General features: G+C 25.9%; 4 protein-coding genes and 1 long non-coding RNA gene across 6 annotated transcripts; 3 read left to right on the top strand and 2 right to left on the bottom strand.

Moving 5' to 3' along the window:
• Positions 1-24,524: 24,524 nt before the first annotated feature.
• On the top strand, positions 24,525-25,768 carry LOC135924896 (uncharacterized). The gene is made up of 6 exons (XM_065460030.1): positions 24,525-24,563; positions 24,602-24,737; positions 24,780-25,025; positions 25,068-25,148; positions 25,191-25,256; positions 25,746-25,768. The coding sequence occupies exons 1-6, from the start codon at positions 24,525-24,527 to the stop codon at positions 25,766-25,768; spliced, it is 591 nt and encodes a 196-aa protein (XP_065316102.1).
• Positions 25,769-25,920: 152 nt separating this feature from the next.
• Positions 25,921-27,394, bottom strand: LOC135924889 (uncharacterized). Its single transcript, XM_065460018.1, has 6 exons — positions 27,283-27,394; positions 27,132-27,241; positions 26,922-27,087; positions 26,749-26,881; positions 26,391-26,618; positions 25,921-26,249 (listed from the first exon to the last, which is right to left on the bottom strand). The coding sequence occupies exons 1-6, from the start codon at positions 27,295-27,297 to the stop codon at positions 25,921-25,923; spliced, it is 981 nt and encodes a 326-aa protein (XP_065316090.1). The 5' UTR covers positions 27,298-27,394.
• Positions 27,395-33,279: 5,885 nt separating this feature from the next.
• LOC135924878 (uncharacterized) lies at positions 33,280-41,519 on the bottom strand. The gene is made up of 3 exons (XM_065460010.1): positions 41,441-41,519; positions 40,785-41,354; positions 33,280-33,515 (listed from the first exon to the last, which is right to left on the bottom strand). The coding sequence occupies exons 1-3, from the start codon at positions 41,517-41,519 to the stop codon at positions 33,280-33,282; spliced, it is 885 nt and encodes a 294-aa protein (XP_065316082.1).
• A 3,135-nt stretch (positions 41,520-44,654) lies between these two features.
• Positions 44,655-45,848, top strand: LOC135922105 (uncharacterized). Its single transcript, XR_010570741.1, has 6 exons — positions 44,655-44,711; positions 44,757-45,191; positions 45,248-45,475; positions 45,520-45,571; positions 45,614-45,682; positions 45,723-45,848. It is a non-coding gene; the product is annotated as an uncharacterized LOC135922105 (long non-coding RNA).
• A 5,444-nt stretch (positions 45,849-51,292) lies between these two features.
• LOC135922744 (sarcosine dehydrogenase, mitochondrial-like) lies at positions 51,293-128,571 on the top strand. Of its 2 annotated transcripts, XM_065457192.1 has the most exons (16): positions 51,293-51,341; positions 51,389-51,625; positions 51,667-51,842; positions 60,629-60,808; positions 61,142-61,600; positions 63,997-64,135; positions 64,284-64,461; positions 64,757-64,898; positions 70,156-70,339; positions 72,220-72,546; positions 77,591-77,741; positions 79,692-79,851; positions 93,137-93,236; positions 113,502-113,676; positions 127,867-128,012; positions 128,276-128,571. In XM_065457192.1, the coding sequence occupies exons 1-16, from the start codon at positions 51,326-51,328 to the stop codon at positions 128,446-128,448; spliced, it is 2,943 nt and encodes a 980-aa protein (XP_065313264.1). In that variant the 5' UTR covers positions 51,293-51,325; the 3' UTR covers positions 128,449-128,571. The 2 variants fall into 2 exon arrangements, with proteins under 2 accessions (XP_065313264.1, XP_065313265.1); XM_065457193.1 differs by lacking the exon at positions 72,220-72,546.
• The last annotated feature ends 6,116 nt before the right edge of the window (positions 128,572-134,687 follow it).

Genomic DNA, 134,687 nt, shown 5'->3' with positions numbered 1-134,687 from the left:
ATAATTACTACAGCTGCTGAGAGCATATGATTGCATATTTTAGATAAGCAATAATCAACTGTGTAGTCGTTTATATATCATTAAAAATATAAGATAATCTTTTAGAAATTTGACAAAATATAAAATTCAGAATAATGATTCAGAGTTAACAAATTATAAAAAAGTATAATATATTAATATAAAACCCAGCCGAAGGCCGGGCAAAAATTGAGCCCCCTGAGATTGTAAAGGCTAGCGAAGCCCTTGTGTTGGTCGATTTTTAAAAACAACCCGATTAAAATTTTAGCCAAAATACTATTATATAAGCCTCGAGATTTGGATTAGAGATCTAATTCTTTCTTCCATATATGAGCAAATTTTCAAGGTCTACCTAATATTATCTTGGCGAAAATCATTTTTGAAAATTGATCCAAATCGGGCCATTTATAACACTAATGAAAAGGGTAATTTCAGGGGTAAGGTAAGAGTTGGGTAGTACCGCGAATACTTATATTTAGGATGCAAGATTCTTTATCTTGTTCTTGTACTCAGTATCTTTTTGACATTTTTAATTAGATACTATTCTCTGTTTTTTTGTATCTTTTTAATTTTCTTGATAAAAGATATAGATACAGATTCTTATTAATATTCCTATTTAAAAATTTTTATAATAGAAAATAAACTAATTTTCTTTATTTAATTTTGTATTATTTATTTAATTTTTTTCCGTTCTATTTTAAATAGATTGACAAATAAAATTAGGTAGTGAAGAAGAAGGTAGTAAAAGTGATATTATGGAAATAAGTTCCATGAATAAAATCCTAATTTTAAAATTTTAGGAAAATTTTTTCTGATGTTTCAACTAAAAATACATTGTATACTGAATTTCAAACCTGTACAAACAAAAAAATGATAAAGGATTCAACAAACTCCTCTTACAAATTAATCCATAAACATATTAAAGTATATTATTAATATGATAATTTTATGTTATAATATAATTATATTTTTTTTAATTGGAGATACCATTTATGCATTTATACCCAATTTAAATTGTATTTAAAAGAGCAGAGAAATAACCAGCAAACGCCACCACCATATAAAAATGATTCAACTTAGTATATCAGCTTCATTTAATGCCATTAATAAAAACCAATAATTACATTATAGACAAATAATAATGTGATATTTTAGATATTCTAAGTAATGTTGGATCACTTAGATTTTTCTCAAGTAGAAATAATGTATATATTCATTTATTAAATGTAGTTAAAAGTGCCCATACATATGAATCAGCTTTAGCACCATTTTATGACACGTCGTTAAAATTACATTAATATGCATATTTATAATGATAGATAATTGCTCGAAGTATAAACCATAAAATGCCGCTATAGCTGACTCCTATGTAAGGACACTTTTAATAAATGAATAGCTGCTTACCACACATAAGCGTAGCCAGGGGGGGCAAGGGGAAATCCCCCCCTTCAGAAATTTATCACCTTTTGTAAATATCATTTTTAGCTAATAAAAAATATCCCCCTTAGTCCTCCCCCCACTCCTCAAATATGTATGCATATATTTTAAATAATAATTTAAAAGAAAGAATGTAAAAGTTGATTTTTTTTTAAAACTATTCATCATAATTTATAGATTTTTGGGAAAATAAATTTATAAATATATAAAATGAACCAAAAATGTTTTTCAATAAATGGAATATAAGCCAAAGATAAGTCTTAAGACAGAAGTGAAATGTATTATAATTATTAATAATAGATCCATAAAATTACTAAATAATATAATATATCAAATTTTATAAAGTGAGTAATTTTAATTTATTTATCTTAATAAAAGTAAAATATAATTATAAAACTATTGATAAAATTAAATCATAAATTAAAAAAATATTAAAACACAATACAAACAGTGGAATATTATATGTCGTAGATTTACAATATATATCTATTTATCAAATGACAATCAAGTAATTTTTATCAATATAGCGAATTATATATTTTACAGAAAACGATAAAATATTGATAAGAACATCAGAAAATATGTTTTAAAGACATTGTGGGATGAATAATATGAAGATTAAATTTAAATATCATTTTTACTTAAAATAAATAGATGGCGTTAAATAATTGAATGCAAATTGTTGCTATATATAATAACAAGAGCATTGATTAGTAAAATTTGTTAAATTATTAACTGTAATATATTCTCTAACTGTCAAATATGTCTGTAAAAGTGGAATTTTTAGTATTTTGTTACCAATTCAATATAATAGAGGAACATCAACTATATGTCTACTTACTTTTTATATTTCTTATATGTGTTTGAAATAAATTATTACCATGCTTTTATATTAATGTATATACAAGTAATTTATTATATTTTATATAAACTAATAAAAATGTATTTCATATTTGTTCCAGGCTTATTTTTTTATCAAAATTTGTAAAAATATTTTATGACTATATATAGACTAAAGTGCCGGCCCAAATGGGGGTCTGGAGGCGAAGCCCCCAGTAATTTTTTAATCCCCCCTTATGAAAATCCTGGCTACGCCTATGCTACCACATCACACGTTATCTTTAATTACCCTCAAATGTCTCTCTGAATATCAAACTCAAGGGTCATAGTTTAATCAGTAGTTTAGACATTTAATTTTAACATAAATATGTCAATTTGTAGTTTAGTCATTTTAATTTTAACATAAATATGGTAATTCGGTGTTTAGCCATTTTAATTTAACATTATATATGGCAATTCGTAGTTTAGTCATTTTAATTTAACATTAAATACAGCAATTCGTAGTTAGTTGCCATGTCTCCCCCCATCAACGGGAGACTCCCGCAATTTTTTAGTTTACACGCAGAGATCTCTCTCCCGCACAATTGAAAATCTCCTTGAAAAAATCTACCGCAATTTTTAAATTTCTCCATCAATTTTTTTTTAGTATTTTAACATTTTTAATATATAAATAATAATTTTGAGAGACATTAATTGATGATTTTTATTTTTTAAAATAATTTTAAATATTTATTCGAAAAACATGTCTAGTTTGTAAATTTCTTTATATCCTGTTTTATTTTTATCGAATAATAAATCAACATCATTTCATTCATATAAGTCAATACAGGGGAGTATATCAATATCGATTGCAATACAAAAATATTCTCAAATAATAAGTAATATAGATGCAACTATATTTGCCTAAATTGTATACATCTATCATGTAGTTCAAAATTCACAGAGCTATATCATCACAATGTTGGTCGAATCTTTTTCTTATAATATTTAACGACTCCAAAGTAAGTGCAAACCTTACTTGTGGCAGAACAAAAATGAGCAAGGCTATGACAAGTGTTTTAGTACCTGAATCCTATAGGTCAATTCTAGATGATTTAAAAGATGGGCATCCACCAGAGTTGTACAAAAGATCTTCTTTGAATACTTTTAAAAAATTTTGAGCAACGATCTTTAAAGATCGAGATCTTTGAATATCGTAAAATTTGAAGATCTTTTACTTTTAAAAAATTTTGAGCAATGATCTTCGATCGAGATCTTTGAAGATCATAAAATTTGAAGATCTTTTATTTTTAAAAAATTTTGAGCAGCGATCTTCAAAGATCTTCATATTTTATAATGTTATAGTAAATTATTATTTTTTTGATATTATTTTTTGAAGTAAATGGAATAAGCATGTTAAATTAAAATAAAAATTCAATAAAGATGTACCGACAATTTTCATAATCGTTATTTTTTAAACTTTTTTTGACATATATGGGTAAAAAAAAATATATTAAAATTTCAATGAAGATGTAATGTAGGTAACACAAAAAATGACAATTGTAATAATCGTTATTTTTAACTTATTTGATTTATTGTGTTGTAAATAGGCTATAATTTTTATGATTAAAATGTAAAAATAAAATTTCAATGAAGATGTACCATAGAAAAGTGACAATTGTCATAATCGTTATTTTGAAAAAATTTTTAAAGCATAGATATTGTTAACATGTTAAATTAAAATTTCAGTGAAGATGTATCACAGGAAAGTGACAATTGTCATAATTGTTATTTTTGAACTTTTTGAATTTTTTTAAGGCAAATGGGTAAAAATAGATATTGTATACCTGTTAGATTTAAATTTCAGAGAAGATGTACTATTGGAAAGTGACAATTGTCATAATCGTTATTATTGAACTTTTTTGAATTTTTTTAAGGCAAATGGGTAAAAATAGATATTGTTTACCTGTTAGATTAAAATTTCAGTGAAGATGTACCACAGGAAAGTGACAGTTTTTTTTCAATAATTTTTAAATAATAAATAATTTTCAAAATATCTTTATTTTATCCTTGTTTAATAAAATAAGTTTCAAAATATTACATATGACAATTGTAAGTTTTCGATGTTATATATAAAAAAAATCAAAAAAGTTCAAAAATAACGATTATGGCAATTGTCACTTTCCTGTGGTACATCTTCACTGAAATTTTAATTTAACATATTAAGAATATCTATTTTTACCCATTTGCTTTAAAAAAATTTAAAAATTCAATAATAACGATTACAATTGTCACTTTCCTGTGGCACATCTTCACTGAAATAATTTAACATATTAACAATATCTATTTTTACCCATTTGATTTAAAAATATTTAAAAAAGTTCAATAATAACGATTATGACAATTGTCACTTTCCTGTGGTACATCTTCACTGAAATTTTAATCTAACAGGTTAACAATATCTATTTTTACTCATTTGCCTTAAAAAAGTTCAAAAATAACGATTATGACAATTGTCACTTTCCTGTGATACATCTTCACTGAAATTTAATTTAACATGTTAACAATATCTATGCTTAAAAAAAAATTCAAAAAAAAATCTATGGTACATCTTCATTGAAATTTTATTTTTACATCTTAATAATAAAAATTATAACCTATTTACGACACAATAAATCAAATAAGTTAAAAATAACGATTATTACAATTGTCACTTTTTTGTGTTACTTTTATACATCTTCATTGAAATTATAATATAAATTTTTTTTAATATAAATTTTTCTTTTACCCATATATTTCAAAAAAAGTTAAAAAAATAAATAACGATTATGAAAATTGTCGATACATCTTATTGAATTTTTATTTAATTTAACATACTTACTCCGTTTACTTCAAAAAATAATAATTTACTATAACATTATAAAATATGAAGATCTTTGAAGATCATTGCTCAAAATTTTTTAAAATTAAAAGATCTTCCTTTGAAGATCTTTATATTTTGAGCAAATGTACAACTCTGGCATCCATATTCAATTCTAACAGATGCATCTAATAAGGGAAATATTAAAACATTTCCCTTAATCCTTCACTATTTCAACAAGAATAAGAACATTTTCAGAAAACTGTTAAAACTTTTTCCTCGGATATTGAAAATTCCAACGACGTAGAGCCGATTTTTAAAAACGGCTAACTCAACATTTCATCTAGAATAATATTACGCAAGCCCTGAAGATTTTGTTTGAAGAAGGAACAAAGGTTAGGACATCTATTATCGAAATCTCGGGGCTTAGGCAATATTTTTCTGACTAAAATATTGAGTTAGCCGTTTGTAAATATCGGCTCAAAATGAGCCGTTTAACAACACTACTAGCCACACAATGGTAAATATATCTGATTCAGGGTTATCAATGATTTGCATGTCAGCTATCTCTGATAATGCCTTTGTAAATTTTGGCTAAAACCTACCGAATTGAGGCAGCACAATAATGAATTAATACCAATTGGCTGTATATGCCATATATTACATAATTATTGCAAGAAGGCAATAAATGTACTATCTGTGGATGTCGAAATAACTGTGATGAAATATTTTAACGAATTTAGTCATCAACTAAAAGAGTTAATGAATTAAAAGAGTTGGTGAAGTGGTCTGACTTGGAATGGTGTGAGTTGTTGCGAAATATACCGATCGGTGGTTGTCAATTAATACCTGCCATCGATAGAATTTTAAAATTTTACAAACCCTTAAAAAAATACTTTTCTTAAATAAAGATTTTAAAAGCTGTCCTAAAATTTCGAAAAATATTTTCGAATATGAAATAGCAGAAGCATATTTAGGATTCATTTCACATGTAGGAAATCTACTTCATGCAGTTAATATTCAGTTGCAATCAGAATATTCTTTATAAATAAGATTCACAAAATCATGCTACAGCTCTGTTCATCTCTACAGTTATAAATTTATAATAAATTTTATGGCACTATTGCTAAAAATATTATATTAAAATGTTCAATAATATTCTAATTAATAAATTTTTAAGAAGTAGATATTTGTATTAAGTCAATTTTAGAATATTTACAATCAAAATTTGATTTTAATAACTCTATTTACAAATGTATAAATATTATGACCTTGGAACAGAAATCGTCAATTGATGGTTTTTATAATTAACAAATATATTAAAAATACCGAAAGACATTTATTTCTTGTTTGAGGAGATTGTAATTCTCTCTATTTTCTATGATCCGCCAAAATACTTAAAGTTAGATGGTCTAAAAGCAGAGGAGAAATGGGTAGAATTTTTTTGTAATAACGATAAATCCCCATGCTCGGAAAAATATGCGAGTATGTCTTCTCCTTAACTCATTCGAGCGCATTTTTAGCCTGCTGAGGACTGCCTGAAAAAAAGAGAGAAATCGGATTGCTTTAACAACATTTGAGGCCGAGCTAGTGGTTAAACAAATATATAATATGTCATGCCAGGAATTTTATATATCTCAATAACGACTGTAAACATTTAGTTCTATTATTTAAATCACAAATAAAATATAATTAAGTTTTAGCAATGGCGCCATAAAATTTATTGTCCATTTTTAACTGTAAAGATGAACACATCTGCAGCATAATTTTGTGAATCTTTGTTAAGATTCTTCTGATTGCAACTACACATTAACAGCATGTAGTAGATTTCCTACATGTGCATTCCTAAATATACCTCTGCCATTTATTATTGAAAATTTTTTTTAAATATTAGGACAGCTTTTATAATCTTTATTTATGAAATATTTTTTTAAAGGTTTATAAAATTTTAAAATTCCGATGGCGGGTTTTAGAAACATATCGCAACCATCATTGTGCTGACTCAATTCTGTAAATTCTGTTTTTAGCAAATTCACTGAGGCATTATCAGATCAGAAAGCTACATGCAATTTATTTACAATCTCGAATTTGCTATATTTACCATTATATGGTTAGCTATGTCTTTGGATTTTTCACTATTTGAGGGGAAAAAATTTAATAGTTTTATTGAAACGACCTTAATTTTGATGAAATAGCGGAGGATCAAGGGAAATATTAGGAGATGCATTTTTAGAATTACATATGTTTGCCAATTTGTCAAATCGTCAAGAATTGACCTCCTGGATTTAGGTCCTAAAACATTGATGATAGCTTTGCTCATTTTTGTTCTACAGGTATAGTTTTATTTAAATTAGAGTCGTTAAATATTATGGGAAAAAGATTCTACCAACATTGTGATGATAAGTATCTCTGTGAATGTTGTACTACAAGATAAGTGATTACAATTGCCGGAACTGTAGTTTCATCTGTATTATTTCTTATTTTTGGAGTACCTTATTATGTATTTAAACGTGATACGTGATAATTAAGCGCCTATTCCTATCATGTTATGTAGATTTCCAATTGCGGTCGTTTTGCGGGACATTCGCATAAAATATATTTTTAATTGTAAACTTAAAATCTTTTTTTTTATAAAATTTTATCTTGTTTACATTCTTTTATATTTAAAAAAGATCGTTGGTTATTTATTTTGAAAAATAGTTACCGACTTTGTATTTATATAAACTAAATAAAAAATAATAGGCGGATAATTAAGTCAATTCAAAATCCTGGCCGAAGGCCGTTTTCAGCAATTTTTATATTTCTCCCGTATAATACCAAATTTCTCCCGCAATTCGATAAAGTTGATTTTAAATTTTATTAAACATCTTTCGGCGAAATAATTTTTACTGAATATTAACGTTTTATTTTATCGTATTAACATTTTTTTAAAATCAATTTATTTTGATAATTGTTATATTTTTTGATATCAAGTAAAATTCAATTTTAAACGAACATTTTCATTTTATATAATTGGTTATTTCATGATTTATTATTTTTTTAAAAAAAGATATAAAAGGAACATATTTTTGGTTAAAGGAGGATAAATAAAATGTAATTTTTAATAATAAAAAAAAGAAAAAATGTAATTTATTTTAATATGGTTAATAAATATGTGATTTATTTTAATATGAATATTGTAATAATATAAAGAATAAAAATGTTATTTATGTTAAACTAAACTATGAATCGCGGTATTTTATGTTAAATTAAAATGACTAAACTGTGAATTGCGGTCTTTAATATTGAAATAAAATGTCTAAACTACGAATTAACATATTTAAATAAAATGTCTAAACTACGAATTAACATATTTAATGTTAAAATAAAATGACTAAACTACGAATTGATGTATTTAATGTTAAAATAAAATGATTAAACTACGAATTGTATTATGTTAAAATAAAATGATTAAACTACAAATTCCCATATATAATGTTAAATTAAAATGACTAAACTACGAATCGCGGTAATTAATGTTAAATTAAAATAACTAAACAACGAATTGCTGAATTTAATGTTAAAATAAAATGACTAAACTACGAATTGCCATATATAATGTTAAATTAAAATGACTAAACTACGAATTCCATTTTAAATTAAAATGACTAAGTCAAGGGTATAATTACGAAATAAAAACTATGTTGTATAGCTAGTTTGACCACTTCCCACTCCCCTCGCAATTTATTTGATTTGTATATTAATTATTGTTATTTAACTATTTCTTTTATCTTCTTCTAAATTTTTAATAACATTTATTTCATACATACCCCTACCTTTTGTAATCATTGATTGTATATAAAAATTAAAATACAACAACAAGATAATGTTTCCATTATATATTATATTATATCCTTTTAGTATTATTAAATTAAAATACCTTGTAAATATTGATTGCATTTAAAAATTATAATGTAATTGTATTATCCTTACTTAAGATATCTTCCACAATTTTTATGATTGTATTTCAAAATTAATTACCATTACCATTTTTCTCCTGATACTAATTTTTTTTTGGGAAGTGATGCGTGTTACACATTTGTAAATATTCACTTTTATTTTTAATATTACTTGTAATTAAAGAACAGGGGCGTCGCTAGCCTTTACAATCTCAGGACGCGCAACTAAAAAATTATTTATGGGGGGCTTCGTCCTCCATGCCCCCTTAAGCGGGCCTTCGGCACGCTTTGCCTAGCCTTCGGCTGGGTTTAATATAAATATATTATAATTTTTTTACTAACTCTGAACAATTATTCTGAAATTCATATTTTGCCATTTATTATATAATGCATACAAAAAAAACTCGCATATAAATATTTAAACAATATTAGACATTTCTAAAAATAATATTTTTTAATACAAAATCTATTTATTACAGTATAAAATATTTTTGATTGCTGATATAAAAAAAATTTGCTTCTAAAGAATTACAAGTGATAAAAAAGAATTAATTAATTCATACATATGCCTCAATTGATAATGGTTTTTAAAAACCACATAATATAATATAATTATTAGCAACTTACATTGACAAAAGGTCAACACGTAAAAAAAGAGAAGAAAATATATCAAATTTATTACATCTATTGCATGATGAATAATAAAATGTTTAATTTTTAAAATTACTATAACTAAATAGATGGCGTTAAATAATTGAATGCAAATTGTTACTAGTAAAATATATTATAATATTATCTGTATATTATATAACTGCCAAATACGTCTATAAAATTGACATTTTATCTAATATTTTATAAACAACTGTATATAGTAGAGGATTAAAAACTATATGTCTACTAACTTTTTATAAATAAATCTCTAATTTGGATCTTGAAAATATTTTTAGGAGGGTATGACTAAATACTATCTTGCTAAACTGTCTTGCTAAAAAGCAATTAATTATAATTAATCATAATTTGATGATATAATATCTTTTAAAAAATATTTTTCAAAAACATTTTTTTTATTTTATATAAATCAATTTTGTTTTAATTAAAAAATTGATATTAAATATCAAATAATTTAAAATTCTATTTTTACTTAATATTATTGGAAAAAAAATATATTTACTAGCTTATTACAACTTATATTTTATTTTTCAATTACAAAATTTAACAAATTTATATCTATAAGAGGGCGTTAAATACATAAATATGAAAATATATTTTTAGGGAACCAGAATAAATATTGGATAGCGCTTTTTTGTATTTGGGTGTAAATACATGTGAAAAACCTAAAAAATTAAAAAATAAGAGGTTTCTTTGAGATTTAATTAATGAGTAGGTTTAGAAAAGAAAAATAGTAGAAAGTTTGTAAGGAACATATTGATGGCGTTATTGATCAAAATCTCTTCATTTTTGGTTTATACGTGTACATTTAGGTGTTAAACATTATCCTAAAAAATTTGAAAATATTATGATTTGACCGAATGGCGAGCTCAAAACCGACCACTTACTAAATATTCGATCTACCAAATTTGGTAGTAATATTATTTGGAAACTGTTCATTTTTGGTTAATTTATCTATAAATACGTGCAAATCATTATCCCAAAAAATATTTTAAAAATATCGTGATTTGACCGATAACCGATTTGAAACCGAAATACTGTCTTGCTGGCGTTATACATAGAAAATTCTTCATTTTTGGTTTATACGTGAACAATAACGTGTTAAGCATTATCCTAATTAATTTTTTGAAAATTATGATTTGACCGAATGCCGAGCCTAAAACCGACCACTTACTAAATATTCGATCTACCAAATTTGCTAGTAATGTTATTTGAATGTTCATTTTTGGTTTAAATATCTATATATATAGGCAAATCATTATCCCAAAAAATATTTTAAAAATATCGCGATTTGACCGATAACCGATTTGAAACCGAAATACTGTCTTGCTGGTTATACATAGAAAATCTCTTCATTTTTGGTTTATACGTGTATATTTAGGTGTTAAACATTATCATAATTAGTTTTTTGAAAATATTATGATTTGACCGAATGGCGAGCTCAAAATCGACCAATTACTAAATATTTGATCTACCAAATTTGGTAGTAATATTATTTGGAAAATGTTCATTTTTGGTTAATTTATCTATAAATACGTGCAAATCATTATCCCAAAAAATATTTTAAAAATATCGCGATTTGACCGATAACCGATTTGAAACCGGCCCAATGACTAAATACTGTCTTGCTGGCGTTATACATGGAAAATTCTTTATTTTTGGTTTATACGTGAACAATAACGTGTTAAGCATTATCCTAATTAATTTTTTGAAAATATTATGATTTGACCTAATGCCAAGCCTAAAACCGACCACTTACTAAATATTCGATCTACCAAATTTGCTAGTAATATTATTTGTAAAATGTTCATTTTTGGTTAATTTATCTATAAATACGTGCAAATCATTATCCCAAATAATATTTTAAAAATATCGTAATTTGTCAGAAAACCGATTTGAAACCGGCCCAATGACTAAATACTGTCTTGCTGGCGTTATACATGGAAAATTCTTTATTTTTGGTTTATACGTGAACAATAACGTGTTAAGCATTATCCTAATTAATTTTTTGAAAATATTATGATTTGACCGAATGGCGAGCTCAAAACCGACCACTTACTAAATATTCGATCTACCAAATTTGTTAGTAATATTATTTGGAAAATGTTCATTTTTGGTTAATTTGAAACCGAAATACTGCGTTGCTGGCGCTCTCCATGTAGAATTCTTCATTTTTGGTTTATAAGTGTTAAGCATTATCCTAAATTATTTTTTGAAAATATTAAGATATGACCGAATACCCAGCTCAGATAATCTTATATAATAAATTTTTAATCTCCAAAAAAAATAATTTCTATAAAAAATCATCCCTCCCCTCACCTCCATCGAAAATTCTCGGGTTCCTGTTATTTTTTTATTTCATAAAAATTAAAAATTTATACAAAATTATAATTTTTTAAAAAAATAATTTTTTAAAAAATAATTTGGCATATTCCTAAAATAAATAAAAATTAATGTGCATAAAAAAATAATAAACAAATAAATAAATAATTTTAAATATTTTCCGTTAAAATTTATTATTATTATATAATTATAAATATTCTTTTTGTGATAAAATGCCTTATTTCCTGCCCTATATGAATCGGTAAGTTCTATAAAATTATAAATATTAAATTTTTTTTATATTAGATTAATAGAGATGCCATCTCCTGAGGTGGCTCTCGAAATTCTTAAAGAGATAAAAAGTGAAGATATTGTGCCTATGATCATTCTTCAAATCGATTAGTCGGGTATGTTGATGTAATTACTAAGCATATATTAGAGAGAATTCAACCAACAATATTGTTGAAGTAAATATAAATATATATATATATATTATAAAAACAATCAGAGACTTTTAACCTTGGTCCCGGTATATGTAGCAGGCCATGTTTTAATTTTTTAAAATATAAAAAAGACAATGGCCGTACCAAAAAATTTTGTAAAATAAAAATTCTACCCGGGTTGGTATTTTTTTTAAAAAATTCGGCCAGGCCGTTTAAAAGGAAAATCTGCTTTTATATGAATATTAATTAGATAATATGAACTATATTAAACTTTTATTTGAATCATTTTTAATTGTTTAAAAAATAATGAATATTTTTTTAAAAACAAACTATATTATTAAGATTTTCACCAAGGAAAACGATTGGTGATGGAAATTGCCTATATCGTGCTGTGTCATTAGCAATTTTCTGTGAAGAAACGTACCACATTTATTTACTTATTATAGCCGCAATCGAGGTCATACTCAATAGAGACTTTCATGATTTACAAAATGTTAATTATATTGTACCAGTTTCCATGAGAGAACGTATTTTATTTTATTCTTATAATCATACTTTAAATAACATACTTAAAATAGGGGATTGGTCGGGCATGATTATTATTTTTGTTTTAAGTGGTGCTTTAAATACGCCTATTAAATCTTTTTGTCCCCCTTTATCATTTAATTTATTAAGCCCAAGTCCTTATACCCTTGATATATATGGTCGGGATGTTAGCAGATGTTCTGATATAAAAATTAACATAATGTGGACATCTTGTAGTATACCCGATGATATTTTAAATATTTCTATAAATCATTTTATTTATTTACAAAAGCTTAATTTCAACCCACATGATAAAATAGTTAATATTGACAGTTCATTTGATATTAAATCTATTAATGAATCCCATGATTTTATAACTATTACGGATAATGTTAAAAAATCGAATTTAAATTATATAAACTCTTCCCCATTTAATGATATCAGCGGTAATTATGATAAAAAATCTATTAATGAATCGCCTAAATTTATAACTATAAAATCAAATTTAAATAATATAAAATTTTTCCCAATTAATGATAATTATGATAAAAAATCTATTAACGAATCGCCTAAATTTATACCTATAAAATCAAATTTACATTATATAAACTCTTCATCAATTAATGATATCAGCGGTAATTATGATAATAAATCTATTAATGAATCGCATGAATTTACTCCTATAAAATCAAATTTAAATAATATAAAATTTTCCCCATTTAATGATAATTATGATATAAAATCTATTAACGAATCGCCTAAATTTATACCTATAAAATCAAATTTACATTATATAAACTCTTCCCCAATTAATGATATCAGCGGTAATTATGATAATAAATCTATTAACGAATCGCATGAATTTACTCCTATAAAATCAAATTTAAATAATATAAAATTTTCCCCAATTAATGATAATTATGATACAAAATCTATAAACGAATCGCCTAAATTCATACCTATAAAATTAAATTTAAATAATATAAAATTTTCTCCAATTAATGATAATTATGATAATAAATCTATTAAAGAATCGCATGAATTTACACCTATAAAATCAAATTTAAATAATATAAAATTTTCCCCAATTAATGATAATTATGTAAAAAAATCTATTAACGAATCGCCTAAATTTATACCTATAAAATCAAATTTAAATTATATATTCTCTTCCCCAATAAATGATATAAGCAGTAATTATGATAATAAATCTTTTAAGGAATCGCATGAATTTACACCTATAAAATCAAATTTGAATAATATAAAATTTTCCCCAATTAATGATAATAAATATACTAATAATTAAAAATTCACTAATTTTTCAATAAAAAACATTTTATCATCAAACTCTTCACAAAATAAAAATTTTTTACCAAGCGATAGTAGTGATATCATCTTAAAAAATTTATTTATCGAGACTACACAGGTAATACAGCTTTTACTAGATCCTAAAAATATTTTAAATTCTATACCAATAGGTAGTGTTGTTAAATGGCTCGTTTTGAGCCGATTTTTAAAAACGGCTAACTCAATACTTCATCCAGAAAAATATTACGCAAGCCTGAAGATTTTGCTCATTGAAGGAACAAAGGTCTATACATGTATTATCGAAATCTAAGGGTTTAGGCATTATTTTTCTGGCTAAAATTTTGAGTAAGTCGTTTTTAAAAATCGGCTCAAAACGAGCCGTTTAACAACACTACCAATAAGTATCAAAAATAATAAATATTATATGATTAATAATACTAATAATATAAAAAATATTGGATATCGCAATGCATATGTTGATGATTGTGGTGCTTGGAGTAGTGTCAAATCCAGTTTAAAAAAATATATTTATTTCTTAGATAAAAATAATATATTAGGCCCATATGTTTTTAATAATAATTGCCTTTGCAAGTATACTAGGAGGAATAATAAACCTATATATGACATAATAATTAAATCACCAGATAAAAGTTACATGTTTATATATAATATATATTATACTTATTTAAAAAGGGATGAAAACTATAAAAGAAAAATTAGTATTCTAAATAAATTTGATAATACTTCTAAACTTAATTTAAAAAAGGTGTATTTAGTTGAATATCTAGGTTTTTATCCAGTAAATGTTATAAATGAAGATAAATATGAAAAAGAGTATATACGTATCCATCCAACTATTTTAAGGGAAATTGAGAAAAGTATTAACACTGAAAAAATTCCTAAATTATATAAAAATTTAATTATAAATAATGATTTTAAAACGAGTCCTCATAATATTAAGCAGCTCCGAAATGTAAAATATAATATCAATCGAAAAAATAAAATAGTTTGTTCAAATAATTTTTCTGATAATATATTAAATATAATTTCTAATATTGAAAAGCACCCTTTTGTACAAAGTGTAATACATAAAAAAATAAAATTACTTCTATTATTCTTTATACACCCTTAATGATAAAAAATATAAAATATATGTGTGCAGAAAATAATCCATCAATCCTTGGTTTCGATCGTACATTTAATCTCAGTGATTTATATGTTACGGCTTCAGTTTTTAAGCATAAGTCTATCAAACTTGGGTCTACTAATGACTATCCAATTTTTCTCGGCCCAGTTTATTTGCATGGGAATGCAACTTATAATAATTTCTTTTCAGATTTAGAGGGAATTTTTAAAAAAAATCTAATTAATAAAAACAATATAATTTTTGGGACAGATGATGAAAAAACTCTACATACCTCCATAAAACAAAATTTTCCAAATTCTGTGAAATTATTATGCACAAGACATATAAAAGAAAATATTAAAAATTATTTGAGAGATAAAGAGGGGGTTCCCGAAGTAATAAGAAATAAAATAATATTTTTAATTTTTGGTAACAATGGTTTGATATTTTCCAATTCTGATGAGATTTTTTTTTGATAAACTTAATAATTTACGAAAATTTTGCGAAAATAATCACTACTATTTTTTTATATAATATATTAACATTTATTTAGAAAAGAATTTACAATCATGTGTTTATCCCAATAAAAAATAAAATTATAAGTGATCTATGGACTAAAAACAATTGTGAGTCCATGAATCATGTATTTAAAAGTTATACAAATTGGCAATCAAGTAATATAATTAATTTAATTGATATAATATATAATAAAGTACAAATACAAGAAAAAGATCTCGAAAGAGCTCTGATAGGAAAAGGAGAATATTATTTGGCTGAGGGGTATAAGTCATTTCAGATAGATTTATCAATTTGGGAGAAATTTAGTGAGGAAGATAAAAAAAAGAGGTAGAAAATTTAATAAAAGGAATTAAAAAACGGGAAAGAGAAAATATCATGTCATCATGCGTGGAATTAATACTTTTAAAGCCTAAAAATTCTAAAAAACCATGTCAAAAAATTAGAATAAAAAAAAATAGAACAGTATCAATAAAAAAAATAAAAATTGAAAAATAATAAGGCCCTAAACGTCGTACTCTTTTTCATATATATCAAATCAATTTTTTAATTTTACAATAGATTTTTGCAGAGTTGTTAAAGTATCTAGATATAAAAATGTAGTATCTGTATCTAGATAGATTTTTTAGAAAGGTATCTGTATCTGTATCTAGATTTTTTTAGAGGTATCTTTATCTGTTTTTAGATACTTTTTAAGATACATTTTATATACCCCTTTTTTTATTATAAATAAAAATATTTGAATGTAAAATTTATTATTATATATTAATATATAATAAAGAATTATATATACATAAAATATTAAAACTTATATATAAAAAAAAGATATAAATATTCATTTATTTAAATGTTATGTCTGAGTTTATCAATAAACCATACAAATTTTAATATTACAATATTGAAATGGTAAATTTTATTTTATAACTAAATTTTTAAGTTTATATATTTATTTAGATCTATATCGATGAAGAAGAGGAAGCAACAACAAGTTCTATTGCTTTACCATGGCCAATTTATAGAGCATATTTTAAAATAATATCTCAAAACAAAGAAAACAATTCTCTGATGGTAAAATGTTTGCCGTGTCTACCTAAAATACAAAAATATCCCTCAGTATGACTTCAACGTGCAATATCGTGAAGCACATAAGGGTATAGATATTATATATTTAAAATTCTAATTTAAATTTTAAGAGAAAACATCCAACATTGTTAACAAAAATAAAACTACCAAAGAAAATATTGGACACTCCAATAATATTTTTGCTAAAAGACCTTTGACTTTAACTCAAGGCACTTTAGATGATTTAATTATTGCATTATAGATGGCATGCAGCCATTTTCAATTGTTGAAAATCCTTCTTTTAAAAAAATGATCAACACTTTGGCTCCCTACAAAAATATAATTTGCCGACAGACAGTTGTTGGTAGAGTTTCCCAAAGATGGGAAAATGAAAAGAAAGAAATAATTAAAAGTCTTATAGAACCATCATTAATATGCACAGCAGCAGATTGTTGGAGTGCCTATCGCCGGTATAGCTAACATTTAAATTTGTATAATAATTAATTAAGAATAAATTATTTCAGCAATTTTAAGAAATTTTAATTTTTAGTTCATACATAGGAGTAACCGCTCACTATATAAATCCAATAAGTTTGGAAAGAAAAAATATAGCGTTGGCTTGTAAAAGAATGACTGGTAGTCATACATATGATAAAATAGCAAAAAATTTACAAGATATAGCTAAGGATTATTGCATTCAAAATAAAATTTCAAAGACCATTACAGATAATGCCAAAAATTTAATAAAATGTTTTAGGTTTATTTTATTATAAATAAATATAAACATAATATATGATTGATTACTTAATTTATTAAAGAGTTTTCAAGCCAATTGAAAATAATACAAGTGAATCAATTGATGATCTGGAAGATGAAGCAGTTGTGCCAATTTATATATCAAATCTTTATAATACTGCACAGGATTCTGAATTATCAGAATCATTTAGTTTACCTCATCACCAAAGTTGTGTCAGTCACACATTGAATCTTATAGCCACTGTGGATGCCAATAGAGCCATGCAGTGTAAACAATATCAGAGGGTAAAGCTAATTTTAATTAAATAAGTAATATTTTCTTCATTAGATATATAGCACAACACTATATAAATGCCAAAATATATAGAATAGGCAAAATAAGTCTCCTATTTCATCTGAGATTATTAAGGAATATATTGGTCGTTATTTTATATGTCCTAATATAACTAGATGGAACTCCACCTATAATGCCTTACAATTAATGTCAGAAATTATAAAAGCTAAATCTGACAAAGTGGATAAGATATGTGATGGAATAAAACTACTTAGGTTTTTACCTAATGAATGTGATTTTATTCATGAATATTGTTTAGTAAGTTATAAAAAATATTTATATATATAGCATTATTTTAAATTAGCTAATGAAGCCAATAGCTAATTCCCTTGATATTTTGCAGGGAGATAAGTATATGTACACAGCTTATTACTGTGTAACTATTTCACAACTTATTATCAAATTAAAGAATTTTAAAGAAATGAACCTGAGATTCTGTTTACCACTCTTAGATGCCTTACTTAAAGGGATTGAGGATAGGTAAATTAATATAACAAATTAAAAATATTTAATAATTCTAGGTTTATTGTGACCAATTTCTAATAATGATTTAAATTTTGATAATCAACAAATTTTAAATAATTTTTTCAAAAATGAATGTAGAGATTTTAGCATTTTTAAAATACCCTGATATAAAATTGTTATTTATTAAATATAACACTAGAATTCCTTCAAGCGCCCCTGTGGAAAGACTATTTAGTGTTGCTAAAAATGTCTTTACAGATAAACGAGGTTGCCTAAATGATCAAAATTTTGAAAATATTTTATTACTGAAATCTAATAATTATTTATAATTATTTAATCATATATTTTAATATATTATATTAAAATCATATTTTAGTTATATTCTGATAAATGTTATATCGCGTCAATAAATTTTTTAGCTCATTTCATGAATTTTCACAATATAATATTAATTTAGGTTTATGCAAACCTATAAGAGCATAATAAAAAATGTATCTGTATCTTGATAACTTTTTAGACGCTGTATCTGTATCTAGATAACTTTTGAGACTATGTAACTGTATCTGTATCTAGATCCATTTAAAAAGTATCTTTTAACAACTCTGGATTTTTGTATCGAAACAATGCTTCATCCTAATCATAGTTTTTTAAAAAAAATTATTCAAATCGCATGCAAATATTAATTTTTTTTTTAATTTTTATTTATATCGTCACAAATACCAAATTTTTTAAATATTAATTTTTTGTAACTTTTATTCATTCATATCGTCACAAATACCAAATTTTTTAAAAATTTTTTTATTTACATCGCATAATTTAATTGATTATTCATAATTTCTATTTTGTTATATATTTTTTAAAATATATGAGGAAATGATGATATATATAGATGAAAATACTAGGGATATCTTATCCTCGTTTAATTATATTTATTTTTCGCTTTTGTTTGGTATAATTATTGTATTAAATGTCTTTTATCGACATTAATTTAATAAAATTATATTTTATTTTTTGGTTTAATATGATATTATATAATAGATAAAAAATAAATATTTATTAAGATAAAGAATTTTCTATGGATAACGCCAGCAAAGCAGTATTTCGGTTTCAAATCGGTTATCGATCAAATCACGATATTTTTTAAATATTTTTTGGGATAATGATTTTCACGTATTTATAGATAAATAAACCAAAAATGATTATTTTCCAAATAATATTAACACCAAATTTGGTCGATCGAATATTTAGTAAGTGGTCGGTTTTGAGCTCGCCATTCGGTCAAATCATAATATTTTCAAAAAACTAATTAGGATAATGCTTAACACGTTATTGTTCACGTATAAACCAAAAATGAAGAATTTTCTATGCATAACGCCAGCAAGACAGTATTTCGGTTTCAAATCGGTTATCGGTCAAATCACGATATTTTTAAAATATTTTTTGGGATAATGATTAGCACGTATTTATAGATAAATAAACCAAAAATGATTATTTTTCAAATAATATTAACACCAAATTTGGTCGATCGAATATTTAGTAATTGGTCGGTTTTAAGCTCGGCATTCGGTCAAATCATAATATTTTCAAAAAATTAATTAGGATAATGCTTAACACGTTATTGTTCACGTATAAACCAAAAATGAAGAATTTTCTAAGTATAACGCCAGCAAGACAGTATTTCGGTTTCAAATCGGTTATCGGTCAAATCACGATATTTAAAAGATTTTTTGGAATAATGATTTTCACGTATTTATAGATAAATAAACCAAAAATGATTATTTTCCAAATAATATTAACACCAAATTTGGTCGATCGAATATTTAGTAATTGGTCGGCTTTAACCTCGGCATTCGGTCAAATCATAATATTTTCAAAAAATTAATTAGGATAATGCCTAACACGTTATTGTTCATAAATTAACCAAAAATGAACATTTTCTAAATAATATTACTACCAAATTTGGTAGATCAAATATTTAGTAAGTGGTCGATTTTAAGCTCGGCATTCGGTCAAATCATAATATTTTCAAAAAATTTATTAAGATAATGCTTAACACGTTATTGTTCACGTATAACCCAAAGATAAAGAATTTTCCATGTATAACGCCAGCAAGGCAGTATTTAGTCATTGGGCGGGTTTCAAATCGGTTTTCTGTCAAATCACAATATTTTTAAAATATTTTTTGGGATAATGATTTGCACGTATTAGATAAATAAACCAAAAATGATTATTTTCCAAATAATATTAACACCAAATTTGGTCCATCGAATATTTAGTAATTGGTCGGTTTTAAGCCCGGCATTCAGTCAAATCATAATATTTTCAAAATATTTTTTAGGATAATGTTTAACACCTAAATATACACGTATAAACCAAAAATGAAGAGATTTTGATCTATAACGCCAGCAATATGTTCCTTACAAACTTTCTACTATTTTTCTTTTCTAAACCTACTCATTAATTAAATCTCAAAGAAACCTCTATTTTTTAAATTTTTTTTAGGTTTTTCACATGTATTTATGCCCAAATACAAAAAAGCGCTATCCAATATTTATTCTGGTTTCCTAAGAATATATTTTAATATTTATGTATTTAACGCCCTCTTATGGATATAAATTTTTTAAATTTTGTAATTGAAAAATAAAATATAAGTTGTAATAAGCTAGTAAATATATTTATTTTTCAATAATATTAAGTAAAAATACAATTTTAAATCATTGTAAAATAAAAAAAATGTTTTTGAAAAATTTTTTTTTAAAAGATATTATATCATCAAATTATGATTGATTATGATTAATTGCTTTTTAGCAAGACAGTTTAGCAAGGTAGTATTTAGTCATACCGTTTAAAAATATTTTTAGGAATAGGTATGATAATAAAATTTAAAAATAAATATACAGTTGATTAGTCATTTTGAACTCGGCTAATTACAATATTAAATTTGTTAATTTTCAAACAATATATGATTATATTTATTTAATTATGGTTATATAATAATTTAAATAATAAAAGTCAATTAAACTTCAATTGTTAAAGCTAAATTAATATTTAGTGAGTTTGTGATATTATATTTTTAATACAGAATTTGATTGCAAGCTGACATAATGGAAATATAATTTATATGTATTAATCTAATCTAATAATTAAAATAATATTCAATAATAAAAATCACGTACGGTACTGTTAGAGTAGAAAAGTAAAAAGTCTTAATTTCTAAATAATATAATTAATTCTATATATTACTTAAAGGAATTATAAATCATTCAGGGGGCAATCAAAAAAATTTATTTTTAGTTCAAGGGGATATTAAGGAGTCATTAAAAAAATATTTTTGCTTCAGGGGGCTATTCAAATTTTTCAGGGGGCTCGAGCCCCTGTGCCCTCCCCCTAGTCACGCCACTGTTAAAGAATCAATTTATATTACATTTAAATTGTTAATATGGGTTTGCAACTCTTAAAGAATCAATTTAAATTACATTTAAATTGTTAATATGAGTTTGCAGCAATGACATTATTACTATAGACTGCCAATCGTAATGCTAAAATCAAATTTGAAGTGGCAAAAATTGAATTGAGTAGCGGCCATTTTGTGTTTGGATCTTTTAAGAAAGAAACGTATGATAATTTCATTTCAGGTTTTTTATTATATATTATATTTAGAATCTTATTTTTTTACTAGATGAATAAAAAAACATTTTTAGAGCAAGTAATTTATAGTTATACTGTTTTGATTATTGCCTAATGAAAATTTTTAAGATTTATTTAGAGTAATCAAGTTAACTCTTTATAGTATTAAGATTATAATTAAATATTTACTGGTCTTTACAGAGAAAGTAAAGGTAATGTTTAATACATAATGAATATTATTAAGAATAATTTAGACTAAGCAAGTTAGAATATATATCTTTTTTAGTGATGAGAATATAATTAAATATTACTGCTCTTTATTAATATTTGCAGTTTAATACTTAATAAATATCTTTAATATTTTATATAGACCATATCATTGATATAGACTAATCAATATAAAATAAAATCTGTATAGTAATAAGAATATAGTTTAAAATGTCATTTCCAGAGAAGTAAGGATTTATTGTTTTCTTTAATACTTCATGAATATCATTAAGATTTTTCAAATATATTTAGAATTATCAAGTTAGAATGAATATTTTTTATAAGAATTAATTTAATATTTATACATTCAATAACAAAAATCAAAGTGAGGAAAGATATATTATGATTTGAAAACTATTATAAAATTTAATATATTTTTTATATTTTAAGAAAATGGTAATATATTGTAGTATGCAAAATGAGAGCTCGTTTAGGGCTTTTGAAAAGTACATGAAATAACAAAAAAACATGCTGTTAAAAAATTAGAATGTCTAATAATGTCAAAAATATTAGGCACAGTTCAATGACCTACAAGAACATATGTATGATCAAGAGGCAGGATTAAGTCATCATCAAATTATAATAAAACTTATTAAAAAAGGTATATATATATAATCATTACTTGATTTTAATAAAATATTATTTTCAGATACCTGCATATATGTATGCATCATTATGGCAATAAAATTTCAAAAATTGAAATTAAATATTAGACAAAAACTAAATATTTATAGGTGAAGGAAAAATTATTGCGAAAATGAAAAAAAAACTTTGTACTTTTACTTTATTAGTTATAATAAAATATTTTATTAGATATAAATATAACATGTATATTATTTGTTTTAATTATTGTAAAAATTTATAAGATTATTTTTTTTTGCGATACACATTCATTATAATATAACAATTATTTTATTAGATGTAAATATAACATATATATTATTTGTATTTATTATTGTAAAAATTTATAAGATTATTATATTTTTCGCGATATATATATATATATATTCATTATTAATTTTTGTACTTTAGTGAATTAAATTTAAATAAATTGGTAATACCATGATTATATTTAAAATAATTATTTTACCCTCTAGTTCTTAATATCAAGAGTCCATTATTTATTTTAATTTTATATTTAATTAGCTACTGATACAATTTTATTAATCAAACATTATGTTTTATCAAAAGTATTTTTATTTTCTTAATTAATAATATTCACATTAATTATAATAATATAGTCATACCTTATAAAATAAGTTTAAGCTCTTTGCTTGTAATATGCAGGTTAGCAATATAAGCAATTTTTATTCAAGTTTATTATCAATCTTATTTACTTTATGCAATATATATCTAAACTGAAGATTCCATATAAGAATATCCAATATTGTAATATTCATACTAAATTAAAATATTGGCTCTAAATTTTAAAATATCAAAACTAATTAAAATAATCCAGCCATGCAAAGCAAAGATATAAATTGGGCCAGGCATAAGTAAATAAAACTCTTAATTTCTTAAGTTTTTATAAATCTAAATGTAATTTATATGGAACCCACAAAATCGTGACAGTTGATATTCTTATATGGAATCTTCAGTATATATATGATTGCATAAAGTAAATAAGATACCTAATAAACTTGAATAAAAATTTTTGATATTGCTATGATGTAAATTTTATAAATTAAGAAAATAAAAATAAAAGCTTTTGATAAAATATAATGTTTGATTAATAAAATTGTATCCCTGAATTCATAGTGAAAAATTGTAGCGCGATTGCGATCGCGATTTAGACGCGATAAATACAAAATACAGTAAATATCATATCGCATTCATAGTTATCGATCGCGCGATTTGAATCGCAAAAGCAAATCGCCACGATTTTTTCAAAACACAAATCATTTTGTGTTTATCGCGAGATTTTGAAATAGTGCTTCGTTAAATACAGATTTTGGTGAATATAGCTTAAATTCTTTGATTTTGCGCTACTTTTAAATTTAGCGCTAATTTTTTATTAATTGAAATGAATTCAATGACAACCTTTTTTGATGATATAAAACCAAAGGATCAAGTTAAAATTATGATTATTTAAATTTAATTTTTTTTTAGAAAATAGATAAATCTTTATTTATTCTTTCAGTTAAAGAATATGCGTGCTTATATAATAAGCACCATCATTTATATAAAAATAATAATTACAAGAACAAAGTTTGGTTATTATTAGCTGAAGAGTATAAGACGACTGGTAATAATTATGCATACATATTATATTTATAAATTTTTTTAGGAACATCTCTCAAATCTCTTTGGAAAAATTTGAGAGATTGTTTTATTAAAGAGAGACAAAAGATAGTGAAATTGAAAAGTGGGTCTGCTGCAGACCATCATATCACCTGGCCTTTCTATCAGGATATGCTATTCCTGGTAGAAACCTTAACACCTAGGTCTCAAAAGTCCTCTTTAGATAAAGAGGACTCTAATTCTATAGAGGTTACTAATATTTTTAGTGAAATGATAGGAGAGATAGATGAATGTAAAATATAGCTTTTTAATTGAAAATATATTTATTATTTAGGTGATTACATTGATACTGACAATACATCAGATGTTATAGTTATTAATAAAGATTCTGTAACACCAAATCTTAATGATTCTGGTAATTAATATTCTCTAAAAACTTATATTATTTATATTTAAGAATCTATACCCTGTGTTGCATCTTGTTCGTATTATAAAAATCCTAAGAGAAAGAATAATCATATGGGTAATTTATATTTTTTAATTTTTTGATAAATTTTAAATAGATGAATACAGGGACATAATTAAATTAGAAAGAGAAAAATCATTAATGAAATTGGAATTGCTTAAAAATAAACCTATTGAATATGTATATGATGGAATATGTATTATGTTACAACAAAAATTAAATATTTCTACCATACAGGAAAAAAAAGAGATATCAAAGAAAATATTTGATATTATAAATGATTAAAGATTAAAATTATTTTGTAAATATTTTTGTATTATAAATATATATTTTGTTAATATTTATATTATTTGAAATAAAAAATTTTGTGAAATACATTGAATGATATAATTATTCCCAAAAGTCCTGCTATAATTAAACTTTTTACTGAGTTTGGTAATTAATAATGAAATATATAATATTTATAATGAATGATCTTTTTCATAGAGAAAGTTTAAGGACATTGGTTATTTTTGTTTACTTGCTTTATAAAAATATTTTAAATAGATGAATTTAGAACATCTATATAACTTTTTTAGTGACATATTCCTACAAATATATTTAATGAGTTTAGACTATAATAATAATAACTTTATTTTTATTATAATATATAAAAAATACAAAACAAGATATTTATATAAAATATAAAACAAGATTTTTATATAAAATACAAAATAAATATCTATATGGGATTTTTATATAAATATAAGCATAATAAATTTCTATTAAATTTTGCAATATTTGTTGCAGATTTAATTGATTGTGGTTTAAATAAATTTTTAGGGGGTGATTTTATTTTAGGATTAAAAGAAATAAATCTTTCCTTATCAATAATTATATTATGCAATAATGTGCATGTTTTTATTATATATTCAGTAATTGATAATTTTGTATCCATAGGACGATCAAAAATCATCCATTTAGCTCTCAAGATGCCAAATGCACATTCGACTTGTATCCTAGCACGAGATATCCGATAATTAAAAGCCTCTTGTTGAGGGGTAAGGATACCTTAAAATAATAAGGGAAACAAATTTTAACATATAACTAATAAAATTTTAAATTCCTAATAATTAAAATAATGCCCAAATAATTGCTTTAATATATTATATAAATATGATATAATTAAATTAATATATTCTTTTACTATACCTTTATAAGGCTTTAAAATATAGGACTTCAAAGGATAGGCATCATCCGTGACAAAGAAATGTGGGAAAAGGAGGCTGGAATTCGGCAATTTTTTAGAAGGAGGTAATTGTATCTCTCCATTTTCTATCATTTTGTATATTTTGGAGTTAGCAAAAACACCTCCATCAGATTCACTGCCAAAACTTCCTACATCGACTGTTATAAATTTGCCTTTGGCATCCACAATTCCTTGTTTTTACAATATATAAATAATATATTTTTACAAAAATTATATTTTTGTAATTATCAAGTTTTCATTACAATGTTTAATTAATATGGAAATATTTAATTAGCATAAATAAAAAACAAATTCACAAACCTTGTAAAACCACAGAGAAAAAGTGTTTATAATTGTAGAACCCACTGCCAGAATGAGGTGGCTTTCTAATTCTGCAGTGTTTTCCATCAATACATCCCACACAATTTGGTAAATTCCAATTCACCTCAAACTCCTTTTAAATAATAATATATATAATATACACTATATTATACCTTTGCTATCCTCTCAAAGTCAGTGAGAGTAGGTGGTGGCATATGTTTACCTACCAAAGTTTGCCATATAGCTTGGCAGGTTGTGCTAATTATTTTCTGGACTGTAGATATGCCTATTTTGAAAGAATAGGCCAAAGTAGGGTATCTACAGCCTGTTGCTAAATATCTAAATAAAAAATATATTCAAATAATAAATTGCTTTATTTTTACCTTAAACAAATCATAAGCATTTCTTCTACACTTATAGGATGTTTAATGAAATTTGTACGTTTAGTATATAATAATGGTTTTATATATTTTAGAATATAATAAAATGTCTCCTAAATTAAAATAAATTATAGATAAAATAGAATATAATTACCTTTGTCATTCTCATATAGTTAAAAAATTTTGGGTCATTTTTTAATAGTTTTGGGAAAAGAATGTAAAATTCACCTTCCTTTCTTTTATTAATATTAAGATTATTTAATCTTCTACTCTTCAACATCATTCTGTAAAAAAATAATAATTTGAGGATAGCTACCATTTTTAATGAATATAAAGTCGTATCCGCAGAAACAGTGCCTGTTTAACAATCGCTTTGCAAAATGAATGAAAATCGCTGCGATCGATCAGCTGATCGATCGCAGCGATATCGCGTCTAAATCGCGATCGCAATCGCTCTTCACTATGAATTCAGGGTCAGTAGTAAATTAAAATGATAATAAAAATAATGGACTCATGGGTAAAATAATTACTTATATTAAGAATTGGTTCTAAGAAAAATTATCATCGATGTACTCAACATGGTGTTAATGGCGTCTCCAGCTGATTTCAATTGATACATGCTTAAAATGTATTTTAATGAATGAATTGTCAGTCTAGGTCAGGGTTGCCATGTCTCCCCCCATCAGTGGGTGTCTCCCACAATTTTTTAGTTTACCCACATACATCTCACTCCCACAAAACTCCCACAATTAGAAATCTCCCACAAAAAGCTCCCACAATTTTTTAATTTCTCCCACAATTTTTTTTTTAGCATTTTAATGTTTTTAATATATAAATAATAATTTTGAGAGACACTATTTGATTATTTTTATATTTTTTAAATAAATTTTAAATATTTATTCGAACTTTTATTTTATTTTTCTGCTCTAAAATATATTTTTTATAAAATTCTCCACTCTACATTTTCAAAATTTTTGTATTAGAAAGAATAGAAGTTAGAACAGTATGTATAATTATTATAAATATATTTTAAATTACTTAATATATTTTATATCGTTATCTAGAATTGCAGTGCTCCACTCGATATTTTCAAAATTTTTGTGTTAGAAGAATAGAACTTTTAGAAGTGGATATTATTCTAATCTCTAATTCTTTTAAATAAAGTTAGTGGATGAATAATATTGATTAAATAATATTTTTCACTACTTACTTTTATACTATTCCATAAAGTATATGTCAAGCAAAAAATTATAAATTAATTGATATATTATTCAACAATAGCTCAGTTATAACAAACGACAATCTACCAAATATTATCATTTTAAAAATATGCGACCATCATGCAAAATGTATATGCACACCAAATAACGATTAATTATGATATACTTGAACGATTAGCAAAGCTAAAAATTTGATTGGTCAAAATTTGAAAAAAATGAAATCTCTTTCATAAACCTTACTTGCAAGATTCTTGGACTGTAAGCATCTATACAGCATTTATAAATGAATAAAAAACAGAAATAATACGTAATTCAGGATTCAATATCCCATATATCAAACAGATTTAAGTAATAAAATGTTCTATTTTGCTAATAATTTTATCTTACTGTAAAATTAAAATAATATATTAAGCACTAAACATTGATAAAATTTTCAGAATAAATGATTTCAAATGGCTGTTCTGGCCAAATTAATAGATATTTAATATAACTTTGCAAGAATATATTCCCAGGGCATACTTTTTAAATAATTTTTTACTTTATTTTAAATTTACAAAATTTCGATTTAAATCAATTTTTTATTTTCATAAAAAAGATATTATTTTGGACAACACGAAATATAATCACATATGGTTTTTATGATTATCATGTCATCTTATACAAACATACTTTTTTTATCACACATTTCATCATTTCATAATATTAAACGACTCCAAAATAAGTGCTAACTTTACTTGTGGTAGGACAAAAATGAGCAAGGCTATCACAAATGTGTTAGGACCTGAATCCAAGAGGTCAATTCTAGACTATTTGAAAGAAGGACATCCATATGCTATTTAAACAGATGCATCAAATAAGGGAAATATTAAAACATTTCCCCTGATCCTTCGCTATTTCAACAAGAATAAGGGCATTTCTATAAAACTATTGAATTTTTTTTCACCCGATAGAGAAAAATCCAACGATATAGCTAACCACATAATGGTAAATATAGCTGATTCAGGGTTATCAATGAGTTGCATGTCAGCTTTCTGCGCTGATAATGCCTCTGTTAATTTTGGCAAAAATCAAAGTGTATTTACCGAATTGAGGCAGCACAATAATGAATTAATACCAATTGGCTGTATATGCCATATACTGCATAATTCTTGCAAGAAGGCAATGAATGTACTATCTGTAGATGTCGAAGTAATTGTGATGAAATGTTTTAACGAATTTAGTTCATCAACTAAAAGAGTCACTGAATTAAAAGAATTGGTGGAGTGGTCTGATTTGGAATGGTGTGAGTTGTTGCGATATGTACCTATCAGGTGGTTATCATTAATACCTGCCATCGAGAGAATTTTAAAATTTTACGAACCCTTAAAGAAATACTTCTTAAATAAAGATTTTAACAGCTGTCCTAAAATTTTGAAAAATTTTTTCGAGGATGAAATGTCAGAAGCATATTTGGGATTAGTTTTACATGTAGGAAATCTACTTCATGTAGTTAATATTCAGTTGCAATCAGAAGATTCTTTATTGATAAAGATTCACAAAATCATGCTACAGCTCTGCTCTACAGTTAAAAATAGATAATAAATTTTATGGCGCTATTGCTAAAAATATTATATTAAAATGTTCAAATAATACTCTAATTAATACATTTTTAAATGAAGCAGATATTTTTATTAAGACAATTTTAGAATATTTACAATCAAAATTTGATTTTAATAACTCTATTTACAAATGTTTAAATATTATGACCTTGGAACAGAAACCATCATTTGATGGTTTTTGTAATTTAATAAATATATTAAAATTACCGATAGACATTGAAGTCTTGTTTGAAGAGATTGTAATTTTTTCCATTTTTTATGATTCGCCAGAATACTTAAAGTTAGATGGTCTAAAAGCAGAGGATAAATGGGTGGAATTTTTTCGTAATAACGATAAATCCCCATGGTTGGAAAAAATTTGCGAGTATGTTTTCTCCTTACCTCATTCTAATGCCTCATCGGAGCGCATTTTTAGCCTGATGAGGACTGCCTGGATAAAGGAGAGAAATCTAATTGCTTTAACAACATTAGAGGCCGAGTTAATGGTTAAACAAAATTATAAAATGTCATGCCAGGAATTTTATAAATATCTTAATAACGACGGTAAACGTTTAGTTCCATTATTTAAATCTCAAATAAAATATAATTAACTATAACTATTTGACTTTCTATATTTTATAAAATCTTATTTATACATTTGCATAAAATCAAATAAATTAATTTTTTACATTGTAAAATTAATATTTTGAATATTTTGGCAAATCATAAAAATAAAGAAGCATTACAATCTCCTCAAACATGACATCATATTAAATCTTATTAATAATTATCCGATAATAGTAATAATATTCTTACTTTGGTATTTCTGCAGCATAATTTAGTGACCCTTTATTAAATTATATTCTTCTGATTGCAACTGCATATTAACAGCATATAGTAGATTTCCTATATGTAAAATTCCTAAATATACTTCTGCCATTTATTTTTGAAAATTTTTTTCAAAATATTTGGACAGCTTTTATAATCTATTTATTTTTTAAAGGTTTGTAAAATTTTAAAATTCTACGATGGCGCGTATTAACCTGTCAACCAACATTATGCTGACTCAATTCTGTAAATACACTCTGGTTTTTGCCAAATTCACTGAGGAATTATCAGATCAGAAAGCTGCCATGCAATTCATTGGTAATGCCAATTGACCCTCTGGATTTATATCCTAAAACATTGATGATAGCCTTGCTCATTTGTGTTCTACAAAGTATACTTTTCACTTATATTAGTCGTTAAATATTATGGGGAAAGATTCAACCAACATTGTGATGTTAAGTAGCTCTCTTAATGTTGTACTGCATGATAGGTATTTACCATTTCCGCAACTGTAGTTGCATCTGTATTATTTCTTATTTTTGAAGAATATTTTTGTTTTGCTATAGATGTTGATAGATTGACCTGCACTGATTTATGCTTTGAAGATTTTTTATGCCTCAAAATATAATATTCCCTTCCCCCATTGTATTAACTAAATACTGTAGAACAACTTCCCCGCACTGATTATAATTATTTTTTACATTGTAAATTTAAAATTTTTTGTTTTTTTATAAAATCTTATTTATACATTAGCATAAAATATCAATTTTTTTATAAAATTTTATCTTGTTTACATTCTTTTGTATTTAAAAAAGAGCGTTGGTTATTATTTTTAAACAAAATTAATATATTATAATAAATCAATATGTTATTTTAATAATAAAGATAGTATTTAAGAAATTTTGTGTTGTACTATAATTACCTATTTTGAAAAATATTTGCTTATTTTATTTTGGAAAATGGTTACCTATTTTATTTTGAAAAAGAGTTGGATATTTTATTTTGAAAAATATTTGGCTATTTTATTTTGAAAAATAGTTGGCTATTTTATTTTGAAAAATAGTTGGCTATTTTATTTTGAAAAATAGTTGGCTATTTTATTTTGAAAAATAGTTGGCTATTTTATTTTGAAAAATAGTTGGCTATTTTGTTTTGAAAAATAGTTGGCTATTTTATTTTGAAAAATAGTTGGCTAATTTATTTTGAAAAATAGTTGGCTATTTTATTTTGAAAAATGGCTATTTTATTTTGAAAAATAATTACCTATTTTATTTTGGAAAATAGATTCGATTTTATATTTATAAAAAATAATAAGCGGATAACTAAGTCAATTCTAAATCCCGGCTGCTGGCCGGGCCTTTGCGGGCCGATATTTCTCCCACAATTTTTATATTACTCCCACAAAATACCGAATTTCTCCCACAATTTGAAAATTTTGACCTGACAACCCTGGTCTAGGTATTATTATATGTCATTGGGAATAACATAATTCAAAGCAAAAATAAAATATAAAAAGACTTATAAATTATAAATTATAACTTCTTTTTATTTGATAAAAAAATAAATATAAAAGAAATTATATCAAAATTTTTTTTATATTTAACAATAAAATCTTGTATATTCAATTTTGTTTTCGGAGTATTTTCTAAAAATAGAAAAATATGATAAATCTCATAAAAGATTCCAAATCACATGTTAAATAGTTTTATTTTTCATAGGAAATCTGGCAAATAATTTTTACAAGAAAAAATAGGCTATTAATATAAGCTGCATCTTCATATATTTTAGATTTAATTCTGATAAAAATTATAAATTATTATTTAATTTGAGATATCATACTTATGAAAGGAAATGTTTCTTCCTGAACAATATTTTTGGTTACAGCCATATGCACTACAATATATTACCATTTTCTTAAAATATATTAAATTTTATAATAAATTTAAAATCATAATATATCTTTCCTCACTTTGATTTTTGTTATTGAATATATAAATATAAAATATTAAATTAATTCTTATAAAAAAATATTCATTCCAACTTTATAAGATATATATTTGAAAAATCTTCAGATATTCATGAAGTATTAAAGAAAACAATAAATCCTTACTTCTCTGGAAATTACAAAATTTTAAACTATATTCTTAATACTATACAGATTTGATTTTATATTGATTAGTCTATATAAAATATTAAAGATATTCATTAAGTAATAAACTGCAAATGTTAATATAGAGTATAAATATTTAATTATATTCTCATTACTATAAAAGGTATAGTATATTCCAGTGACGAAGCGTCAAGTTTGCTACTAGGGAAGCAATCAAAAAAAAATTTTATTTTTATTTTAGCCAAATCAAACCATAAAAATATTAAGATTTATAAATAAATGGTATTCGTCTTTGTTTTTGAGTAAAATGAAAAAGTTATCGATAGATTTTAAATTTTTTGATAATTATTTTTCAATCAAGATAGATTCGATAATAGATTTTGGCTCATCCTGTTTCTGCAATAAGATTTAATTCTTTATAAAGATGAAAAACTCCGTTCTGCGCTTGCTGTTGTTGAAGCCAAAGTAAAGATGAATTTGCATAATTTAAGAAACTCATTAAAACTTTTCATCAAATTGGTGCATATTAAAAATTCAAGTATTTCATTAACATTCTTTTTCTTTCCAAATTCATCGTCCCGAAACACTACCTTTAATTCGGTTTCCAGCTTGTTTAAGTCCAAAAATTGAGAATAAGTGTCGTTTAAATTATCTAATAAATATTTTGGGAAATTTTAATTAAATATTTGTAATATACTATTATCTAACAATTCGATGAATTTGATATTTTTTAATGTATCGAACCGAAAATCAATTTCATTGATTATATTATCTGTTAATTTAATTATAAAATTTTTATAAAATTCTTTTGTAATGGGCAATCCGGATCTATTACGTTTTTTTATAAATTGTTTTCAATATTTTCTTTTACATTTAAGTTTCTCCAAAACACATCAAAGTTTTCTATGTTTGATTTAACTGAATCTGAAATCGTTAATACTTTTAAAACAATAAGATATATCGTTAATTTTAGTTTGAAGTCTATTAAATAACAAATCAGATTCTGGAAAAATTTCTTGAAAAAAATATAATAAAATTAGAAAATTTGCATCATTTAATATATATATATTTAAATAGCCACGAGATGTTATTAGAACATCATTATCCCAAAACAATATCAGATTCTTCATCAATCTTACTTTCAAAAAAAAACGACTAGATCCTTCAAATAATTCAGCCGACCATTGTACCCCCATCTCGTTGGGGCTACTCGTGGTAACCATTTTTGACATATTAAATTCCGATGTTCGCTTAGATGATGTACTAAAAAAAATGGCTAAACCAAATAAAGTTACAAAAAATACTTACATTCTTTAATTTTGCTGCAAGATTTTGATAATATAAGATTTAACTTATGGGCAAAGCAATGAATATAAAGTGCTGAAGGTCTCTGATTTTTGCTTGTAGTCCATGTGAATTGCCTAACATAACAGCTGCGCCATCGTAACCTTAACCTATTAATTTTTTTATCATTCAAGAATTTAATGACAAATTTTGATAAAGAATTAGCATCTCGATGCATAGTAACATCAAAGAATTCAATAAATCTTACATACAATGTCTCGTTATTTAAAAAATATCGAAGAACTACAGCCAGTTGAGATTTATTATTCATATCTGTTGTTTCATCTAATATTATTAATATAAATTCCGTTTCTTCTAATTCATTAAATATTTTTTGATGTAAGCTATATGAAATAGAATTTATTAAATCATTTTGAATATCGTTTGATAGTCCAATAAAAACTATATTATTTTCTAAATGATGTATCAATAGTAAATTTTTTTTCGCCAGCAAATAAATTAATTCAATATAATTTCCTCTATTTAGAATTAGAAGATTCATCATCACCACGGAATGTGAGTGCCTGAATTCCAAGAAAATATATAGAGTGATCAATATTTTCAATTTCTCTATTTGATTTGACTTTCGAATTATGCTGTTCAATTGATATTTTGCGCATCATCTATCATATTTTCAATACGATTTTGGACAAATGTTTTTAATTGAATTATCGACTGCAAATGAACGGTTGATTCTTCATGCCGTTTCACTGCATTTGTAAAATTATTCATATCCGAAAATCCTTTATCATTCCAAACATATTTTTCCTTTGGGAATAATAGGTATGACCAACAATATAGAGAATTAGGAAATTCACATCCAGTGAACCATTCATATTTTTCATATTTATCGATAGAAAAATTACGTATGCAAGTTTTGATTTCTTTAAATTGGTTTTAGTCTTCCTTTTTCAATAATCAATTTTTTCGCATCAAACTAAATGATAATGTTAATAAATTTTCAATAATACAATTACAATAATTAATATTAATTGAGGATTTTAAAAACGAAAAAAAATTTTATTTAAAAAATGTCAGGAAAAAAATATTATATAAAAAAATTCCTTTCGCTTTTATTTATTAAAAAAAATAAGCATTTTTTTATTATGCTTCCCCAATACTTATTTTTTAATGGTAAAATGACACAATACCATGGCATGATTTTTTCTTTTAAAAAAATAAGCAATATTAAATTTGCTTCCCTCATATATATTCTTTTTAACTTAGTAAAAATAATAGTAAATTTTTTAAAGTATTAAAAATAATAGTAAATTTTTTAACGTAGTAAAAATAATAGTATTTCTTAATATAGTAAAAATAATATTAATTGTCAGTTTAGTATATTTAGCATAGTATAAAGATTATATTCAGTTTATTTAAGAATTTTGTATGAAAAATTTCATGGGAAGCAATGCTTCCCTTGCTTCTATCTTCGTCACTAGTATATTCTAAGTTGCTTAGTATACAGGGGCGTCGCTAGCCTTTACAATCTACCCCCCAATTTGCGGGACTTCGGCCGGGTTTTATATTAATATATTATTTACTAACTCTAAATAATTCTGAATGTCATTTATTATATTTTGCATCAAAATAAACTAGCATATAAATCATTAAAATAATACAAGACATTTCTAAAAATAATATTTTTTAATACAAAATCTATTTATTACAATATAAAATTTTTTCAATTGTTGATATAAAAAAATTTTGCGCCTAAAGAATTATAAATGATAAAAAAGGTTAATTAATTCATATATATATGCCTCAATTGATAATGGTTTTTGAAAACTCATAATATAATATAATATTATCAACTTACATTGACAAAAGGTCATGAAACTAATATAACTCTCTATTACCATTTTAGACAATGTTTTATAGAATAGACTAATAAGAAAAAATTTATAGACCTTACCAAATCAACAATTATTGAAGAAGAGAATATAAATGACCAATCCAAATCATAAAACTATATGGTGGTTAGAGCTTCCTCTTAGATGACATGATGGAAGCTAGATAGGTAATCGAGAAAATTATTGTAAGATATTAAATTTATATAAGATTATCTTCCATTTTTAATGATATATAAACGACTACACAATTGACCATTATTGCTTATCTAAAATATGCGATCATATGCTCTCAGCAGCTGTAGTAATAATATTAAATTACATAGCCACACAAATAATATATGCTGGTTAATTTGCAGTCCTAGGCATGACACTCACGATGGTAACCCATATCAGAATTTATTCTGTTAGATAAATTGATAAAACAAAAACGTTAAAAACCTTTAGAAGAAATTATGCAAATATATTGAAGCCTTGAGTTATTTACACGGCAAAAATGCCATATTAGAAATGAAACATTTTGTAACTACAAAATAAGAACCAGAGTGATATCATGAAAGCTATTAAGATTTTATATATTATTGTCGCATCATCTCTAGTTGGTATATTATATCTTAAAATAATAGTTGTTTGTAATAATATTAAAAATATATTAGTATTAAAAATTTAACTCAAATCTATATCCCGAAGAAGAAAAAAATAGCTTCCTAAAAACAAGTAAAAAAGAGAAGAAAAGATATCTTGTGGGATGAATAATAATACGCTTAATTTTAATTATATTGTAAATAAATAGATAGCTTTAAATATTTGTAAGCATTTAAATATTTGTAAGCAAATTGTTACTTAAATTTATTATCAAAAGCATTTATTAGTAAAATTTTAAAAATATTAACTGTAATATATTATATAACTGTCAGATACGTCTGTAAAAGTGGCATTTTACCTAATATTTTATAAAAAATTATATATAATAGAGGATTATAAACTATATGTCAACATACTTTTTATAAATAAATCTCTTAGGCTGCATTCATAGTGGAGACGGATCCGTTTTTACATCCGTTCCGTCAAAAGTCAAACTCATTAAAAATGATATAAATGTTCATAGTGCGTCCGTTCCAATACGTTCCGTCTTCAAAACGTATCCGGCAAATTAATGAAGTCAAAAGATTTTGACTTTTTATCCGGCTTTAATATTTAAAGAACGTTCAAAAGGTCATATAATATTTAAAAATGAAAATTAATACAATAAATTTCATAGAAAGTGTAAGAGATTGTAAATATATTTATGATAAAATGGAGAATGATTATAAGGATTCAAAAAAGAAAGCCCAGAGTGATCTTGGCTTGCAGCTTGGTGAAAAATTTAATTTTTAAATAAGTGTAATTCTCATTGGGGTACGCAGAGGGATCCCCCTCTCTTAAAACCAAAAAATGCAGATGCCGGATATATTTTTCAAAAATATTATTGTTTATATTAATTTATATTTGTTAATATTTATTCGTATCTCATATTAAATATATATTTAATTACATTTATTATCACATTCATAAGTTATTTTATCAATTAATTTCGATTTCAAGTTTTCCAGCGTAATATTTACTTAATATTTTCAAATTTTTAGTGGCGTAATATTATTTATCTACCATTTTCAAATTTCTAGTCAAATAATAATTATTTCTGAAACTTCTGGTCCAACAGGGAAAAAGAAATTGCAACCTTGTCCAACGAGATAGAGTATCGGCCATCCAGCAGTAACAGCTTTTAAGGAGTTAGAAGAGCCAATTATTTGCTATTACTGAAATATCACAATGGCCTGAAAGAAATATTCCTCAGAAGCAATAAAATTATTGGATTCAATGCTTATTCCAAATTTTATTTCTCATTAGAATGTATTATTTAATTATACAATTATTTTAAGTATTACTTTTCAAAAACATGACATTGACTTGATTAAGAAGATGAGAATAGCGGAGAGCATTTGATCAGAACTCAAGGAAATTATGGCTAATGTTGATGAAGAATTTCATATTTTATATTTTATTGTTGAGTCAAAAGCAGATATACGTGTTTAATATTTGTCTCCCTCGACTTGTAGCAAGGCAAGCTCATCGTTAAAACATTAATATTGGATCAGTAGAAGAGTATATCTTAGATAGAGATACATTTATAATATAACACAAATAAATGAATTTTTAATTCATCATGCAGCACTTACTAATCTGCAAATATTACTTCCACAAAAGCCTTCCCAACATTTTTCAGATGGTGATAGAAAAAAAAATATTTGTTAGATTTTTATTATGAAGATGTTAAAGTATCTTATGATGCCTTACTAGCTGGATACTATGTTTATAAGATTAACTATGGTTGATATAGTCCCAAAAAATGCTATGGATGCTCTGCATTATTTCAAACACATTTTAGATTAAATTCCCAAGGGTTTATAAACTCTTCCCATTAGTAAACTAATGAGATAACATTCTCTTTTTTAAGAAGAATAACAGAGGCCTGCAGAAGTACCATTTGCAGGGCACAGCCCGGATTTTTTTAAAGATTTTTTACGGCCCGGCCTGGGCTTTTTTAAAAAAATTTTTAGGACCGGCTCGGCTTTTTTTGAAATATTTACAGGCCCCGGCCCGGCTTTTTTTTAAATAAAATTTTCAGGCCCGCCCGGGTTTTTTAAAAATAAATTATATTTATTTTTGATTTTTATAGCTAATAATAATGATTTCAAATATAGGCTGTTTTAAAAAATACAGCCCGGCCTGGGTGTTTTTTTAAAAATAATTCAGGCCCTGATTGGGTGTTTTTTTAAAAAAATTCAGGCCCGGCCGGGGTGTTTTTTTTTTAAAAATTCAGGCCTGGCAGTGGTGTTTTTTAAAAAAAAATTGGGCCCGGCCCGGGTATAATTAAAAAAATTAAAATACAGTCCGGCCCAGTGGCCGGGCCTGCAGATCTCTGAAAAACATACCAAGAAGTACAACATCTGAAAGTAGATTGAAAGGTTTGGATCTTTTGAATATACATAGGCATTTGACGACCAGCAAGGATGAGATAATTGAAAAATTAGCTCAATCCCAACGAAGATTGGATTTTACATTGTAAATATATAACACACAAAATACAATTATTCCTAAGAAACTTTTTGTGTAAAGGCTCAAAAAATTCAAATTTCTATTTTGGGTCATTTAAGTGATTCTTTACATATAATTTTTTTATAATTCACATTAATTTAAAATTGTGTATTAGTCCTAATAAATTTATGCTTGATATTTTTAAAAAATAATAATATTTCTTAAAAAATTTTATTATTCCCCCCCCCCCCCAGACCAAATTCCTGCGTACGCGCCTGGTAATTCTAATTTTTAATTTAAATAAGTGAGAATATTCATATAGAATTTTTCGAGTTAATTATAAAAGCATTTTATTTACAATTCCATTTGTCTCTTCATCTTCTATTTTCTAGACCTTGGTAAAAATAATTTAATTTATATTATCTCATATAGATGCTTAATATTTTTTCTAAAATTTGGTTTTTACAATGATAATCAACTTAATTTTTTAATTAAATTTAGCATTTTCATTAATTGTGCTAAAAATTTTACCTCTATTATATATTTTTAGGTGATGATCTCAAAACTAAATGGAATAATCTACGAGATTATTATAATAAAGAATACAAAAAATCATTGGAGAGTCCTAGTGGTTCTGCAGGACCACCATACAAATCCTTATGGCCTTTTTATGAAGCATTATCATTTTTAAACCGAAGTTTAACACCAAGAAATCAAATATCCAATTTATCTACAAATTCAATTCCTATATGTGACATTACATTAGATGACAATCAAGAGATAGATGAAAATATAGATATAACTTTAAATAAAAAAAGGAAAAAAAATTTTAAAGAAATCCTTTTTGAAAAAATAATTAATATTGAAGAAAATAAGAAGGAGGTATCAGCCTTCGCAAAATTAATAGATGAAGAATTATCATCGATACCAAATGATCAGATGGATAAAGTGAAAATGAATATTTTGCAAATGATATATTTATTTAAAAGCCAATTAAAAAAATAATATATTTATTTTTTATTATTACAAATTATATATTTCTAAATTGAATAAATTTTTTACTATATTATTTATGTCTTGAGTTAGATAAAAATAAATAAATAATTAATTTTCAAAAATTAGTTTTCTAAGATTTTTATGTATATTAGTTAAATAATTTAATTATGGGTGTCAAATTATATATTTGTACAGGCAGAGTAGATAAGATATTTACACTTAGGATCCTTTTCTTTCTTATACAAGCTACTTTTTAAAAAATGTCACATTACAAAAAATATATTAATACAGACCTAAGTATCAATCTCTAATAAATCTTATTACCCATTCACCAAGTATTTAATTTGAATACAATAGCAGACAATATTTATTTATACGTATAAATTATTTTTTAAGAATTTTTCAATCAAAAACATGGTTAATTGGTACCAAATATTGATTTTTTGAACAAGTTCTTGGATGACTAATAATATTTTTTTATTAAATGAAAATATATACCAATAAAGTATAGAGGAATTTAATACATATAATTTTATAACAAATTTTTGAATAAATAAATATTAATTTAAAATATTAGATTGCCAAGGCAAAATATCAATATTATTAAAATAAATTTCTTATATTTTTATTTTGATCAATAGTATTTTTAATACTCTGTTGGTTCCATATAGGATGATTTGAACCAACAGGATCATAATTTGTTACATTTATATTTTCTTTAATTAAAATGATGTTGTGCAAAATACAACATGCTTTAATGATGTTTTCAAATACAGGTAAACTAACTTCTACCTTATTCAATAAAATCCTCCATTTAGAGGTTAAAACCCCAAAACTACATTCAACTACTCGCCTTGCCCGGGATAGGCGGTAGTTAAATATTTTATTATTATCATCATTATTTCTAATATAAGGTTTCATCAAATATCTTTTAAGAGGATATCCCCCTTCCCCTAAAATAACATGTGGAACCAATATATTAGAATTTGGCAACAGCTTCGGAGGTGGAATCGGGAGTTCATTTCTTTCAATTCTTTGAGATAGAAGTGAGTTGGCAAAAACACCACCATCACTTTGACTCCCATAACTTCCAACATCTATAACCATAAATTTGCCCATATGATCAACAAAAGCTTGAAGAATCAATGAGAATTTATGCTTATAATTATAAAATTGGGTTCCAGAATGTGGTGGCCTCTTTGTCTGTTTGCCATCAATGGCCCCTAATAAAATATTAAAATTTTAATATAGTAAGAAATAATAAAATTAAAAAATATTATCTTTAGTTTGAGTTAAATAAAATTATCACCTATACAGTTTGGGAAGTTCCACATTTCCTCAAAGCCTTTAGCAACTTCCTCAAACATCTCCAATATAGGGACCTCCATATGGATGGGTTGAAAAATCCCATAAGGCTATTATTGTTTCCCCAATTATTTATTTAATTGTAGATATTCCAAATTTATAATTATAAGACATTGAGATATATGAGTCCCCAGTTGCAAGATATCTAGAATAAATGCAGTAAGAATTTAGCATAAAAATTGGCAATAAGATACAGGGGCCCCTACAACGCGGGGGGGGGTCCAAAGCAACTGCTTCACTAAATTTGAGTGGGGGTACGTTTTTTAAAAAAATTTTTATGCAGTTTAACGAAAGATTTAATGATGATTCCATGAAATTTTTACATCAAACATCATTTTTTACGCCAAAGGGAATGGCAGAAAAATCAATTATTAAAGAAGATATCAAGGATATCTGTGAATTTTACAATTTAAATTCAAGTCAAATTTTCGAAGAAATGTTGAAGTTTATAAATATTTATAAGATGGCCAAAATGGGGAATGTAATTGTTACTCATGACCTAGAGGTTCAAGAATCTAAAGAATTGTCAGATTCTGAGAATTGTAAATTTATTTAATTAAAATATTTTTACCAATACATTATTTAGCTTCTTCTGATGATGATGATAATTCAGGGACTTACGATTCAGATTGGAAAAAAAAAACTATTCATTTATTTTACCTTATCATTTACTTTTAAATTTTTCTGCTTTCCCTAATTTAAGAATTTTATATAAATATTTATTAACCATTCCCAGAACCTCATGTACTGCCGAAAGAGTCATGATTATAATTAAATTAATTAAAACAAGACTGTGCAGTACCATGAAAGATTCTTTTCTCAATAATTTAACCATATTATCAATGGAAAAAATTTTATTTAAACAATTAAATAATTATAAATTCTTTCGCTTTCTCTTCCCCTAAAATAATATTTATAAAGTTATATTTTTTTGCATTTTATTTATATTATATATTAAAAATTGATGCAATAAAAATTATTTCTGAAATTTATGAGTATCATAATTATCATTTTTTCGAGGGGGGGGGGGTACTTTTCAAGGGGGTACTTTTCATGGGGGTATTCTGCTTCATTCGCTCAAAAAGTGTAGGGGCCACTGATAAAATGTGTCTGATAAAAACAATAATTAATAAGTGTTTCAACTTATATTAGTATAAATAAGGGTTAGATTTCAATATTATTTATAAAATTTAAATTTATTTAAATATATATGATAAGCTAATTTCAACAAATTTATATATATAATAAGATATAAAAGAATTATAAAAAACTATGAATATTTACCTCAGAGTTATCATCAACTTTTCATCTGGGGTAATTAGAGTTTTAATAAAATTAGTTTTTTTTTTGGTAATTTTGAATTTATGAGATTCAAGATGTAATAAAACGTTTCCTATTATTTATATTCGAATTATGAAAATACTATATATAAAAATATACTCACTTTTTTCATACGCATATAATTATAAAACTTAACATCATTTTGAAGTAATTTTGGGAGCAAAGTAAAATATGCTCCCTCTTTTCTTCTTTTTGAATTAACATTATTTTTATCTTTCTTGTATAATATAGCATATAAAATATATAATTTGACTAATGAATATTTGTTCATTATAAAAAAATAAAATAATGTCTAATTTGTTTTAAGTCGAAACGTTAAAAAAATTCACTATGAAAGCCTTCTAGAAAGCCGTCAAATCAGATGTTTTGACGTCAAAAACGGATCCGTCTCCACTATGAATGCAGCCTAAGGCTGCATATTTGGATTTGGACCCTGAAAATAATTTTAGGAAGAGTCATGATAATTAAAAATTAATAATATAGTAGATTAGTGATTTTGAACTCGGCTAAAATATTAAATTATTAATTTTCAATTAATAAATGATTATATTTATTTAATTAGGGTTATATAATAATTTAAATAATAAAGGTCAATTAAGCTTCAACTGTTAATGCTAAATTAATATTTAGTGAGTGATATAGTTATATTTTTAACATAGAATTTGATTGCTAGCTGACATAGTATAATTTATTTATATGTAATAATCTAATCTAATAATTAAAATAGTATTCATTTAATAAAATTTAAGATAGTCTTATTAATTTTTTAACAAAATTAAATCTATATATTACTTAATAGAATTATAAAAGAAATCATTCAGAGGGCAATTAAAAACATTTATTTTTAGCTCAATGGGATGTTAAGGAGCCATTAAGAAAATTTGCTTCAGGGGGCTATTCAAACTTTTCAGGAGGCTCGAGCCCCTGCACCCCCCCCCCCTAGTGACGCCACTGTTAGTATAAAATCTCAATAATATTCATTATGTATTAAACATCACCTTTACTTTCTCTGTAAATGTTAATAAAAACCAGAATATTTAATTATGATCTTAATACTATAAAGAGTATTTATTCTAACTTAATTACTCTAAATAAATCTTAAAATTTTTCATTCGGCAATAATCAAAACAGTATAACTATAAATTACTTGCTCTAAAAATGTTTTTTTATTCATCTAGTAAAAAAATGAGATTATAAAAATAATATATAATAAAAATAAACCTGAAATTTATGAAATTATCATCGTAAAAAATCCAAATACAAATGGCAGCTACTCACTTCAATTTTTGCCACTTCAAATACATTAATCGGCAGTCTATAATATTAATGTCATTGGTTTGCAGCTATGTTTTATAACCGTAATTGATTTACATTTTATAAAAAATTTATATAAAGCTCATGAGAAAATTATTTTTTAGTAATAACAGATTTTATTTTTATACTTAATTGATAAAACAAAGAAATATTCGCTTGATAAATTGAATCCTTATATTTAAATTGAGCTAAATCCCTACTACTAATACCCATTCCACAAAGCAATTCCTCACAATACAGACTACAATTTTATTCTTCTTTACACAATTCATGGTGTAGTCATTTTATTTAACATTAAATACGACAATTCATCATTTAGTCATTTTAATTTAACATTAAATGCAGCCATTCGTAGTTTAGTCATTTTAATTTAACATTAAATACGGAAATTCGTCGTTTAGTCATTTTAATTAATACGGCAGTTCATAGTTTATTCATTTTTATTTAATTACTGCAACTCATAGTTTACTCATGGCAATTATCAATCTACCTAACAATTCGTAGTTTTTAGCGATTCGATTCACAACCAATTAAAGAATTTCCTTGAGTTGCATGAACTGGTTTATTATTATAACCCATTATTTTCAGCTGTACTGAATTCATAGTGGCGCGATTGCGATTTAGACACGATAATTACAAAATACAGTAAATATGATATCGCATTCATAGTTACCGATCGCGCGATTTGATATGCGAAAGCAAATCGCCGCGATTTTTTTAAAACACAAAAGATTTTGAAATAGTGCTTCATTAAATACCGATTTTGGTGAATATAGCTCAAAATTTTTGATTTTGTGCTACTTTTAAATTTAGCCTAATTTTTTTATTAATTGAAATGAATTCAAAGACAACCTTTTTTGATGATATAAAACCAAAGGATCAAGTTAAAAATATGATTTAAATTTAATTTTTTTTTAGAAAATAGATAAAATAGCTTTTATTCTTTCTCTTAAAGAGTACAAATGTTTATATAATAAGCATAATCATTTGTATAAAAGTATTATATACAAGAATAAAATCTGGGAATTATTAGCCAAGCAGTATAATATGCCTGATAATAATTTTGCATACATATTATATTTATAAATTTTTTTAGGTTCATCTCTCTGGAAAAATCTGAGAGATTGTTTTATAAAAGAGAGGCAAAAGCTAAAAAGACTGAAAAGTGGGTCAGAGGTCACATCTCATGGCCATTCTATCAGCATATGCTATTCCTGGTAGAAACCTTAACACCTAGATCACAGAAATCCTCTTTAGATATAGAGGAATGTACTACTAAAGATGCAAATGATATATTTAAAAATAACAGGGGGTATACATGAATGTAAAATATCGCATTTTAATTGATAAAATATAGTTATTATTTAGGTGATCTCATTGAATTCAGATTCTGCAGGATTAAATCTTAGTAATGATTCTGGTAATTAATAATATCTAAAAATTTATATTATCCTTTATATAGAATCTATGTCCTGTGTTGGGTCACCTAGTTTTTATTATAAATGTCCTAAGAGAAAGAACAATGATATGGGTAATTTATATTTTTTGATTTGGTGATAAATTTTAAATAGATTAGGAAATTAATGAAAATAGAAGCAGATAAAGTATTAATAACGTTGGAAATGCTTAAAAATAAATCAACAGAACATGCAATATGTTTAATGTTATAAGAAAAATTAGATGATTGTACCAAAGAGGAAAAAAAAGAAAAAACAAATAAAATATTTGATATTATATAAGATTATTGATTAAAATTATTTTGAATATATTTTTGTTATTTGTAATATATATTTTGTGTGTATTTATATTTGAAATAAACATTTTGTGATTTACATTGAATGATACAATTATTCCCAAAAGTCCTGCATTAATTAAGCTTTGTACTGAGTTTGGTAATTAATAATGTCTAAATATATATTATTTATAATGAATGATCTTTATCTTAAAGAAAGTTTAACGATATTGGGAATTTATGTTAACTTGCTTTATAAAAATATTTTCAATAGATGAATTTAGAATAACTATATAGCTTTTTTAGTGACATATTCCTACATATATATTTTATGAGTTTAGACTATATTAAAAATAACTTTATTTTTATTATAATATATATAAAATACAAAACAAGATATATATAAAAATTAGATGATTGTACCAATCAGGAAAAAAAAGAAATAACTAGAATACTTGATATTATAAAAGATTAGTGATTAAAATTATTTTGAATATATTTTTGTTATTTGAAACTATATTAATAATAACTTTATTTTTATTATAATATATATAAAATACAAAACAAGGTATTTATATAAAATACAAAACAAGATATTTATATAATATACAAAATAAGATATGTTTAAATTTATAAAAATCTATAATATAGGACTTTTATATAAATATAAGCATAATCATGGAATGAATCAGAATAGCTGTGTTGATTTAATACTATATGAACCTTATGTTGCTAAATACCTAAATAAAAAATATATTTAAATAATAAATTGCTTTATTTTTACCTTAAACAAACCATAAGCTTTTCTTCAACACAACACTTATAGGATGTTTTATAAAATTGGTACATTTGGTATGTAATAAAGGTTTTACAAGTTTGAGTATATAATAAAAGGTTTCCTAAATTAAAATGAATTATAGATAAAATTGAATAAAATTAATTTAGTCATTCTCATATAGTTGAAAAATTTAGGCTCATTTTTTAATAGTTTAGGAAAGAGGACATAAAATTCGCCCTCTTTTGTTTTATTAATATTAAGATGGTTTAAACTTCTCCTCTTCAAGATCATTCCTAAAAAATAATAATTAGAGGATGGATCACATTTTGAATTAATAACGCTTTGCACTGCACTATAATGAAAATCGCTGCGAAATCGCAATCGCTCTTCACTACAGAGTTATATGTTTTCGTATCGCACCGCCTTTACTATTTTTTAGTTATAATTAGGGAATTTTGTCGGTAAACTTTTCGGTAAATTTCGGATAAGCTTAAAATTTATATGCTTAAATTTCCTTAAGCTTTTTGCATGCTCAAATATCTTAAGCTTACTGCTTAATTTATAAACTTTTATAAATATCAAATTGCAGCTGTTTATTATCAATTAAGCTATATTACAGTAAAAGTATATTTATTTTATGTTTAAATATCTTATATTGCAGCTCTTTATTGCTCAATTTACAAGCTTTTATAAATATATTGCAGCTCTTTATTGCTCAATTAAGCTATATTACAGTTAAAGTATATTTATTTTATGTTTAAATATCTTATATTGCAGCTTTATTGATCAATTTACAAGCTTTTATAAATATCATATTGCAGCTCTTTATTGCTCAATTAAGCTAAATAACAGGAAAAGTATATTTGCTATATATTTAAAAATCTTACTATATTGCAGCTCTTTATTATCAATTAAGCAAAATTATAGTAAAAGTATATTTATTTTATATTTAAATATCTTATATTGCAGCTCTTTATTGCTCATTTTAAAAGCTTTTATAAATATCACATTGCAGCTCTTTATTATCAATTAGGCTAAATAACTGTAAAAGTATATTTACTATATTTTTAAAAATCTTATTATATTGCAGCTTTTTATTACTCAATTTACAAGCTTTTATGAATATTACAATTAAACCATATTGCAGTAAAAAAAAGGAAGAGTAACCTTACTTTATAATTCAATAATCCATAAATCTTATAAGTATCTTATTATATTGCAGCTATTTATTACTCAGTTTACAAGCTTTTATGAATACAGTAAAAAAAGAAACTTTACTTTAGAATTCAAAAATAAAAGTATATTTTATTCAAAAATGGCTATATAAATTATATATAATTGTAGATGCCAATTCCACCAAATTTCCGTTTACATAAATATTATAATGAATCAACTACTTATTATGAATGCTCAAAAGCATCATGAAAAGGGAAAGGCATACTCAAATGTAATGTATTTAGTATATTTAAAGAGTGTACTGGTAGATAAAATATTTTTAAATGTATATAAATTAAATGTATTAAAGATCCAAATTGCTACCAGCAAAAATTCAAATCAATATCAACACAAAGTTTATGATGAATAGAAATATGAAAATTTTTATTTTACTTAGCTGAAGACAATTTAATTGACCAATTTACTCAGACAGATGGAAGAATTTATGTTACAAATGAATGTCAAAGTGAATTTTTATCTATATTTACATTCATTATCTTAAAACAAAGCTGGTGATAAAGATTATAACCATCTACCTAACAGCCTTACAAGAAGTCTAAGTACCATAATTATTTAAATATTTTTAACTATCTTAAAACAAAGCTGGTGATCATGATTATAACTATCTACCTAACAGCCTTACAACAAGTCTAAGTACCATAATTATTTATATACTTATAACTATCTTAAAACAAAGCTGGTGATCATGATTATAACTATCTACCTAACAGCCTTACAACAAGTCAAGTACCATAATTATTTATATATTTATAACTATCTTAAAACAAAGCTTGTGATCATGATTATAACTATCTACCTAACAGCCTTACAACAAGTCTAAGTACCATAATTATTTATATATTTATAACTATCTTAAAACAAAGTTGATCAAAATGAAACCCATGTTTTACATAGTAATGGAAATGAAAACCATGTTATGCATAGTAATGAAAATGAAACCCATTTATGTAAGATATAATTTTACATACTAATGATTATAATAAAAATTTAAGCAGCTATTTATGAACATGGAGTTATTAATCTTACAACAAATTCAAGTATCATAATATATTATTTTGATATTTATATTCATTATTTTTAAACAAAGCTAATTATCAAGAAAATCAAATATTATTTTTTTTAAAAAAAGTTCCCCTAGTAATTTATTACATCTAAATTTAATAATAATTTAATCTATTCAAATAAATATTTATATCTTCGCAATAAATGTCGTTTACAAAGTTGTAAGGGAAGGGTTATATTAGGTAGTCATTTTACGATGACAAAGCAACGTAATTATGAGAATGATGAAGAGTATTATACCTTTACTTACGTTAAATGAATTAAAAAATCAAACAAAATTAAATAAATATTTAAGTTTACATAAAATATATAAAAAGGTTATGCGCGAAAGGAAATTAGATTCCTGTGCGATGCGACATCCTAGAACCTTACCAACATTTTTGTCGGAAAAACAATTATGGCACGCGTTATTCAATCGAGCCCTCCTTACCTCGCACAATATTTGTTTTATATTTTTTTTGATATCAGTAAAAAAATATCGTTATTGTTGATCCAAGTTATTTTATTGTAGTTGGGTTTGGCTGAAATGGTATATTCCAATTTCAAAATCTATGTTATGTTCCTCAACTATTGCTATATCATCATTTGTGGAGAGCTTTATATGGTAAAAGTACATAATACTAATAATAATGTTAATGACGTTGGAATGCTTGAATAGTACACTAAACCCTTCCTTTGTATAATTTTTTTTATCAGTTTGTATAACTTATTATTGTCGATATATTTTTTGTTTAATTTATTTCAATTCAAACATCTTTCATATTGTACGTTTATATTATTGTTTCGCGCACTATTATAAAATTATTTTTTTATTCCAGATATATATATATATATATGTAATTAAATTCTTATAAAATACATTTTTAATATTGTCTACACAGGCATGAATAAATAAAATTATATTCGCGAATTTTCAGAAAAATTTCTTAATCAATAATTATTTAATCTTTTGTGTTGTCATATGCACTCGAAATAAAAAGAAATATTCATTTGTAGCCATAATGATATTATATAAATATTTACATAAAATTTTTAATAAAGGAGTTCTTAGTAAGAAAAAAAATTAACGATCCTATATTAGAAATAACAAAAATATTTGAGTAAATAAGATATTTGAAGGAATAATAAGTATAAATACCTACTATAAAAATTTTATTTATAGAGTTCCAATAAAATAAAATTAATGATCCCATTAATTATTAGAAATCTCAAGAAAAATTTGAGTAAATAAGATATTTGAAGGAATAATAAATATAAATACCTACTATAAAAATTTTATTTATAGAGTGCCAATAAAAAAAAAATTAACGATCCCATTAATTATTAGAAATCTCAAGAAAAATTTGAGTAAATAAGATATTTGAAGGAATATTAAGTATAAATACCTACTATAAAAATTTTATTTATAGAGTTCCAATAAAAAAAAAATAAACAATCCCATTAATTATTAGAAATCTCAAAAAAAATTTGCATAAATAAGATATTTGAAGGAATAATAAGTATAAATACCTACTATAAAAATTTTAATTATAGAGTTCCTAGCAAAAAAAATTAATTATCCCATTAATCATTAGAAATAATAAAAAAATTAAAATATACGAGTAAATGTGATATTTATAGAAATAATAAATATCTATTACCCCTTTACCCTCAAATTTATTTTTATTTTCTACCCATCTATAAGTCTCATGAAATTATATTCACAAAACGACGTAGGTAAATGGCTACTAGTTTTACCATTCTTGGTTATTTTTTTAAAATAAATATTACAAAAAAATTAATATATAGTTCTATTATTAAATAGATAAGTTCTCTAATGCAGAAGAAAATTGTTTTAATATCATCTAATATAAATTATTTTAAAAAATATATAAAATATTGAATAAATTCTATTTATTATTTCATTTTAAATTAATTATATTAAATATATCAATAATATTAAAATATGCAATATATATTATAAGTATATTAAATAAATTATAATAATTATGTAAAAAATATTTAATTATTATATTATAATAAAATTTTATAATCTTACAATATAATACATTTATTAATTTACATAATTTTCTTTATATCTTAATATTAAATATATTAAAATTAAAATTATATTATACTATGTATTTATTATTATATAAATTTTTTATAATATTATATTATATTATTAATTTATATGACTAATTAATAGAATTATTTTCTAATATTTATATTAATAAATTTTTATTTATATTAAATTAATTTAATATTAAATAATTTACTTTAAATAGTAAAATCTGAAATCTCCAATGACAATCTCTCGCTTCAAACTTATATGGGCCATTTTGACAGCCATTTTAGCTTATTTGCTTTTTTAACACTGTAACCATATGTTTTTAAACAAATGTAAATTTTTATAAATATATTTAATTTCATTACTATCTTTATTGAAGTTGGCCAAAATAGATACATATTTACAAATGCTTTATGTAATTACCTGAATACACATGTTCTAAAATCTCAAGAGTATTTTAAAAATGTGGATGCATCTAAAGAGTTTGATGTGGTTGTTATTGGTGGAGGTGTGTTTGGATGCAGTTTGCTTTACCATTTAGTTAAGGAGGGAATTAAAAATATTGCATTGTTTGAAAAAGATAGCATAACATGTGGCACCACATGGCATACAGCAGGTATTGAGTATTATATAATAAAGTAAAAATATCAAATTAAGGATTATTGTGGCGCTTAAGACCAAATGATATTGAGATCCAATTGTTAAATTATACAAGATGGTTAATGAAGTCTCTTGAAACTGAAACTGGTATAAGTACTGGATGGTTTGAAAATGGTGGGCTATTTTTGGCCTCTACTCCTGAAAGATTAAAGGAATATCAAAGGCTTTCAACAGTAACTATTTAGAAATTTAGCTAACCTATAAGATTACTTAATTTTATAAAAACTATTTTAAATATAATTTTAAAATTTATGCAATAATTTTAGCATAGGTTAGAATATTGCTTTCACTTAATAACCAAGGCTATCTCCAATTTAGCTTTTAATTCATAGAATAATGTTTTGACATTTTTTTCTTATTCTTAAAACATTGTATTGGCATAAAGTTAGAAAATATTTTAGATGTACTATGAACTGGTACTCAACAAGTATCTGATCTTAAAGATTGAGGTGGTTTGTTCTATATTATATATTATTTATTTATAAATAATTACAATTGTTATTTCTTGTGTTTTACCTATTTTACCCTCAAATGTATTTTAAATCAGATTTTGCTTAAACGTTTTTTGCATTTTATAATACCCTATTGATTTTTATTATAGGAAAATACTGCAGCTAGTATGTGTTTTTTCTTAAAAAATGTAATAATTTTTTTCATTATTGATATATGGTAACTGAAGGCATTAAACATTCAAAATCATGTAAGAATAACTGCAATGTATGTGCTATACATCCATAACATTGTATATGATTATAAATGAATTTTGACAATTCTAAGCTGCTTTCATGCTGAGGGCATTATTGGTAATTAAAGGATATATTTTTACTGGATTCAATTCAGGAATTATATTAAATTCCTGTACAATATAATCTGCCATACCACGATTCTCCTCAGTATTCAAAAGATTGTAACATATGGCAACCAATGTCATCCAATAAAATGTATAACTCATTTTGGATGTTTTTTCAGCCACCTTACACAATTGATAAATGAGCAGTTTTATCTGTAATATCTGCAACCCTCCCTCCATATCCTAAAACTTTACTTAAAAGATGCCCAGTCAACTACCTTCACCTGGGTTAGGCCTTAATAAGACATTAAAAAAAATTCTTATATGTAAGGATTTTACTTTAAAGAATTTATGTCCAGCAAAAAGATCACCTAGACTAGGGTTGTCAACTTGGGTCGATTTTTAGAAACGACCCGATTAAAATTTTAAGTCAAAATAATATTATGTAAGCCTCGAGATTTGGCAAATAGATTTTCAAAACATTTCTCCAAGCTTAAATAATGTTATTTTATTGAAAATCTTAATCGGGTCGTTTTAACAACCTTTTATTTTATTTTATAGCCAGAAGAAAGAAGGATGAAGCAGAAGCTATTAGAAATAGTGTTGTAAACGAACGCGTACATTTTGAACGCACTCGTGAACGAAGTTATTTTTTTGAAAAAAATGATGAACGACGTTCCTTTTATTTTTGACGAACTTTGAACGTGAACGCATTCCTTTTTTATGACGAACGCGTTCGAATTTAACGTTCGTTCAATTTTATTTATATTAATCCGAATATTTTAAGAAAAAAATCTTAAATCAACTGTTTTTCATATTTCACATTTCAATTTTTTTTATATTTAATAGATTAGCATAAGCATGGATATAGTTATGTTTTGGTTATCACTGTTATATTTTTTTCTTTTACACGATTAAATTTTATTCTATATCTTTATTTTCAAAAAAGCTTTTTCATCTCAATTTTATGTTGAGCTTTTATTATATTATCTCTCTCGTGATTCAGAGAAAAAAATTATACTAGCTAAAAACCCGTCAAGAATGACGGGGTTGAGGGGTAATTATTTAGTTTTTCTCTCTACTTTTATGATAGTTGTTTATTTGAAAATAATATCTTTTTATTCTTATAACCCCCCCCCCCCCCCTTCAGGCCAGGTCCCCAGGCTTGCAGAAAAATTTGTTTTAGGTCAATGTCTGATCCATAGTGGATAATAGAATTCCCAAGCGTCCAAGCTGATAATAATTTTGAAAAATTTTCCCTAAACCCAGTCTAATATAATTCATAAAAATATTTTCCAAGCCCAGCCTCACCCATAATAATTTGAAAAAATTTTTCTCGAACCTGGCCAACGCGTAATAATTTTGAAATTTTTTATCAAGCCTGGAGATAAGTAAATTTCTAAAAACTATATTCATTTTTTATTCTTTTTAATCCCGCTCAATCCTACTTCAGACCAAGACCAACTCATTAGGACTAATAGTGAATACTAATTTTTGAGTAAAAATATATTTAAATTAGCTTTTACCTGAGACCCATATAAATATTATGATATATAATATAAAAAAATTCCCAACAGGTTCATGCTCATAATCATGTAGAGAAAATTTTCTCAAGTCCGCCAAAGACCATAATAATTTTGGTAGTTAAGAAATGAAATAAAATATGTAAAAGTCATAATTCATTTATACAATCAGAATATGAAAGTTGCATGAGCGTTGGTTTTTTGATCAGGCCTAGCTATGTCTGTAAAAAAAAAATTTCAGGCCAATGTCTAACCCATATTTAAAATTCAAAAATCTTCAAGCATCTCTATTTTAAATTTTATCCAATATGATTACCATCACAAATTTAAATTTTGATATTTCTAATACTCTTAATGCTCACTATATTGCAACAATTTTACCTCTTTTTCTCCTAAATTTTAATATTTTTATAAAATTTATTAATAAAATATATTTAGTACCATACACACAAACTAAATAATTACCCTTCAACACTGTCAGCGAGTTATGGTAATAAAAGGCAAAATTTTAAAAATATCAGCTATTAATTAATATATATATAATTAATATATTAAATTTAATTATATTCAAGTAAATGCATGCGTAAAGCATACACCTTTGAAACGGGAGGTTTGTGTTCGACTCTCGTAGATAGCAAAAAATTAATACATTATATAGTCTCCTTAAATTTAAAATACATTAGATATATAAAACAAAAACAATTTTTCATAATTCCCCTAATCAAAAAATAAATAATATTTTTCAAAAGAAAATAAAATCGATAAATGAATCCCAGAATCCGATAATAATATTCTTTACAAAAAAATAAAAAATACTAATAAATCGATATTCATATCAGATATTATTATTTTATCATCACCTGATTCTGAAAATTCAAAATCAGATGAATTACCATTACCATGGCCCAAATATGATAAATATTTTACAGTAACATCCTGTATTGAAGGAACTAAATAAATACTTATCAAATGTAAAATGTGACCAAAAAGTATCATATCTCTTTCAAAATCTTCAGCTCCAGTTTAAAACGACATTTGATTGTAATATTAATTATTTTATTTTATATAATATAACTGTAAAATCATTAAATTTGAAGAAAAAATGCATATGGGCTATTTCCAACAATAACGATAGTTATTTTAAAATTAAAAAAAATTAGTCGCCTAAAATAGGTCAACCATTGATAGACGTAGTATTAAATGATATTAATAAAAAGTATTAAACCTATCACTATCAAATTAATTACATATATTTTATTTTTTTTATGAACATAGAATATCAATATGTTCTTTCTGCAATTATACATCCAGTATTCAAGCTTAAATTGCCATGGATAAAACTTCAACAGAACTAACCTATAAAAAATAAACTTATAGCGTTATTAAAAAAATGCATTGAAAACGCTAGAAATGATAATGCAAGAATGTTAATATCGATATATCCTCATTTATGACGAGGATGTAGAGGATGATTGGAGGAGGATAACTTATCTCAATTTTTTGAAGCAAAGGACAGAACAATAAATGTTTTCAATAAATTCCCAATGTTAAAAGAGTTGTTTATTAAGTATAATTAGCAATCCCCTCATCTACCCCTGTACCCGTTTTTAGTATGGCTAATCCCGTATTAACTGCCAAGTGTTCCTGTCTATCAGATGAAAATTTTGCAAAACAATTGTTATTAAAGATTAATAAGAAAAATCTTTTATAAATAAAAATATCTTTTTATTCGCTATATTATATTATATTATATTTATAATTATATTATCAAAATTAAACCTTATTATTTTTTAACATGGTTAATATATTGTGTTAAAAATATAAGACATTTATTTATATTAAATTAAATTAAAAATAAAATAAAATTTATCATAAAATTTTGAACGAATTATCAATGAACATTGAACGCGAAGGCGTTCGATTTTTTTAGAAATGTTTACAGTTTAGAAATAATGAAAAATTTTATTTATATATTTTTCAGAATTTTTAAATGTGGTAAATTAGAAAAATGCAATATTATAACAAAAATTTCTATAATCTTCGAATATTAAGTTTAAAGAAAGCCTTTTTAACATTTTGAAATATTAGTTAAATATAAAATTTATAAACAATTTTTTGAAATGTAAAATTGAAGTTGAATGTTTGGATAAAGAGTGGGGGAGTAGGTGTTTCAAAGAAAAATCTAGACACGACAGATAAAAATTTTTTTGATGAACTTTGTCAAGGTAAAAGATTGCAAAGTTAAGGAAAATTTGTAAAAGTCAGTATCGATATTATATCTCTAATCAGATTGTTTAAAAGTATAAAATATATTGTCTACACTCTTAGTTTTATTAATTCTAAGAATCTGATAAACTATCTTAACACAAATATAACGAAAAAATATTTTGTGAATAAAAAAGTATAATTAAGATTTAAGCAGTTCATTCCCAAATGAACTTAATTAATTTCCACTCGATATTTTATCAAGAAATCGACAAATTTGAAACAATTTCAAGATTTGGAAAGGTTTTTTATATTGATTATAAATACATCATTAATACCCAGCAGAGTTGTTAAAAAATACTTTTAAATGGATTTAAATACATACATCGGCTAAACAGCAATAATATCCCAGCAGAGTTGTTAAAAAATACTTTTTAAATGGATCTAGAAAGATACATCGGCTAAAGTTCTCCATATACAGATACAATTTAAAAAATGTATCTAGATACAGATAAAATTTTTATTGTACTTTTATATAAGGTTTGCATAAACCTAAATTAGGATTCTATTGTGAAAATTCATGAAATGAGCTAAAAAATTTATAAACTCGATATCACATTTATCAAAATATAACTAAAATAATGATTTTTAAATTTTAATATAATAATATAATATATGAAAATATAAATGACTATAAATAATCATTAGATTTCAGTAATTAAATATTTTCAAAATTTCGGTCATTTAGGCATCCTCGTTTATCTGTAAAGACATTTTTAGTTGCACTAAAAAGTCTTTCTACCGGGCGCTTGAAGGGTTTGTGGTGTTATATTTTATGAATAATAATATATCAGGATATTCTTTAAAAATACTAAAATCTCGACATTCATTTTTGAAAAAATTATTTAATATGAAAAAAAATTGGATATTAAATTATTTGTGTTTTTTTCAAAGGTTATTTGCTTGCAATCAGTTGTAGACATTGATAATTCATCAACTAATCTGTATTGTTTTTTATTAAAATTTTTATCCATTTATAACCATATTCAATCAAGTTTTAAAAAGGGATGGAGCATAGTTGCTATAATATTTTCATCTTCAAATATTGTCACAATAAACCTAGAATTATTAAATTGATTAATTTATTATTATTAATTTACCTATCTTCACCCTTTATGTTAGGCATCTAAGAGTGGTAAACAAAATCTCATATTCATTAGTTATTCAATTTGATAATCAGCTGTGAAATGGTTGCACAGTAATAAGCTGTGTACCTTGCAAAATATCAAGAGAACTAGCTACTGGCTTCATTAGCTAATTTAAAATAATGCTATTTATATAAATTTTATAACTTACTAAACAATATTCACGAACAAAATATCATTCATTAGATAAAAACCTAGATAGTTTCATTCCATCACATATCTTGTCTAATTTGTCAGATTTAGCTTTAATAATTTCGACATTAATTGCAAAACTATGTGGAGTTCCATTGGGTTATATTAGGACATATAAAAGAACGGCCAATATTTTTTTAAATAATCTCAGATGAAATTGGAGAATATTTTGACATTTAACTAATGTTGTGCAATATATCTAATGAATAAAATATTAAATATTATAATTAAAATTGTTTTACTCTCTGATATTGTTTACACTGCATGGCTCCATTGGCATCCACAGTGGCAACAAGATTCAATGTGTGACTGGCACAACATTGATGATTAGGTAAACTATATGATTCTGATATTTCAAAATCCTGATCAGTTGTATAAAGACTTGATATTGATATTGGTACAACTGCTTCTTCATCTTCCAGATCATCCATAGTTTCACTATTATTTTCAATTGGCTTGAAAACTCTATAATAAATAACTAACCATATTATGTTTGTATTTATAATAAAATAAACCTAAAAGCTTTGAGAAAATTTTGGCATTATCAGTAATGATCTTGAGATTTTATTTTGAATTCAATAATCCTTTGCTATATCTTAATTCTTATCTATTTTATCATATGTATGACTACCAGTCATTCTTTTACAAGCCAACGTTATTTTCCTAACTTGTTAGATCTATATAAAAATTAACATTTCATAAACTGCTTCTTAATTAATTATACAAATTTAAATGTTAGCTATATTGGCGATCTCCAACAATCTGCTGTTGTGCATATTAGCGATGGTTCTATTAGATTTTATGATTTCTTTCTTTTCATTTTCCCATCTTTGGGAAATCTACCAGCCACTGTCCGTCGGCAAATTATATTTTTTGTGGAGCTTATGTTTTGTTTTGATCATTTTTATAAATGAAGGATTTTCAACAATTGAAAATGGCGGAATGCCAGCTATAATAAAAGCAGTTAATAATTCATAAAGTTGTTTGGGTTAAAATCTGAGGTCTCTTGGCTAAAATACCAATGGACGATGAGCCTAGTCCAATATTTTTTCAATTGATTTATTCTCCTTCCCCTTTTTTATTTTCATTAACAGTGTTTAATCTTTTCTCTTAAAATTTAAAATTACAATTGTAAACATATTTAATATCTATACCCTTAAATGAATGTTACAAGTTGAGATAATGATAACTGAAATTTACGTATTTTTTGGTAGACACGGCAAACAACTTCTAGATATTATTTTAAAATATGCTCTATAAATTGGCCATGGAAAAACATTGTCTGAAAACTTGTTGATGCTTCATTGATTATTACTTCTTCCTCTTCATCACTATTAATCTAAACAATTCCATTGAAAATAAAAATGGCATATTCCTGAGATGGATTGTAATACAAAATTTGTCTAGTTTATTGATAAACTCGGATATAATATTTAATGAATATTTGTGTATATTTTTTTAAGGTTTAATATTTTATATATATGTATAATTTTTTTATTATAGTAGTCTTAATATTTTTAAATATATAAATATATTTAGATTATATGCTCATATGAAATAAAATAAATTATGCATTCAAGTATTTTTATTTATGATATAAAAAAGCATTAAATAAAAGTATATCAAAATGTATCTTAAAGTATCTTAAAACAGATACCTCTAAAATAATATCTGATACTTTAAAAAATCTACTAGATACAGATAAAGTATCTAGATACTTCTATGATAAGCATTGTGCACACATAGCGTCTACATGAGAAGTGGGGGTAGGAACAGTTTGCATCCAGTTTTCTTGAGGGGGTAGGCGCCTTTAATGGGGATGAGATAAATTTTTTTTGGGGGGGGGGGGTTATCTATTAAATTTTGAGATGAAATAGGACAAAATATATTGCTGTAAAAATTACTGTTATTATAGACCTATTATAATACAATGATATTGCTGATCATCGACCAAATCTATACATTGCAAACAATCATAGACATTATTTTCCAAATAAAACTTTCTGCTATTCTTAACAAGCTCATAATGCTATAATATGCCTTCATTGTAAATGAGGGGGTTTTTAATTGAATTCATTATCTAAAAAAGAACTCTTATATTCACAAAATTTTGATAGTTGGTAGTATAAATAAAATAATTTAAGTTATTCTTTTTAAAATTTCTGAAAGGAGTATTAATATAATTAAAAAGGTGTAATAAATAATGGAAAATTAGGAAGGAAGGTTTTTGAGGGGGGTTTGCACTCAGTGAAAATCCTGTCATGTAGACGCTGTGCATACAACGTTTAATCTCTTGATATAAATATAAAAATCAATAATTTTGCATCAATTTCGAAATATCAAATTAAAGTATTAAAATTGTTTTGGATACTTATTCATTTTTTCTATATAATAATACGGAAATTTATCAATTGGTATATTTTTTTATTTGAAATATATTGGTAACTTTAATTTTGTTATCTTTATATAAAAAGGGGAAAAGTCTTGTTTAAAATAAAATATAAGTCGGTCTTGAGAGGAATTGCTTTGTTGAATGGGTATTAGTAGTAGGAATTTAGCTCAATTTAAATATAAGGAAGATTTCTTTATTTTATCAACTAAGTATAAAAACAAAACCTGTTATTATCTAACAATAATTTTCTCATGAGCTTTTTATAAAATAAAAAAATAAATATTTTTTTAAATAAAATGTAAATCAATTACGATTATAAAACATAGCTGCAAACTCATATTAACAATTTAAAAGTAATATAAATTGAGTAATAATAAAAATTAAAGTTAATATAGTACATATTATGTAATAAATTTAGAAAAATATTATTTTAATATCTATATACGGTTTATATTAATTATGCAATCACTTTTATAAATTTGCACAATATTTTAAATTTCGTGAAATAACGTTTTCTTCTTATATTGTGTCCTATTTAATTAATTAATAAACTATATTAAATAAAAAATAATAATTGGAGTAAAGGTCTCATTAATGCTTAAATGGCACAATGACGTTTTTAATATATTTTATTTGTTTACATGTTTGAAAGCTGGGCAAATTTTTTGACGTAGAATCACGTATGTTACGACCATCAGATATAGGAGACGTTCACCCATTGATCGATGCTAATCACGTGACCGGAGCTCTTTATAGCCCGGGAGATGGTCAAATTGATCCCACTGGATATTGCAACGCCCTAATACACCAGGCTAAAAAATCGGGTGCTAAGGTTAAAAAAAATGAAATTAAAATTTGAAATGGAACTAATTGAAGTCAGCTGTTCATATTGATTACTTAAAAAAAATTGTATGTATTATAGGATTTTGCAATCATCACCTTATATTTTTATTTAAAACAATTTTATTTTGTAAAACTCTCCTTCCTACTTTTAATTATAATAGTATAATTAGTCCCAACCCTTTTATGATGATATCCTGAAATATAATATTTAAAGCTAAGACTAACCATTCATAAAAATTTTTGTATATTTTTTATGTGAGTAATGAGTATTAAAAATCAACATAAATTTCATTGTTAAAAAAATATAAATATTATATCGAAGGTATTCGAAAATTGCATCGTTGATTCCATTCAAATGTTGGCCCCCATAGACGGGGCCTCTATCAGGCCCAAAGTGGCTGGCATACATTTTTCATTTCGACCTACTGCAGGTGCTACTATGACCGATGATTCATCGATCAAAACCGGTATGGTTCGTTGTCGACAGGTAGTTAATTGTGCTGGTGTGTGGGCATGCTCCCTGGCATCGGAAATCGGTGTTGCCCTTCCCCAGACCCCTTTGTTTCACTCTTACGTCCTGAGCGAATCAGTCTTTGATCCCTTGGGTATCCCTCTTCCCAAATTTAGCTCATCCGTTAAATTTGATCATGCTAAAAACGCCATAACTGTTCCCAACATTCGGGATCATGACCGGTCGATCTACGTCAAGTTGCAAGGCAGACAAAGTTTTGCTTTTGGAGGTTACGAAACTAACCCCGCCTTCGTTCATGGACCCGATAACGTAATCTTATAAATGAATAATATACAAATAACTTTGTTGTGAAATTCATAAAATATATAAGTTTGGTTGCTGTGGAAAACCGGACCTAATCAAGGTTCCGAATCATTACTAGGCTATATTTAGATCATTCCTACAGAATGATAATGGAAATTAGTTATCTGTTGACTCCCTCCCCTACCCCCAACTTCGCAAATAATTAACTTATTGGCCTTTACCTATTAATGCTAAAAATTTATGGCTCTTAATTATTAGGCTACAACGATCTACTTTCCCCCATCCGATATTGACTAAAACCAACACGATACCCATATTTAAATAGATTTATAATTATTATCTATATTTTGCTTTTATTGCTTAAATTTGCAATATTGACGAAATTATGCTAATATTACTTATTTATTGAGTATTTATTATAAAATTTCAACTTGTTATATATAAGGGTTATCAAGAGGGTAGCCAGTAGGGGAATTTCCCTCCCCCCATAGCAAAAAATTTTGAAATAACAAAAGGTTTTTATGAATTGTGAATGCAAAGTATTCTATTTCAAATATATTATTTTATATTCTATTTTAAATTTTAGCAAAAAGTTAAAATTAATTTAAATATTTATTTCCTCTGTATTAATATTTTTCCCACGAAAATTTAAAGCTTATTTTCATACATTTTTTTAAATATTAAAAATTGATGGGTACTTTGACAACATTTATAGAGTGTATGAAATGTTTAAATATCCAAAATAATTTTCGATACTTCTTGTGCTACAAGAAGAAAGAAACTGTAAAAAGTATGCCAAATAAGATTGAGTCTTCTATATCAAGCTATTACAGCATTTTTGGATGTAGAAAAGCCCATTTAGCATGCCCTTGGGGAAATATTAGAAATACCTAAATCACATATTAAGCAGATGCATTATTAGATTGAATATGACAGCCGATTTATTTTTGCATAGGAATATATCAATGAAGTATTTAATTACACTACAATTTTATGCAATATTTTTCAAATAAATGATATTAATATAGCTGAAGTTATGAGATACGCGAATATTATTATATTACCGCTTAGAAAACGAAGAGATGATAACGACTACATTTCACAGGATTTATGTGATTATTGAGGCGAAAGCCAAATTTTAAGATTTTTCCATTCGCAAGCTTAGACTTGCACCTAGCACAATAAATAGTTTCAATATTATTGTGGACTCAATTGATGATTACTATAAAATAGCATTAGTTATTCCATTTTATGGTGCATTTTTGACTCAAATCAATGAACAATCTGCGATTCATCAAATGGCTCTATCCAAAATACTATTACCTACTACTATAAATATTTCTGAGGATATATTAGATCTTGATATTTAAAAAATTAAATATAGTTAAATTATATTCAGAGGATATAAATATATCTGAGGCCTATTAGTTTCAGAATTCTTGGTATTAATTTTAGTAGATGATCCCCTCCAAGAAACGCAATGGAAGCATCGCTTACTTTAAAATATTATTTGGCTTTTTTTAAATATATCAAAATTACTGTATATTTTGGCAACCATAGCAATTAGTACCGCCACAAATGAGGATTTTTTCTTCATTATAGAAAATAAAAACCTAAATCAAAATTACGACATCTTAAAATCGATTGAATTGAATAAGCTTTACTTAATATATATTGAGATTTAAATCCTCATTCAGAACAAATTATTGATTAATTGGCGCAATCGCAAAGAAGATTAAATTATTTTCATTTATAAACGATATTTTATTAACTTTTTTTTCCTTATTTTACTATGATTTATATATCGGTTTTAGCCCTAATATATTTTTTTAAAAATATTATATTCGCTCTTAAATATTTTGTATTCCAATATTTTATTATTTTTTGAAATTGTTATTTTTAATATAAGGTTATAATAAATAAAAAAATTGTTGTATGATACAACTTATATTATGTATTTAAAGTAGTGTTTTCAATTACATTTATGTTTAATATTACTTTTTGACAAATGTTTCACTTAAGGCGAAAAGAAGATATATTTAGATTGTAATAATATATTAAAGGTTGTTAATTATATAACGTGATTGGAAACAATTGATTTTTGAGATATATAAAGAATGATTATTTTTGATATATACACAGATTAAAAAAACCATTCATTTTATTTTCTTTTGTATAACCATATTATTCAATAAAAAATCACTTGTTTAACCATATTATTAAATAAAAAGACCACATCACATTCAAGTTATTCTATATATTTATTCTTATTCATAAATTTATTTCAAGAAAAAATCTCCCCCTTCCCCTACATGTAAAAAATTCCTGGCTACGCGCCTGAGAGTTTTATATTTTTTATTAGTAGTCTATTTATAATGTCTTATTTCCTATCTCTATCATAGAAAACTCCCAAACTTTCATCAGCCCCATTCAATCTTTTCGACCTAAATTGGGACGTGTTTGACCAAAACTTGAAGGGATGCTTGGAAATTATGCCTATACTCAGAGAGGCTGGGATAAAATCAACCGTTTGTGGTTATGGTAACACATTTTTATATTAATATGGAGTAGGATGTATGTATCAAATGATTCTTTTATTGAACTTCACGTTATTTATGTAAAAAAAAGAAAAAATGGGGGAATAAATAATAGAATAAACTTATTTTACTTTTCGAATACTTTACCTAAGAATCGTTCACACCGGATCATAAACCGATTATAGGAGAGTCCCTTGAGGTTAGTGGTTACTACCACGGCTCTGGATTTAACAGCAGCGGCATGATGTTGAGCGGCGGTTGCGGCCGTGAAGTGGCCAAGCTCATAGCAAGGGGTCGGCCCGATCTCGACCTCTTTAATTTCGACATACGGTGCGATTGATTATCTTATGTTAATTTATCATTTGATCTTTAAAATGCATAAATTTTATGTTATCTATAAATCAAATTTTACTCGAAAAAAAAGTATTTACATATTTATGGCGATTTTAATTATGCCATGTCTTCATAAATAATGTATTTTTAAAAATTCGAAGTCGATTTTCTTATTTGTAATAAAACATAAGTAGAGCACTTCGATTATCAGAAATATATATGTTTGTTTGTTTTATAGTTCGTTAATTCATTCAATCTTATGCGCTCTATATATATTGATTCACAAAAAAAGTCGCTTTAACAAACGATACACTTCGAACACGGCCTGGATAATAGAGAGAAGTCACGAGGCTTACGCAAAAAATTATTCGATCGTATTTCCTAACGATGAACCGCTGGCTAGCAGGAACCTAAGGAAATCACCTTTATATCAGGTGAGCATTAGAGCAAAGTGAATTTCATTATCTTTTATGATTATCAATTTTGAAGCAAAATTTTCTTGTGAATTAATTATCAGCTTTTTTGCATATATCAGAATATTAAAAATTCTGATAAAATAACGTTATCCCCAGTTGATATATATCAGCTTAACCTTTGATCTTGGTTTTACCCACGGTCGTTCACTAAAAGTTAAGTTTTTCCATGAACCTTTGTTTATTTGGATGTTAGATGGGTTCTGTGGAATAGCTAACCATAGTGAAAGTCAACCAGAATCGGTTCAGAGTGCTCCACATTTAAAAATTCAAAAAGTGATCTGCTGCAAATATCGGATTTGACTAAGTAACAAGATTCTATTTGGCTTCTAAACTCGATCTGAATGCAACCAACCACTTTTTTGAAAAATTTTTCGGATTGTGAATTAGCCTAAACCGTTCCTGTTGACCTTCACTATCTCATCAATGTATCTTGAATAATCTTTTAGGTCGACTTTGTGGCCTATGATCAGGATTGTAAGCAGGAACATTTTAAACTATCCCGGATACTAAATAATAAAATAGAAAGATTAATATAGGGTAAAAAAATTTATTCATCCATATTAGTTAATACTTTGAGATGGCCAAGGTGATATTGGGTGCATTATCACTAATGATCAAGTGGATTTAGCCCCCCCCCTCTTCAAATTTAGACAAAATCTTCAAAAAATCTTTCTTTAAAAATCTCTCTTTTTTTAAAAATTTTGCAATTTTTATGCGGTAAAATTTTAAAAGATTTATTTATAAAAGACGAATTTTTTAAAGAGATTTTACCATTTTTAGATAAAATTTGATCAAAAATCCCTGTTATTTTTTTTTTCAAACTCTGATATTATTTAAAATATAGGCAATGTTTATGGTTGGTTGTTACTCATTAAATATTTTAAAATCCTTTTCTTGTTGCAAAAACAAAAAAAATATTGTTTTATTTTAAGCTACTTTTTAAAAAAATAATTCTTTTTTAAATACATATAATTCAAATAAATTGCATTTTGGTTCCTTTTCTTCATTTTTTCTTTATTAATAGGAAATTATGTATGAAATGAAAAATAGATAATTCTATTTTATCTAAAATAACTAAGAAGAATAATAATCTCGGATGGTTTTTTTGAAAATATCAGCCCTATCCGATTAATTAAATAATAAACAATATATTATTTTTTTAAAAATTGTAATTAATTTATGAGACAATTAAATATTTTTTTATATTTCTAAATTTTAAATAATAAACAATATATTATTTTTTTAAAAATTGTAATTAATTTATGAGACAATTAAATATTTTTTTATATTTCTAAATTTTATATTAAGTGAATAAACAAACTGTAATGTAAGATACAAGATAAAATGTCAAATATGGATTAATAATTTAATATTTTTGAAAATCAGACATAATCATCACATAAATTGAAAATAGAAAATATAAAGGAATAGTATTATAATATTTAAAATTGCTTGTGATTCATAATAAATTTTTTAAAATATATTTAATTTCAAAAATCAAATACAAATATTAATATTAAAAATAATCATCTTGTGGGTTGAGACTATCCATGAAGCTAATGTAATTAACCTCGTGAATAGCAATGGCTAGTCCTTCCAAGAAGCCCCACGAGGTTAACCAAGCTTACAAATATGAGAACCAATTTGCATAAAAAGGTGAAAGCGAGTTTCTAAAAGGTTATTAATGCAGTAGAAATTATCGGAATCAATATGCGATCTTGTGAAATTTCAGAAATTAAATAAACAATTTAAATATTTTTTTTATTATGTGTAAATTAAATACTTTTTTATTTCTAAGTTTTTCATTGAAAAATGGAGAATTGACTATTATTTAAGATTAAAAGTGTCGATTTGTTCGATACATAAAATGTGACAGACCGACAACTATGATACATTGAAACAAAAGTATCGTCGATTTTATTGGTTGCACATAAAAATATGGACTCTAGTTTTTAATTTGGTTTTGGAATAAAATACCTTTACCTTTAAGTTTACACCCATAAAATTGAGGTCTGGAAAATTTGAACAGTACCATAAAAATAGACTATATGTGTACTTAAATAATATTGATTTTATATTTTTTGAAATCAAGACGGAGGATAAAACAAGAAAAACTCATATTGGAATGGAAACATATTCAATATTCATGCATTTTATGCTTGTCTAAAATATTGAATGAATTAAATTTTGGATTAAATAATAATGTTAAATTATTTTAGTATATAACGAAATTCCAGTAATAAGACATAACAAGAGACAATCAAAACAATTATAGATCTTATTATTAGATTAAAAATAAAGCAAATACATTCTAATTCAATGAAGAGTACAATAATACGTTACGTGATAGTCTTGTTTTAAGCATCAATGGTGAAAGAATTTATTAAAATTAATCAATATAACTAACTGGAAACGGGTTAAGGTAACAGAAATCGCAAAAATGGAGACAACGGAATTTATGGCATAGACAAATTATTATCAAAGACGGGGGTTCATCACAAAAAGTTATTTGGATAAATTATTTTTTTTATATATGATAGTACGACTTCACCTCCACATTGTGGCGCATCTATTGCTAGTATCCATGGTAGTTGGGGATCATAATGCATAAGCACCGGAGCTTTGTTGATGTTATTTTTAATATTGGAATGGCTTCATTTTGAGCTGGGCTCTATTGCCAAGGTTGGATTTTTCTTATGTGTACAAATGTGCAGCTTTTAATAAATAATTTTTACGTAACTTTGTGGACCACATATCCTCTAAAATTGTTAATGCACATTGGACAAGTTATTTTTGAGTAAATCTCCAGTTACCTTCGTTATTATTTTACCATATAGGTATACTGCTGCTCCGTGTAATGGAGTTGGGGCGACCTCAAATCATGATCTCGTATAGCGGCAAGGTTCTATCGGTGTATTTATTGATAACCAATATTTTCATAGCATCTTTGTCTAACACTATTTGAAATGAGCGTCTGATAAATTTAATACGGAGTATGTTTATCATTCCCAATGTAGCTAGTGATTCAATTGTATGAAGTGAGGAACAGTGTTCTATCAATATATTCAGGTTTTTTTGGTTTAAAAGCACTTAAGGTACTATATCTTCATATTTTTAAAATTGGTATAATAGGTAATGCTATTGAAGAGTGTTACATTTTTTCTAAAACGCTTAGGGGTTTTAGCCTTTGTATTTGTTTATTTTTGTTTCCCAAGCATGGTATTAGACGACTCTTGTAAAAATGTAAATTTGGTTTGCCTTTGACAAATAGTGACGCTTTAAATTTTTTTAAATGACCTAATTATTGAATAATAGGGGAAATTTTTGAGTAATTTTACTTGATTTATTTCCACACATTGTTTTATGTATTGCCATTAAAGGCACTGATTTGTACTATTATTTAATTATACTATTAATTTTATAAATTTTTAATTGATTATAAGGGGTTACCGTCTTTGTCCTCCTGATTCTCAATCGTTTTTGAGTTGCTGGGCGGCACATTTTTCCCAATTTTCCTCTAATCTTGCAATTTAAGCAACTTACCTTAAGCTGAGGGCATCTCGGTTTGATATGGCCCTCCTTTCCACAACAGTATCATTGAATTTTGTTCCTTGAGTAATTATAATTATAATTATTGTTGTTTTGCTTTGATTTATAATAATTATTATTCGATTTTTTTAATCCGATTTCCGTGTTTGATAATAATTTTTTCTAGTCATAACTCCGTTACTTCATTTTGATTCCAATTTCCGTTGCTTTTCCCATGTCAAATTGGTTGTATTAGTTAATTTTCTTTCGCCATAAATGTCTGCAAAAATCTAATGATAAAATCTAACATTGCATTTTTTATCTCTTGTTATGTTTTATTGAAATAATATCATTCCAGAATGAAATTTTTTTGTAAACTAAAGTAATTTTTTAATATTGTTATTAAATCATCATAATTGTATTCATTCAATGTTTCGGGCAATTGTATATAATATTGAATATGTTCCTATCCGATATTAGTCAAGAAAAAGGGTTTTTATCTTTTATAAAATTATTAGTTGGCAAATCTGATAATGCAGCCTCTTTGGGGTCTTGTCTTATCCTGGTCACGGCACCACTAAAAAAAAACCAAACAGAAATACCAAAAACAAAACTACTGTCACAAAAAAAAAGAAACTATACGAAACCCTGAAAGTCACAAAGCAGACAAGAAATATAACTCGCAAAGAATGATTTTCTTTATTAATAATTTCCGAAATAAAAAAACAATTCAATCAAAATAAAATAAATCCATAATTTTTATATATAAAAAAAATTAATGAATCCAAAAAAAAAATAACATCTACATATATTATTACATCTAATTTTATATCCAATCCTTATTCTAATCGGTTGATTGGCATTTCGCGTAAATATAAAATGTAAACGTATTTACAAATACGACATGCCACCCCTTTATGGGATCGTGGCATATCGGCATATATATATGTTTGTTAAAAAAATGATCGATATATAACGGTGTTGCCTGATCAATTAAATTGCTATAACAGATTAATAAAATTTTATAAAGTACTTCAATTTTATTTACTTAATTCCATAATATCATGATTACCTTGAATATTTCAAAAAAATAGCTAATTTCAATGTGAATGATCCATGGTGATAGTAGATATAACTATGAGAAACACCAAACCCGAAAGGCACCATAGATATTTCCTGAAGCATCCAATTTCAGCATCGTCATTAATATTATTCTAAATTAACATTAAGTGTTTTTTTTCCGGTGATAATAAAATCTTTGTCAAATCATCTGCTTCGTTTTCCACTTCGATTTTTTCCTTTTGCGATATCCATTCATAATAAAGAATGTTCATTGACTAATCGTTGATGGTACTGTGATATTCCTTCGTGTACTTTTGGAATAATGATTGACGTTATTATTATGAAGCGAAAATGTTTCAAAAGGCCTGCTCAAAGCGGCGACGCAGAGAAATGTAGCCCTACTGAATAACATGGCCATGGCATAAAGATCTCTATTTGCCTACATTGCCATCATACATCGTAATCGCCATAAATATAAGGCCAAACTTAATAAACTTAGGAATCTAAATTATCTTAACAGATTAACACTAAATTCTTGGTATACGAATAAAATGTAAATTTAATTTAGATATTTTTTAGGCTATGACTTATTATAAAATGTCCTCATCATAAAATCTTACAACAGACTCTTTTAGATCGTGGTTGCGTTTACCAGGAACGTCATGGATGGGAGAGACCCGGTTGGTTTGACCCCACTCATACAGCTCGACCAGTTTTGCCTTACGATTATTATGGGGCCTACGATTCTCTCGGGACTGTGCGTACACCTAATTTTTACGCCGAAGCGCTCAAAAACGATTATACATTCGGTTGATTTATTCTTTTATTCATTATATTCAGGGTTAGGCAAATTTAAAAAAAATATATTCTAGTATAAATACAAATTCACTTCAAAAAAAGGTATTTGAATATAAATTAAAACAATTTTAAATATAAATACTAAATATGTACAAAAAATTTTCAAATTTAAATACAAATATCTTTTGCACAAATAAATACCTAATGACGAATACTTTTTGCAAGTCGATTTTTTCGCGAGGCATAAATCTTTTACCATGTAATATTAATCCAGAGATGGAAAAATCATTTAGCTTGGTGTACTAGTTGCAGGTATACAAAGTACTTTCCTAGCTAAATTAGCAAGTCTAGAAAGTTGCAGTCTCTTTTTCCAAAAGGTTATTGCATCCTGTTTTGATATAGTATGTTTGCCGAGGAAAATATGGCATTTTTGCTCTAGATCGCTAGTGTTATTTTAGTCGTTGCTTTGGAATTTGTTTGCTATTAGCTATATAGGAATCGGATAATTGCCCATTATCTTCAACTTGTTCTCTGAATTTCTATGGTGCTTCTTTATAAGTTTTAGTCTAATTAAAAATTTCGATGATGTAAAATTCAAATCTAAATATTCTGAAACAATTATTTTGAAATTTCGGGATCAAATAGTTTCGCTAATATCTGAATTTTAAATAAATGTTTATTAATGAAAATATTAAATAAAAAATTATTCTATAAAATAAATTATTTGCAGTTCGGTAATTGAAAATCTATGTTCAGACTTTTTTTCTTTTTTTTTTAGATAAATGATATATGAGCTATCAGATTTATTGATTTACATGATCATTTCTATTTCACTACCAAATAATAAACCTAAATTAATTGTTGATCTCATTTAGGAGGGAAGAAATTCTTCTGATTGAATTTAGTAAATGCGAATTATTTGTCAATTAGATCCCATTCCTTATTGAAAAGTTTTAAAAATAATTTCCCTATTTTATTTAGCATATTATTTATAGGGCTCTTGTTTTAGATTTTTCTGACAGACCATTTTTTAAATTTTCTGGTTGTTATATTTTTAAGGATTTCCTGATGATATTTTCCTGGGTTTTTTTTTCTGTCGGGGATTGTGTTTTCCTGTTATTTTTTTCCAGGGGCTTTCTTGGTTATTTTTAGCGGTGTTTTGTTTTTCATTTACCATTTTCTTTCTATAAGGATTGTATTAATAATAAAAAAGCAAAAATCTCAGCGTTTGTTTTCCCAAAAAAACGGTTTCTTCATCCCTGTTTGGGTAATTTAATAAAAATGTCTATTTATACGGGTCCTTTGGCTATCTGAACCTTACACGACCGAACACCATTTAAAAAATTCTGAACTTGAACTCATATCTAAACCGGAAAATTCTATAAGACCAGAGGTAGTGATTTATTTGTTGTGTGATAACTTAGAAAAAAAATTCTGTTAAATATGAAATGTAGAATTGTGGCGTAAAGAGTTATACCTTTTCAACATGTACCTTTTTTAGGAATTCAAAGTGAACTTAACCTCCAAACCGGAGAAACTTTTATAATTTTCGGATAAATTTAATGCCAAATTATTAAAGTGAACCCAATCTTTATAAATTTCTTAAACCGGTTTAAAAAAGTTTTAAAACATCATGAATTAAGAAATTGAGATACTCTACTCTTCCCCGAGGAGTTCTTAAGGGCTTTATTATTTCGTTTTTTAAACCAATCAATCACATATTCATTAATAACTTTTTTATAGTTAATTATTCAAAAACCCAAATGAACTTTAAAACTTTTTAAAAGTAACCGAACCATAACATTTAGCCCTCTAGGCGTAATCTTTATAGATAATGACTTGGATCTCTGCTTTCTTTATATTAACTTTTCTTCCTCACTTTATTACAAAGACTTTCCGCTTCATCACAATTCGATCCTGAGAGCTGAGTGCGAGGCATGCCGCTATCGTGCCGCCATCTTCGACATGTCTTACTTTGGCAAATTTTATCTGATACCATCGTCTGATTTTTCTCTATCTTCTCCTCACGATGCAAAGTCAGAGTCACATGACGCCGTGTATCGGCTTGCCGATTGGCTCTTTTGTTCTCGCCTTCCTGATTTTTCCGGCAGCAAGAACACTTGTTACACGTGCGCACTCGACGCTAGTGGGGGGATACAAGCCGACATAACGGTTTCTGATCTATCATCCACCTCGTTAGCTCCTTTCGAACCGCTTGGTAATTCATATTATTTATTTAGTCTACATCAGCTATATATCAGCCCCTCAATAACGCGATCTTTTTGTTGGTCTGTAAACCATCTAATTGTTAATAAAACTTAGTGCTGCTAAATTACCTAACCTTGCCCAACTCCATTCGGTTTAGTTAAGTCTTTAGCTTAACGAATTGACTTAGAACCTGTAATTTAAGTCAACGAAAGTTTGAAACTTATTTAATAAAAACGTTTCAAACAATTTTGGAGTTAGCCAAAGTTAGGTGATTTAACAACACTAATAAAGCAGCTATTATGAGCTTAATGTGACAAAAAATGAATTAATTGTTTTTTGAATCAATTAGTAACAAAATTTTGATAAAGTTAAATGTGCAAAGCTGGAGTTTTTTCCTTTCAACTTAAAATTACAACTACGTTTGGATGGTTGAAAATAATCTAAACTTCATTCTGATGGATTTGAAAAATATTTTCAAGCCTGGCTAGAATCTTCTATTTTCTCGGCCTGAATTGTTTATTTTTGGCCATTATTTTTCTTTATTTTGAATAATTTTGGCTGTATTTTGTAAATTGTTATAAAGAGAAATTGAAAATATGGGCAGTAAATGAATATTAGAGGCCTCGTTATTATGATTTTACAACCGATTAGTTGATACAGTTTAAAATTATTTTTAAAAGTTGGCCCAGCTCAGGTATAGTTTATAATAAAATTTTACGATACTTTGGTAATGACCTGCAGTTCTTTGATTTTTTAAAAAAATAACCACATTGCTATGTTTATGTTATCACTGACCTGTATATTATTTACAAGTATAATATCTTTTTAAACTAAATCATATTATATTTTATAATTTATTATCTATTTTTATTATGACAAATGTAATTTCATACTGATGCTTCTTTATGCCTTATAATTTGAATGTAAAAGTAAAATATAACGAAATAAAAAGTACAATTTTTATAAAAAGGTCATTCGATATTCTAATATTTGCTGTTATATAAATTGAGAATTGGTGTGGTTGGAAAATAATATATTTAACACATTCTATATCTGGTATAAAGTCAGATTTTAAATATATAACTATAACTTAATTAAATCATGTTTCAAAATAATATCACTTTCCATAAATAATACATAAATGTCTTTTATATATCTTTTTTTGTCAACAATTTAAATATGTTTAAATAAATCAATACATTTTAAGTTACGCAATAATAAAATTAAATAAAATGTAATTTAAACGATGATATAAACTGAATTTAAGTTAAGCAATAACTAAATATATATATAAATTGTGTCTATGATATTTTTGTTGTGCGATTTAGACGCCATAAATACAAAATACAATAAATATCTTATCGCATTTAGTTACCTATCGCGCGATTTGAGTCGCCAAAGATAGTCGCCGCGATTTTTTAAAAACACAAATCATTTTGTATTTGTCGCGTGATTTTGAAATATTGATTTTTACCGCCTTTGGTGAATATGGCATAAAATATTTTCATTTTTTAAAATAGGATCTTAAATTACTCAATTTTTGAAATTTTTTGTAGATATCAAAACTATGAATCAAGATAAAATTATCATTTAAATTACAAAAGTCCTCATTAGATAAGGAAGGAGAATTTATACCACCAAATTTAACAGAGGTGTCAATGAAATAACAGGGGAGATAAATGAATGTAAAATATAGCATGAACTGGTAATACATTTATTTAAGCTGATCCATTGATATTATTATTTAGTCTCATTGATAGTGACAATACATTGAATGATATAATTATTCCCAAAAGTCCTGCATTAATTAAGCAGGGTACTCTGACTGGTAATTTATAATATCTAATAATATATTATTTATATGAAGGATCTATATCTTCTTTTGAATCTCGTAGTTCATATTAATGTCCTAAGAGAAAGTTTAATGACGTTGGTAATTTATGTTTATTATTTGCTTTATAAAGATATTTAAAATAGATGAATTTAAAACAATTATAAAATTAGAAGAGGTAAGAATACTAGATGCTTAAAAATAAAAAACTGAATATGGCATATGTCTTATATTGAGGGAAATATTGGATAAATGTACAGAAAAATATAATTAAATATATGATGTTCTACACAATTTTAATTTATGTGATAATTAAATAAAATCATTTTATATATATTTATATTATTTGAAATAGATATTTTATATATATTTATATTATTTGAAATAGATATTTTATATATATTTATATTATTTGAAATAAAATATATTTTTATAAATATTGATACTTTATTTGCTTTTTTTAAAATAAAATTATATACTATATAGCTTTTTTAGTGACATATTCCTACATATATATTTTATGAGTTTAGACTATATTAATAGTAAAAAATAAGATATTTATGTAAAATACAAAATTAGATATTTATATTTATATAAAATTTAAAATAAGATATTTATATAAAATATAAAATACAATAATAAAATATTTATATATAATAAAAAATAAGATATAATCTAATTTATAAAATATATATTTATAAATATAATATTTTTTTTATAATATAGGATTTTTTAAATATAAGCATAATAAATATATAATAAATTTTGCAATAATTGTTTTCCATCAATACTACCAACACAGTTAGGTAAATTCCACTTTATTTCAAACTCCTTTTAAATAATAATATACATAAATATAATATACACTATATTACACCTTTACTAATCTCACAAAGTTAGTGAGAGTAAGTGGTGGCATATGAATACTAATTAAGGTTTGCCATATGACTAGGCATGTTTTAATAATTTTTAAGATGGTTGGAACCCCCATTTTGAAGCAATAGTCTAAAGTAGGATACCTACAATCAGTGGCTAAATACTTAGATAAAAAATTTATTTAAATAATAAAGTATTTTATTATTATCTAAGAGAAACCATGAGGTTTTCTTCAATGGTTATATATTTTATAAAATTTGTGGTTGTTGTGTATAAAATGATTTTACATGTTTTAGAAGTAATTATAAGTTTCCTATATAGTATAGAATTAAAGATAAAATAGAATTAATAAAAACTTTGGTCATTCTCATATAATTAAAAAATTTCGCCCCTTTTCATGATGATTTTGTATAAAATTTATAAATTAAAATAGAATTCAGGGTAAAATTTTAAAACTAAATTAAATATCATTAAAATAAACTAAAACTTAAGATGAATATATTTAACAGTTGCTATAATTGTTATTATAATTTAATCAATATTATCAGTGGCGTAGCTAGGAATTTTCCTTAGAGGGGTCCATACATATAAAAGCCTGGGGGGCGTCGCCCCCCAGACCCCCTTTAACGGGTCTTCGGCCCTTTTGCCCGGCCTTCGGCCGGGTTTATCTTAGAAATCATAACCATATCTTCGATAATATATAATAAATATATTTTTAAATGCATCAATAATTTGTTTTATAATTTAGTAGATTATTCTCAATGACTTTATAATAATACTATCCAGAATAATTTCAATAGTAATATAATATCCTTCCACAAACATCAAAACCAGAAAAAATATAAATATTATTGATATTTATTTGATATAAAGTCACCACTTATAAGTCTTTTGAACGTATAATCTAAAAATAAATTTTTGCTCTGGGAGGGGTCCAAACCCGAAAACCACCTCCGTAGCTACGCCACTGAATATTATAATCTATTATATTTTAATTTTAATAAATTTAATAATTTATTTAAATTAATATTATAATTTATTTAAATTAATTTTTAAATTGATATTTAAAATATTACTATTTGTTTTTCTACATATCTAACATTCCTCTCTTTGAAAAAATTGTACATTCAAAAAAAGAGGGGAAAGTTCTGACCCTATAACTCAAAAGACAGTAACAAATAATATTCAAATATTAAATATATAACTAAAAAGAACAAAATCGAAACCAACATATTTAAAAGATTATAAATTATCAAAATTACAAAAGAAGAAAATAAAATAAATCAAATGATAATTCAAGCTTGAAGATATAACATGGAATTCTTCAGAGAGAGAAATGTTATGTGGAAAAAGAAGTGATAATATTTGAAATATAAATTAAATATTTAAAATAAATTTAAATATTAATTATAATAAATTATAATAATTGAAGTTTTCTAAGTTAGTATGCAATTGTCCATAATGTTTACTGGTAATAGGTATAACAAATTTAAGAGATTTTATTTATCAATTCAAATTACAATCATATAAAAATTATTTTTTATTAATAATGTAATATATTTTCATGCTTATATAGCTTGTAAAAATCAATTTAATAATTTACATAAACGAAAAATCAATTTAATAATTTATATAAACGAAAAATCAGTTTTAGTATTAAGTTAATAACGAAAAAGAAATATATAAAAAAATTAATCAGGTCATCTCAAGCTCAACAATAATTATTATATTAACAATTGTATAATATTATAATATCGATTGACCTTTGTATACAATATATAATAACTTGTATTTTAAAGGCTGTTATTTTGGTATATGTAAATTGTGAAAATGAAAGCATCAGTATGTAATTATATTTGTCATAATAAAAATATAATTAAAAATTATAGAAATAATAAAATATAATATGATTCAGTGTTTAATAAAAGATATTATACTTATAATTAATATACTAATAATCTGCCATTAGCAATATGAGGAATCTGTTGTATTTGAATGATAAAGTTAAATAATTATTAATATTCTTGTTATTAAATATATATATTATTTAAAATTTGAATTGTAAACTCGCGTTATCATTTGATTATACCTTTTTTTAATCAATTTTGTGGAAAATAAACTTTATGCTTTTTGGCTATAAAAGAATCTAAGATTTACGAGAATTCTAAATACGTGTTTTTAAATCCAAATCAATTTCAGTCAAATTAATTACTAATTCTTTATAGATCGTAATATAATAGAATCGGTATCGTATATCAACGGAAATTTGGTAATAAAACACCTGAAAGAAAGAAAATAATATAAACTAACGTGTTTGACAAATTAAATAAATGTAAAAATTATATAGGCGCACGTTATTATGTAGCGGTAGGGGGAGCGGTTGCGCAATACTTTCGGTCCCACTTGACACGTGTTATCGAGGACTTAGCCGATCGTAAAGTGACAATTGTTGATAAAACGGATGAAATGGGCTTGATCAGTTTGCAAGGGCCTAGAAGGTAATATTAAATCATTTACTACTATTAAATGCTTTGTTAATTGATTTTTTTTAAAGAATCGAATCATGATCACAGCCTTTTCAAAAAAAATGGATCATGATCAGGGTTGACAGGTCAAAATTTTCAAATTGCGGGAGAAATTTGGTTATTATTTTTCGGAGGATATGAAAATTTTGGGAGAAAAATTGGCCCGCAAACTTACGGCCTTCGGCCGGGTTTGTGAAATGACTTAATTACCCCCCCCCCCCTTCCATTACATCTTATAATTACTTTATATAGATATTAACAAAGTCAATGTTTCAATGTTTTGTAATAATTTTTAAAATAGGTAATAGAAAATACATGCTCGCATATTTTTTATAAGCGTGGGGATTTATCGTTATTACCAAAAAATTATACCTATTTCTCCAATGCTTTTAGGCCACTTATTTTGGAGTATTCTTTGGAATCATAAATAACAATCTTCTCAGACAAGATATCAATATCTACCGATATTTTTAATATATTTATCAAATTCCAAAATCCATCAATTGGCTCCAAGTTCATATTATTTATAATTTGTAAACAGAATTACCAAAATCAAATTTGATTGCTAATACTCTAAAATTGTTTTGTTAAAAATTTGAAAATGACATTTTTAACAAGAGCCATAATATTTATTATCAATTTTTAGCAGTAAAGGTTAACATATCAGTAACATGATTCCGTGAATTTCTATTAACAAAGATTCTTCTGATTGCAATTGCTTATTGACAGCATGTAGATTTTCTACATGTGAAGTCATGCTTAAATATGCTTACGCCAATTCATTTTTGAAAAATTTTTCAAAATATTTGGACAGTTTGAATAATTTCCTTTTAAAAAATATCTTTTTTGATTAAAAAATCAATGACGGGTATTAGTGATGATCATCTGACAGGGATCGTACTTACTTACATCATTCCATATTATACGGGGTGCTTGTGCTTGACATTTGTTGATATAGGAATTTATTGATTGTTTCTTTAATTCGAAAATATTGAGAAGTTATGCAATGCTGTAAATAACTGGTTATAATGATAATGAAGCCCTTGCTCAAAGTAAACCATAATAAATAAAATAATTTTCTTATAGAAATAGGTCCAATATAATTTATAACTATGTTATGTATTCAAATGAATATAATGATAATTTAATTAAGAGAAGGAGATTCAACCTCAAGGAAATATAGTCCAGTTCAGATAAAATGTTAAAATTATTATTTATAAATTAAAAACGTTAAAACGCTAAAGAATTTAATAGGAAGAAATTTTAAAATTGTGAAAATTTGTTGCCGGAGAATTCAAATTGCGTGAGTCTTGCTGGTGGTGGTTTGTGTGTAAACTAATAGCGGGGGTCTCCTGCTAATGGGTAGGGGGCCTTGAAACCCTGATCGTGATCTAGGATTGCCCAATGTTCAATAAAATGAAAAAGAATAATTAAAATACTAAATAGTACTAAACTAATTCGTTTCCAAACATATCGTAAAATATAAAAAGTGTATAATATGAAACTTAGAAGATAAATATAAATTTTAAAAAATCTAATGAAAAAAATAACAACACGAAAAATTCTTTTCAACACTTAAATTTATAAGCATAAAATATGGAGAAAATATGTTTGCTTAAATTAAAAGTTTACATATAATGCCATCAGGAAAGTATGGGGGTTTTGAAAAAATTGAGAAATCATATTGTATACTTAAACTTAAAGGCGTATTTTTAATATTTCAGTAGATTTTTATAGAAAAATTTTATTTTCTCAAATATGAAAATTTAAATATATCATTTTCCCCTCTCCCGTGTGGATTTGCCAGTTATTAGTTACTATCTAGACTAAATTCCGCAGGTAATGATGTAATATTATTATATGAATGTTAAACAAAACATTTAAAATATAATAATTTCTCACATATTTACGGTATAAAAAAAGCCGAGACATTTTGCAACCTTTAGTCAACGTTGACCTAAAAAACGAAACCTTCCCTTTCTCTTCACATAAAATAGCCTTGATCTCTAATCGTTACCCGGTCCGCTTGGTAAGAATTTCTTTCGTGGGCGAACTGGGCTGGGAGATCCATCTGGCAAACGAAGTACTTTTTTCTTTTTTACCTTTATTTATACATGTTTTGTAAAACTATTAAATAAGTTTCGTTTTAAATTTTAAAATGAATATTTTCTATTAAATTTCAATTCTTATATACAAAAAATAAAATCTTATATTCATATAAATTTTTACATATATGGTGAATTCCATATCAAATCGGCCAAGGATTTAACCCGACCCCCTCATTATTTTTTAAGTTGTGTATATTGGTAGTTGTTATAAACTTCAATTAACTTCTTTGGTTGTCTTCAATACATAAAAATTAAATAAAGTTTTTTCTTTTGCCTTTCTTTTGTCTTGTTTCAATCCATAAAAATTAAATAAAGTTTTTTCTTTTGCCCTTCTTTTGTCTTGTATTCAATACATGAAAATTAAATAAAGTTTTTTCTTTTGCCCTTCTTTTGTCTTGTCGTAAATACATAAAAATTAAATATAAAGTTTATCTTTTGGTCTTCTTTTGTCTTATCGTAAATACATAAAAATTAAATAAAGTTTTCTTTTGTTTTGATTTAAATACTTTTAAGGTCAACATATGGTTTTTGTGTTTTCTTTTTACTTAGGGGTTTTGCTTACTTTTGGAGTCTTTAATAGGGTGTTCAGCAAATATAAGTTAGATATTTAGGTCCGGGAGATCGCCCTGCATCCATTGGTATAATTAGAGTAGTAGGGTTTATCCCTAATTATGTAAGATAAAACTAACACAATACGTTTTGCAAAAACGTTCTTTTTTTTACTTTGCGCCAATTTTATTTTCCCTATAAAAGGGACAAATTTTTATACTTAGATATATACTTTATTTTTTGGTTTACATATTTACTTAAAATTATAATTATTTTTTGTACTTTTTAATTTATTGGTTTTAATTGATGATTCTTAAATTTTTTATAATTAATTATTTTCTTTTTTCAAATAAAATTTAAAATATAAGTGTTGTAGTTGCTTTTATTAATCTAAAATGACGCATACCAAATCTCATCGAGACGTGCCACCTACCATTCTACCCTTAACTGAAGCCCCGACACTTCAGTAGTATATACTCTAAGAAAAAAAATATAGTTTACTTCCCAACACTCCTTATCTGCTAAGATATGGGCATTTAAAGAGCGGAAAAATGGTACATTCTTGGAAAAATGCACCTCATTTATTTTCAAATATCTCGAGAAATAATTATATTAGAGCAATAATTAAAATTTTATTATATAGCTTAACAATAATTCTTTAATATGACATATAAATAAATATGATAGAAATCTGATTAATATCTAAAACCAGATTAAAGCTGAAATAGCTATAGAAAAAAATGTATTTTTTTCAAATTTTTTTCCTATAGATAAATAATACAAAATGCTAGACTGGGCTCAACATGGATCTAGGAGTTATCACCCTTTATATGGCTAAAATTGATCAAATTTAACATAAATATCATATTTAAATTTAATGAATAGTTATGTAATAATGTTTATTTAAAAATTATGTCTAACTTTTTTTAATATAAAACAAAATATTTGAGAGGTTACCCAATTCATAACACTTTGGTTAAATTTTCACTCGAAATTACTTTGCAAAATAATTCTAAACATATTTATAACTTTATTTAGCTCATGCTATAATTAAATAATACTATCAAAAATTTATAATATTATTTAAAATATATCAAATATTAAACCCTAAGAATACGAATAAATTTTGACTTTCATTTTATTTTTCCCTAAGGGAATAAAAGTATGGAACTTTTGTGTTCTAGAAATTCGCTTTGCTCTCGAAAACCTGCTATCAAGGTGATTTTCCATACTAAATATTCATTATTGCTCGCAAATATAATTTACCACATGGTTATTATTTCTTGCATATTTAAATAAATCCATTTTCAATATGTCATACGGGCGCTGCAAGCTTGTTCCAGCTACTAACCGTTTAGTAACGCCCCCTAAACTGTCAGAAGGACTTTTTTTATGGTCATTTGCAAAAAAATGCCACCAAAATTATTTTCATAATTGTAGAGATTACTGAAATTTTTATATTTTTATATTAGGTTACTGCCGCATCAGAAAAATAATAAATCTTAGCAACTCTGCCAAATCATCTTTCAAGAATAGGATCAATTTTGTTTGAAATAATTTGTTGTATCCAAAGTCATTATATAAAATGAAATAATAAACTAGAAATTTTTGATATGTCTACGAAAACTACAATATTTAGGTGAATTTATCGATTAAAAATGATGACATTTGTTGAAATTTTAATTTTGGTAGATCATTTTATTTTATTTTAAAATAAAATATTTACTATTATTTTGTCAAGTAATTTCAAGAGAAAATTTAACCAATAAAGCACATTATCCCACCAACCTCTCAAATATTTTGTTAAAGATAAAATTTAGACTTGATGATATTTATGTTAAATTTGATCAATTTTAATCATATAATGAGTTATAACTCCTATACCCATGTTCATCCCAGTCTAGGATTTTATACAAATATAAAGCAGTGTGATGTCTTTCTATAGAAAAAAATTAAAGAATTCCCTTTTTTCTATATCTATTTCCGGTTTTATAATCTGGTTCTAGATATTAATCAGATTTCTATCATATGTCATATTAAAGTACTATTATTAAGCAATATAATAAAATCTAAATTATTGCTCTAATTTAATTATTTCTCGAGATATTTGAAAATAAATGAGGTGTTGTCAAAAATATACAATTTTTCCGCCTTTTATACGCCCTTAAACAGTGTTGGGAGGTAAGATTTCATTTTTTTTTAGTTATAGTATATACTACCAATATTCAAAATTTGCAAAAATTCTGAGGGGGTAGGTTTGAGAATTGACTTTTTTTGCTGATTTGATATGAAATTCACAATATTCATATGTTAGTGTCAATGTGTTATTTTTCAACTTTAAATCATTTTTTGAGCGCCTTTTTTTTGAATTTAGAAATCGGATTTTATTGGAAATATATTCCATCATGTTTGGAATACCTACCCTATGGTTTTCAGATAATTTTGTCATGAACTTTTGAATTTAATATAATCTATATTAGATTTTCTATTGATTTTTCATATAAATTATACCTGACTCAAAAGTTATCGATAAAATTATCTACATTTCATAAGATAGTTATTCTAAACATGTTGGAATACATTTCCGGTAAAATCAAAAATTTAAATTTAAAAAAAGGCGCTCAAAAAAGATTTAAAGTTGAAAAAAATAACACATTGCCGGAAAAAACACATTGACGCTAACATATATAAAAATAAGAAAATGTATAGCGTAACAAAATAAAATGTTTTTTATTTAGATAATAGAATGTTAATAGCGAGGTAAAAATAAACTTAAATAGACGAACGTTGAATTTACAAAAATAAAATAACTCAACATCCCCTCTCTTCTTTGCAATTGTTCCTCGCTTTCGTTTATTTTGAAATTTATATCGTCTTCTTTTTAGTTAGTTGTCCTAATCGTTTTTACGTTGGTTTATTATCTTTATCTTATTTTGTTTTGTAGTTTTACGTTTTCAAATTGTTATCATTAATTGTCAATTCCTGTTGTTATTATTATCATTATAATTTTACGTTAGCATTATTATTTATTATATGTTATCATCATTATTGATTTAACATGAATAGAATAATTTTAAATATGAATTGAAATAATTGATATTTAGAATATGAAATTGAATTGGAATAATAATATTATAGATTATTCGAATATTGAATAAATTGTTCATAAGAATAAGAATATGTGATGATAAATTAATTTAGCATTTTATATTTTCTTAATTTCTGTTTTATGTTATATAATCTTTTAAGTAGATTGGTTTTTGTTTTATTCGGAACAGTCTAGAAAATGGTGTTATTATATTTTTATCTGTAACATTTTTATGTGTGTCATCTCTTCCCTCCTTAAAATAAATCTTAGTTGTAGTGTTATCATTATTTAGAATAATATTTCTCATGCTCTTATTTTCATGGTATTCTTTTTCCATTTAATCTAAATGTTTTCTTATTATACCTTTATCTGTTTTTATTTGAAATAACATATCACTTATTTAATAACTCCTTTATCCCATTTATCTTGTATTTTATACCAAACCAAATCTCTTATATTCATAGTTCTACTTTGTATTAAAGTTATGTTATTTTTATTTTCCTTTTTATCTATAGATTTTAATGAATACCATCGAGTTCTTATATTGTAATTAAACATTCTTTTACATGATGATTCTATTGTGGCATTAGGTCTATTTCTATAATTAAAGAAGAATTTTTCAAGTGCCATATTTAAATCTATATTTTTATTTTCCATGTTTCTTTTCATATGCATTTTAAACGTTCTAACCATACGATCTGCCTGACAATTCGACTGTTGATGGTATAGAGATATCAGTAAATGTATGTCAGGGTCTTTACAAAATTTATCAAACAGATGACTTATAAAAATTACATTATCGGTAACTATAACTTCAGATTAAGGTCATTTGAGAGCAAGAAAAATTAAATCTTTAACCAAAAAATACATGTGGTGATCATGTATAAACAATTATATAGACATCGAAGTTAAAAATTGTGAAGAGTGCAATACATATTTTGATAATCCTAAAAACATACAAAAACCCTGGGCTAGCACAACAAAGCCATTTGAAAGGATTCATAAAGATTGGTCAGTTTTTTTATGAAACACTGATTAATAATAGTAGTTGCTTATAACAGATTTCCAATTATAACTCCAGTTAAAACTATTACAACAGAAATTACATTAAAAGATATTTTGAAAACAATTTCACTATTTGAATACTTGGAATTATAGTTATAGATAATGGAACTAATTTTATAAGTCATCTGTTTGAGAAATTTTGCACATACCCTGGGATAAAACATTTACTGACATTTTAATACCATTAGTAGTCGAATGCTCAGGCAGAACGTATGGGTAGAGTAGAACGTTTAAAATGCATAGGAAACATGAAAAATAAAAAAAAATAACATAACTTTATCACAAAACAGAACAATGAATATTTTGTATAGTATAAAATGAAGATAAATGTGATAAAGAAGTTATTACATACAAAGAAAAGAAAGTGAATGTTATTTCAAATAGGATAAAAGTATAATAAGAAGACGAAAAAGAATGCATGTGAAAACATGAGAAATATTACTCTAAATAATGATAACGGAGGGAATGACACAAAAAAAACAAATAAAAATGTTATAGATAAAAATATAATAAAACCAATTTCTAAACCTTTCATAATAAAACAAAAACCAACCTTCTTAAAAGATTATATAACATAAAACGCGAAATCTAGAAAATTTAAAACGCAAAATTAATATAAAAATAAATATAATAATCTTAATGATTTCATCACATATTCTTATTCTTATGAACAATTTATTCAATAATCGATGATGATAACATATAATAAATAATAATGATGACATAAAATTATATTGATAATAAGAATAAGTAGTGTTGTTAATTTGCTTGGTCATAAAATTTACGACCAAATTTTGTGCTCAGGCCGACCCGGGGTCCAGACCCGAGGTTCAGACCCCACAAAAACCCATTATTTTAAAAAAAATAATAAAGAATTTTATTTAAAGAATATTATTATTTTATAAAAAGTAAATCTATATTATATATATCAATTTTGTGTAAATTTGTGAAATCATTATTTAGGCTCTGCATACATAGGAGAACACAAATCATGTCAAAATTTTGTTCTACCATTAGGGGAAATGTGCCATAAATGGCCATGTTTGAAGACTTGCCACCACCCTTTAACTTTTTATCTATTGGACCGATTTTTCTCAAAATTGGTCAAAATGTGTATATGTTAATAATACTAATTAAATTAGTGTATAATTAATTTTTATATACCTAAAAATTGAAGAAATATATAAGATTGGTCTTTTGCAAGTATTTCATATTTATAATATAATTCTTAAATAATATGTTATATAGCCAGTAAATACATTTCAGCGAAACTTTTATCGCGAAACACTTTTTCGCGAAGCTTTTATCGCGAAACACTTTTTCGCGAAGCTTTTATCGCGAATGTCGTTTATTGCGAATGGATTTTATGGCGAAACTTTTATCGCGAATCCATAATAGCAAATACTATTCCGCGAATACAATATAGCGAAACAAATATCGCGAATTTTTTATAGCTAAACCTTTAAAGCGAATACATTACCGCGAATACAATATCGCGAAACAACTATCGCGAAGATATTATAGCGATAATTGCTAATAATGACTAATTTATTTCGAAACATTTTTTTATAATTATATTAATTGAATAATATTTTTAAAAAAAATAGGATTGTGACGATTTTGCCCTCAATTTTGAATTATCTCATATGATATTTATGCCTATTAGAACTCTTATGATGAAAGATAGACCTGCCCCCTTATCCAAAAAAAAGTGTAAGATATGTATATAAGAGTTTGTGTGTGTTGTCTTGCTTTTGACTTGCACTTGTGCGTGACGATTTAATAAATAAAACCCATTGTTGAGATAAAAATTTTTGTTTGTAAAATTAATTATAATAAATAACACATTTATTTAAAAAGTTATTTAACTTTAATTAAATAAAAATAAACTATATAAATTGATTTAATTTTTTTTATAAATTGCAAATGTTTTATTTTATTTATTTTTCATTTCTTAGTTATAAATATCGTCAATTATCTCTTGCTTGAACACATTATTTTTAAACTTTGCCATATTTATTATCAACAATCATCAGCATGCTTTATCTAAATTTAATATTTTGACAGAGTTTAAAGGCCGAGCGTAGAAAAAAATTGTTCTTAGAAATATACCATTACCCCTCCATTGATATAATAGTTTTTCTTTTTTATTAATTTTAATGACAGCTTATTGAGCTTGGTTTTAAAAAAATATTATATTTTGATTTCGCGGCTTTGTCCACGTGAAAGAAACGTATACATATATTTATATATATATACTAAATGGGGTGAAGTACTAGTAGAAATAAATTTATTTTTAAAATTTAATTTAAATAAAAATATATACAATAGAATATAAAATACAATATTATATTTATATAATTTTTTCATTTTTTGCAATATCATAAACACGAATCGAATGCATCTTGCTTGTGGATATAGACTTGAATTGATCATACATACAACAATCCAGCCTAAAAAATATTTAAAATATAATTATTATTAAATATATTTAGAAAAATATAATTATTTATTAAAAAATAAATTATTACTATGCCTAACAAATTATTGCCATATATCGTCATGGCCCATTATATTTATATCCCTAGATGATAGCGATATGCATTGTTTTAGGGTGGAGGGAGCCATCCTGTTCCTCAATTTAGTAATAGTATTTCCAGCAAGAGAAAAAGTTCTTTCCGATGCCACGGAAGTTGTTTGTTGGCATAGAAAGTCTCTCGCTATCTTAGCTAAATGAGGAAATCGATTTTCATTCCCTCTCCACCAATCTAGCACGCTAGTTGTCTCGGGCGCTACCGGCTCAAGAAGATAGGTGTTTATTTGATTGTCACTATCGCCATTTGATGATACTTTTCTAAAAAGATAAATTTAAAATAAATAAAAATCATAGAATATATCATTTAAATTAATTCTATCAAAATGTATTATATTACAAATATACCTTCTTTTCAATCCCTGCAATAATGAAATAGTTTTAAGGTTGGAAGGATTGTTATTATTATTGAATGAGTACTCATCAAATGGCTCCGTCGTATATTTTGAATAAATACCTTTGAATATAGCCATATTTTTAATTGCTGCATCTTCCTTTAAATTAGTGATTAATGTATTTTTAATTCTAGGGTCCAGTATTGATGCAGCATAGTTGTTTGGTGTTAATATATGCTGGCTATATTCGTCGTATTTTTTTATCATAGATGTTGCTGCTTTTCGTATTGAAGCATCAGAATTACCTATTTCTTGATTTTTTAAATTCTCCAGAATATCGTTGAAAAACAATATCGCCATCCCTATTGTTGGAAGCTGCGAGCTTATTTCAACCGTTATTTGATAAAAAGGCTTTAGAAATCTTCTAAATTTGAGAAGAATTCTATATTCTCAGGAGCCAAATCGGTTTCAATTAATCCAAGCTCACTGAGATGTTGTATTGCCTTGATATTCTATAAATAGATATAAAAAGAAATAATATTATAAATATACAAAAATATTTTTATTTTATACTTTATTAATGGCTGCTATCATAAGATATACGCTATTCCATCTTGTTTCACTGGAAGAGGTATTTTTGTAGCGCCATTAAAGGATTGATATGTTTGCAATAACTTAGGCGACACATGTAACTTGGAAACGATAGCCATTATATTTTTCAATTTATCGTCCAAAAATATGAGGCCCTCATTAACGATTAGGTTTATGACATGGGCCATACAACGATGACTGTATATCACAGTATTATATTTTAAATAGTAATGTTTTTTATTAATTCTGCGGCTTTTACCACGTTGGAGCCATTATCATGCGTAATAGATATTATATTATCACTAAATTCAAAATCGTGGAAAGAAGATATCATGAGTGTTGTATATGTCATCCCCCGTATGTGGGTGGGGGAATGATAATAAATCTAGGGCTATATTTATCATATTCCAGTCATCGTTTATGTAGTGAAGTGTTAGCGAGCAGAAAGATGAACCATTTTGCGAAGTCCAGATATCAGTAGTTAAGGCATATTTATGTTTGAAGTTTTTTAATTTATTTATAAGTTGTAATTTTGCCATATCATATATTTTTCCTAAGTTTTTGGAAAGGGTTTGACGACACCATAGTTTGATATTCTTATTTGTATAATAGAATATCCTTTTAAAAGCTGGGTTATCTATTATGTTAAAGGAACTATTAATTTTTATTAAGAAAATTAAGATGAGTTTATTTATCATCAAATTTTCATGCGATAAAAGCTTTCTCATCCCCGGCATCGAGTCATAAATGGAACCCTGTGAGTGTGACATCTCTTTAAATATGTTAGGATGCACCGATTTGAGATGTTTTTTCGAATTCGCTAAATATATAAAATATAATTCATAAATTAGTACAGGAAGTTTTTAATAAATATTTTTCGGTCTAAACCGTGCTCAGAACTAGCTAGTGTTGTTAATTGGTTGGTTGTGTAAAACCCAGACCCGGGGTTTGGGTCTAAATAATCGACCAAACCAGCTCTGAGCACGAACCCCGAGCATAGACCCGGGGTTCAGACCCACCTATGAATTACACCTGGGGCTCGGATATATGAAAAGTAAAAAAAAACTTCATTTTCTACTTAAATTAAATCTTATTCTTATCGTATTCATTCTAAATTAGTAAAGCTTTTTTTTAATTCTCATTTTCTTACCATTTTTGGGGACTTTCTTTTGATCAAAAATTTTTATGGTAAAAATAAAAATATAAGTAAATATTCAAAAAGAGTAACCCATGCATGATGGAAAAAAAATAAAATTTTATTTTAACACATATTGATATTGTAAGTGGACCAATATAAAAATTCAACGTCAGAAATGTAAATTTATAATTTGTGATGAAATAATGGCCAATAAAAAGTTTTTCTTTATTATATTAAAGTTATATTCCCAATATTATATATGTCATAATTTTTAAAGGGATGCCAACTATCCAGGATCACCACGGGTTTTAAAGGTATAACTAATAAATTTGGGTTTTAAGTAGGTGTGTACCGATATCACTTTTTGGAGGCCTATCCGATCCGATATTAAATAGATATCGACCGATTACCGATATCATATCTAATTTTTATGTCATTTATTTAAATATATTATAATGATCAGTTATAGTTTATATTCAATTCTATTGCAATTCTAAGGTATATAAAATATTTTTATTGTTAAATAACTTTTATATAAGTAATGAGTAACATTAATCTATATATAATAAATAATAAACAAATATATTATGAAATTTGAAAAAATATTTTAAACAATATTTAACATTAATAAATCGAAGATTTCTTATTAGAAATACCAAAATTTACTTATTTATCAGGAATCAGTTTACGTTTACGGCGATGTTAACTGTCAAGTTAATATCACCAAATTCACTATAAACAGATTCTAAGAAATTATCGCACACTTTTATAAACACAATGCGCAAAAAAATAACAATATTACAGAATGTTTATTAATTAATTATTAATATTAAAAAAATATGGATTTCGATTTTATTTATAAAAATAAATGATTTTAGATATAACTTTTTTTTAAAAATTTTTAACATTTTATTTTTGTTAAAGATGCCATTTTATATCGGATCTGATGGGCAAATTAGAAGTCACTAGTTTGTCTAGGACTACCACCAATGACAATATGAAGATGATTATGATTGACTTATTTTTTTAATTATATGACAGATTTAAGTGACAACAAGTACTTCCAGTTCCAGGTGATATAGATGAACCCTAATTAATTTAACATATTTAACGATTTATTTTTATTTATTTACTTAGAATTAACACCTATATATAAAAAAAATTCAAAAATCTAAAAATAAAAAAGCGCTATGACACTTAACGTGAAAGGATAATAGATACCCCGTATGTTTTTGGTTAATGATGCTTACTACCAAGTGAATGTATGGAAATATTTTAAATACCAATCTAATTTGCTAAATACCGACCAAAATTTATTAAAATGTAATAAGACCCTTATTATTTAATATATTAATACGGAATCACGTGGTCGAGTCCGGCCTCCTATATATTATCCCCCCAAGGATGGAACCACCAAGTTAGAATAAGAAAAAAAACATGATCATTTCCGGGATTCGAACCCGGGACCATGGGACAAGTAAACCAAGCTCTTGCCTACTAGGCCATAGAGGCTTTTAAGAAATCACGATTTTTCAAATATATATTATAAATATATTTGAATATATTTGGTAGTGCCTATCCAAATGAAAAATGAACAAAATTCAAATTTGATAGATGGTACCTTAAGGTACCAAGCATCATTAACCTATGTTTTTCATAAACAATTCTGAACTAAGATCAGGATGGTATAGAAATAATCTATAAGCAAACCTACATAATAATTTATTTTAATTATTTCCAAGCCCTAAGTAAGTGGCCCCGATTAAAAATTTTTTAGTCATAAGCTGAGTTGCTTGCAGGATTTTCCTATTTAAGTTCGATATTATTGATAAATAATTTTTAATTAAAATATTTGAAACAACATTATTTATGGGGTTCGAGTTAATGCTGGCTTATTTCTTATATTAATATTGCTAATGTAGATCGCAGTGATTTTATTAGACCCACCTCGGGTTTGGGATTTACACAATCAGCCAATTAAACAACACCCATATCGATATTTTGTGTTAATAAAAATATACCTGACCCCCCCCCCCCACCCAAGACCTATACCGCCCTGTATGAGTGATCATTATCATTATTATAAAAAATATTTTTATTTCCATATCAAAAAATATTATTTTTCACCCCCCCCCCCCCCCCCCCCCAAGACCTATGCCCTCCCTGTATGAGTGATCATTATCATTATTATTACAAAAAAATATTTTATATTATTTATTCACCCCCTCCTCTCACCCCCCCCCCCCCCCCCCCCCAAGACCTATGCCCTCCCTGTATGAGTGATCATTATCATTATTATTACAAAAAAATATTTTTATTTCCATATCAAAAAATATTATTTCTCACCCCCTCCCCCCCCCTTCCATCCACCTCCAAAACCAAGTCATACCCTATCCATCAAGATAAAAAATGAATACTTCGATGAGGCTTCTTCAGAAAAAGAATCTACCAATTCTTGTCCTACTCCTATATATGATTGAGACAAAAATGAGGATTCATTAATTGGAGAAGATGGCATAGATTGGTCATCATTATCTGACCAATGAAAATGATCCTCAGAAAACATATTAAATATAAAAATTTTAAATCAATTTTATAAAATAAAAATATTCTTTATTTTTTAGTTAAAAATAGATTTACTTTTTGATATTTTTTAAAAATCACTAAAAAATAAAATGTTAAGCTATAAAAAATTATTTTCCCAGATGAATTCAAAAAATAATAATATATTTATAATATTTTTACTATAAATAACTTTATTTTACATCCATTTTTTTTATTTATAAATATTTATCCTTAATAAAAAATAAAAACTATATTTTCATTCCCCCTTCCATCTGTTTTTTTCCAAAAAATTATTATACTAAACAATATAAAAAAATTAAAAAACGTAAAAAATTAAAATACATGTGAAACGGGGGCAAAATGAGTTAAGTGTTTATTTATTTACTCTTACATACATATCTTACACTTTTTTTTGGATAAGGGGGCAGGCCTATCTTTCATCATAAGAGTTCTAATAGGCATAAATATCATATGAGATAATTCAAAATCGAGTGCAAAATCGTCACAATCCAATTTTTTTTAAAAATATTATTCAATTAATATAATTATAAAAAAATGTTTCGAAATAAATTAGTCATTATTAGCAATTATCGCTATAATATCTTCGCGATAGTTGTTTCGCGATATTGTATTCGCGGTAATGTATTCGCTATAAAGGTTTCGCTATAAAAAATTCGCGATATTTGTTTCGCTATATTGTATTCGCGGAATAGTATTTGCTATTATGGATTCGCGATAAAAGTTTCGCCATAAAATCCATTCGCAATAAACGACATTCGCGATAAAAGCTTCACGAAAAAGTGTTTCGCGAAAAGTTTCGCTGAAATGTATTTACTGGCTATATAACATATTATTTAAGAATTATATTATAAATATGAAATACTTGCAAAAGACCAATCTTATATATTTCTTCAATTTTTAGGTATATAAAAATTAATTATACACTAATTTAATTAGTATTATTAACAAACATGGCCATTTATGGCACATTTCCCCTAATGGTAGAACAAAATTTTGACATGATTTGTGTTCTCCTATGTATGCAGAGCCTAAATAATGATTTCACAAATTTACACAAAATTGATATATATAATATAGATTTACTTTTTATAAAATAATAATATTCTTTAAATAAAATTCTTTATTATATTTTTAAAATAATGGGTTTTTGTGGGGTCTGAACCCAGGGTCTGGGCTCTACACAACCACCCAATTAACAACACTAAGAATAAGAACTGAGAACAACAAGAAAGCTTGACAAAACAAAATACAATATAATAATATTTACAAACTATTATTTTTTAACAATTCCATCAAATCATAATGAAATAACAAGTCCAGTGTTGCGGTATACGATCTACTAATAGACGCGGGCCAACGTTACGACCTAAAAAATGCGGGCTATAGGGCCATCGATTTTCTCAGTCTTGAAAAAGGTTAAACTTTTTTAAAATCACTTGACTAAGTTGTTTAACGATATTTTTTTAAACTATCTTAATATTGATACATATACAATACATGGCCTAAAAAGCTACCTCGCTCGATACTGATACATTCTTAAGTGTGTATCTAGATTAGAGGTCTTTAAATGGCAAAATTTAAGGTTAGAATTTAGCTTTTTCATGGCTCGGCCAGGAATTTTTACCCGACCCTTTTCGTTTCCAATTTTTAAATACAAGATCTAACCCAAAATATATATAATTTTTAATATTGGAGAGTGATTAAATTGAAAACACTACATTTTATGCATGATCATTTCTATCAAATATCAGACTTCACTGATAAACCACCCCAATAAATTTTCTTGTCCGGCCAAGCCCAAATAAATTTTTTCAAGATGTTATCAGACCTGGGTCTTGGTCTTTGTAGACCTCTAATAGATATAATTTTTTTCATTATTATACTTTTTTTTATAATAAAACACATGAAAGATGTACATAATAATGACAATGGTAATCTATTGTTAAATCTTTTGTTCTAATTTTTTAAAATTATTTATTTCTTCTTCCTATCTACCAACCAATTTTTGTCTGCTCGTTACATTTTTTGGTAATATTGTTTTAATATTAATTAAGAAAGAATTCTCAACTATTGAAATTGGTTCAATTTTTCAATAACAGAATAAATTGTTAAATCATTTGGACAAGTTGGATTAATGTTTTGAGGTTTAAAAAATCTATCTATTCTTCTATTGAACATTTTTTTATTTGATTTAGATTTAATTTTCTGGTCTGTTAATCTTTGTAAATTGTCTATAAAGATTCGGTTACCTTTATCAAGATACTTGATATTTTGTCTCTTGATATTAGCGATGCCGAAAATTCAAAAGTTTGAACCTTAGAATGTTTTTATCATTGGTGTATTACGAGAGGGGTGCTACGGGGAAACTAAAACACTTCCATTATTTTTTTTATTTTTAGTCCCCTTTTCAAATTTTGAAGAGGGCCTGAGCCTCCCGCCAAAAATTTTTAATATTTTTTCAAAAGTGTTAAATTTGAATCCCTTTTCTCTTTATTATTGTTATACAAAAATCTTTTTCATATTTTTATAGCCACATAGAAGATAGAGAAGCAAACAGTTTTATTTTCCAATATTTTAATTTTCATAAGTTTATAGAAGTTTTTATAAGCCTCCGCCTCTTCTGCTTTATTTAAAATATAGTCAGGTCAACCTTCGACAAGTATAGGTGATAAGTTACTTCATTTTTTGCAGGTTTTGATACGTCTAAAGCTAAACCAGATTTTTAAGCGAAAATTATCATCTTAGTCTCGGAGGTTTAAACTTATAGCTCAATCTTGAAAAAAGCTTACTCTTACCTCAACAAGCGCAATTTTTCGACTGTTAGGATTGAGCCTATTTAACAATATTATAGGAAAGAAATAATCCAATAACTTGCTCTTTTTTTCTTTTCCTCTTCCCCTCCCCCCTTTTTAAAATATTTTTTTAAATTTTTTTAATATTTATTTTAAATTAAGTTTTATAATATATTTAAAATAAATAATCATATTTTCACCTTTCCAAAACTAATGTGATCCAATGTTAAAATATTTTATTATTCTTTTATTCTTACAATAAATTTTAAACTTTAAATGGTTACCACGCACCTTATTTTCCATCTCTCCTCAACTTCTTTAATAATTATTTCTACTGAGTGTTCAAAATATTTTACAACTATGTCAAATTTTATTGGAATTATTTTTCATTTTCATCGCATTTTCCTTAGTTTTTAGCTTTATAAGAAAAATTTCATTTTTGTTATAAATAATATAAAAATATATAAGTGCGCCAATATTTCTTTACGCTCTCCAAACCCAGAACTATCCCTCTTTTTTTTTTTTATCTCCGAACCATTTTTTGCAAAAGGGTTCACATCACTATTATAGGAAAATTGCTTCTTACATTATAGAGAGAAAAATTATAGAGGAATTGAAAAAGTTAAAGAAAAATCGAGTTATATTGCAATAATAGACAAATATCGTGCTATATGTTTGGTCAATCGGGTAATACGCGCCAGTGCCATTTAATTGAAATTTATAGTGCTTATATTGCAAAGAAGAACTGAAGTAAGAAAGGAATATTGAGATATAGGTGATGGTTATAGCATGGGCATATCCATAATATTCTTGACCCCAACTTTCTTATGGATCAAGGGTTTCCTATTATATATGTTATATACTACTCAGGATTACTTAATCATATCAATATTTTTTGGCTTCATATATCAATTTTTTATCATTTTAATTTATCTATATTTCTAAGGATATTTAAAAGAGCTAACCAATATGGCCTATATTCAAGAAAAGGTTTTCTCATTCATACCTTTTTAATAGGCAAATATGCAAGAATACGAAACAATGGAAATTTTGCAAAAATTTCTTTTTACTTATTAATCTCATTAATCACATGCTCAGGCAAAATTTCCCTAATGTAGTAATACAACAATTAAATACGCTAAATTTATCTCAAGATAATAAAATTTAGCCAAAATAATTTTATGAATGGTTACAACGGTGGACATGGAAGGGTTTTTAGGTAATAAAATTTAAAGATGATTAAAATATTCCTTTTATTTAAAAAGCATATTTTTATTTGGGATAAAATGTCTCCATAAATGAAGATTGATATCTTATAAATACTCAATCGGCTCTACATATATATTGCATCTTAAAGATTACCTACGCGCTAGTCAAAGTTTACTTAATGTTATATTTTTTGGTTATTAATTTGTCGTATATGTTTTGAGATAAATCAATCACTTGAACCAAATCTAAAAGTTTTTTTTGTAGAATTCTACATAGTATCTATAATATAAGAAAACAATATTCTAATACAATTCACAAAGATAAACTCTGAAAAAGTTCAATGCTCATCATTAGAATCAATACTATTTGAAAAATTATTTAAAACCGTGCTCTACATTCATGTAATTTATTTCTGATTTCAATAACGCTTTAGAGGCCAAGGCTATTGGTTTATCTTCCTCATCTCCTTCTATATGAAATAAAAGTGCTCCCAATCCTCTTTTCGATGGGTCAGCAGCTATTACAATAAGCACATTTAGGATGATAGAATCTGACAACGGATGAACTTTTCTTATTTTTATTTGTGGCGAGCTACTTTAGGTAATTTTTAAACAACTTTTGTGGGCTTAGTAGATCTACTTTACAAAATAGTCAACAAAGAAAAATGGACCAAAAAAAAGTTTTAACAAATTAAAACACTAATAACCATCCACATTAAACTACTAAAACCCAAATTTATCTATTGAAAAAGCTGCAGACGTGTCGAAACGATGATTTGGAGCAGTTTTATTTCATATAGGGAGATTGAAAAGAAAAGCCAACAGCCTTTGTCTTTAGAGCGTTTTTGAAATCAGGAATAAACTGCATGAACATGGAGCGTGGAGCTTTAGCTATAATTTTTGCTGTAAAGAAATTTCAGGAATATTTTATTGGTACAAAATTTACGATAATAACAAATCATAAACCTCTGGTATTTATATTTATGAAGGGACTAGAAAATACGCGTATGTCTATGAGACTACAGAAAAGGAGAGTAGTTATGGATGGACTGTTTAACTCGATTACTATAAGCAGATGATAAGGAAACTAGACACTTAATGGGAATTGAAACTGAAGATAACAATTTATGGAGCATACAGAGAAATTTTGAAAATATATTAAAATAAACTGTAAATGACAAAGAGAAAATAAGAGATAATGGAATTTGTGAAAGACAGTAGGACAGGGGAACATAAAACGTTTAAAAACATGGGGAAAAAATCATGTATATTGAAAGATTGTCTTTATAAAGAAAACAGAGTTTTCATTCCTTCGAACATGAGAAAATGGATGCTACAAGAATTGCATTCAGGACACTTAGGAGCGGGAAAAACGAAATCACTAGCTACATAATGCATGTTCCGCTGCCACTATGATGATATGGTGAGGCAGGGTTATGTTCTAAGTTCACAACCTAACTTTAATTTAATTTGATAGTATATTATATATTATTTATTTCAATTTAAAAGTTAAAAATTATAATTCCATTTTGTTATTTAAAATCAATATAAAAAATTGATCTTATAAAATTTTGATAAGTTTATATACATAAAAATTTTGAATAAATAAAATAAAATAGTTAAACAAAATGAAGTATAATATGAAGTTTAAATTAGAATGAAATAATATAAAATTCAACAAAATAAAATATAACAAATTTATAAAAACGTTTAATGCCATATAGTTTAATAGAATAATAAATGATTGAATAAGTTATAAGCGAATTATAATTTAATTAACGATTCAATATTATATAAATAAATTTAATTATTAATTTAAATGATATTATTAACATGAACTTAATAATGATAACGCTTCTGAAAATACAATTTTCTTACCATTTGATTATTTCATATAATGCTACAAGAATCATCTCTTCCAATTCTATAAAAGCTGAAACTGAATCGTGACGTAAGACAAGACATTTAAATCACTTTCGAAATCGATTTACCACGAATAAGGGGAATGCTATTAGCCAGGAAAAAATAAGGGAAAATGTGTTGAGCTTCATATAATCAATTGCCTACAACTAATGAACATCATTCTGAACTAAAAAAAAATTCTTCAAGTTACCCGAAGAGAACTTGAAGACCACTGGAAAGATTTTCTCCAGGCGAAGGATAATGTTATATCTGAAAATATTTAGATTATTTGAATTTTTATTTCTTCATACTTTAGCAATGTGCCCTACTTTATTGCAGCTGTAACATGTAGCAGTTTTGAAAGGGCCGCGATTACGAAAATGAGACCCACAACTTATACAAGCTCCAAAAGGCATTTATGTACCGGTCTTGAATGTTAGCTTATTATTAATATCATTTTAAACTAAATTGACAATATTTGATGTTGATTGCAGTCTCGCTACTTCTATTCTCTAGTTTTCCATACCCGTAGGTATTTTCTAAAGCTTTACCAAAAGTGATATCGTCATTGGCTAATAAATGTAGGGTAATATAAATGTTTGACAGACCTGCAATGAACCAATCACGTAGAGAATGCTCTAGCGTATTCCTAAACTAGCAATTAATTACTAAATGTTTTAGCCTTTGGCGAAATGGAGTATGGATTCATTTTCCTCTTGTTTGAACATACCGAGACAGATACATCTTGTTCATCATCTTGTAGTTTAATTTGTATATTCGTGTTTATATCCATGCAGCGTCAATTCGTTAAATTACTACTTAAAATGAATTGGTAACAATTTTGAATAAATGACTTTATTGGAATTCCTGGCTTCTTAGTCAAACTTTATAATGTTATTGTTTAATAAGAATGATAAAAAAGTCTATTCAAATGATGAAGTTCATTTCCATGTAAACATAACAAAAATAATATAATATTCAAAAATAACATTATCCTTCACCTGAAGAAAATCTTTCCAGTGGTCTTCTCGTCGAGTAACGTGAAGAATTTTCTTTAAATTCAATGATGCTCATTACCTGTAACAATTTGCTATAGGCAATTGATTTTCTGTTGGAAGTTAAATATACTTTTCCCTTATTTTTCCCTAATTAGTAGTATTCTCCTTATTCGTGGTAAATCGATTTCGTAAGTTAGATGCCTTTTTTTCTATCCCTTTGGGAGATTGTTTAATATAGGTAATCATACTCACTCGATCTATTTCTTCGGGTGTATAACTGGGTTGATATCTTTGGTCTCTAAGATTCTTTATCCGTACAGTATCATTATCTTGAAATGTTTTTAGTTCCTTAATTACTAAGTTATCTTTAAACCCTTCATGTTTTAATTTTGAAAATGGTCTTCCCGTTATAATAACGAAGCTGAAGTAACTGCGATTGTCGCATGTGGAGTATTGCGATACGCGAATAACTCTTATATTGTTTCTTGAATTAGCATATTACCAATCTCTCTACTTCTCCGTTGGAACGTGGATGATTAGGTGTTATTTTATGGTGTATTATGCTGTAGCCTTTGCACAAATTTAATAATTCCATTCCTTGAAAAAGAAGCCCTTTATCTGTGACCATATAACGAGGACAAAACGCAGATATTTGCAAACTCAGCATCTTTAGTCGAAATCGGTTCTATTTCTGCCCATTTAGAGAAATTGTCTTTGAGGAGTTACCATAATTGTCTGTTTACAGGTCCCGCGAAATCGATATTCACTCTGGCAAAAGGCTGGCTTGGGTGATTCCATTGTCTTTTATTTAGTTGTGTCTGTGGGCCACCATATATGTAGACGGAAGGATTTCTAGATATCCTTCGTGCAGTATAATGAATCTTATATTAATCACTTGGGTATTACAATTCGATGGAACCAGTTCTATTATTATAAAAAAATGTGTATGTATTATCCACTTCTGTATGCCACGTATTTTCTAAAAATCTCATAATTTGAATTAACACTGGACCTATATTTGTCTTTAATCTTAGTTTTAAACTAATTTTTCGTTGTTTCATAATAACTCTGTTATGGATTGTACAAAGGTTCGCTTGGTATCTCATGCGGTTCCGGTTTGAGGGTAATCGTGACAAGCAGCCAGCATTCCCGTGTTTATGGGTATTTTTAAAGATTACATAGCATTGAAATTTAGCTAGGAATAATTTCCATCAAGTTAGTCTCGTGATAACTGTGCTATATTTCTCATTGGGCTAAAAATAGATCAAACAGTATATTGTGATTTTATTCTGACCGAAAATGATTGATAATATTTATTTTCTATTTAAGAATAATTTTGTTCAGCTTTTGAGAGTACCCATGAAGCGAATGCAATAAACCTTTCAGTAGTGTTGTTAAACGGCTCGTTTTAAGCCTATTTTTAAAAACGGCTAACTCAATATTTTAGCCAGAAAGATATTGCCTAAGCCTTGAGATTTTGACAATATATGTCTAGACATTTGTTCCTTTTATAAGCAAAAGGTTTGCGTAATATTTTTCTGGGCGAAATATTTTGTTAGCTGTTTTTAAAAATCGGCTCAAAACGAGCCGTTTAACAACACTACCTTTCAGTATTATCTGTAGATGTGATAATAGCGACCACACTATAATTGGAAGCATCTGCAGTGAGAATTAGGCCTATTATACAAAAACGAATTCGAATCGAATAGTGCAAACGAATCGAATAATTTACTATTCGTATTCGATTTGAATTATTCTAATAATTGAAATTAATTTTCTTAATAAAATATATCATACTCAAATATATTGACAAATTTTTTATTACAAATTTGATTTCAAAGAGAAAAAGTATTATAATAATTAATAAAAAATATGTAATCAATAATCTGATGATAAAAAAAAATATGTAATCAAGTTATAAACAAAAAATACTATTAATTTAATTCATAATTCTAGGTCAATTTTTAAGGCAAAGAGTTTTTCTTATATTTTCTTTCTTATCTGACATGCGATTTTTTGACAACAAATTAGTTCCAACTAAGAATAACCGTTCACAAGCAGTTGATGTTCCTTATATAGATAGATATTCCCTAGGTGTGAAAAAAACCTATTATAATGATTAATAAGAGGGAATGTTTTTTTGCCTTTACATTTTCTAATGCTTTTGAAATGATTGAAGCAGCCTTTTCACCTTCTTTATTGATTTGATATTTCCTTATAATCGCTCTTTTTGTGGGGAACATAACTATTTTATTAAGCATTCTCTTTTAACATAATTAGGCTACTAGCAATAATTTATTGTAGAAATTTATTATATTTTTATATATCTTTGGTTTGTGTAATTTCTTAATATAATTTATTATGAGATTCAAAAAATAAATTTTTCGCGAGATTCGAAAAATACAGTAAATAAAAATTTAAATATTGCGTTAATTTGTGCTAGACTTTTTATTAACACATTACCTGTCAAATTGGAAGGTCATCAAATAGAAATGAAAAATGTTAGATTTATTAAGAGCACTTTATTAAATATTCCGAATAATTCGTTTTATTCGATTCTAATAAATAATTATTCATATTCGGATAAAACAAATAATTTATTATTCGAATTTTTTTTGAATAGGCCTAGTGAGAATTAATGGTCTAGATTGTAGCTATGACGTTAGCAGAGGAGCGTCAATTATGTGTGCGTTATCATAAATTTCTGACCATACCATCGATTATTTTTAGTAATAGATTATATATTGACGCCTTTGTTGCCAAATTAGTAGTGAAACGATGATAATACTTAAGAAGTCCAATAAACGCTTGTAATTTTTTTATTTTAAGTGATTCATTATAGTGCGCACAAATTGAGCATTTGCGTTTGCAGTACGTTTTTTAACGTAATGCATCTGTGTTTAAATTGAAAGCAGTACGTTTTTTCTTTGTTTAAAATTGAATCGTGATTTTATTTTTATTAAAATATGGACATATTAAGATTACAAGATAAGCAAATTATTGCTTTATATTTAATTATTAAAAAACCAAATTCTACTAAGACGAGAAGGAAGACTACTAAAATATTCATGGATAGAAATTTATTCAAAGATTTTTTAAATTCATAAATGATTTTTAATGTATAGTATTTAAAAAAATCTACACACATTTGTAAATTTATTTATTTATCCTACCTTAATATATTTATAATAATCTACATATTTAAATAAAAATGCTAAATAAATTTATAAAAGTTTGTTTATTTATATATATTCACCTTAAATAGAATAAGATATCTATTATATAAAAATAAATAGATTAACAAATAATGCAAATAGAAAAATTTTAAATATATTTTTTTTTCTTTAAGAATAAAAATGATCACTAGAACATGTAAGAGAGTATTAAATGTCTTATTAAAATAATACAATTTTATTTCATTTAATTTATTATATTTACATAAGGTGATGTCAAAATAAAATATTGGCTCAATAAACCATAAAAGTTATCTATATAAAAGGTCAATATCTTAAAATTACAAACACTATTATTTTTTTTACATATTCTGAAGATAATATTGGCTAAATTATGGTTAAAAAAAATGCAAGGATACATTAGATTTTTACTTATCCTAGCTTGTAATCTTTTTAAAATATAGTGGTATTTTTTAGATTAAAAAAATATGTAAATGAATTAAAATCCTAGAAAGGCTTCAAATTTAGATCTCTAAATAATTATTGTTTCAAAATTTATAATATATATACACACTACTACATCTTAATAGCTCCCAAATTTTAGCTTATATTTTTTTCAAAAATGGACACTATAATATAGAATATTACTTTATTATAAATATATAAAAATAAAAATATTTACAATACAAAAATATTTAAGATATTATATCATTAAATATAGATAAAGGTGTATCATTTGAAGGTATTTCTGTTGAAGTAGATATTTCAACATTAGTTTGATATTTAGATTGCAACATCAAACTATGATACAATCTTGATGTCTCACTTTTGAAGAGGTATCTATTATTATGGTCCATGCTTTCTAAGCCTGCTTCCATTGATAGTAGATACAATCTAAAATTATATTAAATTATAGATAAAAATATATATTTTACTGGCTCTCGGATGGCACCTTTTCCTAAAGAGCCAAGAGTCTTTCCTCCACAAGTCTATTTACTTGACTGGGCTATAAATATAAATGAATAAATTATATAAAATATCATTTAATATATTATAAAATTATATAAATATAAATTTATATATTCTAAATGTTATATTATCAATTAATATATGAGATAAATTTATACTTACATTTTTGTATCCATTTAAATTTTCCCGCAAAAATAAAAAAGCACAAAAAAATCAAACCAGATTGCTTTTTTTTAACGCTTGCCGTAAAAAAATCCAATTTGCACAATACCATTTAAAATGCATTATTAGATTTTTAAACGGAGCGTTGCAACGCTCAATTTGTAAGCACTATTATCATTATAGCTGTTACATGTTTGTTCATGGTTTGTAATCACCATTTATTTTATGTCCTAGATATTCTATTTCCTTTATCTTAAAAACACATTTATCGTAGTTTAAATTTCAAGTTATTGTTGCCTAGTATTTTTAATATTCTACGTAAGTTTACTTTAAAATTTTTAATGCCGGATATCGTTTCGATATTGTCTTAATCAATAAATCTGATCGCTTAGGGTATCTAAATGAATCATAAATTTTGGATATGATGCCTAAAAATCAGTTATATTTATTTTATTAGTTAGGGCACATAAATCCGGATATCATTAAATTTTATGAATAGTTGCACAACTAACAATTTTGAATTAAATTTAGTAAATATAAATGATATAAATTAAATATAATAAAACTAAACAACTATATCTATCATGCAATAAAAAAATACACACATATCATATTTAAACGTAATTTATTATATAAAATAAAATTATAAAATAAATAATAAGTTACTCTTTCCTATCTTCAATACCGACATCAATAAATAACAACATTAGTTTTTATTAAATATTTCTCCATTTTTTATTTTTTATTTTCTAATTTTGTTGTTAGATATTGATAACTAATAAATAGATGGAATTTTTTTTATCGCTGAGAGTTTTTTGATATCGCAAGGAAATTTTTAATTAATTTATTTTTAAAAAACCATTAGCTAAAATTTAAAAAAAGGCAAGGGAGCAAGTTTTTTATGTTTAAAATGATATTTAAAAAATTTACGATGGGGAGAGGGGGGAAATTTTATTCTAATATATATTTTTGGGGGATGGGGGTATATAGGGATAAAATTTATATTCAAAACGAGACACGGGTTTAACTGTTTATATAGCCATCATGACTTGTATAAATTTGATAATCAATCTGCTCGCATTCCTAACTTACTCGAGACGCATTAAGATCAGACAGCCTTGCCACAATCTCACGGGCACTGGAATCTCTCATTTGAGATTTACTTACATATCATATTTCCCAGAAAATATTAATATATACTATTCCGTTTTTATTTTAGTGGAATTTAGAAAAATTAAATTATTTATTCACTAACATAGTCATATCTGCTTTTAAATTTTTACACCTATAGCTTCAGGCCTTTAGCCAGAAATTTTCTGTGATAAAATTTTTTGGAACATTATTTATTAGAACTAATTATTCATATAATATTTATTAGAACCAATTATATTTAAAAAATGACAATTTTTAACACAAAATATTGAAAAATATAAAATGTTTACAAGCGAATTCCATATTGTTAAAAAAATCGCTATATAAAAGGGTATGCAAATTACATTAAAATATAGAATTAAACATTTAGGAAAATTAATCAAAATATCGTTCATAAATGGAAGTTTAATCTTATTTGAGAATTTGTCAATTTTTCAATAGGTTGTTCTATGTTGGGAATTCTCTATGCATATTAGGTGGAGCTGGTCCATTCATTCGATTTTCTGATATCATACTTTTGAGATCGATTTTTATTCTCCATAATGAAGAAAAAGTCCTTTCATTTGTTCTTGTACTAATTGGTATTGTTGTCAAAATATATAGTAATTTTTATATATTTGGAAAATATATTTTAAAGTATGCAATGCTTTCATGGCGTGGAGGATTATATATTTAAAATATTTAAGATTTAAATACTGAAATTAATTGGACTTCTGATACATTTATATTCTCTGAATAAAATTGAGCTAAATATTTAATTTTTTTAATATTAAGATTTAATATACGCTCAAAAGGAGTTCTAGGTAATATAGTATTTGTAAATTGGATACAGCCATTTGATGAATCACCATTGATTTGAGTCAAAAATGTATCCAAAAGTGTAAAACCAGTTAATTTGTAATGATCTTTACGTAGACCTGTACGCCGGCCGGCCATGGCCACGCCGAAAACTCCACCGTTAATTAAAATCACGCCGGCGCAAAAAATATTTAAAAATAATTTCCATATTTTATGCATTTTTATTTTAATAATTGGTCAGTATCACTGTTGTAAATTTTTTGTATTTTAACATCATAATTATTTTGACATCATTTAGAATTCAATAATCAAAAGTTTAAAAATCCAAAAGTTACCATAATTTTATATATTTTTAAAATGGAGGCCCATTGTTAGAAAAGGTATTTGATTAGGTGAATATGAACCATCACTCATGCTTGGGTCATGGTTTACATAATATGATTACAGTAGATGGTATCAAATACCTTCTGTTGAATATCTTATCAAAAGAATAAGAAAAATTATTACTGCTCTAAGTAGAGATCTGCAAAAGTAGGCCCAGCCCGAACGGGCTTTGGGTCGGACCTGGCCTATTTTTAAAAAAAATCGGGTTCGGGCTGGGTCGGGCCTAATATTTTTTAAGAGAATTCGGGCCCGGTCGGGCCTTTGAAATTTTTTAAATACTAAATTTATCAATTTTATGTATTCGATTTTATTTATAGAAACTAGACGCCATATAACATATATCTTATTTTGAGTAATTATACAAATTAATTTCTATATTTAAATAAATTCTAGCCAGGCCTGTAAATTTTTTTTAAAAAAAAGATTCAGGTTCGGGTCGGGCCGGTAAAACTTTTTAAAACAATTTCGGGTTCGGTCCTAGCCGGGCTTGAATAATTAGGCCCGATGCAGATCACTAACTTTTAGATATACAGATAGATGTCCCAAATAGTTAGAATAGTATATTAATTAGCTTGAAAGTATATCTGGGGCAGATTAAAATTTAAAATTTTAATTGGGTTGGGAAACACTATCTCACTATGAATTAGATATAGTAGAAGTACCTTTAGCTTTTATTTCAAAATTTAAAAAAAATTTGAATTCCTATCCGCACAAAAAGGTTTACCTTAAACTTAAACTTGGTATCACTTTTTAGAAGTGGAATTTTTTAGTAAATGAAAATGAAAATCCTTAGGAAAATATGCTAAAAAAACTTGCTTTGCGATTTGTGATCTGCAAATAATAATACATAAGTATGTTCATTTTTTTCATTTTTTTTTCTTGACCCAAGATTTCAAAAATTGAAAATTGTGTATATATAATAGAACAAATTACACAGCGTCTGAATTTATTATAAAACATCTTAATCATAAAGTATAGAGTATGACGATATTAGGGCAGTAAATATAGCGATTGGGAATCAAGTGGTAATATTAAATTCAAATTATTTGACGATATTAGGGCAGTAAATATAGCGATTGGGAATCAAGTGGTAATATTAAATTCAAATTATTTGACAAAATTAACAACTAAACATTCAACACCAAGTACAAACTATGATTCCACTTTAAGTGATTTAGAACAAGAATGCCATATTTTTCTTGGAAAACGCATTCACAAAATATGGATGTTCTAAATTTCTGGAGAGAAAAGAGGATCAAACTTTCTAATTTTCCCACGCTAGCTAAAAAATTCTTGGTGCTACGGCAACTAGCACATTTAGTAAAAGAGTTTTTTCTACAGCTGGGTTGACGTTGATTACAAGATCATCATTGATAATAACAAAAAAGAGAAATTATAGGCTTGAAGATTTAATCTAGAACGGTTATTAGAATGGTCGCACAGGATAAAAATTAGACAGAAAAAAGACACTTTATTAAATTCAATAGTCTTTATTGATTATATTATTAAAATATTGACGTTGATGTAATGTCTTTTTATTTTATAATATGGTTATACAAAAAAAGCAAGTGGTAAAAGAAAATGAAAATATATATCAATATATATATATTTAATCGCCTTGTGATGTATTTATATACATGTTAATTTCATTGAATAAAAAGATAATATGAACATATTTAAATATACAATAACAACAAATTGAATAAGCGAAATATTTAAGAAGTATTTAAATATACAATGAATTACAACAAATTAAGCGAACATGTAACATGCACCACCTCCAAAAAAAAAATATTTAAAAAAAATTTAAGTCTTGAAAACACAGCATGGTACAAAAAATGGGGAAGGAAAGAACTCGTTTGGCATGTGGGAGGTAACTTTTATAATGTTAAATGAGTAATAGGGTTAATATTTAATGTTACAATAATGGTTTCATTATTAAAATAATACCTAATACTTACATTAAGATTAACAAGGAATTATATAAAAAATAATATATATATGGGGATAGTAGGAACTACAACTGGGAAGGGGGAATTATTGCCATTATTTCCTTATATTGGAATATAATAAACAATTACAATTGGAAAGGGGAATTATTGTCATTATTTCCTTATTTGGAATATAATAAACAATTACAATTGGGAATGATTGTCATTATTTCCTTTTTTTTTGGAATATAATAAACAATTACATTTGGTAGGGGGAATTATTGTCATATTAACAATGTAACTTATTAATCATAATTATAATAACTAGGAAAAATGGAATATGTATGATGTTTTAATATTTGTAACCAACAATATATAAGTAAAAAAATATAATGCAATATATTCCTATTGATAATTTCTAATGTGATCAATATAAACAAAGAGAAGGAATTATTGTCATTATTAACAATGTAACTTATTACTCATAATTATAATAACTAGGAAAAATGGAATATGTATGATGTTTTAATATTTGTAACCAACAATATATAAGTAAAAAAATATAATGCAATATATTCCTATTGATAATTTCTAATGTGATCAATATAAACAAAGAGAAACTTATCATCTACCTGAATTTCCCAAATGACGTTACTAATTCTCCCAACGACAATCCCCACATGCCATTCTTGATTGGAGCCCACTTTAATAAAGACAGAGTTGCCTAATGTTAATTCTCTGAAATTTATTCTTTTTAAATTGGGTCTATTATCACTCCATTTCCATCTTACTACTGAATAATCTAAAAGCAGGTGATGACTTAGTAACCGCATGTTTCGTGTTGCGATAATTTAATAACACATCTTCCAAAATGTCATCCCAGCCTCCTAATTTATATATCATATTTTTTGCTGATCGTACAGCTCTTTCAGCCATACCATTTGACTCAGGATGGTATGCAGGAGTATATATATGTAGAATTCCCTTCTCTTTCAAATAGTTATTAAAGTCAACAGACCTAAAAGCTGGTCCATTATCTGATACCAATTCTACTGGATACTCAAATCTGGAAAAAATATTATTTAATACCATAATGGTGGTAGTCCCATTAATGTTTTTCACCTTAATAATCTCTAACCAGCGAGAGTACCCATCAATAATTACTAATCCATAAAAATTTTTAATAGGTCCAAAAAAATCAATATAGACTCGGTACCAGGGTTTGTTAAGTTGTACCCAATAATTTTGTTTAACTTTTGGGAGTTTAGGCGCATTGATCATGCACATATTACATCTAAAAATAATTTCTTTAATATCTTTATTGACTCCTGGCCACCAAAAATACCTTTCCATAGTATCTAACATCCTATACAACCCAATATGTCCCTCATGTAACACACTAAGAAACTTTTTTCTTAACCTTTGAGGAATAATAACTTGTTCGCCCTTAAAAATACAATCATTCTTAATATTCAACAACTTACCGAATGCCTTGTAACCTTTAATCATCGTATCATTTTCACCTTTTTCCAACACAATTTTTTTAACTTGGATTAATTCTGAATCTAAAAAGGTTTCTCATTTCAATTCTAAATTGTTAATTATTCTTACATCCTTCATATCATTATTAACATTAACAAAACAAATGATATCTTCCTTAATTAACCTTGATAATCCATCAGGAATGATTTGATCGTTACCCCTTCTATAATTAATGTCAAAATCAAAACCGGCTAAACAAAAAGCCCATTTCTGTAATCTTGGAGACATGTAAAGCTTAACAGGATCTACTCCAAACAAATTCACCAGTGGTTTATGGCCCGAAAAAATTTTAAATCTCCTACCTACTACATATTCTTTCCATTTTTTTACTGCCAAAACAACAGAAAATCCTTCTTTTTCAATAATTGAATATCTTTTTTTCAGCTCCAGCCCATGCCTTACACATAAACTCAATTGACCTTTCTAAACCATCTTCTTCTACCTGAAATAAGACAGCACCCATGACTTTATTGGACGCATCCGTTGAAATAAACAATTCCTTATTTCTATCATAATTTGCAAGAACTGGTGCATTACACAATTTTTCTCTAATTTCGTAAAAACTAGTTCTTTCATTGATTCCCCAACAAAATTTATTACCCCTTTTAAGTAAATAATATAAATTAGCTGCTAATTTAGAAAAATCTCTTATAAATCTAGAATAATAATTCATAAGACCCAACCAAGAATGTAATTCATCCTTATTCTTAGGTTCGGTCATTTTACTTATAGGATCAATTTTTTCTTTGCTTGGCATTATGTCTTTGTCACTTATTAAATAACATAAATATTTTATACTCTCATTGTAAAACTCACTTTTTTTTATATTTCTAATCAGCCCAAATTCCAACATTATTTCAAATACTCTTTTCAATTTATAAAAATGGTCTAACTTATCCTTACAAAAAATTAACAAATCATCTAAATTATTAATGACCCCTTAATATCAGCAAATATTTCGTCCATAGTCTTCTGGAAATAAGCAGTTGATACTGTAAGCCCAAAAGGTAGTCTATTAAATTGAAAAATACCCTTGTGTGTGGAGACGGTCAAAAATTTGGAAGTTTCTTTAGATACAGGAATCTGCAGAAACGCCGATGAGAAATCTATTTTTGAAAAAAACTTCTTATTACCTACTTTAGCAATTATGTCATTAATCCTTGGAAGCGGATATTCGAACCTTTCTAATTGTGGGTTTACAGTAACTCAGTCAGCACAAACTCTCAACGTATTATCTTTTTTTTAACTAACACTAATGGAGTGGCCCATTGTGAAAATCTGACAGGCTTAATTACTCCCTGCTGGCGCCATTGCTCTATAGTGTTTTCTAATTCTTCTTCTAACTCGAAGGGCACTCTCCTGGCCTTCACAAATTTTAGCTTAAAGTCATTTTTTAATAAAATATCTATTTCCAAATTTTTGACTTTTCCAATTCTATCATTAAAAACACAATCAAATTTCTTAATTAGTTTGTTGATGTCACAACTCTCTTCAAAATACCCCTTTTTAGTAAATAACGATTGAATGACATAATTTTTTTTATAAAATTTATCAGTATCTTTGAAAGGATTGTTAAAAGTTAAAAAATTTACCCTATCTCCTATCTCATTCTTATTAATAGTGTTTACATCAACGTTGAATTTGATTATGTCAAATTCTTTAATCCAGTCTTGACCACATAGCGGTGGTCCCTCCCCATCCAATACATACAAATTTAAATATTTAATTGTAATCAAATATTTAACCTTAATATTCGAGACCTGACTAACGACTGTGATAGGAGAACCCTCATAAGAGAACAATTTTTTAGAACAATTTTCCAACTCAAATTCTTCATAATTCTCCAATTTTTCAAAATCTTTAATGGGCAAGGATGTCACCGGAGAACCCGTATCTATCAAAAAAGAAAAATTTAGATTATTAAGTTGCATATTAATCATAAAATCATTAATAAAATTTATCTTATTCCTTGGTATCAAATTATATGGCGTTTGTATAATTTCTTGTTTTTTGAAATTGTTGTTGTTGTTATTGTTGTAGTTGTTGTTGGCCTTAAAAGCCTGCTTGTTCTCTTTCCAAGACGAATAGCCTTGCCAATCGGCTCTATCCTCTCTTCTCCAAAAATCTTTCTCTACATATGTTTTATTATTATTAATCTCCAACGATTGCAATTTGACAACAATGTCCTCTATGATATTGAGCTCTGTAGTATTTTCTTCTATCAACCTTGTTTTTAGTTTTCATTATGACAATTCAACATAAATTGCACCGACAAAAATTTAGGATTGAGCCCCGAACCATACCCTTTCAGTCTATCGAGATACTCTCTGGAAGACTCAAGTTTGTCCGGTTTTGCATTGAATAATTCAAATATGCACGTAATCTTGTTTTTTTCAACTTTTTTTTGTATTAAATCTTTCATCTGTTGATACGATAAGTTATCTATGTTGTCCATAATACTAACAGCCATATCTTTGTAAATTGTTTCGAAAAGTTTGTATTTCTTAGTTGCCTCATCAACAATATTTTCGGCTAAAAATTTCAGATCCAATGTTTTCAATAGAACTTTGATTTTGATATGATTCCTATCCTCCACCATGATAAAAACAAAAGAGAAATTATAGGCTTGAAGATTTAATCTAGAACGGTTATTAGGATGGTCGCACAGGATAAAAATTAGACAGAAAAAAGACACTTTATTAAATTCAATAGTCTTTATTGATTATATTATTAAAATATTGACTTTGATGTAATATCTTTTTATTTTATAATATGGTTATACAAAAAAAGCGTGGTAAAAGAAAATGAAAAATATATATATTTAATCGCCTTGAGATGTATTTATATACATGTTAATTTCATTGAATAAAAAGATAATATGAACATATTTAAATATACAATTACAACAAATTGAATAAGCGAAATATTTAAGAAGTATTTAAATATACAATGAATTACAACAAATTAAGCGAACATGTAACAATCATTATGTCCGGAAAATTTAAATTAAATTACTTTTATATATATAAAATTACAAAATCAATTTTGAATTTATAATGAGTTTTCTCTTCAATAAAGATTAAAATATATGCTGAGATATATGTAGTGTAGTGTATATTTTAATTTAATTTTTCCTAAAAAATTAATTGGCAATTAAAAAAATATGTTATAAAAAATTTATAGCGGAGCGCCAATTCACATCTAAGCTGACGGCGGCTAAAAATCGGCGCGCCACCGGCCACCGATTAGATTTTTGAAACTAGCGCCGACGGCTGATGGTTTCGTCGGCACACAGGTCTAAATATACGGTTTCAAACGATGCAAATCGAGACTTGAAAATCATATAATTTCACGTTTGTCCTAACAATCACATACCCATATCATCAAAATTGTTGTTTAATAGAATAATTTATTAATACATTCCAATGCAAAAAATAGATTGTGATGATGAATCAGTTATTAAAATTTTTGAAGTTATTGTTGAGTTTGGATTATATATTTTTTGTATTAACTTATATTACTTTTAGGTTTTTTGGTTAATAAAACTTTCTTATATCCATCAGAGTTTAAAGTTAAAAATAAGAAAACATATTCTTAATTTTTGTGAGAAAAAATATTAATTAACAAGGAAGAACTATTAAAATTGATTTTAACTTTTTACTAAAATTAAAAATAGAATATAACCTTTTTGAAATAGAATACTTAAGCATTTACTATTCATGAAATTTTTTATATTTCTTCGAAATAATTTAAAATCTGCATCAAAGGATCCCAATATTATACCTAAGCAAAAGATCTGAATCAGAATTTTTAAATTTGATTGTTCATCTCGGGGATTAAATTATAATATATATTTTTTAGTTTTATACAAATTTATATATCTTTAATTAATTGAGTAATGAGATTTATTTTATGAAGTTGCGGGGCTTCAATTACTGGTTTGTAACACGCCATGGAATCTGGTATGAGTTATTATAAATTATTTAAGTAAATTAAAAACTTATATAAATAAATGGCACGTTAACTTTATTTTAAATTTTATTAGGATCGAAAAAAAATTGATTATAAATTTTTATCAAACCAAAATTATTTTATCAAAATTATCAATCAAAAATATCTTATCGAAAATAAATATTTTAAACTAAAAAAAAGTATACCTCTTGTAAACATAAAAATTAGTCCCTTTTATAGGGAAAATAAAACGTGCAATTATAAATTAAAATAAAATTTGAGCAAAGTGAATAAAAGTTTTTGCGAAAGGGAGTTGTGTTAGTTTTATCTTACACAATTGGGGATAAAAACTACCCCCCCCCCTATACTTTTCGGAACTCAAATTATACCTCAGGATGCAGGGCGATCTCCCGGACCTAAATATCTAACTTATATTTGCTGAACACCTTACTAAGGACTCCAAAGGTAAGAAAAACCCCGGAGTAAAAGAAAATACAAAAACCATATGTTTAACTCAAACAAAAGAGAGACCTAGGAAAAACTTTGTTTAATTTTTATGTTCTTAAGACAAAACAGAAGAAGTGTATAAAAAAAATAATTTTAATTGAAGTGTATTTAAGGCTAAAAAAAAGAGGGATAGCAAACTAGAATAAAATAAAATATGGAATACCATATTTAACACTTTTAATACAATATTATACCTTTAATTCTAATTAAGGTTACTACCATTGGCACGCCGAGATCCGCACAGACGATACGCCTTACGAAGCCGGATTAAGCTTCACTTGTAATAAAATGAAAGAGGAAAGTTCTTTTTTGGGGAAAGAAGCCCTGTTGAGTTCAAAAAAACGTTCGGAATTGACCAAAAAAATAGCATTTTTTACCATAGACGAGTAAATTAGCATTACCTTAATTTATACTTATCTAAACATTTTTATTTTTATAATCAACCCCCTACAACGCTTTTCCACTGGCTTTTGTTATAAAATTGTATAAAACATTTTCCCCATATATATATATAACTATAGTATTTAGTAGTTCTATTTCCAATAAACTTTGGCAATTTTATAAGTTTCCTATGTTATAATATTACCATTTTTAGTTCTCTTCCCAAAAATTTTAATATTTTTTTATGTTAAATTAAATCCTTTTTCTCTTTATTGTTATTAAAATTTTATAGTCAAAAAATATTTATATATATTTTTTTATAGCTACATAGAAGATAGAGAAATTATAAATCGTCGCCGCTTCTGTTTTATTTAAGGTTAGAGTGGGAACCGATATTTTATTTTTTACGAATCGAACCTCAACCTTGAGCCGTTATTTTTATCAGAACCGATATTCGTTTCGATTCGAATCCTCAAACTTAGTAATTAAAAATAGACCAATTTATAATTTCTCTAGAAAGCATCATGCAGTCCCGTCTAATGGATAGCTTTGAAAACGAGAATAAATTACTTAAATAAATTTTAATAATTATTTATTTTAGAAATTCTTTCCGATATAGACTATATTTATTCATAAAGATATTGGCCTAAGAACCTAAATTCGAGATTTGTGGAAAACAATAAAAAAAATCTGCCAAAGATTCAAAATTAAATTAATATGACAGGTTAAGATATTACTAATGAAATTTTTAAAAAAAATTTATTAACTGTGTGAATACTTTATCCTACGCCGAATGGGAAAAGGGTTTTCATCTTATGATTTTGATCATAGCAGATAACGAACGAGTTTAAGAGTAAATAATTCGTCAATTCCAGATCCATGTATCAAAATACGGAAAAAGAATTAACGCGGGTGAGTTAAATCTTTTTAAAGAAAAATACAGCCCAAAGAATAAAGAAATGAAAAATTTATATATTTTTTTTAAAATTTATATTATATATTTTTTAATTTGTTATAGATATCGGTGGTATTAAATTTGTTACATTATTTTAAAATATTTATAAATTAAGAATTTATTCATATTCTTAATAAAAAAAAGTCGATTATATATATTTTTGATAATATTATAAAAAAAATCATAGCCCCCTCCTCCCCGCCTAGTTTTTAATCAATACATCACTGACCATTATATTTAATAACTACTTAATACAACTTACCCATATTGTACATTACAAATAATATAACCCTTTAAAAGTTTTAATGGACTAATTTATTGTCCATTTTAATTGTTAATGTATGGTAGCTATTTTTCCCTTTAATATTAATGACAACTTTGAATCTAATAATCTTTAAAATAATTTATTTTATTTTTTAGATAATATTTATAAAAAATTCAATCACTATAATACAAAAAAACGATAAAAATTTTGCGAATATTATATAAATCAGAGGTCTTCAGGTCCGGAAAAAATAGTATGATATTGAAAATCTGGGCTGGGCTTAAAAATTTAAATCGAATTTATTATTCGGGCTGGGCTTAAAAATTCTAAAAAATTAAAAATTGATAAGTATTGAATTGTTGTTTTATTATTTTTGTAAACATAAAAATATATTATTATTTTGAGATAAAATAAAATGGCGAAAATTCTATTACTACAAATAATACAATACAAAAGATTTATATATTTCCATAATTATTAAACAAAGACACTACAAAAATGCAGTCGATAAAAAGTTTAACGGATTCAAACTTGTGTCACTAAGATTGGTTCGACTTATTTAAAGAATTTAAAAACACACAACACAACCAACGTTAACATCATCACAAGAAAAATCCCTGTTAACAACAATAGTATGTGATACTTATAAAATATTGGTAAATTTAAGCGCACAGATGGTCCAGGAAATAAAAATGTATTATAGTGCGCACAAATTGAGCCAAAGCTATTCAAATAGCTACTGCAGTAAAAACAGCTATAAAAAATACAAAATTAATACAAAATGATGAAACTAGAATCGATCAGTTAGAAGTGGAACATAATGATAATATAAATAAAATTAAAAAGTTAATAATGATAATGATAAACAATCCAAGTCATATAATAATTATAATACTAGCTACCAAAAACTAAATTCCTCTCATTCCTGCTGCGGAAACCATAGAAGGGAAAATTGTTTTTTTCAAGAATGCCACTTGTTATAAATGCAACAAATTGGGCACATTGCTCGAGTCTGTAGAAAAGAAATAGTGAATTTTTTTAATAATAAAACAAACGAATATAATCCAGAATTTTGGGTGGATGTTAAAATAAACAACTGCGATATCAGAATGGAATTAGATACTGGAGCTGGGTAAGCATAATTAACGAAATAGATTGGAAAAATAAACTTAATTGTCCTGGATTAACAAATGCTAAAACTTAAAAGCTATACAAGAACCAATATACCATTATTAGATCAAGACTGTAGTAAAAGTACAATATAAAGGACGAACATTACATAATTATAAAAGGATATACCAAAAATCTCATTGAAAGAAACTGGGTAACTAAATTTCCCAAAATGACTGAAAGGACCATACAATAAATAACATTAATATACAAAATGAATTTTCTCAATTATTTACTAAAGAATTGGGCTGCTTGAAAGATTTTAAGGCATAAATATATATGAAAAATGAGAAACTAATTTTCTGTAAATCACTTCCCGTACCAAACGCATTAAAAGATAAAGTTGAAAAAGATTTAGACAGGTTGCTAAAAATAGGAGTAATAGAAAAAATTAATCATTCACTTTATACATCACCCATAGTAATTGTTTAAAAGATAGATGAAACATTACGAATTTGAGGGATTTTAAAATAACTATAAATCAAAATATTAATATTAATTCATACCCAATACCAAGAATCCAAGATTTATTAGCCATTTTGGGAAAAGGAGAGGAATTTTCAATATTGAATCTAGATGCCTGTTTTCAAATTAAAGTGGGGGAATCTTATAATCAATACGCATAGAGGATTATTTAAATATACAAGACTACCTTTTGGTATATCGTCTTCTCCAGCTATATTTTAACGAGCCATCGAGAATTTATTAAAAGGTTTTGAAGTAGTAGCTTGTTATTTAAATGATATTATAATAACCGGGAAAAATAGAGAGAAGCACGAAACAAATTTAAAAAAGGTACTAAAATGTCTAGATGAAAATGGAATCAAGCTAAAAATAGAAAAATATAAATTGCAAAATGTCGAGTACTTAGGACACAATATTTCAAAAAACGGGATTACAACTAACGGAAAAAATACTGAGGTAGTAAAAAAGCACCAGAACCAACAAACTTGAAACATTTACAGTCATTTTTAGGGTCAGCAACATACTATTCAAAATTTATTTTAAATTTTACAACCAAAGCCAAACCATTATACAAATTATTAGAAAAAGCAGTTGCTTGGAGATGGACTAATGAATGCAAAGACGCGTATAAAAAAATAAAGCAAGAAACGTAGTACTCCAATATTACAACAATATGATCCAAAATTACCCATTGTATTAGCAACCGATGCGTCAGCCATAGGAATTGGGGCAGCAATATTACATATAGAGGGGGGGGGTAAGGAGAGACCAATTGCATTCGCCTCAAGAACACTAAATGCAGCTGAGAAAAATTATAGCCAAATAGAAGAGAAGCTCTCGCCATCATATTTAGGGTTACAAAATTCAAAAAATTTATATATGGAAAATGTTCACATTACAAATAGACCAAGCATTAATGAGTTTATTTCATCCAAGAAAAGACATACCAACAACATCTCAGAATACAAAGATGGGCTTTATTATTAGCAGGTTACCAATATGAAATAGAAGTCAAAAGTAGTCGACAAATAGCAAATGCTGACATGCTATCTAGATTACCTATAAAGCGAACCCCAATATCAAAAGAAGAAACGCTAGATCAAATACAGGTGGGAGAAACACCTTTAAATCCAAGCGAAATTGAAAGAGAAACAATGCGAGATGATATACTCTCTAAAGTATACAGATATACAATAGACGGATGGCCAATAAACTATGATGCATGTTTAAAGGAGTATAGCCAAAGGAGAGAGGAAATTACAATAGAGAGAGGTTGTTTATTGCGGAGAACTAAAATGATAATATCACAAAAATACCGAAACAACGTTTTAGACATGACATGATACATCAAGGACATATTGGAATGGTAAAAATGAAGATGAGAGCAAGACAATACGCGTGGTGGCCTCCAAGATATAGAATCATAGGTCGAAAAATGTAGAGAATGCCAGAAACAACACGATATGCCTCAAAAGACATCAATTCAAAATTGGCCAAAACCACCAGAAGCATGGCACCGAGTACATATTGATTATGCTGGACCATTTCAAAATAATTATTGGTTGGTAGTGATAGATGCTAGCAGTCGTTGGCCAGAAATAGTTCCCATGACTAGTACTACAACCGAAAGTACGATCAGAATATTAAGAAATATTTTTGCCAGATTCGGATTTCCTAAGATAATCGTTTCTGATAACGGACCACAATTCAACAGCAAATAATTCCATGATTTCTGCGAAAAAAACGTTATACAATTAGTGCACATAACTCCTTACCATCCTCAGACAAACGGCATGGTCGAACGATTATTTCGAACTTTTAAACAGAGCATGAATAAAAGAAACGAGGGGGATTTAGAAACCAGTCTAGCTATTTTTCTCTACAATTACAGAAATTCACCAGGGACAGAAACTAAACAAAGTCCCTCTGAAATACTATTAAGAATTGAACCTAGAGGATTGTTAGATCAAATATTCGAACGGGGGAACAAAAAGGAGGAGAAGTTAGAATACTACACTCAAAAATTCGAGTTAAATGGAAAAGTGTGGTCGCGCATTTACAATAATAAAGAAAAAAAATGGGAAAAGGCCATTATTAAGAGCATACTCAGATCACTATGATATGAAGTAAGTATAGAGGGTAAAACGATCATACGTCATACTGATCAATTAAGGAAAAAAACCGAAAAATATTAACTGATGAATACGAATTAGAAGAGAAACCCGAAGTGGAAGAGAAAACCGAAGAAAGAGTAAACAACATAATAAGCGATAACGATGAATTCTAAAGGAGAGGGAGAAAGAAATTACAAGTCAAGATCGTTATCCGAAAAGAATACGAACGAAACCCAATAGATCGGGGAAAAATAATAAGTATTGAATTGTTGTTTTGTATTTTTTGAATGTTTATTTTCATTATTATATTATCATATGAATTTGAATAACAAAAAAATATATTATTATTTTGAGATAAAATAAAATGGCGAAAATTCTATTACTGCAAAAAATACAATAATTTCCATAATTATTAAACAAAGACACTACAAATGATTTTTTTTAAAGATTATACCAATTAATTATTTGGAAAATCATATATTGGAGTGTTTAACAACAATTTAAAAACTTATTCAAAATTTTAAAAATTCTGGACCAGAAAGAAAGATCAAAAATGAAAATCGGGGCCGGGCCAAAAAATTTCCCGAAAAAATCTCCGACCCGGGCCTAAAATTTTGACCTCTGCAAGGTTTCTGATATAAATTAAACTCCATTTTTTTTAATATTAAGTTAAGATTTAGTTTAAAGTATGGGTCTACATTTTCAAATAATATTTAGTCGTAAATAAATAACGAATCCCGGGAAAAACTTCCAGGAAAAAAAACCCCGAAATTTTTTATTCGAATTTACTTAAGATCTAATAATATCGGTATATTTTTATTTGGATTTATATAAGGTATAGACAAATTAGTATTTTAGAAAATAATATTAGAAAAATATAATTTAATAATAAATTATATACATAATAATGATTTATCAATAAAATAAACAGATCTTATTGCAAATTTTGTCAAATTTAGTCTACTTAATATAGTAATTAAGGATGGATATTGTATTTATTACTATAGCAAAAATTTTTACGAAACATGGGTTATTTTACTGGGATATTTTTTTTCCCAGTACCAATTTGAATATCAGCATTTTTTCTTGTTTAAGCACTGCGATTTTGTTTTCAGTGTCCAACTACCTACACGCCATCGTTCAAGTTTTGTTTCATCGGCAGCCACCTCGCATTTCATTTTTTTTAATCAATACCCAGATATGGGTATATATTCTTAACCAGATTAGAAAAACGAAGATTCGAACCTTCGCATTGATTATTTTAGTTATTCGTTGTATAGAGTGCTCTGATTCAAGTTTCTGGAGGAAATCGAGGCCCAATTCGACCAGTCTGGGATTGAGAATTGTTTCTTGTGACCTCCCTTGATACTCCATTGATGTAATTTTTATCGAAATATTCAAGAATATCCTTACCATTGCTCGGAGTAACCGATCTAAGGAATGCCATTGCAATGCCCATATCACATAAAGGCACAAATGCTAAGCCGTCCATCATGCCACAAAAGAAGATTAGGGCTTCATCGGTTCTGTATTGGTGTTCCAGACCTAGCTTTTGAATTTTTTTATGGGTACTTTGACACAAATGGTAAAAGCATCCTCTGATTATGATGTGATCCTCTAATTGAAAAAATAAATATAAACAATTTAACATATTAATAATTATACCAATGACAGTTTTAACCGCGCTAATAACAGACTTTTCGAAATCCATGTAAATATATAATGGATCAGGAAATAAATCCCGTTCTTGACATTTAGACATTATTACTTCAATATTTTTTCGTTAATATTTTGTGTTTTTTTTTGAGTTTAATAACTGTTAATGATTGTGGCATTCGTTTATAAAATTATTTATCAATATTAATTATTGCTAGGTTATTCTAAAAAAATTGAGAAAAGGTCAGAAAAATGGGGAAAAAAATTTAAAATTGAGAAAAAAATTTAAGAAAAATTGACAAGAATTTTTTTTTTTTTTCCATGGGGCTTTTTTCCGGGAGTTTTTTTCCGGGGTTTTTTTTCCGGGAGTTTTTTTTCCTATTACCATAAATAACATTTCCATCAATGGCAAAGCGGTCGATTTTTTTCCACTTCAAATTTAATCTTGTTTGAGTCGCCATGTTTCTAAAACCTTTAATAACACTTACAAAATGAATGATTTCAGTAGCGTAGCCAGGATTGATCCATGGGGGGGGGGTTAAAAATTTTTTTGTAGGCTTCGCCCCCAAACCATATTTTAAAAATTTGCCAATTGTGCTTTGTTAGTGTCTAACCACTATAGTAGCCAGCATAAATGAAAAAAAATATTAGTAACAAAATTTTGGCCAAATTTATGATTATTACGCGACTGAAAGCATTATTCTGAAAATTTTATCAATGTTTAGTCAATTGTAAATTAATTCAATCCATTCGGTGTAGAAAGAAGAATAAAATCGCCCCCCCTTCAAACCTCCCATTTTTTATGACACTCAATATATCTTATTATATGTTAAAAATAATTATTTTAATTAAATTTTTGCATATAACAAAATTTTGCAGAGAATTTGATTATAGATTTTATTTATTATTAAAATACTTTAGTATAAATAACACCCCTTTATTTATTTATGTATTATTTTAATGATAACAAATGAGTATATTAATAAAACATTAATAATTCTTATTAGAGATCTGCAAAAGTAGGAAAATCGGGTTCGGGCCTAATATTTTTTAAAATATTCGGGTAGGGTTGGATCGGGCCTTGGAATTTTTTTTAAAATATATCAATTTATGTTAAATTTTTTATGTAAAATAAAAATATTTGATTTTAATTATAAAAACTAGACGCCATATAACATATATCTTTTATTTTGAGTATTTATAAAAATGAATTTCTATATTTAAATAAATTCAGGCCAGGCCGACAAAACTTTTTAAAAAAAAATTCGGGTTCGGGCCGGCAAAACCTTTTTAAAATAATTTCGGGTCTGGCCGGGCTTGAAAAATTAGGCCCGATACAGATCACTAATTTATTGCAAATACAATATTTTTATTAAAAATAGTATAATATTTAAATATTATGACTAAGAATTCATTATAATTACTTATTGATAAAAATTTTATGTTATAATAATAGCAATTTTATGATTTGAATTTATAAAGAGAGGTGTATTTTTCTCTGAGATTTAACTAATTTATCTAGAATCAAATTTTTATCTAGAATAATCTCCTTATAAATATTTAATAATACGAATCATTTAAACGGCTTTCACCGGTGCTATTTCTAAAATAGGGTTTTAACCTTTTCAAAATTAAAGAAGACCTTTCATTAGTGCAGGTGCTAATCGGTAAGGTGGCTAAAATAAAAAGCATATTTTTATATTAGGCAGGATTTAAAGTGCTATTACACATGGAAAGGGCCTGCAAAGCATTTTTTGGTCTCAAAAGAGTACTCTATTCTGTCAAAATTTTTATACAAAATTCGACATCACTAAGTAACTTATTATACGATCCTAATAATTCATCAGAATAAAACTCTGAGACTTAATATCCTCTCGCGTTTCAAGTATATTCAGACTCAACCGGCAAAAGAAAATGAAAGCTGTTTAGAATAAAATTGTGACGGTTCCACGTCAATTCGGCGCGGCGACAACTCGGCGCAACGTCAATTCGGCGCGTATCTAATACAGTTGCAATTTATTATAAATTTATTAGTATAAAAAAAAGGAGATTAAATAGAAATGATTTTGAATGTTGGTCATATTAATTATTTCTTCGTATTTTTTTTTACAAAAATCTCAATTTTATTTACTAAATGTGTAATATCAATAAAAAAAATTAACAACCAATATTTATACCTATTTCCTTGCTGGACCAATTTACCACATTATAAGGTAGGGGAGACTGGGTTTAGTCGGACCGATTTTTATAAAATTGGCTATAGCTCCTGGTTTTTTAGATAATATAAAAAAAATATATGATTAGATACCTAAAACTATACTCTATAAAGGTTTCTTATAAAAAAATTTAAGAATATAATCATTTTTTTTTGAATTTTACTTTTTGTAAAAGAACAATTTTGTCCAACAAGCCCCAATAGCGGGTAAATTAAGGCAAGTTATATATAAAAATTGAAACTTAATTTTGGTTAATTTAATAAACATTTTATATTTTTTTCATTATTAACTGCCATAATTGACGTGTATGGTTTAGCAAGCCCTGCTAACTCTAAATTTCTGGATATAATAAATACTCATATAACTTTCCCAAATTATAAAAACTTCATCAATATTTTATTTCTTAAATAAAATTTTTAATAATTATTTCAAAAGATTTTTTGTCTATAGACGTAAATTAATAAAAACTATATTATGATAAAATTTTAACCTTCTGGTGTATTTAATTTTAAGATGAGATTAAGTGGTTTGCCAAGCCCCGGTACCTAACCCCAGTCTCCCCTATTTTGATTAGTAGCCAATATTATGTAAGCGAGATTTTGCGCTAAATGTAAAAAAATTTTGGACTTCTATCTCTAATCTTACATGTTATTATGGCTAAAATCTTAATCGACCCAAATCGGACGTTTAACAACACTAATGTTGATCCAATAAAATTCAAATTAAGACTGATTCATTTTTTAGATTTATTAAAAATCCTTAAAATAATTCTATTAATCATTTGAAATATATATTATGTTTAACTAATTTTTTCTATTATAAAATAATCAAAAACGAATTAACGCACAAAGGCAATTTCATGGCTGTTTATGATTGGTGTTTAGGATTTATGCTAAGAAATCATAATATCTCCTTTATGTCCAAAATGTTTATTAAATTAACCTAAATTAAGTTTCAATTTTTATATATAATTTGCTTCAATTTATAAGTATTATGATATTTTTAACAATAAAACAATAAAATTATTCTATACGTATCATTATTAATAAATAAAAATGCATTTCAATTTATTATGGCCAAAAAAACCAATGATTTAGGAAGCCCCTTGAATTTACCTCACCCCGCTATTGGGGCTTTTTGGATATTATTTTTACTTTTTCAAAAAGTAAAATTTAAAAAAAATGATTATATCTTTAAAATTTTTATAAGGTACCTTTATAGAGTATAGTTTTAGGAGGTATCTAATCATATATTATTTTTTATATTATCTAAAAAAATCAGGAGCTAAATTTTGTAAAAATCGGTCCGACTAACCCCAGTCTCCCCTACCTTATAATGTGGTAAATTGGTCCAGCAAGGAAATAGGTATAAATATTGGTTGTTAATTTTTTTTAATGATATTACATATTTAGTAAATAAAATTGAGATTTTTGTAAAAAAAAATACGAAGAAATAATTAATATGACCAACATTCAAAATCATTTCTATTTAATCATCCTTTTTTTTATACTAATAAATTTATAATAAATTGCAACTGTATTAGATACGCGCCGTGACGCCGCGCCGAATTGACGTTACGCCGAGTTGTTGCCGCGTTGAATTGACGATGCGCCGAATTGACGCCGCGCCCAGTTTTCTGCGCCGAATTGTCGTGCGCCTAATTTTCCGCGCCGAATTGACGTGATAAAATCCTTCCTTTAATTGAAATAATTTATTTTATAAAAATCCTCAATCGTAGATGCATCAATATTTAAGCGATTGGACTATATAGAAACTACTCTAGGTTTAAAATTTTTAATCCCAAACATTAGTTATCACCTTTACTTTCTCATTATATTTACCAAATTAAAATAATTTTTCTTTTATTTAAAAATTATAAAAAATTAATTAAAATTTTTAAAATCTAATTAGTTTAACAATATAAATTTTATTATTAAATTTATAAATACCTAATTTAACTATGCTAGAAAAAATTTACAATATATTTTTATTGTTATTTAATATTTTACAGTGTTGTTAAAAGATACTTTTTAAATGGATCTAGATTCAGATACATAGTCTCAAAAGTTATCTAGATACAGATACAGCGTTTAAAAAGTTATCAAGATACAGATACATTTTTTATTATGCTCTTATAGGTTTGCATAAAGCTAAATTAATATTATATTGTGAAAATTCATGAAATGAGCTAAAAAATTTATTGACGCGATTTAACATTTATCAGAATATAACTAAAATAATGATTTTAATATAATATATGAAAATATATGATTAAATAATTATAAATAATTATTAGATTTCAGTAATAAAATATTTTCAAAATTTTGATCATTTAGACATCCTCGTTTATCTGTAAAGACATTTTTAGCAACACTAAATAGTCTTTCCACAGGGGCGCTTGAAGGAATTGTAGTGTTATATTTAATAAATAACAATTTTATATCAGGGTATTCTTTAAAAATGCTAAAATCTCTACATTCATTTTTGGAAAAATTATTTAAAATTTGTTGATTATCAAAATTTAAATCATTATTAGAAATTATATCTGCTGTAGAGTACTGAAAAAAATCTGAAATTAAATTATTTGTTTTTTTTGGCAGGTTATTTGCTTGCAGTCAGTTGATGACTTTGATAATTCACCAGCTTATCTTTGTATCAATTGTTTTTTTTATTAAGATTTTCTTCCATTTGCAACCATGCCCAATCAAGTTTAAAAAAAGGGTGGAGCATGGTTGCTATAATATTATCATCTTCAAATAAGGTCACAATAAACCTAGAATTATTAAATATTTTTAATTTATTATATTAATTTACCTATCCTCAATCCCTTTAAGTAAGGCATCTAAGAGTGGTAAACAGATGAAATAAAATAAATTTTACAGTCAAATATTTTTATTTATAATAAAAAAAGGGGTATATAAAATATATCTTAAAAAGTATCTAAAACAGATACAGATACCTCTAAAAAAATATCTAGATACAGATACAGATACAGATACCTTTCTAAAAAATCTATCTAGATACAGATACTATATTTTTATATCTAGATACTTTAACAACTCTGATATTTTACAATATATTTTTATTGTTATTTAATATTTTACATATAATTTTTCATATATATTTTTAAACCATGTTATCATTTAAAATTGAAAATTCTTATTTGTTTTTTTAAATATATTTCATTTTCATATCTTATATAATTTTATTTATAAATTTTAAATAAAATTATTCGCAATAAGAAAAAAATTAAAAAAAAAATTTTTATAGCTAAAAAATTTTTTTTTTCGGAGGTTATGGGGAAGGGGTTTCAACCCAACCCCCCCCCCCCCCCCCCCCCTTCCCTTTGTCTACGCCACTAAATGATCTTATAAATTACTCTCGACAGATTTCAACCTTAGAAAACGTTTATATAAAAGATTAATATGAACATTAAAACTTACCACATAATAAATAAATTTTCGATTTTAATTCTTGATCATTGAATTGATAATCCTCTATTAATTCATTATCAAAGAATTTCCTCACATTTTTATGTGAATTCTGACTTGATCTCGCCCTACAGCTAATTTTGTAATTTCAAATTTTAATAACAAATATTCTAATTGAACACAAATTACAATTTACTTTTCTTAACTATATTATTATTATATTATGCAGAATTTTTACTGATAATGAATTTTTACACTGGAAAATTGGTCAGAACAAAAAAGTTCTCTCTTTCTTTCTTTCTTTCTTCAAAGGATGAAGCAGTTCCTATTTCGTCTTTATTTTAGTGCTATTTAATAATATTTCCTTTATTTAATAAGAAAACTTATAAATAATTATGTTTAATTGCCGCTTTCATGTTTATATAATATAATTTGAACATTGAATTGCTTAAAAAATTAAATATAGGTTAAGGGGGGTGTAATTTAAATAAAACAATATGACAATCTTATTTAGCTGACAAAATATATTATATTAACCTTAGATATTGTAAAAAGAATAAAATAAAACACAAAAAACGGTCATTTATATTTTGAAAAATTATACATATCCTTATTATAATTGGCATAAATTTAAAATAAGGCAATCATCGTATTTTTTTGTCTGCTATTATTTAAAATTATAATTGTATAACTGAAAAATAATTATAAAAATGCATGTAAAAGTAGGTAGGTCCATATATAGCCCAGGTTCCGTTGTGATCCAACAACCTCGACTACCCTAATTGTTAAGCCAGTCTTAAAAAATTTATATTGAAACAATTATTTGTACAAAAATGCTATTACAATAAGAAAAACTGTGATTTATATAGTTGAGAGATTATTGGATTTATGTGTCTAAAATATTTAAATAACACCCCGCGAAGGCTTCTTCTTAAGACAAAGACTCGCCATAGCGATACACAAGGCAAATTATATTAGCTTCATAGGCAGTCTCATTCCACATGATGATCCGTTTTAACCTCAATACTTTTTAATGCCCCCCCCCCTATCTTTTTGTTTTTTTTCTCCTTATTACTAATATATATATAATATTGTATATTAATATAGTTTATATGAAAGTACTATAAATTTACTTAATGACATAATAATTTATATTATAAGTAATTTACCATCTATTTTGAATTTTTTTTTAAAAAAACATACTTTTAAATATTTAAACAATTAAAAATACAACAATATTGTGAAAAATCACTATGAAGTGACTGAGTTTCCATTTTTAAAAGAAAAAATTTATTTTTATCGATTAAAATTCACGCATTTTTTATCGATATTTTTTTTTAAAACGAATATTCTGAGCTATTCATAGTTAAAAAAATTTACTTCTTTTTATGGAAAATTTTAGCCCCCATAGAGATTTTTTATAAGTCACCACCTTTGATTTTATATATATGTACATCCAAATCCTTAATTTACGTTGTTCCGTTATCGTCAGCAAGTTATAATTGAAGATTTATACTTTACTTTCAGAAAAATCTAGATTAGAGGTCTGCCAACTAGCCTTAACATCATCAATTATATTACTTTTTTTTTGCCCGAACACAATGTAGAAAAAATTACATTTTATTAAAAATCAATAGGCGGCAAATATATCATTCATTTTCATATCATACTTTATTATTTTGTAATAAATAGAGTAAACCAGATAAACAATAAATTATCGGTTATTTATGTAACATAATAAATAATCGTAATATATTAGAGAATATACAAATATTATGTCTTTGAGAGGTATTTCCATTCCATTTATAATAAAGTTGGGCCCCTAAAGATTTTTTACTACCGTGTTTCGGTGGAGAGGCTCAGGCGGAAATATTTTTCAGGTATTTAATCTAGATAACGTCAATAGTTCTTACAAATTTATAGAAAAGTTCCGTTATTCGGCTTGGAAACGATTTGGAGAAATGGCCAGGAATGTGTGGGGTTCTTGCGTCGGGCGGGCTACGCGTTTAGCTTAGAGAAGTCCGTGGGATTTGGATATGTGCATTCACCTTCCCTAAAATTTATTGAAGGTTTTGTCAAATCAATAAAACTTTTTTTGTCATAAGATTATGGCAGGGTATGGAACTATTTCTGACGAAAATTTTAATTGATAATATAGATAGGAAATCGTTTGGAATCGAGAATATATATATAATATAACAAAAAGAAGCTTAAGGGATTAATGAACCAATAGTGGAAGAGTATATGCATTAAAAAGAGTCATAGACTTTTTTCTCAATATTCCCAAAAGAGTATAGCTATAGAATTTTTATTGTATATTATTTAAATTAAGGCGTTGCATCGAAAGAGGCGACTTCCGACATACCCACCACATTCATCGACAACCATTATCTCACCAGCGCCGATTTTTATGAAATCGAATCCTTTGGTCGCAGGTACAAGGCCAATATCCATTTGAAATCGCCGTTTGATCCGAGCGGCTTGAGGATCAAAGGGATTTATTGATTGTATTGTAAGGAATAAAATTTAACGTTCGGATTTAAATACTATTGTTAATTTTCTAGTTATCATAATCCCTATTTGACAAATAATATATCATATATGTTTCCCAATGCACTATATTTCTAATTTTATTATTGCTATGTTTATATATAATAAATATATTGATTGTCTTTTAATTTGTTATTCATAGTTTAAATCTTAATATTATTTAAAAAAATATTTAGCTATGTTATTTATATATAATGTTAATATATTAATTTACTTTTAATTTGTTAAAGTATTTTTATTAAAATTTTAATAGCTCAGACATTAGTATTATTTAAAAAATATTTACCTAATATAATCATTTTATATTATAGTTATGCAATTACTTTCCAAATTTGTTTTATCATTACATTTATTAAAAATTTTTAGAATATTCATAATTATTGTCCCGAATAAATATAAATTTTATCAGTTAAACAATTGACTTTTCCCCTTTTTCATATCATATTTGTCATTCTTCGTGATATTTATACATTTTTTTAAAAATTTTTCTATTCAAATTTACAATAATCTAAATAAAAATTGCTTCTAATTATTGTCAATTTTTAATTTTTTTTTAAAAAAAGATTATTTTAAATTATTTATGAAAATTCATTTTCTCTTGTGAGGCTTAAAATAATTTTATTCAAATGCAAATTAAATTGAAAATTTTGATTTATTAATAATTAAATAAAAAATGGTTGGGATTCATGGCTTTTGCAATTTTTGATAGATTTTATTTTACTTAAAATATATTATGCTACGAAACTTGATTTATTTATAAAAAATTGATAGTAAATTTACCCAAACTATGGATTTAATAGTAAATTACCCAACCTATCTATGGAATAGACGGAGGTATGTTTATTTAAAAATAAGAATAAAAATTAGCTTTCAATAGCAATCTTTACATAAAAAATTTTGCTTATAAAATACGGCATTTTCCCGGGCCTGGAAATTTTTTTTAAAAAATTATAACAGGCCGGACAAAAATATAACGGACTGTACCGGGCTATTTGTTCATAAAAAATTAAGGCTAGGCCGGACAATTTATACATAAATATCAGAAATCTTTAATTTTTCGTAAAATTAATAGGTCAGCACAGACATTAAAATATTTTGATTAATATTATTAGATAACATAATATACTTATTTCTTTGTATTTAAGGAGCTTAAGTAAAATACTAAATAGATAAATAATAGAGTAAACTTCACAAAAATTAAACAATTTATTTATTTAATTACAAATGCACAATACAGATAGTGTTAAACGTCTCGTTTTGAGCCGATTTTTAAAAACGACTAACTCAATATTTCATCCAGAAAAATATTACGCAAGTCTGAAGATTTTGCTCATAGAAGGAACAAAAGTCTAGTAATATATTATAGAAATCTCGAGGCTTAGGCGATATTTTTCTGTTTTAAAAAATCGGCTCAAAACGAGCCGTTTAACAACACTAAATACAGATATAAACTCAATTAATATATAAAACGGTTGTTGTAGAAATAGATAGTCATAGAGGGCAGATATAAGAGCCTTAATTGACATTGTAAAAAAATAGATATTAAAAATGTGATGGCAGGAAAATTCGCACAAATTAACGGGCCGGGCCTGATTAAATTGTTTAGTAATGGGACGAGCAATTTTGAAAACACTGTAATATACCTGGCCTGGCAAAAAATTTTATTGCTAAATGGACGGACTTTACAGGCCTGTTTTAGACGTAAAATTTAAAAATCCATTTTGGAAGTAATCGTAGATAACTGATTAACCAATATAAAAAAAATCATGTAAATTAAAAGACTAATGATTATTGAGAAGCAAAATTGAGGAACACTTTTACCCTGGGATGGGGGTACCTTGAGTAAGGTCCCTTTCCTAGAATGGTAACTAGTTCATTTTATAGAGGATGCAATGCTAAATGAGTTTAAGTATATCGATTATCATGTATAAGTATTTATATCATGGGAATTATGTTGTATCTTGGTAAAAGAATAAATAATATTTTGAACAACTGATTATTATAAATGACATTTTAAAAAACCAATGTTAAATTGGAGTTTCATCTCACTATTGGATGCAGATGCTCGCGCTTATAGAATGAGTTTAATCCTTTTAAGCTCCGTATAGCGGTAACTTTCTCTTTCTAATATCATTATTCTCTCCTTTCATTTAATATAATAGAGCTTGCAAATATGATTATGTTTCTCACTTCTTTTCTTTATTAATCAAAATATTATTTTCATGTCTATATTCAGTTTATTGTGGAAATATTATTTAAAAGAATCAAATTCATCTACGATATATTGTCTATAAAATTTATTAGGGGACTTTAGTGGCGGTAAGAGTTTTGTATATAATATAATTTTAAAACATATTGATTGAGGTAAATTAGGGGTTAAAATAAAGTCTGATGTTAGCTATTAAAATTTTTTTTTAAAAATCGTTATAGATATATATATAACTTTAATATTCTATATTTGATATATAAAATAAATAAAACATTACAATGATTAGAAACTTAAACTAGTCTTTTTTGTTCGGCAAAAAAGATTTACAAAATTATTCAGAAGAAGGCATCACGTTTTCATTTGCTTTTGAAATATTAAGTATGTTAGTATCGGTTAGAATTATTGGAGGCAATGATTTCTTTCTTTTTCCGTCATTCTTAAATATGATTTTGCCGCTAGGTGAACTGGTCAATATATCCTGCAATTGTGGACTAGCAATGTATAAATTGTTCAAGGAATCAGATATTTGTGCAAATGGGGAAATCGTGGAGATATTAGAGATAATGGATTCGTCGAATTTTATTCTCTCCATTGTTGCTTTGCTATAACCCTTGTCATCTGTAGCCCTTACATTCTCACTAATTTCTAATGTCTTGGGTTTATGTACAAGTGTTATTTTAATATCACCCCTTTGAGTCGTCTTTAGGGGGCAAAATCTTTTGAGCAGCTTTTTGACACAGCCAAGCCTTTTTTCTTCTTCCTCAAGTGCCTTTATTTGCATCCGGAGTTGTTCCGACTTGGCCCATATCTCACTCTTTTTTTTGTTCAATCTCTTTAATTGTTTTATCGCATTTTTATCTATTAATTCTAGGGGATCCTTTGTTTTAGTGCCTTTGAGAAAAACGTGCATCTTGCTGTAGGTGTTAGCGAACGTACCAAATGAAACAGTTCTTCCGGCTTTATCAAATTTCTTGAAACTTTCATTAGGAGATTTTGCACGACCTTCTTTTACCAATAACTTTTGAACGTAAGTAATGGTAGGGCTGGTGGGATTCTTTTTTAATTTTTTCCACTTTTGTTTTGTGATTTTAGGAGAAAGGGTACGATCATCAGGTACACATTTGAAACCACAGCAAATTTTTAAAGATCTGAATTTTATTTTTAGTAGCTTCATGTTCAGGATAAACCAAAAATATATGTTAGAAACGCAGATTAATAGACTCAAACAAATAATCAAGATCCAAATAGGGTATGTGTTTATGCTTTCATCGATTTTAGTATATAAAATTTGACATTTAAAAATTTGACATTTAAAAATTTGCCAAATATAATTAATCTTCAATAACTTTGTTTTTAATATGTAATTTAGATTTTGATGTTCTAGAAATTTATTTAATGTAGGCATTGAGCGGTAAAAATTGGTATATTTAGAATCCATTATTTTTCATGCTTTGTTAATTTAATTACATTTAAAAAAAAATAAACAAAATTAACCTATATTATATAAAATAGCTATTATTATTTCAAGTAAATATTTTATGCATTCAAATTTACAAAAGTGAGTTGAGTTTTATAGATTGTTAAATAATATAACATCTATATAGTTAGCAAAGGCGTAGCGAAAAGGTAAAGGAAGATGGAAATACCACCCTATCTGAAATTCGCTTTAAATAAAAGTAATAATTAAATAATATCTTACAATTAAAATTTTCATGAAAAACATAAAAATCAAATTTTTAAAAAGGTGATATGGCCGAAAGCCTGCAACATGTGGGCCTAAAGACCTTCAATAAAATTTGAGGGGAAAAATATATCTAATAGTACCTCTCCTCTTTGACAGAATCCTGACTATGCTTATGATAAGAAGATTAACGAAAGTTATTAGATTTCATCTTCAACTTAGTCAATACCCTGTTTAGTATAAAATATAATTGAGATCTTTTATTTATTTATTAAAATTATATCGCTTTTGCCAAATATTTTTTTAGGATTATGTTAGCACCCGATTATCTCCTAACTCATTCACTGAGCTCTTAGGTCAATGCAAATTCCTTGTAAAATTGAAACACCAGGCGGTGTGGTTAGTTTTTTAACTGAGGAGTCTCGTTTTTCAAATTTCTAACATTAATATAAAAGAGGTAATTCTATCTAGAACAAAAAATTGTAATTCTACCTATAATTTGAAAATGCACCATAAAAAACTATATTTTTCCAAGGCCCTCCAAAGTTTTTAGACGGCTTGACTCTGAATTCACAGTTAGTGTGATTTCGAGGGGAAGTATATAAAATATGAGGAATGCATGGTGAGTCACTATATGCCCCATCCTAACAAAGTTACTGACAAGGGACTGTGAGCAATGTTGTTAAAAGCCTCGTTTAGCTCATTTAAAAATAATGGCTAAATCAAGTAGCTAAAAATAGTACTTAAGCCTCAAAATTTCGCCAAAGGATGGCAGTGGCAGAAAGGTTCTACTGGCAAAATCGTGAAGCTATTTAATATCGACCAATCCTGATATAGCCTTTTTTTTAAATTGGCGAAATCTAGGTTTTTAACACTACATCTGAATAGAGTAAAAGGACTATTTGTAGGCGGAGGAGAGAATATAATGTAGAATTTCTCTTGCATAGGTAGGGGTTTTCACCCATAAATTTAATTGAGGGGTTTTCACCCATAAATTTAATTGAGGGGTTATAAGCCCAGTTATTGCATGTCTTTTGCCATTCAATTTTTTGAGTAATTTAAGTTTTTTATTTTGTAAGTAATATATTTCTTCCCTTCCAAACATTTTTAAAGATTGTTCATAATTAAAAAGGCGGAAATGAAACAAATATTAGAAATTATCGATCGTTGCTAGTTTTAGCAAAATATCCTAAATTGAATATTATTATCATTTAAATTACTAGGGAAAAACGTATATTACCACTTGAACTCGCGAGCCGAAAACAAAAGACAAAGAGGTAACTTAAAATAACGACTATATGTATTTACTCAGGTATCTCGTCTTTCCATCATGAGTTTTTATTTTGAATTTTATGAGAATTTTAAAATTAAATGATGACAATATTGTTTTTTTATAAGACTTCAATATTCTTTAATTATATAAAAATCATCAAAAATAATGTATAGAAACTAGAGGTTGGCACGGGCAATGAAATTACGCTTGACATGATAGGTCACGGCGTCATAAATTTCCCATGAATCATGGAAATTTTAATTTTTAAAATTGTTTAAAATTTATTTTTTCTCCTCGTAAAATAATAAAATTAATACCAATGAAATAATTGGGGTTGGAATGATTTGAAAATCTGAGGTGTTTCCTAGAATAAGGAACATTGATATTGAATTTTAAGCGCCAGAAAATAGGAAGAGCAAAATTTGGGATAATTTTTTAACAATATTCTAAGGAAACCTACAAGAAATTTTTTTAAATGTTCAAATTACTAAAACGTTATGTCATATAAATATAAATTTAAAACAATATTAGAAGTTTATTAAGGTATAAATGTGAATACAAAAAATTAATTTAATCATACATTATATAATATGTATAAAAAACAATTTCAGACAAATCAAAGACAGTCTTACAAAAAAGTCAGCTATATTTTATTTTGAAAGATCTTCGACCTCTAAATATAACAGACAATGAAGAGTTTTAGCAGTTATATGTATTATGAAATTTAGATTAAAACACAGTAACCATTACTTGGATGACTCTAAAACGAAGTGTTTAATCATTATAGGCCATAATATTAATACGGATTTTGAATTATAAACATTGGTCACAAATATAAATGAAAAGCGACAACAATATTTAAAAGTGTAGTTAATTTTATTTTAGCAGAATACAAAAGCAAATTATATAAATAAATGGAAATTTGTAGATTTTTTATCATTTCATGGTTTTATTCAGTTTTCATATAAACTTTTTAATTTTAATATCTGATTTTTTAAATGTACTCTTTAAATTTTATTTTAATATAGTTT

This window comes from Gordionus sp. m RMFG-2023, chromosome 1 (assembly GCF_954871325.1).
Source record: "Gordionus sp. m RMFG-2023 chromosome 1, tfGorSpeb1-WG-v2, whole genome shotgun sequence".
NCBI classification, from domain to species: domain Eukaryota; kingdom Metazoa; phylum Nematomorpha; class Gordioida; order Chordodea; family Parachordodidae; genus Gordionus; species Gordionus sp. m RMFG-2023.
Note: the sequence above shows the minus strand (reverse complement) of the source record. Positions and strands in the feature narration are given on the sequence as shown.

Coding starts and splice junctions, on each gene's coding strand:
- LOC135924896 (XM_065460030.1), top strand. CDS start 24,525: ATGACAACCTTTTTTGATGATATAAAACCAAAGGATCAA. Junction 24,738..24,779: donor TGAAGAGTATAAGACGACTG/GTAATAATTATG, acceptor AAATTTTTTTAG/GAACATCTCTCAAATCTCTT. Junction 25,026..25,067: donor GATAGGAGAGATAGATGAAT/GTAAAATATAGC, acceptor TTTATTATTTAG/GTGATTACATTGATACTGAC.
- LOC135924889 (XM_065460018.1), bottom strand. Junction 27,088..27,131: donor ATGCTTATGATTTGTTTAAG/GTAAAAATAAAG, acceptor TTTTTTATTTAG/ATATTTAGCAACAGGCTGTA. Junction 26,882..26,921: donor ACTTTGAGAGGATAGCAAAG/GTATAATATAGT, acceptor ATTATTTAAAAG/GAGTTTGAGGTGAATTGGAA.
- LOC135924878 (XM_065460010.1), bottom strand. CDS start 41,519: ATGGAGGTCCCTATATTGGAGATGTTTGAGGAAGTTGCTAAAGGCTTT. Junction 41,355..41,440: donor GAACTTCCCAAACTGTATAG/GTGATAATTTTA, acceptor ATATTTTATTAG/GGGCCATTGATGGCAAACAG. Junction 33,516..40,784: donor TCCTATATGGAACCAACAGA/GTATTAAAAATA, acceptor AATATTTATTAG/ATAATTTAAACGACACTTAT.
- LOC135922744 (XM_065457192.1), top strand. Junction 51,626..51,666: donor CACCACATGGCATACAGCAG/GTATTGAGTATT, acceptor TATCAAATTAAG/GATTATTGTGGCGCTTAAGA. Junction 72,547..77,590: donor AGCTCCTTTCGAACCGCTTG/GTAATTCATATT, acceptor AAAATTATATAG/GCGCACGTTATTATGTAGCG.